Source organism: Medicago truncatula, chromosome 5, assembly GCF_003473485.1.
Source record: "Medicago truncatula cultivar Jemalong A17 chromosome 5, MtrunA17r5.0-ANR, whole genome shotgun sequence".
Lineage (NCBI taxonomy): Eukaryota > Viridiplantae > Streptophyta > Magnoliopsida > Fabales > Fabaceae > Medicago > Medicago truncatula.
The window spans coordinates 22,690,829-22,832,680 of NC_053046.1; the positions used below are offsets into that span (position 1 = coordinate 22,690,829).

The following is a 141,852-nucleotide window of genomic DNA, read 5'->3' on the forward strand; positions in this document are numbered from 1 at the left end:
CACATAGTTACTTGGAATTCAATGATCTCTTCTCATGTTAGCCGTGGGAAGACCAAAGAAGCTATTGAGCTTTACAGCAACATGCTCTTTGAGGGTGTTTTACCGGATGCTTACACCTTCTCCGCAATCTTTAAGGCTTTTTCAGAAATGGGAGTTTCACGTGAGGGGCAGAAAGCGCATGGGTTGGCTGTGGTTTTGGGTTTTGAGGTGTCGGATGGGTTTGTTGCAACCGGCATTGTTGATATGTACGCGAAATTTGGTAAAATGAAGGATGCCCGTTTTGTGTTTGACCGTGTTTTGGATAAAGACGTTGTCTTGTTCACTGCGTTGATTGTTGGGTATAATCAACACGGTCTTGATGGTGAAGCTTTGGAGGTTTTTGAAGATATGGTCGGTAGTAGAATTAAGCCGAATGAATATACTTTGGCGAGTGTTTTGGTTAGTTGTGGTAATCTAGGAGATTTAGTTAATGGTAAATTGATTCATGGTCTTGTTGTTAAGTATGGTTTGGAATCTGTTGTTGCTTCGCAAACTTCGCTTCTTACTATGTATTCAAAATGCAACATGGTTGAGGATTCCATAAAGGTATTTAATAGCCTTGCTTATGCAAGCCATGTGACTTGGACATCTTTTATAGTTGGTCTTGTGCAGAATGGTAGAGAGGAGGTTGCTTTGTCAATGTTTAGGGAAATGATGCGGTGTTCGATAAGTCCGAATCATTTCACATTGTCTAGTATTCTTCATGCTTGTTCAAGCCTTGCAATGCTTGAAGCAGGGGAACAAATCCATGCCGTAACCGTGAAACTAGGAGTTGATGGAAACAAGTTTGTTGATGCTGCACTGATTCATTTGTATGGAAAATGTGGAAATGTAGAAAAGGCAAGGTCTGTTTTTGATTCGTTGACCGAGTTAGACATAGTATCCATAAACACAATGATCTATGCTTATGCACAAAACGGTTTTGGGCATGAAGCTCTTGAGCTATTTGAAAGATTGAAAAAGTTGGGACTTGAACCTAATGTCGTGACATTTATTAGCATTCTCTTGGCATGTAACAATGCAGGATTAGTTGAAGAAGGGTGTCAAATCTTTTCTCTCATCAGGAACAACCACAGCATTGAATTAACAAGAGATCATTATACTTGTATGATTGATCTGTTAGGAAGAGCTAAGAGATTTGAAGAGGCTACGATGTTGATAGAGGAGGGGAAAAATCCAGATGTGATACAATGGAGGACGCTGCTGAATGCATGTAAGATTCATGGAGAGGTAGAGATGGCGGAGAAATTTATGAAAAAAATGCTTGATCAAGCTCCTAGGGATGGAGGAACTCATATTCTCTTGACAAATATTTATGCTTCAGCTGGAAAATGGGACAATGTGATCGAGATGAAAAGTGCAGGAAGAGATTTGAGGTTGAAGAAAACTCCTGCAATGAGTTGGGTTGATATAGATCGGGAAGTTCATACTTTTATGGCAGGAGACTTATCTCACCCAAGAGCTCATGAAATTTCAGAAATGTTGCATGAATTAATAGAGAAGGTTATAACTCTGGGTTATAATCCTGATACCAAATTTGTGTTGCAGGATTTGGAGGAAGAGAAAAAGATTAGTGCTTTATATTATCACAGTGAAAAATTAGCTATAGCTTTTGCTTTATGGAAGACTTGCGGTAAGAATACTGCTATCAGGATTTTCAAGAATCTTAGAGTTTGTGGGGACTGCCACAGTTGGATAAAATTTGTTTCTTTACTTACTGGAGAGATATAATTGCTAGAGATGCAAAGAGATTTCATCATTTTAAAGGAGGAATTTGTTCTTGTAAAGATTATTGGTGAATTACTAAATTATTATTATTCATCTTGCCCCTTTCTTCTTTTGGTTTAAAAGAACTTAACGATGAGATACACACATTAAGGGCGGAGAAGAGTGATATTTTTTATTTTAATTTTTTTTTGCGACGAGAGAATTATAGCATTTCATTAATAATCAAATTCTTTACTCAAAAAAAGTAATATAGGGCACTTTTGGTTTTGCCCCTTGTAAAAAAAAAATTTTAGATTCCGTCCTTGTAAAATGAAGATTCTTCAAGATTGCCCCCTGAACCCTATGACTCAGCAGAATCTATGATGTGGCACCTACATGGCTTTTTCTTTTTCTTTTTTATTTTTTTTTGCTTGCCACTTGTAAAAAATAGTTTACACGTCATTTTTATTTAAAAAAATTAAAATTTAAAATAAAATTTGAAAAAAAGAAAATCATATTTTAAAAAATCTGAAAATTAATTTCCAAAATTTTAAAAAATCTGAAAAAATTCAAACTATTTTTTAAATCGAAAAAAAATTAGATTTTTTTTCCAAAAATTAAAAAACATTTAGATTTTTTTCCAAAATAGAAAATTGTCTTATCTTTTTCAAAATTAAAAAACATTCATATTTTTTTCGAAATAAAAAAGTTTTTTTAATTTTTTCTACAAAGAATGAAAATTCTGGAAAATATTTTAATTTTTAAAAATTTGGATATAAATGTTTTTAAATTCCAACTATTTAATCTGAAAAAAAAATTTGATTTTATTTAAATTTTTAAAATCTTAACTTCAGATATTTTCGAAAATTTTAAATTTAGAAAAAATTCTGATTTGTTTTTGAAATTTTTGATAAAATCCAGTTTTTTTTTTTTAAATACTTCCTAATTTCAGAAAAAAAAATATTTTATTTTTATTTTTTTAAATAAAAAATGCTTTTATGGTATACCATTTCCATTCTCGAACTTAATATATTTCCAAATTTTCCAAAAAAATTATACTAAATTTAAAAAAAATCCGAATTAAATTAAAATTATAAAATTTGAAAAAAAAAAGTATTATCTAATTTTTTTGAATTTGTAAAAAATATTTGAATTTTTTTCTAATTATTTAATTTCAAAAAAGAATTTATAAAATTTCTGGAATAAAGATTTTGAAATATAAAATATTTTTTTTATTTTAAAATCTAATTAAAAAAATCTGAATGTTTTTTCTGATTTTAACAAAAATCCGGAACTTAATTTTTTAAAAATATCTGAGATTTTTTTTCGATTTTTAAAAAAAATAGATTTTTAAAAAGAATCTGGAATTAGGAAGTATTTTAATAAAAATCTGGAACTTCATTTTAAAAATAAAAATTTCAATTTTATAAGTTTTTGAAAAAAAAATTTGTAATTTTTTTTTTCTGATTTTTAAAATATTTTTTCGTTTTTAAAAAAAAAAATAGATTTTTTTATTTTTTTTAATTATAAATGACATGTAAATTATTTTTTACACTTGGCATCCAAAAAAAAATTGAAAAATAAAAAAAAATGCCACATCATAGATTCTGCTGAGTCACAGGGCTTAGGGGGCAATCTTGAAGAATCTTCATTTTACAAGGACGGAATCTAAAAAAAAAAATTTACAGGGGGCAAAACCAAAAGTGCCCTATATTACAGAGGGGTAAAGACCTATTAACCCAAATTAATAATCAAATTCTGAATACATATAGGAATATCGATAAAAATATGGAGGCTAACTAAAGACGTGGATACTCGAGCAAGGTTAGAGTTTGTGAAAAAAGATGAGAAAAAATATTTACAATCTCAGATAATAGGACCAAGGTCAAACTCATCCAACATTAATATCAGTTAATGGTGAAACTCGGCTTTAGCCAGAACAAATTGACATTGATCATCTCTGACACAAACACCAATACCAACTTTGTTTCAAGATGTGGAAAGTGAAGCGTCGACGTTGCACTTATAACATCATGTAGGTGGTCGTAACCATACAAGACTGTCTTGGGTCTGGATTTTAGTGTTGTACCTCATCGAGTTTCTTGCTTGTTCCGCCAACTTGATAACAAACATATACCCCGTTCGCAGACTGCATTCCTTTGAACAATTTCATTTCTCTAAATCACATAATTTTTTAGCTTCCATATCGACTAAAGAATGCAAGCAAATAAGGCATTTTTGTTTGAATTTAAAAGTTGCAGAATATCAGAGATATTCTCGCTTCTCAGCCACAGACTTGGTAGAATTCAAAACCTGAACCATACTTTTCCATATACCAATTCTTCGCCAACATTAAATACTAATTTGGCAAATGAAAAGTAGATGCATATTATCTTCAACGCTGGAGTCACAAAGCACACAATTATTCGGACCATTCACACCTCTACGCAACCAGATTCTTGTCGGGAGACAATTTTGAGTACATCCCTATTATGCTCTCCACATCAATTGGCACTCCTCACTGAGTACATCCGGTTCTTTTCATATTTCCATATCAGTTTGTCATTTTGCACATAATCAAACAGAGATGTTTGCAACACTTCTCTAACATTCTCATTCCAAACCTTTATGTTATATAAGATTAAGTCGGACACTTTTAAATGATTCAAGACCGGATTCAAATTGACAGGTTTATTGATCGATGTACGGAATATGAGAATCTGTACCTATACTACATTTGTACCCAAACTTCAAACTCCAAATGTTGTGCCAAACATAACTTGTGTTATGTCCAATACTCAAATCAAGGAAGTCACCACTAGGGAAGTATTTTGCTTTGAAGAATGATATTGTGGATTCGAACTCCCATCCTCCTGAAAAAACAGAATATCTCACGGTCTTTTTACCATCTCGCTTGCACTTACAGGTTACGAGACATCTGTAATTTTCTTGTCTTACATTTTAAATCTATTCTTGAGATGGTAATTAGAAAATAGAAGTATAGAACAATGAGTATGATATTTTTCTAACAAATAGGTTAGCCTAGGCATATTGCATAGTGGTTGAACTCAAAAAAAGTTATTATGTAAAGTTTGCAATTGAATTATTTATTGATATAATTGTATTAAGTTTTAAGATTTTTGTATATCCTTCAAATTAAGTTAGATGCTATATTTTTAATTTTAAGTACTACTCTTTCTTTAGTTGATTCTTCAAAATTAATTTTGATATTACAATGACATTGTTTTACTTAAGTCTGGTATGATTCACGTTAGACTGAATTTGAATTTTGAACACTAAAAATTGCACCAGCCTGAATTTTCAACGCAACAAAAAGCTTCATAGCAAATAAATAATAATAAATATAAAACTTAGCAGATGCAAAAATATCGAAAAACTAGCTGTTACATACAAAACTGTAACGTAGTTATTTACAGTGCCTCTCTGGGTTACTATAACTGAAGTAAAGGGAGTATACAAAACAAGAGTGAGTCTTGATCTTTGTTTGGTTTCACTTCCACACAAGCTCAACTTGTATTCAGTTGCCGATCGGCCATGATTTACCAGAAGCTATAAACTGTAGTTTTGATCCTGATGCGCGTTGGACATTCATCTACTGCAGAAACAACCAAGCCCTTAGAATCAGTATTGGATGGTGTGATGGCGTAACCAGAGGTCATACATAACCATATGGAAAGCATCATATCTGACTGGAGGCGAATTCCACTGGAAGTGTTTCTGAATCTGATACAAGATGAGATAACTTTCTTGTGAGTTCCGCCATATCAAGAAAAAATTCAATTGCCAACTTTACATATTAACTTTTTGAGTTCAATCACTAAGCAGTATGCATTAACAACATAAATCATTTTTACAGAATCATACAACTAAATTGCTCTATGTCACTATATTATATTAATTCTTAAAATATGTCAACAAACATCTATATGACAAGATCTAATTAGATTGATTATGTAAACAAGTTTTACACTGTCATTCCATAGTCTTTAAACTATTTTTTTCTTCAAATTTTTAAGTGTAATTTTTTTTTGGGGGGTTATATACCAACCTAACATACTGATAAGTGATGACTTTACAAAAGACATAAATAATAAGAAATTCCAGAGTAAAATTTAAGCACGTAGCATTGAAATATTTCTTGAAATGAAGTAATGAGAAGATCACTTTACTAAATTATTATGAAGTGCAATAAACTCATCCTGCGATTTGTTTTTGAGGATTTGTTTAAGCTGGTATACATCACTCTCGTTGTGTACAACAGCAAATTTTCTCCAGTCAAGAATATCATTAAAAGGAAGGTCATAGTAATTTGACAATATCACTGCAAACAACATTAGCTTCAGGTCAGTTACATGGTTGTGTAAAGACTCATATCCCAAATTCATCCTTAAGGGCAACACATCAGAGTCAAAATTAAACATTCAATGGTGTCCGGATCCTCTCCATTTCCTCTGAAAATGGGGATCGGCATTTCCTTTCCTTGCGGAATGACACATGGCATAAGTGAAAACCAAAGGTTGAGATCTATTCTTTCTTTAAAACCAATTAAAATTATTAAATAATAAAAGAATTCAATTAATATTGAACAAATTCAGTTGCCAAATTTGATAACAACAATCATGGTGCTGCGTTTTTCTATGATGTTTGAATTGGATACCATCAAAAACTCATCTGACATGATTAAGTATATAATTAGTTATGGTGCTGCGTTCTTATGCTTTCAAAACAAGTGTCCTACAACCATCACAAACTCATCTGACATGAAGAAATTGCATGTTTACATATACATGTTATAATTAACCAATCGTGCACAGGTTCTAACCTTAATTAGCCCTGCTCTTCTTTCAGGATCAATCCCAGCCACACCAAATATCATTTTCTCGCAAAATTTGGCAACTGATTTTGTTGAATATTGTTTGAATTCTTTTATTATTATTTAATAATTTTAATTGTTTTAAAGAAAGAAAGAATAGATCTCAACCTTTGGTTTCCACTTATGCCATGTGTCGTTCCGCAAGGAAAGGAAATGCCGATCCCCATTTTCAGAGGAAATGGAGAGGATCCGGACGCCATTCAATGATAAATCATTCAGATCAAGTTATAGTTTAAATGTCACGCGTGTAACAATTGGGCAGGAGTATACGTGCAATTCGATCGGTGAGTTATAATCGAATTTGAAATTTATTATCACCCAAGTATATGTTCAATTGGATAGGTGGGGTATTATTGAATTTGAGATTTATTATCACCCAATAATAAAGTACTCTGACCCAGTGTTGTCAAATATTCCCTCCGTCCCAAATTATAAGTCATTTTGGAGAAAAAATTTGTCCCAAATTATAAGTCGCACTACAATACCGATGAAGCATTAAATGCTACTTTTCCTACTATACCCTCAACTATTTACAACTCTCTTCTTTCAATTCTTTAATTTATATTTCATATGCCATTAGTGAAGGATAATTTTGTAAAATGACTTATAATTTCATGTTCCCATACAATATTAATTACACTTCTTAATTTGTGTGAAATGAACAAAATATCATATAATTAGGGACGGAGCAGGTAGCTGCTATGGCGTAACGGAAGTTGAACACACCACTATTGTTTCGTGAAACACTATTTAGTACAAAGTGATGTCAAATACCAACTATAGTGGCACTATAACGGTAGATAGCTGAATTTGAACAAACTGCTATTTTCTGCAATCCGCGTTTGACAACACTGTTTCAACCTTAGCTTAGGACTCCTAAACTGTGATTCCAAGGCACTCTTTGTATTCCACAACTAACCCCCATCCCCTCAGCACAATAAAAAGGAAGGATTGCAAGATGTAATGGTTGATGTGAAGGACTGGTCATGCTTCTCGGTACCAATGGTGGGAATTCTATTCCATAAGGTCCAGAAAAACAAAGCAATTTGTAAACCAAGCTACACTAAACCATAAAAAAACTATATTATCAAAACCAGTTCAAGAACTTCAGCCTATTTTATAAACAAGTTCAGTGTCTGTAATTGAATATTGGGGTAAAAACGATTAACTGGTCATAACTCAACCATAACTATCTAACAAATCCAATAACAAATACTATACAAATCATAAACTCAAACCTTAAAACCCCAAATTATAAGAACCCAAGCCATTCATCTAATGAATACGAGGCTATGAGTTGTTCACAAATACTGATATACTCTTTGCTAGAAACAGTACGGGAGAGGTGATAGGACACTAGCTCCCAATAGATATGTTAACTGAATCAGTGGGCCCAAATCACAGGCCTCACACTCTTACACCTTCCCTTGAAATCTGATTTCAAGGGACGAGTTTGTTACAAGGAGAGTTGGGAGGTATGGGAGGCATTAAGAAAAGAGCAGTGCTGGATATTACGAAATAATTAACACAAGAAAAGCAAGGATGTGTATGTGTCATCTTTAAGATAAGCTAAAAATTATCATGTCCGTCTTTGACGGAAATCAAGCACATGGTTGTGGTGAAAATCAACGGAGTACAACACTCTTGTGTGTTTATATTTTAATATTCCGTAACAATGAGCATTTCCCTTAAGAAAAATACTTAGTCAATTAGGAGAGAATTTATCTGGGTCAGGAGCAGAAATGCTCTGGAAGTAGTCTTAGGACTCTGGTATCTTCTCTTTTCTGTTAAGTTTATTCCATTGTAGAGCTTTGCTCACCACATTTCCACCAATAATTCACAGTTGTTTTTCATTGAAATCCCTAAGTTCTATCAAGAGACTTGAAATCAATGATTTGCAGACATTGTAGTTAGGAATTGTCTTCTTTTGTTGCTTTGTGTGATACAATGCGAATGATATTTTGGTTCCTCCACTCGAAATTCAACAAAATTTCATTTCACCAGATGCTTGAATTTGTTTGTCGTGCAAACTTGAATTGTCATTGCAACTCTAAGTCAATTTTTTTATCCTTATGCATGCATAGAAAAATTATGTGTTTCCATTTTATTCTTTTTAGCATTCAAATCTGATCAGGCATTTTTGATCCCCCCAAAACATCTTTTTTCACCCTCAATATTTGTTGATGAAATAATTTAGATTATGGGAGAAATTACCGGCTTGATATTAATGTTTTTATATTATAAATTATAATTCTTGTTCATTTTTTTATTTTATTTGGTTAAATCTTAAGGTTTAAAACTGGTTCTGAATCAAATATGTTCTAATCTCTTAGAAAATGTTTGTGAACTGCTTCACAAAAGGTTAATCAATATGGAAAAGGATAGGGATCACATATGTTTGTTAACCAATAACCGATATACAACAAATGCAAGGTAAATTTAACATGACAAAGGACTAGTTTGGCTTGACTTATTTGAAATTATCTACTGGCATAAACACTTGTGAGGCTGTTTGAGAGAGCTTATGACAATAAACAATTTGACTTTATTTTAGCTTTTGTTATAGAAATAGCTTAAACATAAACACTTAATTAAGTTGTTTATCCAAACATGGCCAAAAACCATTCAGGAATAAGTATCATGTTCGTATATGCTAGCATTGTCATTTGTCATATAAGCATGCAGTTTTGAGAAGCTCAATATAAGCAACCACAAAATTAAAAGGTTAAAAAATATCAGAAAGGTTGACTTACCAGGTATGCATCCATAATGGATAGAATCTGCTATTCGAGCACTATTAACCTGTGATCCACCAGGGCATATACAAAACTTAGTGCTGTAAAATCTTTTCTGGTACACTAGATGCCCGGTAGCTCTACTAAATTCGGTTATTTGAAATATCAAGTTCTGTGTCATTTTCCCATACACGTGCAAGAATAACTCTAATTTTAGAGTTGCGATGACCAGCCCAAAATCCAAGACTAGTCCTGCAAACCACAAATATCAAATTTTCACAATGGAAAATATTATTACTCCAAGGAAAATATTAAGACCCACAAGGTTCGTAATGTTAAACCAGGTCAAACAAATTTTGAAATTGACGTGCAACTATAGATCATTTTAGAAACTAAAGGCGTGTGTACTGTGACTAAGTTTAGATAAAAGACCACAACAAGATTGACACGAAACTTAAAATAACATGATGATAACAATATAAAAAAGAAAAGTTTGATCCACAAAACATAATTTGAACCAATTTTGGTATAGTAATCTAGCTAAATGGAAGAGGCAAAAAAAAAAAAAAAGTAAATCTGAAGAGGCTTCACCTATTTTCTACATCATTCCCCCCAGCTGGAAGAGCAAATGGCTGCAGCACTTGAGGGAGAGCAACATCTTTGTGTGGAATGAATCCAACATCATAGCTTGGGGAGCACACTGCTCGAATGGAATTCTTCACAAGTAATGGAAGTCCTTCTGTTGCCCTTACACCAACATCATGACAAGTGACAAAGAAGTGATCAGCACCCAAGGTTCTGTTCCAATAAGGATACTTGGATATCAAGCTTTCCACGTAATTTTGTACAATTATCGTCATATTGTCGTAGGATGTGCCCTGCATAATATCCAAGCATGAGACTGAGTAGATTCCACCTAGAAGCAGGGACTTGCACATCCAAGCTAAACATTCTAAAACTTTCTTACTAATAATTTCCTTTTTAGCTGTAAATTTACAGCCTCTTGGTGACAAATTGCGAACAAACAATCAATTATTTCAATCTCAGAAGCAGGGGTTTAAAAGGACATAACTTCGGTACATAACATTAACATAGATACCATTGCTATGGGTTTTCATTAAACAGATGCAAAAATACTCAGAAAATAGTTAACACAGTTCACACCTTAGAAGCGGTGGGAAGCAATTAGTGACAGTTTTGGTAGTTGTTAGTGGGGAACATGACATAGAGGACATAAGAATCTAGATATAAGTTTTATCCTGTTAATAAAAGCCTAAGATGAGACCACATTCAAGGCAACGATGACATCAAGCTTTTTACTGATATTCATATAAGATGTGCCCTGCATGTTATCCAAACATGAGACTGACTACATTCCACCAAGAAGCAGGCACTTAAACATCCAGGTCAAACATTCAAAACCTTTCTTATTACTTATCATTTCCTTTTTAGTTATGTATTTATGGCACCATTGTAACAAATGGGCAACTCGGTGCACTAAACCTCCCGCATACGCAGGGTCCGGAAAGGGGTCCCACCATTTTAGTTATGTATTTATAGCACCACGGTAACAAATCATGAATAAATATTCGATTATTTCCATCTCAGGGGCAGGGTTTTAAAAGGATAAAACTTAGCACACTACTATAGAATTAGACACAGTTACTATAGTTTGTTTTCCACTTAACAGATGCAAAGATACTCAGAAAACAGTTAACACAGTTCACCCCGTAGAATTGGTGGAAAGCAATTGGCGACAATTTTGGTATATTTTCGGTGGGGAACAAGGTTTTAAATAAAGGTCCTAAGCCTGCAACCGGATGATTGTTTATGTTTCCGAAACGAGAATAAAGTCGTGATTAAGGCCGCATTTAAAAACGGTTCTCCGTAGTATCAAGGATCACAGCGCAAACACAACCGTTAACACTATTTACTATCATAGTAGGGAACAAGACATAAGGTTCTATGCAATAGTTTTTTTTCATGCCTTTGCAATCACAAACAACACACTGTGATTCAGACTGCATTTAAGTGTGATTCTCTGCGATATTTAATGATTGCAACACAGCAACTAAAAACCAAGTAATAAATCAATTGCAAATAAATGGGAAATCCAAAATGTGATTGCTATACCTTTCCACGCATCTTGTGACATGAAATGGGAATGAAAAACAAATGAGCCTGATCAGGATCAAGAGTCCGAAACCGACTCTCCCTAATATTCTGAAAGAAATACCCCTCGCTAGCATACTTTCCAGTAAGCTTCCTCGGCGTCTGATAAAAAGTCTTGGAATCCCCATCTGGATATATATAAACCTTGAACTTCTTCTCCATCTCCGCGAAATTCAACTTGAACACTCGTGGTGAATGATACACATCACCAAATTCATCACCACCATCATCTTCCTCCTCATTTCTTCCAGCATCTACCACCTTCACAGTAACTGGCACCTAAAAAACAAAAAACCAAAAGGGCCATCAAAAAATCATAAAAAAAACCATAAAAAATGCAAAATTTAGAAATGGGTTGGGTTTAGATTTTAATTTTTGTTTACTTCATCTTCATTTTTTACTGCATCTACAAGATTTGCAACTGATACTGACACCTAAGAAACAACAAAAAACCAAAAGGGTCATCGAAAGATAGAAAATTTGGAAAAGGGTTGGGTTTGGATTTCGATTTTGTGTACCTGAGATGAAGGGGTTGAGTATTTGAGAGAAAGATAGGTGAATGAAAGATGAGTGAGGATTGCTAGGGTTAGGAGTGAACCACGGAGAGAGAAGAGAGTGTGGAATGAAGATTGTTGTTGATTTTGCTTCACGGAAGACATCATAAGTAATGAAGAAGAAGATGATGATGATGATGATGATGATTCAGATGGATCTGTGATGTGATGTGAAGAAGAAGAAGCTTTGCTTGTCAATGGAAACTTCTTTAACTGTTTCATCTCTGCTTTACTGCCTGTTTTCCTCTTCTTTTTTCCATTTACTCAAAAATAAATAATCACTTTTAGAAAAAAAATCATTTTTGGAAACTGTTATTCTCTTATGTTTGGTTTTTATTTTGATGATCAAAAGTGATTATAGAAGTTGTAAAATTAATTCTACTTGTCACCATCAATTTTACATAAAAAAATTGGTCTTACCTATCATTCTTCCATGGGTACCCTAGTTGTCACCATCAATTTTACATAAAAAATTCAAACAAAATCAATTATTGTGACCATAATACCAAACATACATGTTGTTGATTATAGTTTGTTTTAAACAAAATAATCACTTCTGAAAATTTTCTTCCATTCGTTACTAATTTAAAAAAAAAAAAAAAATAGAACTAGAAAAGAAAAATCCATCAACTACTTCTTCAAATGAGAAATCTAGATTTGATAGCTAGTTTTTGTGTAATTTTTTTCTCTTTCGATTATACTATTAATTTAAAGTATTAAAATATTAAATTTTGTTGTTTTCTACTCTTTAAATAATACCTACTAGTAAAATGTTCAACAACATCTCAACATTAAAGCAGAAGATAGTCTAGTTAGCGGACCAAAGTATCTCATCATCTTATGAAGAATAGAATGAACGTCATCTCTAAAATCTGAGTTTATATATAATGATAACATATAAAGTTGTACTCTGCTCTCAATATCAAGTGCAACTCCAATGTATGTCTCCAACAACCTTTTTTCAACTGATCTCATCTTAAACTCTATAAAAGGAACTTCATTTCAGGTAATGAAGTTGGCAAAATCTGAAAAGTCAAAGATTGTAAAATGTCCAAAGAATCTCACGATTCTAAGCATAGTCCAAAATCAAGATGGATGATTATAAAAAATAAAAAAAATAAAAAACTGTTGATTTTCTGTTTTTTAATTTTAAAGGAAAGTCATGTCACAACGGCATAAATTTTGAAAGAGATTATAAGGGAGACTACCAATTATTGAAGTGAAAACATAAAATATCAAAATCACTAAAAAATAGTGAGGACTAAAATCACACAATCGCGATATTTGACGGGCCAATTGTTTAATTAATTATGCAAAATAATGAGTATGATAGGATTGTTTTTGTTTCAATATTTTCCATGCTAGTAGTATCCATTTCAGGTTCATTTTGCTTGCCATCATTTCCAAATGAATGACTAACACTGAAGCTAATGACATGAGAACTGGATAAGGAGAGAACGAGGTTGATGGAGGGAGACTACTGTTTTGGTGCAATTTTGTTGATCGGCTCTTCAATTATGATTTTGAATTGTACAGTTTGTATGTAAAAAATACATATCAAAAGTTACATAGAGAGTGGTTCAAAAGTTTGCCTCAACCGGTAAAAACGTTGAAGTTATTAAGTAGGAAGGATATCATGATTGAGGTTCTCAACTCTGGATTTGTCATTTATGTGTTTGAGTTGCCAATGATTATTGTCATTTCGTCTAACAATTAATAAAATAGGACATTTTTAAGGATAACATTTTGTATGCTATCCAAAACTATACACATTTTATATAATATTGATTGATAAGGAGTTTAGAAATCACATTTCTTCGCATTCTAATACGTGTGACCCAAATTACAAATCTTGTATAAGGTCTTCTTATAGATTGTTTTAACTTAATGTGGACGGCGCTTTATGCAGGAATAACATAAGCTCCATGTATGGAGAAGGTTTGATAAGATAATAGGTTGAGTCAAAGAATACTATTGTAAAGTGATATCTTGTAGTGTTATTTGAACTAAGATGTAAAGGTTTCGTACTCTATTGGTGCATGTGATACTTGGCTTTTGCGGATGACATTATTTTGTTTGCCAAGATAAGGTGAATGTTAACTTATGAAACGACCATTCGACTTTTCTCACGTAGATTGTATCATGGATTCAGTTGTTACTAATATCCATGATCTTAAGATATATAACAATAATATGATTTTTGTGTTAGATGGAGTGAAGTGAGATGTGCAAAGAATGATTCAACACGTTCCTTTGGAGCTTGTGAATAAAATTATATCAATGGTTCTGCCAACTAGTGTTAATGGTACAAATGTGATTTTTTAGCACAATAATCAAGGTGGTGATTATTTTTCGAAATGTGGCCATAACATTCCTACTAATGTCAATCTAACTTTTTTTTTTTTTTTTGTCATTCCGTGCATAGGGCTAATTATTTATTGTGGCTAAAATAATATTGTCAAAACAAACTTCTGAATATAATTAAAAACTATACATTATTCTCAAAATAATAATGTCAACTTTTTTTCATTGAATTCATATATAATTTTAAAAAAATTCAAATGAAGTCTTCTCGTCCAGTTGCCATGTTGAGAAAACTCAAATCTAGAATTCAAGGGCGCGTCACGGTCCTGGATCACGGATATATATATAAAATGAATCGAAAAACTATTAAATATTTCATTTGATATTGTGCATGAAGAACACAAGTATGAATATTTGAAATGTGAACCAATTAGCCCTAAGTTAGGATATGTGTTCCAAAGTCTAGGCTTCACTCTACAAGTTTAATTAACGAAAGACAACATGTTTATCAAAAACAACACACATGAATCATAATTCAATGTTTATATTATCACAACATTTCATAATTCAACTGATTCCTCAAAAGTGAAAATTCGTTTGACTATTAAATAATAAATAAATTCTTTGGCAATTGCAATTGGCACCTACTTCTATCTTATGAAGTTATGATCAACTACACTTATGCTTTTGAAAATTGATTGTTCTTTTGTTAATAGTTGCATAACTGAGACAGAGAGATATTTTTTGTTAACAAATTGAGATGGAGTGGTTAGTCATAGAGAATAAGAATTAGAAAGAAATAGACTCATAAATTAGGTAAAATATTGCGACTTTTAATATGCAAAAACAAAAAATCTTTATTATTCTTAACACTCCCTATCTTTATTTTAATTTCAGTGCCTCAATAAGATTATTCACTTGCTGTTCACTCATGACTCATCGATTTAGTTGTTAAAATTACGAATGTAATTAATATTTTTTGGCATATGTAGTTGACTGATTTTATTTTACATTTCATTTAATCACGTCATTTATTAGTTTTGACTTTGTAATACCTTATAATTTTGTCAGCAACTAACATTTTACATTTTTTATGGGTGTATATATACATTGACTATGTCAGCAACTAGCATGTTTGATTACATATTTTTACTACCCATATATACATACAATATTATGGGAGTATATATTTCAAGATTTTATTCAATATCATGTGATCCACATAAAAAGTGCTTTAATTGAACACGTTTGCTCCGCAAGCAAAAATTAAATTTTCTCGCAATGCTTAATGAGTTAAACATACCCACTAAAAATGATCTAAACAGAATTTTTTTAGTTTAATAATCTATTTAAAAATTTTCAAATAGTTAGAGACTTTGTAATATTAGTAGAGGTCATTTTGTGTTGATTAAAATACAAAAATGTATCTCGGACACCCGCGAGCTTGCTCAATTAGTAGGGATATTGCATATTATATGCAAGGACTGAAGTTCGAATCCCGGACACCTCACTTATGTGAGCTATAACCACTAGAATATTTGACAGAAAAAAAAATTACAAAAATGTACCACATTTAGTTATTTATAGCTTAGGGAGTAAAAAGCAAAAGTTAAACGGTCCATTAATCAAAAGCATCAACTGTAACGAAATTCAAAATTGAAAGAAGGGTTAATATGTCTTTACCCCCTGTAATTTAGGCGAGTTCCGGTTTTTCCCCCTGTAAAAAAAAAAGTTTAGATTCCAACCCTGTAATATAAAGATTCTCCACAAAACACCCCTGTAATATGAAGATCCTCCACAAAACACCCCTGACCCTATTCAGACGCTGATGTGGCACGCCACTGTGTAATTATTTTTTTTTAAAACCTGACATGTGTGTAATGGATGCTGACGTGGCACGCCACTGTATAATTATTTTAATTTTAATTTTTTTTAAAATTTGACATGTGTGTAATGGTTTAATAAATTATTTTTAAAAAGATAAAAAAAATTGAAAATTAATTTTCAAAAATTTAAAATCAAGAAAAAAAATCAATTTTTTTAAAAAACGAAAAAATAATGGATTTTTTTTAAAAAAAAATAATAAAATTAAGAAAAAAATATTAATTTTTTTACCAAAACATTCAAAAATTAGCTTATATTATTTTTTTCGAATATTTTTAAAATTTTAATTTAATTTGGATTTTTTTTAAAATTTTTTGAAAGTTTCAAAAGTGTATGAATTTTTTTATATAATATTTTTGGAAATATATATATATATACACACACACACACGCACACAAAGAAAACAACCCCTTTCAGCTTTTGGGGGGACTGTTTCTTTTCAAAATACTCACAATTTTCAATACAAATAACACATGTATCAAATAGATAAGAATAAATTTAAATATTAAAATAATTTCTAGATTTTTTTAATCCTCAATATTTAAATATTAAAAAATATTCCTAAATATATATCCTAAAATCTAAATTTTTAAATAAATTTGTATCCAAATTTTTTTTTGTTGAGAAAATTTAAAAAACTTCTTTTTCAGAAAAAAAATCTGTTTTAAACTTCAAAAAATATATATTCCAAATTTTCGAAAATAATTTGAACTTTTTTTTTTGAAAGGCTTAATTAATGGTTTGGTCCCCTAACTTATTTTTGCATTTCAATTTGGTCCCCTAAGTTTAAATTGTCTCAAATTGGTCCCCTAAGTATACCTCCGTTTACTCAATTGGTCCCTTCTGTTAATTTTTGCCAAAAAACGTTAACTTTGTCCTTGCTGCCATTCCACGTGGGCCTATCATTTAATTACATGGAAAACCCTGTCAGCAGTATAAAAGGGTAACTGATTGAGAAAATTAGGATTTTGTTTCTCCTTCCTCACCCAATCTTCTTCTCCATCGTGACCATCTTTCCTTCATCTCCCACCATTCTTTTTTCTTCTTCATTGCTCAATAAACAATCAAAAATGTCAAACCACACTACAAATACTCAATGGGTTCATGATTCTTCATATGCATACGGCTCGGTTGGATCCAGTTTGAGAAGAAGGGCAGCACGAAATTGCAGGTGTGGTGAAAATGTTGTTGTTCGAACTGTAACTGATTCATTGAATCCAAATTGTGGGAAGAAATTTTGGGGCTGTAGAAACTATAGAAATTCGATTGACAAAGGATGCAGTTACTTTAAGTTAGTTGATGAAGATGATGTTATGGATGAAAGAGATTTGAAGATTGAAAAACAAAGGTTGAAGATTGAAAAACAAAAGAAGAAGAAAAACAAGTTCAAGAGTGACTTATCAAGAACAAGGGAGTGGTTGATAATGGCGTTGATTTTTGGATTTGTATGCTTTGGGATTGTGTTGGTCTTAGGAACATTGTTAGCTTGCAAAAGCACATCCATTTTGAATGGATTTTATTTGAAATAGGAACAATTTAATTTGGCTGTTATGAATGTAAGTTTAGGTTTTGTTATGAATTTAAGTTTAGGTGTTGTTATGAATGTAATGTAATGTTTAGGTTGATTATGAATGAATGAATGTAACCTTGTTAAGTGACTGTAATGTTTTGAGTATGATGAATGAATGCAATAGTTTGAATGAATTTTGGTTTGTTGATGTTCAGTTTAATCATTATATGTTGACCCTGAACTTTTAAGATTCAATAATGCTATAATAGGGACTCTTGTTGATGTTCAGTTTAAGCATTATAAAAGTGTATAATGCTATAAGCTGCTACATATATGTTCAGAACCTGGATTATAAAAGTGCATAATAGCACATCATTTCATTAATTCAAAAGTGCATTATAGCACATAATACATCAAATGCCAGTAGCAATGGTATAGCACTAAGTGCTTAACAGTCAACAAGTGCATACACATTTCAAACCAAAAAAGAAATTGAACTTGTGCTTAACAGTCAACAAGCACATATTACATCAGATGTTGTATACTAAATTACTTCAAAATTTGTGCTTAAATTTCAAAAGATATTAAAAAGTGCTTAATAGCACATATTACATTCAGAAGTAAATAACTAAGGCTGAGATGCAGATACTGCATTCTTCTTTGGCACACTCTTTCATTTTTTTTTTGCTTGGGTTGGTTGAGTTGCAGCAACATGGTCCACATTCTTTCTTTTTCTAGGTGATCTCTTTTTCTTCAGAGTTGGTTGCTGAGATGCTTGAGTCTTTGATGGGGCTGGCTGAGAAGATGTATGCGCATGAGCATGAGCAGATGGTGCATGAGCAGATGGTGTTGGCTGAGAAGATGCATGGGCAGATGGTGCTGGCTGAGAAGTTGCTTGTGCATGAGCAGATGGTGCTGGCTGAGAAGATGCATGGGCATGAGCAGATGGTGCTGCCTGAGAAGTTGCTTGTGCATGAGCAGATGGTGCAGTTTGATTTATTGCTGGTGTAGGTAGTGGGCATGTTGACTTGTTGTGTCCAGTTTGCTTGCAACTACTACACTTACTTCCATATGTAGCTCTCTTCATTTCTGAGTTGTTTCTCATCAGCTCACTTGCATCCAATCTCCTCTTCTTTTTAGGTCTACCAGGTTGCCTTTTCATAGGCGGTGGTTGAAGATCAGTGCATTCTGTCCTCTTCCATAAGTCTTGGTCATTGACAGGAAGAATTATGCTGGAATAACATGCAGCATACTGCTCTTTTTTGAATATTGGTGGAACATAGTCAGCTATCCTATAGTTTTTGTGCTTCATGCAAGCAATGGCATGACAACATGGAAGTCCTGTCAATAGCCATTTCCTGCAATCACATACTTTATCCAACAAGTTTACAGCATATTTGTCTCCAGTGTTTGAAATATGTGTAACTTGAAAATCATTATCATCAGCTTGCCTACATTAAGAAGATTGCTAACATTACTAACAGAGAATTGCAAAGTCTCAATAACTCACCAGATGAACATAAATAAAACAAGTGAATGAATCATACCTTACTAGCCAATTATTTGTATAAGAAGATTCCTTTTCAAGTCTCTTTTTTATATTTGGCAGTACCTCACCATCAACATACTTAGCAATTTTCTCCCTATTCTTCTGCCACCTCTCCATCACATAAACCCTGATATCCTCCAACATTGAAACAATAGGCTTGGACCTTGGAACAACAATTACAGAATTAAATGCTTCTGATATGTTGTTGACAAGTGTGTCACACTTTGAATCACCTTTAAACATTGCCTTAGTCCAATGCCTAGGCTCAATCTGACACAAATAATCAAATGCTTCCTCACTGATTGCTTTGATTGCCATCATCTCCCTCTCAAATGCATTTCTGTATGTTGACTTGGCAGCCCTCCACATCAATTCTTTCAATTTTTTGCCAGGGAATTTCTTCCTAAAGTTGTTGTAAAGGTGTCTGACACAAAACCTCTGCTCAGCTTGAGGAAGCAAGGTATCAATTGCTGGCAAAAGTCCCTGTTCAATAGCAATATTAAAGATTAAGTCATATCCAATTAATAACTTACAAAAGAAATAGTCATTTAAAGATTAAGCCATATCCAATTAATAACTTATATTTGAAGGAATATTTAAGAAAAAGAAATAGTCATTTTACCTTTTGCTGGTCACTAATTATAGTGTAAGTATTGCAAAGTCTTGTGCCACCCAAATCAGCAATGAGAAGCTCCAGAAACCACATCCATGATTCTTTGTTCTCTCCTTCCACAACAGCATATGCAATTGGAAGTATTTGGTCATTAGGATCCATTCCAATTGCAGTCAATAGCATTCCACCATAAGGGGTCTTAAGGAAACACCCATCAAGACCAATAATAGGCCTGCATTTGAAGAAACTATCCCTACATCCCTTAAAACACACATACATTCTCTGAAAGTGAGGACACACTACGGCTTCAGGATTTTCTAAGTCAGCCTCAGTCCCTATGTAAGGAGTACTAGTAATGGTTACAGATGAATGTGGATTGGATCTAAGTAATTCACCACCATAATCATGTAATCTTCTATATTGATCTCTAAAGCTACCTTCAACAAATTGTACTGCATAATTCTTTGCCCTATAAGCTTTGCTTCTGTTGACACCCACACCCCACTTCAGTTGTGCCCTGTCCATAATAGTTGTAACCTTTATGTCCCTGTCCTCTCTTACTCTTGTGTGTAGTTTAGAACCTAGCCATTTAGAGTTCATCAACTTCACTCTAAATTCTGTACCACATGTATGATCATCAGCTGTAACTTTCCTCAACTGCCATGTTTCCTCACCTGGAATAGGTGCACAATACATCTTCCATTCACAACCTTCACCCTTGCAAACAACTACAACTCTCCTTTTATCATTTTTTTTTGAACTTCAAATCCTTACAATTCTCAACAGCAAAACTTCTAACAGCATCTTGAAATTCAACCTTTGTCATAAATAAAGTACCTACCTCCCATTTATAGCCTTTCATACTGACTGGCATCTTGAAAGTTGGGAATTTAGGGTTGCCCACACCATCTTCATCACTATCAGACCCACTATCCAGCTCATCAGAGTTATATTCTTCCACATCACTTAATCCCTTCTCCCCCACAACACTAGACTCACCTACTTCTCCTTCAGTGTTAACAGATCTCCTAATAGTCTCAATTATATCATCTTCAAACACAGGTTCTTCATTAGTTTTCTTTTTCTTAGGCCTTCCTCTTCCTCTCCTCTTACCAGATCCTCCCTTCTTCTTACCTGATCCACACTTCTTCTTATTCCCCTTCTTACCAGGTCCCTCACCAACAGCACCTTCACTTTGAGCATTTGCTTCATTCACAGTGGCTTCATTCTCTCTTGCACCAGATCCCTCACCAAACACAGTTTCAACATTCACAGTTTCAGCATTAATACCAGCAGTTGACTCACCCACCTCACTGTCTAAATTTCCTTCTATACATACCTCAACATCTGAGTCATTAAAATGTACATTCAAGGCACTATCTTCCCTATCAGAACCCACATTCACATCACCCTCTTCATTGCCTAGCCCATACTCATCCTCTCCTAATCCATTGTGTCCACCTTCATCTAATCCAGGCCCATTCTCATGCTCACCAAACAAGTCATCCTCCTCAATCATTGGGCCTAAGTCGTTCAAGTCCAACTCAGGCCCATTTCCATTCACATCAGAGTTGGGACCACTCACACCATCATCAGCATCTTTGCCTTCACTAGTGGGACCACTCACACCACAATCAGCATCTTTGCCTTCACCAGTGGGACCTACATCATTGGGACCTATATTTGTCTCATTTACAACAGGTGGGGCCATACATGGATATTCTATCAATGGGTCAAGAGCTACAACATCAGGTTGTGAAATAGGGTGGACAGCATACAAATGAACCCTATCAAATTCATAGGCAATACTCTGCATCCTTCTACACCCAACATCACTATTAAGAGGAATCATCCCATCTTCCATACTAGGATCAAAGTACCACAGAGATTTAAGACTAACATAACCTAATCTTTTTAAGGTTGCTAACAAAGCAAAGTATGAGAAAACATCTGGCTCACAGTCTAGTGTTTCTACTGGTCCTACATAGTTAGGGTCCATGAAGCTACTAAAATCCCCAGCATGATGTACCACACACTCAAATATTTGGTCCATCTGTTTTTTACCATTAAAATAAGAAAGGAAACAAAAACCTAATCAATTTAACACACAATATTCGAAAAAGCCAGTGCCACTCACAACACAACAATATAAAACACCAATGTAACATATACTACTCCAACACAACAGACAAATTTCAACTTTTAAGAAGGAATAAACTATTTATAAACCAAATCCATGCATACAGAACACATTTCTAACCCTTTTTCATTGAAATTTTTGAAAACCCCCAAAAATTTTCCAAACCCTAAACATGTTCGAAACCATAATCAGACATACATACAAACATGTTCTAACTTGAGATTCGCGAAGAAGAAGATGAAATTAACCTTTAAAAGTAAAAAATTCAAAACCCTACAAATAGTTTCGAAACCCTTATCAGAAAAAAAACCCAGCATTTTTTAACCTTTTTTTTCGCGAAGAACACAAGAAAATTAGGAAGAAACAAACCTGGAATGTTGATTCGAGTTCAAAAATCAAATTTGTTTTCAGTTTTTCATCAATCTTCGCTTTCAATCTTCAAATTCGCGATCTAGGTTTTCTTCTCCTTCTCTCTCTACGTTTTCTTCATTCTCTCTCTAACTCTGTAGAATTGTAACGTTATGCCCACGTGGAATGCCAGCAAGGACAAAGTTAACGTTTTTTGGCAAAAATTAACAGAAGGGACCAATTGCGTAAACGGAGGTATACTTAGGGGACCAATTTGAGACAATTTAAACTTAGGGGACCAAATTGAAATGCAAAAATAAGTTAGGGGACCAAACCATTAATTAAGCCTTTTTGAAATATATATTTCAACATTTTCGAAAATAATTTTAAAAAATTTTGAAATATATATTTTTCATAAATTATAAATTTTGGAATTTTCGAAAAATATATATTTCCGAAAATATTTTTCGTAATAAAAAAAAATCCTTATTTTTTTTAATTTTTACAAATTTTTATATATTTTTAAAAAAAAAATTAATTATACAGTCAGCACGCCACATAATCAGATATGCACAGTTAGCATGCCACTCAGCTCGCCACGTCAGCAATTATGCACAGTCACATGGGTCAGGGGCTAAAATCAAAGAATCTTATTTTACAGGGTTGGAATCTAAACTTTTTTTTTACAGGGGAAAAACCGGAACTCTTCCAAATTACATATTAACCCTTAAGAACTCACCGCTCACACTTTCTCGTCATCTTTCTCTCGCGCTCTGAATCTCTCAAACGAATTTCACAATGATCCACAAACCCTAATCCCAAACCAGCAAGAAGATTCAGTAATGGAAGATGCAAACGATTCCTTGTTCGATTCTATGCTTGTTGATTCAAGTTCAAAACTCATTCAAAATGGCTTCGCCAGATCTCAAAGTTCAGGTTAGAATTTCCCAATTTCCGTTTATAGTTTTTATGAATCATACACAATACGATCAAAATATGTAAAATTTGATTCAATTTTTCCCCTCTTTCTAAGTACATTTCCCAATTACAGTTAACAAATGCTTTTCAATCTGTTTTTTTTTTTTTTTTACACAAAAATGTTGGTAATTAAATTAGGGTTAATTGGGGTTTTAGAATTATTGTTTAGGTTTTGATAAATTGTAAATCTGGGTAGTTTGAAAAATGTAACACTAGAACTAGAATATTCCAAGAATTACGAAAGGACTTAAGATTAATATCATGTATTAATTTGTTAAATTGAGTGTTCACTTTTAACGTATACATTTTGAAGCAGAGGAGTGTGTAATGTTTGTAAACGTGGGAGGGGAAGCGACTAATGAAGGAGCTGATGGAGTGAAGTTTCTGAGTGACACTTTTTTTGACGGTGGCGATGTTTTCCTCACGAATGAGGCGATTGTGGAAGGTGGAGATTACCCGTCGATTTATCAGTCAGCTCGGGTGGGAAGTTTTAGTTATAGAATTGATAACCTTCCTCCTGGACAATATCTTGTTGACCTGCATTTTGTTGAGATTATTAATGTAAATGGGCCGAAAGGAATGAGGGTGTTCAATGTTTACATACAAGAAGAAAAGGTGAGCTTTTTCACAGAACTAATGCTTTTGCATTTGAGAAACTTGTAGCCTGAACTCATTTTTTAATTGTAATATTATGGCTGGCAGGTTCTATCTGAATTGGATATCTATGCAGCTGTTGGAGTCAACAAGCCACTTCAGCTGATTGATTGTCGGGCCACTGTGAAGGATGATGGGGTGATTCTCATAAGATTTGAGAGTTTAAATGGAAGACCAGTTGTCAGTGGGATCTGCATTAGGAGAGCGTCAAAAGAGTCAGGTACTTAATTTCTTCAGTTTACTGTGCTTGATTAGTTTTTCCAGTGGTATTGAAGTTACTCAACAATTTGTTATTGTCTACGATATTTTGTTATACAGTTCCACCAGTGCCAAGCGATTTCATTGAATGTAACTACTGTGCTGCGCAGATTGAAATTCCTTCATCACAGGTTAGAGGTGTACACTACTTGATATGTGGCTGTTTGAAGTGTCAAGCATATCATAGGCTCACATCATTTTGTTTTTTCTGATTTTAATTGGAATCTTTCAGATAAAAGTTATGCAGACAAAATCTACAGCAAAGTATGAAAATAAGATAAAGGAGCTTACTATGCAGTGCGAGCTCAAGGCAAAAGAATGCTATGAGGCATGGACGTCATTAACTGAAATGAGTAGGGAAGTGGAAAAAGTCCAGATGGAGCTTGATCAAGTGACATTTAAGTCATTCACTACAGGTATTGCATGACCTTCGATCATGAAACATATAGAAATCATAATCTTAGACCTTTCTCAGCTAGATTAATGTGATTTGTCAGAACTAACTGCCGAAAAACAAGCTGAGAACCTGAGGAGTATTTCTAACAGATATGAACTTGATAAGAAGAAATGGGCAGAAGCAATTATCAGTTTACAGGAAAAAGTACAGGTAAATGACAAAGAGTAATGTTTAGAGTTACTAACTTACTATCATTTTTTATAACTCTCAGAAACACATTAAGAGCATCGACACTAAATTTGTTTTGCAGTTGATGAAGAGTGAGCAGTCTCGGCTTTCCTTCGAAGCACATGAATGTGTTGATTCGATCCCTGAATTAAATAAGATGGTTTATGCAGTACAGGAGTTGGGTATGCTTCAGTTACATTGTTCATTCTCCATTTTTATTAATTAAGACTGAAGATTTGTACCTTTTTTTTAGTTTTGAAGTAGTTTGAATCCTGTTAAAGGGCTAGATTTTTTTTATGCAGTTAAGCAGTGTGAAGATCTTAAAGTGAAGTATTATGAAGAGATGACACAGAGAAAGAAGCTCTTCAATGAAGTTCAAGAGGCTAAAGGTATGTTAAAGTTATCATGTTTACTTATTCTATTTAGTATAAGTAGACTTTGTTTCTATTTGACAAGAATTATTATAAGCCAAAGGCGTTAAATTCTAATGTGCTTCTGTTATGAATACACAGGAAACATCAGAGTTTTTTGCCGTTGTCGACCATTGAATAAGGTTGAAATGTCATCTGGGTGTACAACAGTTGTGGATTTTGATGCAGCAAAAGATGGATGCCTTGGGATTTTGGCAACTGGCTCCTCTAAAAAATTATTCAGATTTGACAGGGTTTATACACCAAAAGATGATCAAGGTATGCGTAGAATGTGATACAAGAACTCTGTTTGCTTGACAATCATTAATCATTATTGTCATATTAGTTCGCGGTTCATATTATTATCATTACTAGTTACAAACCCACACGGGTATGGGGAATGATTTAACCTGATAATTGATTGAGCAAAATGATTACGTATCTTCAAAAAAAGTTGTTTAACTTGTAAAACAATAATAGTATTTAACCGAAGTTGGCATTGCGACTTGTTAATTGTCATAGCAAAAGAAAGAATAATTGGAAATTGTTTTCCTTGACAAAAAACAAAGAAAAGAAAAAACCATCAATTTAACAACAGATGAAATAATGCTATCTAAACTGAGGTGCATCTCGAAGGATAGGGAAAAGAGTTAGGCATAACTAATGCCCAAACTAAAATATTGAATCTTGACTATGCTAATCAGTGATGGCCATAGCTGTACTTTACATGTTATGCACTTGGTGATGTCCCTATAAAATTAAGACACTCCAAGTTTAGTCCCTGTTTTAAAAAATAGGCATTTGAGTCCTTGCAATATTCATTTCTTAGGCCTATTAATCCTCCAAATAGGTGCCAATAGTGCATGAAATGAATGTGGAGGACTGAAATATCAATTTTTTAAATAGTTACTACACATGGAAGGCCTAAACTCTGTAGGATGAAAAGCATATTTAACCTGTAAATATAAAACAAGTTATTGCATGATTAATATCATCAACCCTTGTGACTTGAATTTTTGAATATATTCCATTATTTTCATATTGTTATCACATATTGATTGCCTTGATACCCCCTGCACATTTTTTTAATATATTCCATTAGAAGAAAATGAATATGTCAAAATGGTTACAATGATGCATAGAGGCATAATGCTATTGAATTTCTACTAATGAGATGAGAAGAATGACGTGGAAATTAAATTTCTACTAATATGTTACTATAGTTCAATTGGTTCAAATCAGAAAAAACATCTAACCACAACCTTTTAAAACCATATATAGACCAAAATATAATACAAAGGTGTTGCCAAAGAAATTAAATCAGAGAATTCTAATGTAAAGGGATCAAAATCTGTGTACCTTTCCATCAAAACAGAAATGAATTTGTAAAAAAATCTTCCAATGAGTCATTGTCGTCGTTTCCTGAACATGTTTGTAACCGTGTTGTATGGTTGTTAAATGGAATTGTGTAGTAACTTCTATATAGACCAAAATATATTATGTACTATGTAAATTACAATAAAGGATAAAGGGCTTTAATGAAGTGTTTACTCCATAAGATTGAATTTGAAGGAATGGAGAAATGAGGGTAGAACAAACCTTTGTTTATAAGAAGATAAGGAATGGAGAGAAACCCTTCTTCTAAAAAAGGAATGGAGAGAAACCGAATGGAATTGTTGTTGTAGAAAAGAAACAAAAAAAAACTTCTACTAGCCTTCCGTTCAGTAACCGATATTGAGTTTTTTATTTAATAATGGAAAAAGGATAGGAATTTAAGTTTAAAACAATGTGATTAGATTTGTAAAAGGATAAATTAGTAACTTTGCCGGTATATTATATTAATTAGTAGTTTGTAGATTCTTGTTGTTGTTGTTGTTATTATGATTATTTACACAATTGGAAGTTTTCTAAAAACAGTGTTGGTTTTGTTTAACAGTTGATGTTTTTGCTGATGCATCATCAATGGTAATCTCTGTGCTGGATGGCTACAACGTTTGCATCTTTGCGTATGGACAAACAGGAACAGGAAAAACATTTACTATGGAAGGAACAGAGCAAAATAGAGGTGTAAATTACAGGACTCTTGAGCATTTGTTTAGAGTTAGTAAGGAAAGGAGTGAAACATTTTCATACGACATATCTGTTAGTGTGCTCGAGGTTTACAATGAACAAATCAGAGACCTATTGGCTACGGGACCAGCATCAAAAAGGTAACCTTTGTTGAGTTTGTCATTGATATTTCATTTGTGACAGTTTGATACAGTAAAGCTTTGTCAACCATACTAGAATGTGAAATACTACTAGTTAACTATGAAAATATGGCAAACTAAAATGAGTTGTATTGAAATTGTTATTAGGTTGGAGATAAAACAAAATTATGAAGGACATCATCATGTACCTGGTGTTGTAGAAGCCAAGGTGGACAACATAAGTGACGTGTGGACTGTACTGCAAGCTGGAAGCAATGCTAGAGCAGTTGGAAGTAATAATGTTAATGAACATAGTAGTCGATCTCATTGGTACCAAGCTAATGCATTTTCCCTATTTCTTTACAATTTATAGTCTATGAACTATACATCACTGCTAGTTTTTCTTTTTCTATACTTACCGATAATTACTACTTGTTTCTTGTTCAGCATGCTATGTATAATGGTAAAGACTAAAAATTTGATGAATGGTGAGTGTACCAAGAGCAAGCTTTGGCTTGTGGATTTGTCAGGCAGTGAGAGACTTGCAAAGACGGATGTGCAAGGAGAGCGACTTAAGGAGGCACAAAATATTAATCGTTCTCTTTCTGCTCTTGGAGATGTGATATCCGCTTTAGCTGCCAAAAGTAGTCACATTCCATATAGGTATACCTATTAATTACTCTCTTTACTGTTACCAATCTTGATATGTAAATGTTAGTTTCATCGATGCTATTTTTTTTTTTTGGATATTTCAGGAATTCTAAGTTGACACATTTACTCCAAGACTCACTAGGTATGTCTAGCTATTGCCGCTTTCTCTGTATGTGTTGTTTATATGTTAGGAGTAAGATCCAGTTTTTGTAGGATTACATTGGTGAAGCTTGTTTCATTGTATGTTTGTATCATATTGCAGGAGGTGACTCAAAAACTTTGATGTTTGTACAAATAAGTCCATCAGACCAGGATGTCGGTGAGACTCTGAGCTCACTTAATTTTGCAACTAGAGTGAGGGGCGTTGAGTTAGATCCTGTTAAGAAGCAAATTGATACAGGCGAACTTCAAAAGACAAAAGCAATGGTAGGTTGCTGATCCTTACTAAAACGTATTAAATTTTTCTCATCATGCCTTATGAGCAATTTATGATGAATTCTTCCTTATACACTTTGGCATAGCTTGACAAAGCACGAAGTGAGTGCAGATGTAAAGAAGAATCCTTGAGGAAATTAGAAGAAAGTTTGCAAAACATTGAGAGCAAGGCCAAGGGAAAGGATAATATCCACAAAAATCTACAAGAAAAGATTAAAGAACTTGAAGGCCAGATTAAGCTCAAAACATCCATGCAAAACCAATCAGAGAAACAAGTTTCTCAATTATGTGAAAGGTTGAAGGGAAAAGAAGAAACCTGCTGTACTCTTCAACATAAGGTTGTTTTCTATTCAAGATTATTATTTGACATGTGGCTCATCTATACATTTTTTAGTAACATTGGTTGTGTATCATGGTTTTGGTCTTATAGTTTATAAACTGCAAATTTCATTTAAAGTTTTTCACAAATGTACGTATTACAAATGATAGCTAGTGTATGAAGATATAGTTATAAATAAGTAGCATTGGTTCATTGCTTTCGTTACCGAGACATTTGACATTCATATCCAACAAGACACATGCTTATACTGAAGGTCAAAGAGCTAGAGAGAAAAATAAAAGAACAACTGCAGACAGAGACAGCAAATTTCCAACAGAAGGTTTGTAACACATTTGCAAAACTGCTTCCTACACTCTTCTCTAATTCTTTATTCTTGCCAAAACCTTAGCATGAAGAACATGCAATCATAAGATGCATATATTGGAGAAAAGTTTATCCTTCTTTGTTTGAATGAAACAATTCGTTTGGTCTGAAAAAAGAAGTTAAGTCAGTTCTTGTATGTTATTGCAGGTTTGGGATCTAGAAAAGAAGCTGAAAGATCAGTTGCAAGGGTCTGAGTCTGAATCTTCCTTTCTAAAAGATAAGGTTGTCAAGCACTAGAATTGCTCATGTAGTGCGATATTCTTTGCCGTTGTTATGGGATATTTTGAGTGACCTCTTTTTATGTTCATTGCTTCATATTCTTTAGATCAAGGAGCTTGAGAGAAAACTGAAAGAGCAGGAGCAGAACTCGGAATCCTTGCTAAAACAACAGGTACTAATTTGTTTCTGTTGCACACTACATTTGAAATAATTGTTAACAGTCATTTAGAAGCTTATTATGAGTGAAGTAGAGTAACAGTAATAATAGTCTAATATGTCTAAATCTCCCCTCCATACATTGAAAAGGAGTACTATGTTTAATTTTTACCATTTTCTATCTCTGGCATCTGTTGAGTGAGTTGTTTAATTTATATTAATTAATAATTCATGTGGCAGCATGTCATAGCAGATGAAGGAACTAGAGGAGAAACACAAGGAGCGAGAGCAACAGTGGCAGCAAACTCATTGTTATGTTGAAGCAGTAAAGGCGGCGGCCACACCTGATATAGGTAAAAGCCGCACAAGTGAAGAATGTCCAAATGATATTGAGAGTCGCATGAAATTTCGTCCCAAATCCGTCCCAAAATCGTATGAAATTTTTATAACATATTCAAACAAGGAATTTTCCCATGAATTTCGCACGAATTTCCTTAAAAAAACAAATCCGTCCCAAAACCGTGTGAAATTTTGAGATGGATTTCGGACGGAAGGTTTTAATTTTATTTTTAATTGTGAAAATTCTATATCCCCTGTGTCCACATCAAAATTTCCCTCTGTGTGTTGCTTCCTCTCATAACTAGATTTACTCTTCCATAACCCTAAAATCAATTTCACAATCAATTTCTCAAACTCTTCAATCAATTCCTTCCAAAAACTTGTACCATTTCTCAAGCTCTTCAAGGTTAGCTTCTCTTCTCTTCAGATTTGAGGTTCTCAGTTTTTTTTTTTTTTAATTTCTCAAGCTTTTCAAGGTATTACCATTCACTCTCTATATTATAATATGTGTTCTTGTCAACAAATCAACCATGTACCCATAAACTTGTGCCTGATTCTTTGTTCAATTTCAGGGTTTATTTTGTTTTATTTATTAGGGTTTTTAGTGTGCTTAACTACCTAGACCTGGATTCATGTTTGATGTTGAAATATATTGTGGGTTTTGTGCGTTTTTGCTGTTCCAATTGGGTGTATGTTGTGGTTTGTGTTTTATTGGCCTGTTCCAACAGGTACTCATTATGTGGTTTGCATTTTCGCTGTTCTTGAGTTGTTGTTTATCAGGACTATATATCTTATTAGGATCTTTGGCTAGATTTACACCCTTATGTATTCAAAACCTGAGTACTAGAATGCTAATTTCTTGAATGGTGTTGAGATATTTTAACAAAATAACGTTGAACTATTGTAATTTATGTTGAACTTTGTTGTGTTTTGTGTTGCTCCTGTGTGATGATTTTAAACATTTGGTCTATTTTAGAGTTAAAAGACATTTAAGAATGTTTATTTGTTAATGTTTCTTGTTTTACTTTCTTTTTTAGTTACTGGTTCTACTCATGACATTAAATTAAATTGCAGGAATGAATTGTTGCTTCAACGAGTCACGTGTGACTTATTATCTTGAACAAGAACCTCACCCATCATCCTCCAAAAGCTTGAACCACCTTTTCCAGAGTATGTTCCATATTCCGTTATCTTCAATTGGTTTCTTTATGTGAGAATTCTGTTGTGACTTTTCTATCTATTCATGGGGGCTGTTTTCAATTAGTGGTAAATATAGCTATAGTAATTTGATGTTATTGCTCATATTTATGAATTTTACTACTAATTGTTACCATCACAGATTTACCTTTTGCTATACAACGAAATGAAATGCATATAAGGTTGATTAATTGACTAAAAAACACTACTAGCTTAAACCATAAGCACAATCAGTATGGCTTTGATCTTGAAGAACTTTTCTATGAATGAACTATTAACTGTTGCAGCAGTATTATTAGCAATCCTCCTTCTTTGTGCTTATAGTTTGAACAAAGATGAGTTCCCTTTCCGACTTTGTGTTTGGTGTATCAACTTCAGCTTACCAAGTTTGTTCTTCTCTCTCTTTTTTCAATTCCTAATGTTATGCTTTTGCATTTTCTTTATATTCATGTATGATTATTCCCAAATGATATAACACATTGTAGTAGTATTTTGACATTATGTTGCTCATTAAGATCAAACCATATATATTTTTAGAGTTATAGCATGTTCATTTCAGACAATTGAACCAAACATATAGATTTTTTTCTCTCCAAAAAGTAGTTGTGGGATTTTTCATAAAAAAGCTGATTTAGGTGCTTAGAAATAATATGATTATAATAAGTGTGTGGTCAATGAAAAAGAATGTTAAATAAGTAATCCTTATTCTAAACAAACATATACTACTTTATGCTTTATGCAAAGATGTTGCTATTTTTAATCTTAAACAATCCATTTGGTGATTATCCTTATATAATGAAAAAGAATGTTGGATCAAGGCTTCCTTCCTTCACAGCAAAGGAATCAAATCTGATCAAGAGCTCAATTGACTTCTTAGGAATAAACTTTTTACAGCTTAGTATATGTTAAGAACAATCCTACAAGCCTGGACATGGACGATAGAGCCTGAACAATCCTGCTAGTTCAGTTGAGTGTGTATCTGTTTGTCTTGTGTTCGAGTACGTCATCTTTTGAAGAAAGTATTACTCAAATTTATGTTAATTTACTTGAGTATTGACTAGTGAACAATTTAGTCATGTTATTTTGTGATATATTGTGCCAGAACATTGAGCACATATATGAATCTAGTTTGTATAATTTTGTTTTAGACAATGAGTATTTGTTTACTCTTGAATTATTATTTATTTTTATTTGAATCTAGTATGTATTATTAAATATGAATTTTAGGATTTCAATTTATCTTAAACTCATTAAAATAAATTAATTTTGTTGCAATTATGTAAAAAAAAAAAAAAAAAACTTATAATCTCTCCTGTAAAGCGTGTGTAAATATTTTAAGGTTCCTTAATTTCGTCCGAAAATCGTTGGAAAATTTGTCTGAATACTGCAGGAAAATAAACTTAATTCCGTCTAAAAACCGTAGGAAATTAAACTTTATTCCGTCCGAAATCCGTAGGAAATTAAACTTTATTCGGTCCGAAATTCGTCCAAAATCTATTCCAATATCCAACAAAAGTAACAGTGCGAACTCCGTCTGAAATATTTTTGGGACGGAATTTGGGACGGAATTATGATTTGCGACGCGGCTTTTTCGGACACGCCCAATCCGTTCGAAATCCGTCTGAAAACACATTTCCGTTCGAATTCCGTGGGAATCTTCCTTAAATTCCGTCCCAAAACCGTCCGAAAATGACATTTTTTTAGTAGTGAATAAGCTCCTCCGCTAAGTGTGGGTATCTCTCATGTGTCAAAACACGAGTATACGCTCGGTATGCCACTATGTGTCTACCACTCCTATCTTATATTTCTCTCAAGTCCAGGTGTAGGACTTATCTCACCACTCACGTTTAAGAAAGAAGAAAGAAGAAGAGAGAACATATACACGTATTTCCATCTTTTTTTATTTTATTTTATTTTTAAGCAAGTTATAGCACAAAATTTAAATAAAGGCAAGTTAGGCTCAACCCTCTTAGGGGGTCCCCAGTGAAGTCGCCATTTCTGTCGCGTCATTTTTCGGAGATCAAGGCTATTTGATTAGCTTTTGACTCACTAATTATTTCACGACTGAACATTTAATTTTTTTATAAAAAGGGGAAAAAAGTTCAAACAACCCCATATTGAAAAGATTTTGGGTTCGGGGTTAGTTACATAAAGGGAAGGTTTTAAAGGAAAAGCCAAGTGGCAAATAAGAATTGATTTGTGTTTTTTTATTAAAAGGAAAGATGACTCGAAGTATGATTAGATTGATTGATATTTGATTAAGAAAATAAAATGAAAAAGAGACGATCACTTGATTTAGGATCAAGGGATATTATAAAAAAATGTTTTTGTGATTTTTGTTATTTGCATTTTTTTGTTGTTTTTGAATGATAGCTATACTAAAAATTAACACTAACGGAGCGAGAAAAGATAAAAGCGTAGGTACCTTATGGTGGCGTTGGACCACCACAAAGACCATTAACCTAATCTAGAAACATAAAGAGAAAGGCATACACACCTACAACTATTACAAAAAACCCTATTATACATGCTATGGTCTGCGAGAAAGTAAATGACGGAAATAATTTACATTTAAATCTAATTTACATTCTAAGTTACGAAAATAAATAAATTACATTAAAAGCCTAAATACATTCTAAACGATTATGCGATAAAGTAAATGACATAAGTAAAAAAAACAATAAAAGTAATAATGCAGAATAAAGGAACTAGCTAAAAATGTAAAGGAAATAATTACATATGCAAGATAGAGCTAATTATGCATGAAAATATGAATAAAAGTGCAAGCGAGAGGGGTGCAACAGTAAACAGGGGGTGCAGGAATTGAAAAAAGGAACTGGGCTTTAAGGGGCAGAGGCGCGCTGTTGGGCAAAGAAAGAATCGGGTTGGCCTAGACCGGTTCAAAGGTTGAACCGGTTCGGTCTGATGGTATATATAGGCAGTGGGCTGGTTTTATTTCATTTTTACATGTTGTTTCTCTCTCTTTCTTACAAAATGCTCTCTTCTCTCTCTTTATTTCTTTTTCTTCTCCAAAAATGGGGAAGGCGGCCGGGATAACTCCGGTGCGGTGGCCGGCGAATCATCGCGGCGGCGGCGCCGCACTGGAGCTAAAAGCTCTTCCTTTTTTTTTGAAAAAAATTTACTTTTTAGAAACGGTTTATCCTCCCATATTCGATTCTTTACCCACAATTTCCAGAAAATGAGTTCCTAAACCTAGATCTAAAAAAAACGAAGAAAAACTACCGCGTGAACTTGGACCGTTCTTTGGACTTATGGACAAAAGGATAATAATAATAATAAAAAGTAAAAATTGAAAAGGAAAAAAGAAAAGAAGGAGATAAATACTAAAACGAAGTGATTAAAAAAAAGCTAAATAAATAAAGACCGATTAAAATGAAAAAAGGTTAAAATCGAAATTAATTAAAAAGAATAAAAGATGGAATTAGATTAGATAAGATAAAGAGAGAAAAGGGCTTGATTTGGAAAAAATGAGGTATTTTAAAATACCTCCCTGTCGAAATTTTCACTGAAATGTGAGACTGATCAGGGTTAGACGACGCGTGTCGATGGGACCTTAGGTCAAAAATTGGGATATGACAATGTGATATAATGTTTTATGCATTACTTGAGAATTATTTGAATATTTAAGATGTTGTTGAATTGCAATTGATATTATTATGTCATGCTGATTTTGTATACTGCCTATGTTGCTGTTGTTATTTAACTAAGCTGCATGAGTCGGTCTAAGTTGTTGAAGATGATGATGTTCCAAATTATTGGACTAATATAAGAGGTTGTCGAATTAAGTTGTTTAAGAGGTCGAGTCCATGCATTAGCCTTCATTGTTGGGGGCTTGATGCCTTGGAGCTTTGTACTCACCACGTTGGAGCATTAGCTCAAATTAGCGATGGGGGTTTGATGCCCTGGAAGTATATTAATACTCAAATAGCGATGGGGGCTTGATGCCCTGTATTGGTACCACATGCATATAAGAGGTCTAAGTTGCATAGTCAAGTTAGAGTCGCATTTGTCGAGTCTAAGATGTTTAAGTTACCAAGTTGTTGAAGCTGTGATTCTTTATATGAACTATTAAAGATGTTATATATGATATATTAATGTCTATGATGAATATTATGATGATTTTAGGTTGTTAAATATAAATGTTGAATTATATGCTTAATATTATTGTTTTGTGAAATCTCACCCCTTCTGCTTGGAAATGTTGCTCTTCGTATGAGTAGCTTGCAGGTGATCGTTAGTAGGTTGCTGGTGTTGCTGTCGTGAGTGACTTATTCCTCACTGAGTCTTAGGATGCTCTGATACGTAACGGGATGGGATCTTTTGTGGCTATTTTCTATTCCTTTACATATTGCTTATGTTTTAATAAGGCCTGCGTGCCAAAGACTTATCTATGTTAATGAATTTAATCCGCTGCAAAGTTTGAATTAATATGTTTAAGATTTTTGGAAAGATAATTAGTTAATTATCTCATTTATGATTTTTAAGAAGTGTAGCATTCCGTTATGTGTTGAATACTCTGATATTTGTTATGAATTTTTATGTTGGGAAAACGGGGTGTTACAAAGGCGAGTAGCCTTTTTCCTGAACTCGCCATAGCGAGTAGAGTGGCTCGCCTCGCGAGCTGCACAGAGACAAACAACCTTGTTTAGGGTTTTGCGATCCTTGTCGCACAAGATGTTATGAGTTGACCCTTGGGGTAGGAATGAAGGTTGATTATAGTACTGTTAATGTCCAGTGAGTTTAAAATATTTATGAATTGAGGTTGTTAGTAATGTGATATATTGTATATGCATTATGTGATTTACATAAGATGTTTAAGTTGATGTTGAAATATTATTTGGTGTTGTTCTATCTTGAGATGTTTATGTTCTGCCTATGTTGCTGTTGTATATTAATTAAGCTGCATGAGTCGGTCAAGATGTAAGATGATGTTCCAAATTATTGGAGTTACATAAGATGTCGATGTTTCTAAGATGTAAGTTGTTGAGTCCATGCATACTCATTCATGTTGGGGGCTTGATGCCCTGGAGCCTTTGCTCAACACGTTGGGGGCTTGATGCCCTGGAGCCTTTGCTCAATTAAGTTGAGGGCTTGATGCCCTGGGAGTATATTAATGCTCAAATAAGTTGAGGGCTTGATGCCCAGGATTGGTACCACATGCATGATTAAGAAGATAAGTTGCATAGTCAAGTCGAAGTTGCATTGTCGAGTCAAGTTGTTAAGTTGTTACATTTTAATGAAGTGTTTAATGAAGAATTATTATATGATGAATTGATGATGTTTATGTTGTTAAATATAATTGATGAATTATATGCTTAATATTATTGTTTGTGAAATCTCACCCCTTCTGCCTGGAAATGTTGCTCTTCTTATGGGTAACTTGTAGGTGATCGAGACTAAGTTGTTGTTAGTTGTTGTCGTGAGTGGTTTCCTTCTCACGTGTGTCTTAGGTGCTCTGATACATAACGGGATGGGAACTTTGATGCATGCTTTTCTATTCCTTACGTATTACTTTATGAATTTTTATGAATAAGTTGTTGATTGGATTTTATGAGATGTTATGATGAGGCCTTCGTGCCATAGACTATTTTTAGATGTTGAATAAATTCCGCTGCGAAATATTGAATATTATGTTGATTGAATTTTGAAGGATAATTAAAGGTATTAATATGGATACGCATATCAGCATATAAGTGAGCTGACAGTAGGCTTTCAATGTCCCGTAGAATTAAAGGTAACAGATGTAGTTCAACAAGCAGTTTGTGAAACCACTAATAATTCTATTTACCTCCCAACAAAACCGCAATTCGGAACACTTCTCATCCAGCAGCAAAGTAGAAAGTCATTCGTGTTAAATCTCATCCAGCAACAAAGTTTCTGTCGTCTGTGTTACGTAACCCAACTGTGTGCTACTCTTGCATCAAACATATGCAAAGTTCGATTATAAATGGAAATTGAGAATAAATAGCCATCTTATAATGGTTGTTTAGGATATTTTTAATCAGGACATTAAATAGATTGTTTATTTTTATTTTTTTGTGACGACCAGAGGTTTGTTAGATGTTCCTATAAAAAAAATGTAATGTATTTTTCAAAATAAATCGAAGAATACTCCTGGATCAAGTACCTTTTCAAATACATCAACAAAGGCCCTGATAAGGCATTGATGCAGTTGTCTGTTGACGGTGATAAGCGTGATAAGTCCAAGCCGGTTGATGAAATAAAGGAGTATTACGATTGTCGTTATGTTTCACCTTGCGAGGCTGTTTGGAGGATATATTTGCTTTTCATATACACCATAAATGGCCTCCTATTCTCAAACTAACGTTTCATTTGCATAATGAACAATCGGTACTATATGATGATGATCATGACATCGTGGACGTGGTGATGTATAACGAGGAGGCGTCGACCATGTTTCTCGCGTGGTTTGAAGCAAATCATCAGTATTTAGGCGGTCGTGATCTAACGTATGCTGAATTTCCAACAAGATTTACTTATGAGAAGAAAGACAAACGGTGGCAGCCACGTAAGGCAGGATATCAAATTGGAAGGCTTCATTACACGCCGCCTGGTATAGGGGAGTTGTACTACATGAGGATACTATTGACCGTTCAGAAGGGTTGCATGGGATATAGGTGCATAAAAACGATCAATGGACATACCTATGACACGTTCCAGGAAGCATGCTCAACTTTGGGATTACTTGATGATGACAAAGAGTTTTTAGATGGTATCATGGAAAATGCTGAGTTAGGTTTGTGATGAGATAAAACCGCAAGTGCACGGTCTTACCGAAGTAGTATAAAAGAGTATCGTTCCGACAGGGAGTTATGAATTCAATCAACTTTAGATAATGATTAGACTAAAGGTTTATAAGATAGAAAAGTTTGGGTTTTTTTAATTAAAAGTAAATAATAAAAGAAAAGATAAAAGTCTTGGAATTATTGGTTCATCCTAATGACAAGTCCTTCACAAACCAAACTATTAAACTTATAACCTTATGTTAGACCTAATTTCTCAAGACAGTTTCTCTTTTGTTCCTCTAGCAACCAAGCCTATTTCGCTGACTTGATTACTATTAGATTTTGGTTCCTCTAACAACCAAGCCTATTTCGCTGACTTGATCATTATTAGTTCCCTTGAAGATCGAAACTATATGTCTCAAAGATTGTAAAGACTATTTCGCTGCCTTTACAATCTTTGTCTAAATTCACTTGTTCGAATATCAAAGCTCCACTTTCGTTTTATGAATTGATATTTGAGATGATGGATAAACAATTATCAAACCCTCCACTTTCGTTTCCACAGTTTGATAATGGTTGATCCATGTTAAAGCGGTGAATTTAGATAAGGAATTAGGGTTACATAAGATTAAGGTTTAAAGCTTGGTTTGATTAGGATTATGTCATTAGACTTATCCAACAATCCCAAGACAAGAGAAGTCTACTCACTGACGTTCATTGTAGACAAGGAGAAGAAGAGAGAAAGCATAAAGATAAATAACAAGAAAGTAAAATGAACTTTTGTTAGAAAGACAATTGTCACATATTGTATTCCCAGAAAAGATGATTATTTGTGATGGATGGCTACTCTATTTATAGCATTTATTCGACTTAAAATCTAAGCTACTACATTTGGGCTAAAAATAGAGTAGCTTAAAATCTAAGCAAAAGCAGCAAAAGAGGCATTGGAAGGTGGCACGGCCGTGCCAAGCCTAGCACGGGCCGTGCGAAGGTTCTGACTTGGGGGAGACATATTTTGTCTTCCGAATCTTCGTATTTCTGCACCGAATCAGCTCCAATCCTCATTCTTTTGCTCCAAGACTCAATCCATCCAATATTCATTCCTGAAATATAAAATATGCAATTGTAGTAATATAATTCAAAAAGGAAATATTATAAATATAAATATAACTAAAATCTAAATAAAACAATACTAAATATTATAGATAAAATAGATATAATAATGACTCATCAGTTTGGGCCATCAATTGTGTTGGTTGTTTGTGCATCTCTTAACCACTAGCACAATGACGAGCCCTGATGTAGTATGGGATGCGACATGGCAGTTATTGTCCGATAGTATCTTATTTGAACGTAGGAAGCGTCTGAATAGGATTATGTTAGTCTATAATGTACGATAATTTTTTTTTGTTGTGATGGATAATTTTCAAAGTGAGGGACTAACATTATAATTTAAACGTCATTTATCCAACTAGCATTTTTTACAGTCATTCATACAGTGCCGTCTTATAGACAAGCCTGATTTAAACAAAAAGATTGTCAGACTCAGTATTACAATCTTGGTCACATAGACATGAATCTTGGTCACATAGTCATTTATCCAACTAACATTTTTTTTTTGTTAGTCTATAATCTCTTGCTAGGTGGATAATTTAACTAGGTGGATAAATTAAAATTATAATTAAACTCATTTCTACATTTAAACTAGTTACAAACCCGTGTTACTTTTTTCGAATTTTTTTGTTATAAAGGAATAGATTATTGCAAACACATATTTGTTAATATACTTAAAAGTAAACTGATCCGAAACATAGATATTACAGGCATATAAGAATATAGCATTTGCCTTCAAATTGTTCATTTATCAAAATTTTATGATTTTATATGATACAAAGAGTAATCTGGTATGAAGAGTAGAAACTAATATAAACACAGAGTTTAGTAGATACTAATATAAACACAGTTATTTATAAGTACAACAAAGTGGATATTTACATGCATCATATTTGAGCACAGCACACTTCATGTAGTAAGTTTTGATGTCAAACTTAATATATTACACCTTAACCAAAAGCAGCCATGGCTGATGCAAAATGAAAAGCCATTATGCGAAGGATATAACTATTATAGACCGCAGATCAAATAACTTCGCAAGATACAATGACATATCTTCCAAAAAATACCCAAGGGTGAAACTGATCACTCCGTCTTAATTTGTTTGCCCAACTTGGCGGAATAAAACTGTGTTAGGTTACAATCGGTAGATGCGATACTGTTACGATATTTTTCATCAGAAGAACGCTTTGCGTTGGTGCAGCTTCCAAACTGTTTCGAATCATTATCAGTTAGTTGTTAAAAAATCCTAAATAATTTTTTTTATTGTTATCTAGTTAATCTAAATACAATAACGATGTTTTTTTGCCATGATTGAGTCACACTTAAATTCCAATTTGGTCCCAGGAGTGATACGACTGCGTAAGCAAAATCTTTTCCACCCGTTTCCGATTATAGATGTGGTGGTATTTGTTTCAGGGTCATTTATGAAAAACAACTTCCATATTGTAATTGTGTTAGAGGTACCGCATAGTCTCAGATATTCGTGATCAGTAGTCTTAATAAATATTAGAATAATAGTACTCTCATAATATTAGGACATAGGAATTTTGTTTGATCAGTAGTCTTATTTTGTAAAAAATTTGAAGCACGGATATGGACACGGACACGGACACCGGAAACGACATGGACACGCCGACACAGCTAATTTTTTTAGAAAATCACAAAATGCAGTGTAATTATATGTGTCGGTGTCGTGTCGGTGTCGGACACGACACGTGTCTGGCACGGGGACACGCCTTATCCAAGGAATGTTCGTGCTTCATAGTCCAAGACTGAAGCTCAAAAGAGTTAGAATGGGATAGGCACAGGCACATGCCCAAGTAATAATCCCTCAGATAAGTTTTTTACTCATAAGTAGAAATGGAAATTGTCTTTTATTTTTCAGTTAGCAAGCCCAACTATGGGTAATAGGAAAACATGACTGGTAAAGTGCACAATGTTCTGCAACTTTTTTAGCTATATATATTACTTATAGTCAGTTAAGCAAAAAAGTAAAATAAATAACAGCAACTTAAGCAAATAGAAGTAAACAAAATCAAGTAACATCAAGGACAATACATGTCTTAATTCAAAAACATTGTTCACAAATGAAATAGTTAATGGACAACAGATGTAGAAAACATAGGTTACAATGAGAATTAGAACATGTTTACAAATGAGAATATATTTCATATACTCATAGGAAACTACAATTCTAAACAGAGAAATTTCTTAGTTAGTTTCCTGTCCATATGTCTGTCTACTTACAAACCACAAATGAATCTTGTATGCTAAGCCAAATTGCAAAACCATAAATATTATAAAAGCCAAACAAAATCATCATATGTATACGGTTCTAACAAATTAATCTTATCCTCCCTTTCTTCATTCAAGTAAAAATAGCCTCAAAAAGAGAACTAATCTCAATCTAAGAAAAACGTATATATGCAGATAGAAATAATATCAATCCAATGACCTTATCTAACACAAGCAACTGAGGACACACTGTACACTATGCACCTTGCAAAGCACAGACTAAAAATTTAGGTCGATGAGATTCCCGATATGCTGATAATAAAAGAAAGAGATTGATTTTGATACACTGTCAATGTAAACTTTTTACACTATTAACCAATCACAAACCATCAATTGTATAACTTTTAAGGTATATATGATTGGAAGTCAAATATTTTTATTGATCCAATGGTTATGATTGATTGACAGAGTGAAAAATATTTACACTGTTAGTGCATATCAATTAAATCCATGAAAGAATAGCTTCGGAAACCTCCCATCATTCTATGGTTACATTACTACCTGCAGCTGCATTGTATTGGTATACGATGAGATTCTTATTCAGTTTCCCAGAGAAAGATTCAACTTCTCCTAATTAAGACCTTTACTATGTCATATAAAACCATCTAACATAAATCTTGTCTTCTTGAGCACATATCCTCAGGAGATTTGTTCTCTTCATCTTCCTTAAGTAGCGAGTCCTCATTTCCGGTATAAAACCGGACAGATAATGTAGGCGAAGAAGGCAAGCCACCACCTGCAATTTCAACATATATGTAATATGAAAGAATGTAAAGTATGGTTGGCGAGTCAGTAGCAGCTAAATTAAGTAGTACTCCTATATGATTAAATTTGACTATACCTCTAAAAGAATGGCTTCTCTCGAAGTCCTTGGTCAGATGTAACATTATTGTGCCAGAGAGTACAACAATAAAGCTACATATTTCTGACATAATAGTTGAAAAACTTTGGCCATCCCAATCATGCAAGCATAAATTGAATTGTAATTAGACTCTTGCACAATTCAGACACCAGTATCATATGCATCTGACATAAATTGCAAAAACTTGTAGGCGGTACCTTGAACATTATTACAGTGGCGATTATTGCAAGTGTTGTAAACATGACATAGTATATAGGAGACACGATTACGGTATTTGAAGGTGTCAAGCACCTGAAATATTATAATCATGTTAGTGAAGCATAATTGATTTGGAATTTCAAACAAACTATATAATGTACTGAACAAATCTGAAATAGAGCCTTGTTTTATTTTTCCAGTGAATACGATTAAGGTGTCAATATGAAAAGGGAAACACACACAAGTCACAATATACAACAAATCACTCAGTCAAGGGGAAACAATTCCAGTACCATTAATCTAGCAACATTAATGCTAGTATTTTTCATTAACATCGTTTCTTTCATTTTAAATTTCTAAAAGATAATGTCATTAATCAATCAAAGAACACTAAAGGCAAAGAGAGTATGAGAAAACAACGAAAGAAAAGGAAAAACTTACCACATAACAGAACACCCACTTGCATTTTCATCACCGAAGAACCCAAAGGGAATCAAAGGTGTAGATTGAAACTGATAAGGGTCACGATCAAAGCCTGTACACATGCAGGGTAATGGTGGAACATAGTAAGAAGGACAACCCATTGTTCGAATGGGACCTAATCTGTTGTAAGTTACATATTGTACCAAAGGAGGATAACATGTTTCTGCATACAACATGTACGATCCAGAATTAACAATATTTTCACGCTAGAGCCAAATTTCACAAAGAGCTGTAATCAAATATGCTACCGCAATTCTCTGAAATCCAATGAAATAAATAAAGAATGATCAGTATTATACAGACATTTTTTATCATGTTCAACGAAATTCTAACTTCATAGGGCGAAAAATCGAACCTGCAGTATTCCCATCAACCTTATCTGCTTCAAATCCACTCCGAACGTCAAATCACTAACGCGATGAACATAACCTCCTGCGAACAACAAAATGCAATACATTACATATATGGATATGATTCCAATTTTGTCAATCGCGTATCGCGTAAATTGACAGTTGGTTCAAATTTTGGTATGTTGCACTGCTGTGCATGTATGTAATTATAAATAATCGGTGTAATTTAGTCTTTTTAAGAATTACACACTCAGATGATCAATGTTTATATGCATAAATCAATAGTTAAAAAGCCTAATCACATGCCTAAAAAGTTAAAGTACTCCAGTCAAAGGCACTGAGATCACACCATATAGGAAAACCTTATGAAGTCTTGAAAGTATAAATTTAAAGAACGTGTCCATTTCTATTTACAAATGAAAACCTTCGTGAAAATCATGAAGGCATCAACTTACCAGTAAATACTCCACCGAGCACCCAAACAACACAAGCAACACCAGCCCAGCATAAGCAAAAAACTGCATGCCTTGCTGATGCAGCGCAGCAGCCAAAGCAAAACACCCAGTAGCAGAAAAAAAAAACACTCAATCGCAGAAAAACAGGTGCTGCAATTACAGACCAGCATCATCCCTCAACCAAACTAACCCAACTGAAGAGTGTATTTTAACATAATATTTTGACTATAATTAGTTAATATATTTAACCCATTGATCCTCTTTAAAAGAAACATCTTTCTTCATGTTCTAATTGTTTTGACTATGATGAATCGCAATGTTCCATATGAATCTCAATTTGATGAATTCCTACAACACATGGATCAAGAAATTTTTACCAGAAGTAAGATTGAAAAATGTGTGATGTTCTATTCAGTCAAATACAACAAAAACACTCAAGCGCATACAACTAAATTGCAAGCAAATGAATCTTAGTATGCTCATACGCATTCTCAAAGGCTTGTAAACTTGTAATAGAAACTGTTAAATATATTATCTGGACATGTAAACCAAAATTTATATATGCTTGGATTGATGATGCATCCTGACTCTCTGGACTCCTAGTATATATCATCTATGATGGTCTCACCATTTTCATCCCCACATCTGCAGGAAGTTTTGACAAAGCAACTTGCTCCTCATGTTTATCCCGGGGAAAGTAAAGTGGAAGCAGCCTACATGAAACAACATGCATGGTAAAAATAAATAACACCAAGTCCAAAGCCATGTTGAAAAGAATATCAACCATACTTCTATAACCATAAGAAAGTTTGTGTCAACAAAGAAAATTGCAGATATCAAATAAAGGAAAATAATGCTGAAAATACCTTTTATATATTTCAGTGACCAAATCACATTGTTATTAAGAATTTTATGGAGCGGCATGCTGAATTTTATGGAGAGATGAAATGTTACATTTTTCAATTAAAATCAAAGGCATCTATATTCAGGCCAACTGGAGCAAACACTAATCTACAATGGTGTGCAGTAGGGAGATTGAAATTAAAGAGGATAGTGATAAAAGCAAATGCAACCTAGCTAAAAAAACATAGTCCAACACATGGGTGAAGAAATGAGGAGTAGAAAAACTAAACCTTGAAGGAGGAACTCTCAAATATGTGATTGGTGAAATCTTCCACTCCAAGATTATGAAGAGGTAAGCCAACCTGCATATACAACAAATGTTCATATATAATTAAATGTCAATAAATTTTCAAAATAGATGAAAATGCAGGGAAATTTCATGGCACAAAATGCAAAATTCAGAGTATATTCAGAAATGCACATGTAGCAAACAAAATCTGATTGAAGCGTTGGTTCATGACACAAAACACAACCACAAAATTCACAGTAACTTACTTGAAAGACCAAAATCGAACCGTCACAGTTACATTCTCTTTAGTTTTACGACTGTTGTGGATGATTAGATTTGCTCTAGAAAACACAATAAAGACGCCAATGCAAAATGTTTGTCCTATAATTTAAGTTGTATTGATATGCATATTAAATCAAATGATTGTATCACCATGAAAATATCAATGTTTTTTTTATTACCAAATTTCATTAAAATAATCAATTTTACTCATTTAATTTAAAACAAAAATTAAAAATCTAAGTATATTCCTTAAAAAAAATCCTATGTATTGGAAAGATGGATGCAATAAAATTTAAACATCGCCATTTTTTCCTTAAATTATACATAACCATAATGTTCAAAATATATATACATATATATATATATATATATATATATATATATATATATATATATATATATATATATATGTATGTATAGATATGTATTTTTCTAATACTTTTTAATATATGTTTAAAAACGGTATATTTGTAACAAAACCGTTCCAGCGGTGGCAACCGCGCCGGTGGCTCTCTTCTGTTGAGCGAAACACTGGGGGGGTTAGGGTTCAAGCCAGGGCGGCAGAAATTGAGAGAGGGGGGGATAGGGGTGGATGGTCTGTAGTCAGGTCTCGGAAGTGGAAAGCGACGCAACCGGAGGAACGAGGATGGGACTGGTTCAGAGACACAGAGCGGCAGGGAGGAATGGTTCAGGGAAAGGGAATTGCAGAAAAGGATTTTGGTAGGTCAGACTGGGCAGCGCGAGGTCAGGTTAGGGTTTATGATCATCAGGTTTCACGTCAGCATGCTTTCGACAGCAAGAGTAACACCGCAAATCTACGTGACAGAGTCTCTTTCTATTTTACAAATATCCCTAAGCATTTTCCAGGTCATCGTTTACGTCATTATTTTGAGGTATGTGGTATTCTTTCAGATGTGTTTGTAGCCAGACGCCCTAATGCACGTGGTCAGGTGTATGGTTTTGTTAGATTTTTGAATGTGAAAAATAGAGACAAACTAGGGCAAGCTTTAAATAACATTTGGATTGGTGATTGTTGCGTCTGGGCTAGGGAAGCGAGGTTTGATAGGTTTGCGACTTTTGATGAGGATTTTAGGGAGGAAAAAAGGGATAGAAGCAGTTCTTTGAGGGTTGTGGAGGCTAAGCCTGTAGTGATTACTCATGGAGAGGGGATTGTGAATGTGAGGTTGAGGAAGGAGGCGGAGGTGGAGAAGGAGAGTGAAGGGAAATAAATTGTGAAGGCTGGTTTGGTGGATGTTAAGGTTGGGAAGCTGGATGAAAAAAATAAAGTTGAAAATGATAAAAAAAAGAAAAGAAGAGTGAGGATGAGGGAGTTGCTGGGAAGGAGATAGGTGGAGAGGCTTGTGCGAAAAAAATAAGGAGGTGGAGGATGGTAGGTTGTTGTGGGAGTCCAAGGAGAAGGCAGCCGAGGCAAACGGGGTAATCCACTTTGATTCGAGTCATTTTTTGTGTTACAATTCGAAAGCGGAGGATCGTTTGTGGGCTAGTGGAGGTATGGTGGCAAGGGTGTTATCGAGAGACTCGTCGTTATCCTTACAACATAGGGTGGAGGATGCTGGTTTCCCAAATGTTGTTGTTATTCCAATGGGAAGTGATAGGGTTTTCTTGCATTGTTTGGGGGGCGAGGATATTTGGAATGTATTCAATGATGCTATACATTTTTTTGGGATGCTGTTTGGGGATTTGCATAAATGGTCGCCAGTGGATCTTATTTATGAAAGGGGTGCTTGGTTACGGATTTATGGTACTCCTATGCATGCTTGGAACAATTCGTTTTTTCAATTATGTGTGTCAAAGTGTGGAAGATTTATTCGATCGGATGGGTGTACGGAGGATAGGGGGCGGTTGGACTATGCTCGTGTTCTTATTTCGACATCTCATCTGGAGGTAATTAATTATTCTTGTGAGTTAGTTATTGATGGAGTTAAACATGATCTAAAGCTGGTGGAGGAGTGGGGATGTAATCTAGGGGAGGATGCATTTTTGTCAGAAGAGAATGTGGAGGCAACGTCGGAAGCATTTCATAACTTTCAAGATGATATTGATGAAGATAATTTTAAAGAGGATATTGATATTTTGGTGGATGAGCTGAATGAAGACTTGCGGAAAGGTTGTGGTTCGAATGTTGATGCGGGTAACTTGTCTTTAAAAGATGATTTTTTTGGGAAGCAAGTGCAGCCCCCGGTGGAGAACAAGGATCCGGCTTCAGTCAAGATGGCTAATTCCGTTTGTAAGAAATTTAATTCCTTCATTGATGTTGATACACGATCGGCTAAGGATTGTACCAATTCAAGTGTGCCTTCTTCAAAATCGAAACTTAAAAATAAGAAGCAGGTGGAGGTCTCTTTTAAGCATTCGGCTGGATTTGTTAAAAGAATAGCTCGGTTACCTTCGAAGGATAGAAAGGAAATTTTGAAAATTTTAAGAAAAAGAGATCGCAAAAAAAAGGCTTTGATCAAGAATTCTTTAGCAACACATAATTCAACCTCTACTTATACTAATACGTCCAATGCGTCGGTGAACAAAGATTGGGAGCATTGGGTGGTTCTTCATGATAAAAAGGAGAAGGTGGAGGAGGATGTGAGGGAGTTGGATAAGTTGTTGGGTGCTTCGGTTAAGGGTGAGAATTTGAATTGTTTCAATTTGTTGACTAAGGAGGGTAGACGAGGGTTGAGGGCGGAGAGAGGGAGTATGGAGGTGGAAGGTACGGAGGTGGTTAGAAGAGATGGTGGGGAAGGAATGTAGGTGTCGGTGGGGAGGTTGTGGATGAGGGTGGAGTTTAGGTGCTTATGAAGATTTTTTCTTATAATGTTAGGGGGTTGGGTGGTTTTGAGAAAAGAGCGGAAGTGCGGCGTTTGGTTCAAGATAAGCAACCGTTTGTGTTATGTCTTCAAGAATCTAAGTTGAGTTTGGTTGATAATTTTACAGTTAAATCGGTGTGGGGTAGCGCATGTTGTGGGTACTCCTATCAACCTTCTGTAGGGGCCTCAGGAGGGTTGTTATCTATTTGGGACTCATCCGTGGTGGAGATTTGGTGTACTTTGAGTTTCAGACATGTTTTGATTATTAAAGGGAGGGTTATTCTGTCAGGTCAAGAATTTATTATTGCTAATGTTTATGCTCCTTGCGATATTGCTGCAAAACAAGATTTATGGGCACATCTTTCTCATTTTATTATGAATAATAGTGAAGCAAATATTTGTGTTTGTGGGAATTTTAATTCTATTAGAGTGGAGGAGGAGAGAAGAGGTAGGAATATGATCTTCAGACAAGTAGATGCTGACCATTTTAATGATTTCATTGAAGGAAATTTTTTGATAGATTTACCGCTGTGTGGTAGATTATTTACTTGGTATCGGGGTGATGGTATTTCAATGAGTAGAATTGACAGATTTCTGGTGTCTGCTAAGTGGAGTGAATCTTGGCCTAACTGTATTCAAGTTGCTATCAGCGGGGTTTATCCGATCATGTTCCCCTTGTTTTATTTGTTGATGAATCAAATTGGGGCCCACGCCCTCTGCGTTTGTTAAAGTGTTGGTCCGATTATGCTGGTTATGGTGATTTTGTCCGTGAAAAATTGAATTCGTTCAATCTGGAAGGGTGGGGCGGCCATGTGCTGAAAATGAAGCTCAAGATGATTAAATTGTGTCTTAAGGAGTGGCATCAATTACATTCCAAGAATATTGATGGTAAGATTGGGGACATCAAAAATAAAATTTCTATTCTTGACACTAAGGCGGAGGAATGTGAGTTGTTGGAGGAAGAATCTAAGGAGCTTCGAGATTTGTCTGTTGAGTTACATTCTATGTCACGTGTTTTTACTAGTATGAATTGGCAGAAGGCTAGAATGAAATGGGTTAGGGAGGGAGATGCAAATTCTAAATTTTTCCATAATGCGATGTCTGCAAGACAACGTAGAAATGCTTTACAGGTGATTCATGTTGATGGAGTGTTGGTGGAAGGAGTTCAGGGCATTCGAACAGTTGTTTTTAATCATTTTGCAAGCCATTTCCGTAATATTGAAGTGGTGCGGCCAGGTGTGGATAGTTTTAATTTTCGAAAGCTTTCTGTTGTCCAAGCTGGGAGTCTGGTTCGGCCTTTTACAATGGATGAGATTAAAAAGGCGGTTTGGGATTGTGATAGTTTTAAAAGTCCGGGACCTGATGATATTAATGTGGGGTTCATTAAAGATTTTTGGAATAAGCTTAAAGATGATTTGTTGAGGTTTTTTGTGGAGTTCCATCGAAATGGGAAATTAACTAAGGGAGTAAATTCGATGTTCATTGCGTTGATTCCGAAGGTCGTTAGTCCTCAAAGGTTAGCTGATTTTCGCCCCATTTCTCTTGTTGGTTGTATGTATAAATTATTGGCTAAGGTCCTTGCAAACCGCCTACGTGATTTTGTGGTGTCGGATGCTCAGTCAGCTTTTGTTCGAGGTAAACAAATTCTTGATGGTATTCTTATTGCTAATGAGGTTGTTGATGAGGCTAGACGCATGAAAAAGAATTATTACTTTTTAAGGTTGATTTTGAAAAGGCCTATGACTCGATTGATCAAAAGTACATTAATTCGGTGATGGTGAATATGAATTTTCCAACTCTTTGGAGAAAATGGATTATGGAATGTATTGGCACAGCCTCTGATGCGGTTCTGGTTAATGGGTGTCCGACGGAGGAGTTCCCGATTCAGAGGGGACTTAGACAAGGGATCCTCTTTCCCCTTTTTTGTTTTTATTGGCGGCCGAGGGGTTTGATGTTATGATGAAGGCCTCTGTGTTGAATAATATGTTCCCGCCGTATGGAGTAGGAGCTCAAGGGGAGGTAAAACTGTCTCATCTTCAGTTTGCCGATGATACTCTCATTATTGGTGAGAAATGTTGGTTGAACGTTCGTACGATTTGGACGGTGTTACTTCTTCTTGAGGAAGTATCGGGGTTGAAGGTAAACTTTAATAGAAGTATGCTGACAGGTGTTAACATTTCCAACTCATGGTTATCAGAAGCGGCTGCAGTGTTGAATTGTAAAACTGGTTTAATTCCTTTTATGTATTTGGGATTACCTATTGGTGGTGATGAGAGAAAACTTTGTTTTTGGAAACCTATGTTGGATCGTATATCTGCTAGAGTGTCGACTTGGAATAATAAGTATTTATCTTCTGGTGGTCGTCTGGTTCTCTTGAAGTCTGTCCTATCCTCTCTCCCGGTTTACTTTCTTTCCTTCTTCAAGGCCCCTACAGGTATCATCTCTTCTATCGAATCTATTTTTAAAAAATTCTTTTGGGGTGGGTGTGAGGGTTCTAACAAAATTGTCTGGATTAAATGGGATTCTGTTGGTTTACCTTTGAGTCGTGGTAGTTTAGGGGTTCGGAAGTTAGGGGATTTTAATCTGTCTTTATTAGGTAAATGGTGTTGGAGGTTGGTGGTGGACAAGAATGGTCTGTGGTACAGAGTTTTAAAGGCTCGGTATGGGGAAGTTGGAGGTCAGATAAAGGAGGGAGGTCGACATTCTTCTAGGTGGTGGAGAATGATTTGTAGTGTGAGGGATGGTAGTGAGTTATTGGTAGGAAGTTGGTTTGATGATAATATTAGGCGGGTGGTAGGTAACGGTCGTGACACTTTTTTTTGGTCCGATAATTGATTGGGTGATGTTCCTTCAAAAATTCAGTTTAGTCGTCTTTTTGATCTAGCTGTTAATAAGGAGTGTTCGGTGGAGGATATGGCGAGAGCGGGGTGGGCCGCTGGTGGAGGTGGTTGGGTGTGGAGGCGTCGTTTATTTGCTTGGGAGGAGGATGGTGTGAGGGAATGTGTCAATTTGTTACATAACATTGTTTTGCAGGATAGTATTCAGGACCAGTGGAGGTGGTTACTTGATCCTATTCATGGTTAAAAGGTTAAGGGGACTTATTGTTTCTTAACTAATATGGAGGTTCAGGTAACTAGTGATGCATGTCTTGATGTGTGGGATAAATGTGTTCCTTCCAAGGTGTCTGTGTTTGCTTGGCGTCTTCTTCAAGATAGAGTTGCTACTCGCGCAAATTTGGTGCGTCGTCGTGTGTTACAAGTTGCTGATAATTTGTGTGTTGGTGGATGCGGCTATCCTGAGACGGCGGATCATCTTTTTGTTCAGTGTACTTCCTTTGGGAGGGTCTGGTATCTTGTGTGTTTTCTGGGTTCGGTAACACAACACTTTTTTCAGTTTAGTCAGATGGCAGGAATGACTCGTGCTTCTCATGATTATTTGAAGATTATTTGGTTGGCTTGTGTTTAGGCAATCTGGAAGGAGAGAAATAAATGTGTCTTCAACAATTTGGTTAGCAATCCTCTTAGCGTTGTTGAAAGAGTGAAGCTGTTGTCTTTTCTTTGGCTTTCGTCCATTGTGGCTAGTTTTCCGTTTGGTTTTTATGATTGGTGGCGATATCCACGGTTTTGTATGGGTATCATGTAATCTCTTTTAGCTTTCAACTTTTTGGCATCGGTTCTAGGTGCTTTTTGTTTGTAACAGACGTTGGGTGTTTTCTCACTTTAGCACACCTTGTGCGGGGTGAATCACCTTTTCTTTTGAGCAATATATTCCATTTTGATTTGTTCAAAAAAAAAAAAAACAAAATCACCAAAAATATGATTTTAATGCTTAAATGGTGTTGATTCCATGATGACTTTCTTAGGGAAAATTTCTCATTTTCTTTTATGGCTCATTCAATTTTAGAATGATTTTTTTTCATTCTCTTAGTCAAATATTGGTTGATTCATATATTAATATATTTATAAAATTATGGCACCGTATTGAAAGTTAACCTTGTGTTGCACCTCTTTTTGCCAAAATTTCTTGTTCTTTTTGTTAATTAGCGTAATTTTACGTCGTTTTTGAAAAATAAACTTCGATTGTATTTCATTTTTTCCGTTAATTTACGCAACCTAAAACTCTATTCGTTAATTAGCGTAGTTTGACGTCTTTTTTGAAAAATAAACTTAGAAATGCATATATACAATTACAACGCTTTACTCTCAGGTGCGATCATACCAGCACTAATGCACCGGATCCCATCAGAACTCTGCAGTCAAGCGTGCTTGGGCGAGAGTAGTACTAGGATGGGTGACCTCCTGGGAAGTCCTTGTGTTGCACCTCTTTTTGCCAAAATTTCTTGTTCTTTTTGTTAATTAGCGTAATTTTACGTCGTTTTTGAAAAATAAACTTCGATTGTATTTCATTTTTTCCGTTAATTTACGCAACCTAAAACTCTATTCGTTAATTATCTTAGTTTGACGTCTTTTTTGAAAAATAAACTTAGAAATGCTGTCGCTCATTTTTCGGAAATCATTGCTATTTGATTAGCTTTTGATTCACTAATTATTTCACGACTGAACATTTAATTTTTTTTTAAGAAAAAGGGGAAAAAAGTTCAAACTACCCCATTTTGAAAAGATTTAGGGTTCGGGGGTTAGTTACATAAAGGGAAGGTGTTAGCACCCTTTATGTCCGTAGTACTCTACGGGAACCTCTTGGTTTTTATTTAATTTTCGTATTATAACTTGCTTATTATTTTTTAAAAGAAGGAATTAAAGTGGAAAAATAAAAGACCTAATTATCTACATTTTTTTATTGATTTGGAAGGACATGGTCCTCTGCCTACGTACCCATGAGGGATCAAAACCTCGTAGTTCGGGGTAGAAATTGACGTTTGATTGGTTGTGTGTTTTTTATCAGTTTTGAAAAAGGTTTTAAAATGAAAAGCCAAGTGGCAAATAAGAATTTGTTTGTGTTTTTTAATTTAAAAGAAAATGGACTTGAAGTAGAATTAAGTTGATTGAAATTTGATTAAGAAAATAAAAAGACGGTCACTTGATTTAAGATCAAGGTTTATTGTAAAAAAATATTCTTTTGGTTGTTTTTGTTATTTGAATGTTTTTTGTTATTTTGACTGATAAATAAAGCCTAAAGCTAAAGCATGAGAATTTCGTAGTGAGGTTGGATCACCACAAAATCTCTTAACATAATCTATTTTTTTTTGCATTTTTTATAACATAAGAAAGAAAAAAGAATAAATACCTTGAAACCGAAAGGGACAGAAAGGAGTAGAAAAAGAAGAAAGACTCGTCAAGACAAGTCGAAAAAGGGAGAAGAGAGGAAAAGCACAGGAATCATCAACTGTGAATTTCGGGGTGTAGAATGCATTGTGTGAGCTCTCTATTTATAGAGAAACTTCACAGCTAATAGGTGAGAAACTTTGGGAACAAGTAATTCATCTAGTACAAAAATATCTCAATTGAGTACCAAAATATATCATATTGAGTACAAAAATATATTATTCAGTACATAAATATATATTATTGAGTATCAAAATATATATTTTAGATCAAGCACTAAAATATATTAGATTGCCTACCAAAATATATTATATTGAGTACAAAAATATATTATCCAGTACATAAATATGTTATTCAGTACATAAATATATATTATTGAGTATCAAAATATATATTTCAGATCAAGCAGTAAAATATATTAGATTGCCTATCAAAATATTTCGGATTGTGCTCCAAAATATTCTAGATTGCGTTCTAAAATATTTTAGCAAAACATGGAGACAGAGAAAAACACTTTTTAACAATGATTAAATCAAATATTTAATTTATCATTTCCAAACAATATTTTGCTAGTGCTTACTTCGTTCACACAATTATGTACCCCCATTATATAATCTTAGGTCAAAAATTGGGGTATGACAAATGCATATATACAATTACAACGCTTTACTCTCGGGTGCGATCATACCAGCACTAATGCACCGGATCCCATCATAACACTGCAGTTAAGTGTGCTTGGGCGAGAGTAGTACTAGGATGGGTGACCTCCTGGGAAGTCCTTGTGTTGCACCTCTTTTTGCCAAAATTTCTTGTTCTTTTTGTTAATTAGCGTAATTTTACGTCGTTTTTGAAAAATAAACTTCGATTGTATTTCATTTTTTCCGTTAATTTACGCAACCTAAAACACTATTCGTTAATTATCTTAGTTTGACGTCTTTTTTGAAAAATAAACTTAGAAATGCATATATACAATTACAACGCTTTACTCTCAGGTGCGATCATACCAGCACTAATGCACCGGATCCCATCAGAACTCCGCAGTCAAGCGTACTTGGGCGAGAGTAGTACTAGGATGGGTGACCTCCTGGGAAGTCCTTGTGTTGCACCTCTTTTTGCCAAAATTTCTTGTTCTTTTTGTTAATTAGCGTAATTTTACGTCGTTTTTGAAAAATAAACTTCAATTGTATTTCATTTTTTCCGTTAATTTACGCAACCTAAAACTCTATTCGTTAATTATCTTAGTTTGACGTCTTTTTTGAAAAATAAACTTAGAAATGCATATATACAATTACAACGCTTTACTCTCAGGTGCGATCATACCAGCACTAATGCACCGGATCCCATCAGAACTCCGCAGTTAAGTGTGCTTGGGCGAGAGTAGTACTAGGATGGGTGACCTCCTGGGAAGTCCTTGTGTTGCACCTCTTTTTGCCAAAATTTCTTGTTCTTTTTGTTAATTAGCGTAATTTTACGTCATTTTTAAAAAATAAACTTCGATTGTATTTCATTTTTTCCGTTAATTTACGCAACCTAAAACTGTATTCGTTAATTAGCTTAGTTTAACGTCTTTTTTGAAAAATAAACTTAGAAATGCATATATACAATTACAACGCTTTACTCTCAGGTGCGATCATACCAGCACTAATGCACCGGATCCCATCAGAACTCCGCAGTCAAGCGTGATTGGGCGAGAGTAGTACTAGGATGGGTGACCTCCTGGGAAGTCCTTGTGTTGCACCTCTTTTTGCCAAAATTTCTTGTTCTTTTTGTTAATTAGCGTAATTTTACGTCATTTTTAAAAAATAAACTTCGATTGTATTTCATTTTTTCCGTTAATTTACGCAACCTAAAACTCTATTCGTTAATTAGCGTAGTTTGACGTCTTTTTTGAAAAATAAACTTAGAAATGCATATATACAATTACAACGCTTTACTCTCAGGTGCGATCATACCAGCACTAATGCACCGGATCCCATCAGAACTCCGCAGTTAAGCGTGCTTGGGCGAGAGTAGTACTAGGATGGGTGACCTCCTGGGAAGTCCTTGTGTTGCACCTCTTTTTGCCAAAATTTCTTGTTCTTTTTGTTAATTAGCGTAATTTTACGTCGTTTTTGAAAAATAAACTTCGATTGTATTTCATTTTTTCCGTTAATTTACGCAACCTAAAACTCTATTCGTTAATTAGCTTAGTTTAACGTCTTTTTTGAAAAATAAACTTAGAAATACATATTTACAATTACAACGCTTTACTCTCAGGTGCGATCATACCAGCACTAATGCACCGGATCCCATCAGAACTCCGCAGTTAAGCGTGCTTGGGCGAGAGTAGTACTAGGATGGGTGACCTCCTGGGAAGTCCTTGTGTTGCACCTCTTTTTGCCAAAATTTCTTGTTCTTTTTGTTAATTAGCGTAATTTTACGTCGTTTTTGAAAAATAAACTTCGATTGTATTTCATTTTTTCCGTTAATTTACGCAACCTAAAACTCTATTCGTTAATTAGCTTAGTTTAACGTCTTTTTTGAAAAATAAACTTAGAAATGCATATATACAATTACAACGCTTTACTCTCAGGTGCGATCATACCAGCACTAATGCACCGGATCCCATCAGAACTCCGCAGTTAAGCGTGCTTGGGCGAGAGTAGTACTAGGATGGGTGACCTCCTGGGAAGTCCTTGTGTTGCACCTCTTTTTGCCAAAATTTCTTGTTCTTTTTGTTAATTAGCGTAATTTTACGTCGTTTTTGAAAAATAAACTTCAATTGTATTTCATTTTTTCCGTTAATTTACGCAACCTAAAACTCTATTCGTTAATTAGCGTAGTTTGACGTCTTATTTGAAAAATAAACTTAGAAATGCATATATACAATTACAACGCTTTACTCTCAGGTGCGATCATACCAGCACTAATGCACCGGATCCCATCAGAACTCCGCAGTTAAGCGTGCTTGGGCGAGAGTAGTACTAGGATGGGTGACCTCCTGGGAAGTCCTTGTGTTGCACCTCTTTTTGCCAAAATTTCTTGTTCTTTTTGTTAATTAGCGTAATTTTACGTCGTTTTTGAAAAATAAACTTCAATTGTATTTCATTTTTTCCGTTAATTTACGCAACCTAAAACTCTATTCGTTAATTAGCTTAGTTTAACGTCTTTTTTTGAAAAATAAACTTAGAAATGCATATATACAATTACAACGCTTTACTCTCAGGTGCGATCATACCAGCACTAATGCACCGGATCCCATCAGAACTCCGCAGTTAAGCGTGCTTGGGCGAGAGTAGTACTAGGATGGGTGACCTCCTGGGAAGTCCTTGTGTTGCACCTCTTTTTGCCAAAATTTCTTGTTCTTTTTGTTAATTAGCGTAATTTTACGTCGTTTTTGAAAAATAAACTTCGATTGTATTTCATTTTTTCCGTTAATTTACGCAACCTAAAACTCTATTCGTTAATTAGCTTAGTTTAACGTCTTTTTTTGAAAAATAAACTTAGAAATGCATATATACAATTACAACGCTTTACTCTCAGGTGCGATCATACCAGCACTAATGCACCGGATCCCATCAGAACTCCGCAGTTAAGCGTGCTTGGGCGAGAGTAGTACTAGGATGGGTGACCTCCTGGGAAGTCCTTGTGTTGCACCTCTTTTTGCCAAAATTTCTTGTTCTTTTTGTTAATTAGCGTGATTTTACTTCGTTTTTAAAAAATAAACTTCGATTGTATTTCATTTTTTCCGTTAATTTACGCAACCTAAAACTCTATTCGTTAATTAGCTTAGTTTAACGTCTTTATTTGAAAAATAAACTTAGAAATGCATATATACAATTACAACGCTTTACTCTCAGGTGCGATCATACCAGCACTAATGCACCGGATCCCATCAGAACTCCGCAGTCAAGCGTGCTTGGGCGAGAGTAGTACTAGGATGGGTGACCTCCTGGGAAGTCCTTGTGTTGCACCTCTTTTTGCCAAAATTTCTTGTTCTTTTTGTTAATTAGCGTAATTTTACGTCGTTTTTGAAAAATAAACTTCAATTGTATTTCATTTTTTCCGTTAATTTACGCAACCTAAAACTCTATTCGTTAATTAGCGTAGTTTGACGTCTTTTTTGAAAAATAAACTTAGAAATGCATATATACAATTACAACGCTTTACTCTCAGGTGCGATCATACCAGCACTAATGCACCGGATCCCATCAGAACTCCGCAGTTAAGCGTGCTTGGGCGAGAGTAGTACTAGGATGGGTGACCTCCTGGGAAGTCCTTGTGTTGCACCTCTTTTTGCCAAAATTTCTTGTTCTTTTTGTTAATTAGCGTAATTTTACGTCGTTTTTGAAAAATAAACTTCAATTGTATTTCATTTTTTCCGTTAATTTACGCAACCTAAAACTCTATTCGTTAATTAGCGTAGTTTGACGTCTTTTTTGAAAAATAAACTTAGAAATGCATATATACAATTACAACGCTTTACTCTCAGGTGCGATCATACCAGCACTAATGCACCGGATCCCATCAGAACTCCGCAGTCAAGCGTGCTTGGGCGAGAGTAGTACTAGGATGGGTGACCTCCTGGGAAGTCCTTGTGTTGCACCTCTTTTTGCCAAAATTTCTTGCTCTTTTTGTTAATTAGCGTAATTTTACGTCGTTTTTGAAAAATAAACTTCGATTGTATTTCATTTTTTCCGTTAATTTACGCAACCTAAAACTCTATTCGTTAATTAGCGTAGTTTGACGTCTTTTTTGAAAAATAAACTTAGAAATGCATATATACAATTACAACGCTTTACTCTCAGGTGCGATCATACCAGCACTAATGCACCGGATCCCATCAGAACTCCGCAGTTAAGCGTGCTTGGGCGAGAGTAGTACTAGGATGGGTGACCTCCTGGGAAGTCCTTGTGTTGCACCTCTTTTTGCCAAAATTTCTTGTTCTTTTTGTTAATTAGCGTAATTTTACGTCGTTTTTGAAAAATAAACTTCAATTGTATTTCATTTTTTCCGTTAATTTACGCAACCTAAAACTCTATTCGTTAATTAGCTTAGTTTAACGTCTTTATTTGAAAAATAAACTTAGAAATGCATATATACAATTACAACGCTTTACTCTCAGGTGCGATCATACCAGCACTAATGCACCGGATCCCATCAGAACTCCGCAGTTAAGCGTGCTTGGGCGAGAGTAGTACTAGGATGGGTGACCTCCTGGGAAGTCCTTGTGTTGCACCTCTTTTTGCCAAAATTTCTTGTTCTTTTTGTTAATTAGCGTAATTTTACGTCGTTTTTGAAAAATAAACTTCAATTGTATTTCATTTTTTCCGTTAATTTACGCAACCTAAAACTCTATTCGTTAATTAGCGTAGTTTGACGTCTTTTTTGAAAAATAAACTTAGAAATGCATATATACAATTACAACGCTTTACTCTCAGGTGCGATCATACCAGCACTAATGCACCGGATCCCATCAGAACTCCGCAGTTAAGCGTGCTTGGGCGAGAGTAGTACTAGGATGGGTGACCTCCTGGGAAGTCCTTGTGTTGCACCTCTTTTTGCCAAAATTTCTTGTTCTTTTTGTTAATTAGCGTAATTTTACGTCGTTTTTGAAAAATAAACTTCAATTGTATTTCATTTTTTCCGTTAATTTACGCAACCTAAAACTCTATTCGTTAATTAGCGTAGTTTGACGTCTTTTTTGAAAAATAAACTTAGAAATGCATATATACAATTACAACGCTTTACTCTCAGGTGCGATCATACCAGCACTAATGCACCGGATCCCATCAGAACTCCGCAGTTAAGCGTGCTTGGGCGAGAGTAGTACTAGGATGGGTGACCTCCTGGGAAGTCCTTGTGTTGCACCTCTTTTTGCCAAAATTTCTTGTTCTTTTTGTTAATTAGCGTAATTTTACGTCGTTTTTGAAAAATAAACTTCAATTGTATTTCATTTTTTCCGTTAATTTACGCAACCTAAAACTCTATTCGTTATTTAGCTTAGTTTAACGTCTTTTTTTGAAAAATAAACTTAGAAATGCATATATACAATTACAACGCTTTACTCTCAGGTGCGATCATACCAGCACTAATGCACCGGATCCCATCAGAACTCCGCAGTTAAGCGTGCTTGGGCGAGAGTAGTACTAGGATGGGTGACCTCCTGGGAAGTCCTTGTGTTGCACCTCTTTTTGCCAAAATTTCTTGTTCTTTTTGTTAATTAGCGTAATTTTACGTCGTTTTTGAAAAATAAACTTCGATTGTATTTCATTTTTTCCGTTAATTTACGCAACCTAAAACTCTATTCGTTAATTAGCTTAGTTTAACGTCTTTATTTGAAAAATAAACTTAGAAATGCATATATACAATTACAACGCTTTACTCTCAGGTGCGATCATACCAGCACTAATGCACCGGATCCCATCAGAACTCCGCAGTTAAGCGTGCTTGGGCGAGAGTAGTACTAGGATGGGTGACCTCCTGGGAAGTCCTTGTGTTGCACCTCTTTTTGCCAAAATTTCTTGTTCTTTTTGTTAATTAGCGTAATTTTACGTCGTTTTTGAAAAATAAACTTCGATTGTATTTCATTTTTTCCGTTAATTTACGCAACCTAAAACTCTATTCGTTAATTAGCTTAGTTTAACGTCTTTATTTGAAAAATAAACTTAGAAATGCATATATACAATTACAACGCTTTACTCTCAGGTGCGATCATACCAGCACTAATGCACCGGATCCCATCAGAACTCCGCAGTTAAGCGTGCTTGGGCGAGAGTAGTACTAGGATGGGTGACCTCCTGGGAAGTCCTTGTGTTGCACCTCTTTTTGCCAAAATTTCTTGTTCTTTTTGTTAATTAGCGTAATTTTACGTCGTTTTTGAAAAATAAACTTCAATTGTATTTCATTTTTTCCGTTAATTTACGCAACCTAAAACTCTATTCGTTAATTAGCGTAGTTTGACGTCTTTTTTGAAAAATAAACTTAGAAATGCATATATACAATTACAACGCTTTACTCTCAGGTGCGATCATACCAGCACTAATGCACCGGATCCCATCAGAACTCCGCAGTTAAGCGTGCTTGGGCGAGAGTAGTACTAGGATGGGTGACCTCCTGGGAAGTCCTTGTGTTGCACCTCTTTTTGCCAAAATTTCTTGTTCTTTTTGTTAATTAGCGTAATTTTACGTCGTTTTTAAAAATAAACTTCGATTGTATTTCATTTTTTCCGTTAATTTACGCAACCTAAAACTCTATTCGTTAATTAGCTTAGTTTAACGTCTTTATTTGAAAAATAAACTTAGAAATGCATATATACAATTACAACGCTTTACTCTCAGGTGCGATCATACCAGCACTAATGCACCGGATCCCATCAGAACTCCGCAGTTAAGCGTGCTTGGGCGAGAGTAGTACTAGGATGGGTGACCTCCTGGGAAGTCCTTGTGTTGCACCTCTTTTTGCCAAAATTTCTTGTTCTTTTTGTTAATTAGCGTAATTTTACGTCGTTTTTAAAAATAAACTTCGATTGTATTTCATTTTTTCCGTTAATTTACGCAACCTAAAACTCTATTCGTTAATTAGCGTAGTTTGACGTCTTTTTTGAAAAATAAACTTAGAAATGCATATATACAATTACAACGCTTTACTCTCAGGTGCGATCATACCAGCACTAATGCACCGGATCCCATCAGAACTCCGCAGTTAAGCGTGCTTGGGCGAGAGTAGTACTAGGATGGGTGACCTCCTGGGAAGTCCTTGTGTTGCACCTCTTTTTGCCAAAATTTCTTGTTCTTTTTGTTAATTAGCGTAATTTTACGTCGTTTTTGAAAAATAAACTTCAATTGTATTTCATTTTTTCCGTTAATTTACGCAACCTAAAACTCTATTCGTTAATTAGCGTAGTTTGACGTCTTTTTTGAAAAATAAACTTAGAAATGCATATATACAATTACAACGCTTTACTCTCAGGTGCGATCATACCAGCACTAATGCACCGGATCCCATCAGAACTCCGCAGTTAAGCGTGCTTGGGCGAGAGTAGTACTAGGATGGGTGACCTCCTGGGAAGTCCTTGTGTTGCACCTCTTTTTGCCAAAATTTCTTGTTCTTTTTGTTAATTAGCGTAATTTTACGTCGTTTTTGAAAAATAAACTTCAATTGTATTTCATTTTTTCCGTTAATTTACGCAACCTAAAACTCTATTCGTTATTTAGCTTAGTTTAACGTCTTTTTTTGAAAAATAAACTTAGAAATGCATATATACAATTACAACGCTTTACTCTCAGGTGCGATCATACCAGCACTAATGCACCGGATCCCATCAGAACTCCGCAGTTAAGCGTGCTTGGGCGAGAGTAGTACTAGGATGGGTGACCTCCTGGGAAGTCCTTGTGTTGCACCTCTTTTTGCCAAAATTTCTTGTTCTTTTTGTTAATTAGCGTAATTTTACGTCGTTTTTAAAAATAAACTTCGATTGTATTTCATTTTTTCCGTTAATTTACGCAACCTAAAACTCTATTCGTTAATTAGCTTAGTTTAACGTCTTTATTTGAAAAATAAACTTAGAAATGCATATATACAATTACAACGCTTTACTCTCAGGTGCGATCATACCAGCACTAATGCACCGGATCCCATCAGAACTCTGCAGTCAAGCGTGCTTGGGCGAGAGTAGTACTAGGATGGGTGACCTCCTGGGAAGTCCTTGTGTTGCACCTCTTTTTGCCAAAATTTCTTGTTCTTTTTGTTAATTAGCGTGATTTTACGTCCTTTTTAAAAAATAAACTTCGATTGTATTTCATTTTTTCCGTTAATTTACGCAACCTAAAACTCTATTCGTTAATTAGCTTAGTTTAACGTCTTTATTTGAAAAATAAACTTAGAAATGCATATATACAATTACAACGCTTTACTCTCAGGTGCGATCATACCAGCACTAATGCACCGGATCCCATCAGAACTCCGCAGTTAAGCGTGCTTGGGCGAGAGTAGTACTAGGATGGGTGACCTCCTGGGAAGTCCTTGTGTTGCACCTCTTTTTGCCAAAATTTCTTGTTCTTTTTGTTAATTAGCGTAATTTTACGTCGTTTTTGAAAAATAAACTTCAATTGTATTTCATTTTTTCCGTTAATTTACGCAACCTAAAACTCTATTCGTTAATTAGCGTAGTTTGACGTCTTTTTTGAAAAATAAACTTAGAAATGCATATATACAATTACAACGCTTTACTCTCAGGTGCGATCATACCAGCACTAATGCACCGGATCCCATCAGAACTCCGCAGTTAAGCGTGCTTGGGCGAGAGTAGTACTAGGATGGGTGACCTCCTGGGAAGTCCTTGTGTTGCACCTCTTTTTGCCAAAATTTCTTGTTCTTTTTGTTAATTAGCGTAATTTTACGTCGTTTTTGAAAAATAAACTTCAATTGTATTTCATTTTTTCCGTTAATTTACGCAACCTAAAACTCTATTCGTTATTTAGCTTAGTTTAACGTCTTTTTTTGAAAAATAAACTTAGAAATGCATATATACAATTACAACGCTTTACTCTCAGGTGCGATCATACCAGCACTAATGCACCGGATCCCATCAGAACTCCGCAGTTAAGCGTGCTTGGGCGAGAGTAGTACTAGGATGGGTGACCTCCTGGGAAGTCCTTGTGTTGCACCTCTTTTTGCCAAAATTTCTTGTTCTTTTTGTTAATTAGCGTAATTTTACGTCGTTTTTGAAAAATAAACTTCGATTGTATTTCATTTTTTCCGTTAATTTACGCAACCTAAAACTCTATTCGTTAATTAGCTTAGTTTAACGTCTTTATTTGAAAAATAAACTTAGAAATGCATATATACAATTACAACGCTTTACTCTCAGGTGCGATCATACCAGCACTAATGCACCGGATCCCATCAGAACTCTGCAGTCAAGCGTGCTTGGGCGAGAGTAGTACTAGGATGGGTGACCTCCTGGGAAGTCCTTGTGTTGCACCTCTTTTTGCCAAAATTTCTTGTTCTTTTTGTTAATTAGCGTGATTTTACGTCATTTTTAAAAAATAAACTTCGATTGTATTTCATTTTTTCCGTTAATTTACGCAACCTAAAACTCTATTCGTTAATTAGCTTAGTTTAACGTCTTTATTTGAAAAATAAACTTAGAAATGCATATATACAATTACAACGCTTTACTCTCAGGTGCGATCATACCAGCACTAATGCACCGGATCCCATCAGAACTCCGCAGTTAAGCGTGCTTGGGCGAGAGTAGTACTAGGATGGGTGACCTCCTGGGAAGTCCTTGTGTTGCACCTCTTTTTGCCAAAATTTCTTGTTCTTTTTGTTAATTAGCGTAATTTTACGTCGTTTTTGAAAAATAAACTTCGATTGTATTTCATTTCTTCCGTTAATGTACGCAACCTAAAACTCTATTCGTTAATTAGCGTAGTTTGACGTCTTTTTTGAAAAATAAACTTAGAAATGCATATATACAATTACAACGCTTTACTCTCAGGTGCGATCATACCAACACTAATGTACCGGATCCCATCAGAACTCCGCAGTTAAGCGTGCTTGGGCGAGAGTAGTACTAGGATGGGTGACCTCCTGGGAAGTCCTTGTGTTGCACCTCTTTTTGCCAAAATTTCTTGTTCTTTTTGTTAATTAGCGTAATTTTACGTCGTTTTTGAAAAATAAACTTCAATTGTATTTCATTTTTTCCGTTAATTTACGCAACCTAAAACTCTATTCGTTAATTAGCTTAGTTTAACGTCTTTTTTTGAAAAATAAACTTAGAAATGCATATATACAATTACAACGCTTTACTCTCAGGTGCGATCATACCAGCACTAATGCACCGGATCCCATCAGAACTCCGCAGTTAAGCGTGCTTGGGCGAGAGTAGTACTAGGATGGGTGACCTCCTGGGAAGTCCTTGTGTTGCACCTCTTTTTGCCAAAATTTCTTGTTCTTTTTGTTAATTAGCGTAATTTTACGTCGTTTTTGAAAAATAAACTTCGATTGTATTTCATTTTTTCCGTTAATTTACGCAACCTAAAACTCTATTCGTTAATTAGCGTAGTTTGACGTCTTTTTTGAAAAATAAACTTAGAAATGCATATATACAATTACAACGCTTTACTCTCAGGTGCGATCATACCAGCACTAATGCACCGGATCCCATCAGAACTCCGCAGTTAAGCGTGCTTGGGCGAGAGTAGTACTAGGATGGGTGACCTCCTGGGAAGTCCTTGTGTTGCACCTCTTTTTGCCAAAATTTCTTGTTCTTTTTGTTAATTAGCGTAATTTTACGTCGTTTTTGAAAAATAAACTTCGATTGTATTTCATTTTTTCCGTTAATTTACGCAACCTAAAACTCTATTCGTTAATTAGCTTAGTTTAACGTCTTTATTTGAAAAATAAACTTAGAAATGCATATATACAATTACAACGCTTTACTCTCAGGTGCGATCATACCAGCACTAATGCACCGGATCCCATCAGAACTCCGCAGTTAAGCGTGCTTGGGCGAGAGTAGTACTAGGATGGGTGACCTCCTGGGAAGTCCTTGTGTTGCACCTCTTTTTGCCAAAATTTCTTGTTCTTTTTGTTAATTAGCGTAATTTTACGTCGTTTTTAAAAATAAACTTCGATTGTATTTCATTTTTTCCGTTAATTTACGCAACCTAAAACTCTATTCGTTAATTAGCTTAGTTTAACGTCTTTATTTGAAAAATAAACTTAGAAATGCATATATACAATTACAACGCTTTACTCTCAGGTGCGATCATACCAGCACTAATGCACCGGATCCCATCAGAACTCCGCAGTCAAGCGTGCTTGGGCGAGAGTAGGACTAGGATGGGTGACCTCCTGGGAAGTCCTTGTGTTGCACCTCTTTTTGCCAAAATTTCTTGTTCTTTTTGTTAATTAGCGTAATTTTACGTCGTTTTTGAAAAATAAACTTCGATTGTATTTCATTTCTTCCGTTAATGTACGCAACCTAAAACTCTATTCGTTAATTAGCGTAGTTTGACGTCTTTTTTGAAAAATAAACTTAGAAATGCATATATACAATTACAACGCTTTACTCTCAGGTGCGATCATACCAACACTAATGTACCGGATCCCATCAGAACTCCGCAGTTAAGCGTGCTTGGGCGAGAGTAGTACTAGGATGGGTGACCTCCTGGGAAGTCCTTGTGTTGCACCTCTTTTTGCCAAAATTTCTTGTTCTTTTTGTTAATTAGCGTAATTTTACGTCGTTTTTGAAAAATAAACTTCGAGTGTATTTCATTTTTTCCGTTAATTTACGCAACCTAAAACTCTATTCGTTAATTAGCTTAGTTTAACGTCTTTATTTGAAAAATAAACTTAGAAATGCATATATACAATTACAACGCTTTACTCTCAGGTGCGATCATACCAGCACTAATGCACCGGATCCCATCAGAACTCCGCAGTTAAGCGTGCTTGGGCGAGAGTAGTACTAGGATGGGTGACCTCCTGGGAAGTCCTTGTGTTGCACCTCTTTTTGCCAAAATTTCTTGTTCTTTTTGTTAATTAGCGTAATTTTACGTCGTTTTTGAAAAATAAACTTCGATTGTATTTCATTTCTTCCGTTAATTTACGCAACCTAAAACTCTATTCGTTAATTAGCGTAGTTTGACGTCTTTTTTGAAAAATAAACTTAGAAATGCATATATACAATTACAACGCTTTACTCTCAGGTGCGATCATACCAACACTAATGTACCGGATCCCATCAGAACTCCGCAGTTAAGCGTGCTTGGGCGAGAGTAGTACTAGGATGGGTGACCTCCTGGGAAGTCCTTGTGTTGCACCTCTTTTTGCCAAAATTTCTTGTTCTTTTTGTTAATTAGCGTAATTTTACGTCGTTTTTGAAAAATAAACTTCAATTGTATTTCATTTTTTCCGTTAATTTACGCAACCTAAAACTCTATTCGTTAATTAGCTTAGTTTAACGTCTTTTTTTGAAAAATAAACTTAGAAATGCATATATACAATTACAACGCTTTACTCTCAGGTGCGATCATACCAGCACTAATGCACCGGATCCCATCAGAACTCCGCAGTTAAGCGTGCTTGGGCGAGAGTAGTACTAGGATGGGTGACCTCCTGGGAAGTCCTTGTGTTGCACCTCTTTTTGCCAAAATTTCTTGTTCTTTTTGTTAATTAGCGTAATTTTACGTCGTTTTTGAAAAATAAACTTCGATTGTATTTCATTTTTTCCGTTAATTTACGCAACCTAAAACTCTATTCGTCAATTAGATTAGTTTGACGTCTTTTTTTGAAAAATAAACTTAGAAATGCATATATACAATTACAACGCTTTACTCTCAGGTGCGATCATACCAGCACTAATGCACCGGATCCCATCAGAACTCCGCAGTTAAGCGTGCTTGGGCGAGAGTAGTACTAGGATGGGTGACCTCCTGGGAAGTCCTTGTGTTGCACCTCTTTTTGCCAAAATTTCTTGTTCTTTTTGTTAATTAGCGTAATTTTACGTCGTTTTTGAAAAATAAACTTCAATTGTATTTCATTTTTTCCGTTAATTTACGCAACCTAAAACTCTATTCGTTAATTAGCGTAGTTTGACGTCTTTTTTGAAAAATAAACTTAGAAATGCATATATACAATTACAACGCTTTACTCTCAGGTGCGATCATACCAGCACTAATGCACCGGATCCCATCAGAACTCCGCAGTTAAGCGTGCTTGGGCGAGAGTAGTACTAGGATGGGTGACCTCCTGGGAAGTCCTTGTGTGCACCTCTTTTTGCCAAAATTTCTTGTTCTTTTTGTTAATTAGCGTAATTTTACGTCGTTTTTGAAAAATAAACTTCAATTGTATTTCATTTTTTCCGTTAATTTACGCAACCTAAAACTCTATTCGTTAATTAGCGTAGTTTGACGTCTTTTTTGAAAAATAAACTTAGAAATGCATATATACAATTACAACTTTTTACTCTCAGGTGCGATCATACCAGCACTAATGCACCCATCCTAGTACTACTCTCGCCCAAGCACGCTTAACTGCAGAGTTCTGATGGGATCCGGTGCATTAGTATTATTTCCTTTTTAGGATAGTTTACTTTAAATTGCAATTTATTATATTTCAGGAAAGAATATTGGATGGATTGAGTCTTGGAGCAAAAGAAAGGGATTTGGAGCCGATTGGACACGAAAATATGAAGATTGAGAGACAAAATACGTCTCCACACCTTTTGGTGCTTTTGCTTGGATTCTGAGCTATTCTATTTTAGCGCGCAATCTCTCGTGGAATATTCTTAGAATATACTTGCTTAGATTTTAAGTCAAATGTGTGCTATAAATAGAATAGCTAGCCATCACAAATATTCATCTTTTCTTGGAATACAATATGTGACAATTGTATTTCTAATAAAAGTTCATTTTACTTTCTTTGTTATTTACTTTTATGTTTTCTCTCTTCTTCTCCTTGTCTACAATGAACGTCAGTGAGTAGACTTCTCTTGTCTTGGGATTGTTGGATAAGTCTAATGACATAATCCTAATCAAACCAAGCTTTAAACCTTAATCTTATGTAACCCTAATTCCTTATCTAAATTCACCGCTTTAACATGGATCAACCATTATCAAACTGTGGAAACGAAAGTGGAGGGTTTGATAATTGTTTATCCATCATCTTAAATATCAATTCATAAAACAAAAGTGGAGCTTTGATATTCGAACAAGTGAATTTCGACAAAGATTGTAAAGGCAGCGAAATAGTCTTTACAATCTTTGAGACATATAGTTTCGATCTTCAAGGGAACTAATAATGATCAAGTCAGCGAAATAGGCTTGGTTGTTAGAGGAACCAAAATCTAATAGTAATCAAGTCAGTGAAATAGGCTTGGTTGCTAGAGGAACAAAAGAGAAACTGTCTTGAGAAATTAGGTCTAACATAAAGTTATAAGTTTAATAGTTTGGTTTGAGAAGAACTTGTCGTTAGGATGAACCAATAATCCCAAGGCTTTTATCTTTTATTATTATTTTCTTTTAAATATATAAAAATACAACTTTCTACCTTATAAACCTTTAGTCTAATCATTATCTAAAGTTAATTGAATTCATAACTCCCTGTCGGAACGATACTCTTTTCATACTACTTTGGTAAGACCATGCACTTGCGGTTTTATCCCATCAAGTTTTTGGCGCCGCTGCCGGGGAGTTATTGTAATTTGATTAACTTTTCAATAGTGTTTAGTCTTAAAAAAAAAAGTTATATAAGTAAATAAAATATATTTATATATAAAAAAAATATTTTATTTCTTTTTCTTATCTTTTTATTTTTTATATATTTATCTCTCTCTCTATATATATATATATAAAAAAAAATATATAAAATATATATCTCTCTCTCTCTCCATAAATAAAAAAAAAAACATATATATATATATATTTTCTTTCCTTTTCTTATCTCTTTATATATATATATATATATATATATATATATATATATATAATATCTCTCCCTCCCTTTCTCCTTATTTTATTTTATTTTATTTTATTTTTTTTATTATTATTTTTTATTTTCTATCTTTAACCGTTTTGATTTCAGGCATGGCTCAAAGAAGATAATAACGATATGGATGAGAAACGTGCTCTTAAAGAGTATGGAATCACATCTTCAGATGAGCCGTACGATGCTATTGTGTACCCAACGGTTGAGGATATTAAATTTGAAATAAAGCCTGCACTTATTTACCTGGTGCAGCAAAATCAATTTTTCGGATCACCCACTGAGGATCCGAATTTTCATATTTCAACTTTTCTAAGACTCAGTGGAACTTTGAAGGCAAACCAAGAGGCCGTAAGGCTGCACCTCTTTCCTTTCTCTTTGAGGGATAGAGCTAGTGCTTGGTTTCTTTCATTGAAAATTGGTTCTATAATTTTATGGGACCAAATGAGGAAGGCATTCCTTTCCCAATTCTTTCCCCATAGTAAAACTGCTCAATTAAGGAGTCAAATCACACAATTCACTCAAAAAGATGGTGAATCTCTTTACAATGCGTGGGAACGTTTCAAAGAAATGCTTAGGCAATGCTCCAACAAAATCCATAGAAATGCTATCCCACTTCCACTCTGGCACAAACAACGGTTGCATCAAACCCGACGGTCTCTGATGTTCAATCTTTGATTTCTGACAAACCAAGCAAGCATAAACAAACTCAGCAATCTCCTTCTTCATTCCAGGCCACCAAAACAACCTTTTCAAATCCTGACACATCTTAGTTGCTCCTGGATGAATACTCAAACTACTTCTATGACATTCGTCCAAAATTTGCCTCTTAAGCTCAAACACATCTGGCACACAAACTCGATCACGAAACATCAAAACACCATTCTCATCCAATCTAAAGTCTCCACCTTTACCTTGATTAACCAACGTTACTCGGTCCACAAGTTCCAAATCTTCCTTCTGACCCTTCTTAATCTCTTCTAAAATATTGCTTGTCAACTTCAACATACCCAACCTCACACCATCAGGTGTCAACTCACTAACCAAACTCAAATCTCGAAACTACTCAATCAATTCCAACTCTTTAACCATCAAAGCAGACATATGCAAAGTCTTTCTACTCAAAGCATCCGCAACAACATTAGCCTTTCCGGGATGATAACTCAACTGAAAATCAAAGTCCTTAAGGTATTCCAACCATCTCCTCTGCCTCATATTCAACTCCTTCTGATCAAACAAATACTTCAAACTCTTGTGGTCACTAAACACCTCAAACTTAGAACCATACAGATAGTGCCTCCAAATCTTCAATGTATACACAACGGCTGCCAATTCCAAATCATGAGTCGGATAATTCTTCTCATGCACTTTCAATTGCCTCGAAGCATAAGCTACAACCTGACGATTCTGCATAAGCACACCACCAAGACCCATCTTAGAAGCATCACAATACACAACAAACGATTCCTTCGGATTCGGCAAAATCAACACTGGAGCTGAAGTCAACCTCTTCTTCAACTCTTGGAAACTCTTCTCACACTTGGCATCCCAAACATAAGCTTGTCCCTTCCGAGTCAACTGCGTCAATGGCAACGCCAACTTAGAGAATCCCTCAATAAACCTCCGATAGTAACCGGCCAAACCAAGAAAGCTTATAATCTCAAAAACAGACTTAGGAGACTCCCACTGCAACACTGCATCAATCTTGGAAGGATCTACAGAAATACCACCCTTTGAAATCACATGACCAAGGAAACTCACTTCCTTCAACCAAAACTCACCCTTAGACAACTAAGCACAGAACTGATTCTCCTTCAAAGAAGCAAACATCATAAACACACAAGCTTCACCATCTAAAGATCTCTTCACTTGCTCTGCGGTCAAGAACTTCCTATCTAACTCTTCTACCGGCTTCGAAAAAGTAACAATCTTAGTCAAACAATTAATGCTAACCCCAAAAGCTAACAACCAATCCATACCAAAAATAACATCCATATGCTTCAACGGAAGACAAACAAATCCAACTCAAAATCAACATGAACCTTAACATAAAACACAACCAAAGAAGCAAAAAAGCAACCAAAGAAAAAGAAACATGAGAGTAGCCGGGTTAGGATCTCTCCATTTATTCCATTAGTAAGTTTTAAAATATTTTGAGAAGTTTACAAAAGATTGGACTCATTTAATATCACATTTTTGTATTTATATTTCGAAAACTATAGTAATGGAAGAATTTGATAGAACTAGCATAGTGACCCGTGCCAAGCACGGGGAATTAAAAACTTTTTTGAAGAAATATATAGATTTTATATTATGTTATCTTAAAGTTATAAGTGTTGTTATAATTTAAATTTAAATTTGATATGGAAAAACATATCATCTTAATTTTGTTAATTTTGTATATATTTTGAAATATCTAAACATTGCACATAACGATTGAAGTATTTGAATTTATTATACTTATACTAATTATTTGTAGTATAAGATATACTCATTGTTAAACTTAGCATATGTAATATTTTTGCAAAAATACGCCGACGTACTGTATATTATTATTTGTTGACATAATGTATATTAAGCATAACAACTAAAAATTTGTATTTTTTTTTATATAATAGTGAGTGTCAGATGTATACATCTAGTCTGTGAATGCAAACGTTAAATTTTTTACGGGTGTGTACAAATATAATTTGGGCAACAGAAACGCCGATTGTTATTTATTTTTATTTTTTACAAAACCAATGGTCTAATGTAAATATTGTATTTTAGGGTAACAACGATGTAAAAAAAAGAAGTTCCGCGTATTGTTATACCTGCAAAGTGCATCAATTAAAAGTCAAAGGCAGGAGGATCTGCTTATATAGAAATTGCATGTCCTGTAATGATCAGTACGCCTTACAAAGAAATTAAAAAAAACCAACTTTCAATCAATACGCAACTTTAGTTTTCTAAATTATAGCAATAGCAATTCAAAAACATAATCAATAATCATACTTTCTGAAAAACTTCACGATACACAACATTTGTGGTCTCGTTGCAAACATTATTATCTTCATCCAAGATGAATAGCTTCAAACCTTTTATAGAAGTAACTCGAGAGACAGCGACATAGAGTTGCCCATGCGTGAACACGGGCTTAGGAAGATAAACTCCCACTCGAGATAAAAATTGACCCTGACTTTTATTTATTGTCATTGCAAAACAAAGCGTCGATGGAAATTGTCTGTGCATGAATTTGAAGGGTAGTCCTGGATCACTCGGAATAAGATTCATCCTGGGAATGAATACCTTGGTACCTGCCGTTTTTCCTGTAATTACGGTAGCTATCGTGCTATTCCCTACATGTGTAACTGTCAGCCTTGTACCATTACACAGTCCATTGGCCTGATCGATGTTTCTCATCAGCATAACTGGAATTCTAGTGCTCTTAATACCATTAAGAAATTCCGTTGTGAACCACTCGCTTTGGACATCAAAATTTTCACCCGATCGATAAACATAATCAGAGTTTAAATACGCTTTCTCTTCACCTGGAATCAGTGATGTAACACCCCGTTTTTCCAATATGAAAATTTCTTAAACAATTATCGGAGTAAACAGCATAAACAAACGGGATATCACATTTAACATAATCCAAACCAGTTAAATAACAATTTAACCAAATAACTTAAACTTTGCAGCGGAAATTATTTCATAATCCATAAAACGTTTTGGCACGCAGGCCCCATCAAAATATTTCAAATCATAATCCATAATATTATAAAAATAACATAATAGTCACGTAAGAGAATGAAGCATGCATAACATAAAACCCCATCACGTTACGTATCAGAGCGACCTAGACGACACAGTGAGGCAAGGCCACTCACAACAGCAAACTGCACACTTAAGCACGATCACCTGCAAGTTACTCATACGAAGAGCAACATTTTCAAGCAGAAGGGGTGAGATTTCATAATACAATAACATTAATCAATGTAATTTCAATTCATAATCAACATCTTAATCAGTCTTAAACATCATAACATAGTTGATAAACATTTATCACATAATCACAACTTCAATCTTCATCAATAGCATAAACAACTTTAAACTCGACAATGCGACAATGCAACTTAGACACTTATATGCATGTGGTACCAATCGTCATCATAAGTATTAATATACTTTAATCGTGCGGAGGACAAAGCTCCTAAAACGTGCAGAGGACAAAGCTCCTAATCATGGTGAGGACAAAGCTCAATGAATGCTAATGGATGGACTCTAAACAACAAAACACCTTAATCAACTTATCACTTATACTGTAACGCCCACTTTTGTTAATTGTTTATTTAATCGAGTTTAGGCGATTATATTATATTTATATAATATATGCATGATTTTGGTATGATTTGAATGATTTACGACTATATTGATGGTTTGGTTGATATTGTGATAAGTTATGAGTTTTGGAAGATTTGATAAGATTAAGGGATTTATTTTATTGTTAAATAAAATAAAGATTTGAAAATAATATAAAATATTTAGTTGAGGGCTGTTTTGATATTTTAGATAGTTTTGGGGGAGAAAGTGAGATAAGATAAGTATTTAAGAGGAGATATAAAAGGGTTAGACCTAGCTTTAGAGAAACATTGTTGTACGTACGTTTTTGGAGAAAAGGGGGAAAAAGCCAAGAGAAGAGAAACCAAGAGGGAGAGCTGCGATTTCTGCAAATTAAGGTAAGGGTGAGACTAATAACTCTGTATTGTTAATTGGATGTAATTCTGATGATTAGTTAGCAAGAATTAGGATTGAATTGGAGAAAACGAAAACTAGGTCAAATCCCTAAAATTGATAATTTAACGGTAGGAATTGATTAGATTGCTGTAGAAAGTGTTCCTGGACCTTAGATAATGTTTAGGACAAACTTTGGAATCAATACTAGGCTTAGAACCATATGAATCGTCGGATTTTTGTGAAAATAGGAAGCCTGGCCGTAGCGACATTCATCGCTCGCCACGGCGAGCTATGATCCTCGCCTCGCGAGTGATGATCTTCATTGCTCGCCACGCGAGTATTTCCCTTCGCCTCGCGAGTTCTTTTGGTATTGCTCGCCATAGCGAGCAACCTTACTCGCCATAGCGAGCTAAGGCAGATAGCATGTTGGATTTTGTGTTTCGACCTTTTTAGTTGGACTTTGAGTGCCTTTGAGTGCCTGAACATACCTAGTAATGAATAGGGATGAATGTAGGACAAGATTAAACCCAGAACAGCATTAGTTTGGAACTTGTCTTGTACTCGCCATGGCGAGTAAGAATTCTCGCCTCGCGAGTGTAACACCCCGTTTTCCCAACATAAAAATTCTTAAAAACATTTATCAGAGTAAGCATCATAAACAACGGGATATCACATAAAACATAATCCAAAACAGTTAAATAATAATTTAACCAATATCTTAAACATTGCTGCGGAAAATCATAATCATAATTCATAAAACGTTTTGGCACGCAGGCCCCATCAAAAGTTCATAATCAGAATCCATAACATTATAAAAATAACATATTAGTCACGTAAGAGAATGAAGCATGCATAAACGTAAACCCCATCCCGTTACGTATCAGAGCGACCTAGACGACACAGTGAGGCAAGGCCACTCACAGAAGCAACTGCACACTAAGCACGATCACCTGCAAGTTACCCATACGAAGGGCAACATTTTCAAGCAGAAGGGGTGAGATTTCATAACAAAATAATGCTAATCAAAGTAATTCGAATCATAATTAACATTAACATCATAATCATTCTTGGATAACTTTGCATATTCAAATAACAAGTATCACGTATTCATATATTCAACAAATATCACGTATTCACTTATTCAATTGTCATCAACAACATAGCATTATGGACATGACAATGTGACAATGCTCTTAGACTCCTTATATGCATGTGGTACCAATCGTCATCATAAGTATTAATATACTTTAATCGTGCGGAGGACAAAGCTCCTAATAATCGTGCGGAGGACAAAGCTCCTAATAAACGTGGTGAGGACTAAGCTCAATGAGATGCTATGCATGGACTCTCATGAACAAAACATCGTAATCAACATATCAACATGCATCCAACAATTTGGAGCTAAACATCATCATTTCATCATATATAAATACATACAATGCACTTAGTTAAATAACAACATAATCAAGTCACATAACAGGATGATATCATTATATCAATAGCACATCAATTATTTCAAAATTAAACTTCCATTTCTTACATAAATATACAATACCTTAATCATACTCAATCAATATCAACATGTCTTAAATAGCTTATAGACTGCATTTAACGTCATCATTAGGTCTTATTATCATAAGGGGGTTCGCTCTTGATCAAAACGTGCGACACAAATCGCACAAACACTCAAAACACTCAAGGCTGGAGGTGCTCGCGAGGCGAGGGTTCTTGCTCGCCATGGCGAGTACTAAACAATTCCCAAACTAAAGTTGTTCTGGGTCTAAACTTGCCCTACATTCATTCCTAATCATTACTAGGTATGTTCAGGCACACTAAAGCATTCAAGGTCCAACTAAAATGGTCGAAACACAAAATCTAACATGCACTCTGCCTTAGCTCGCTATGGCGAGTAAGGTCGCTCGCTATGGCGAGCTGCATTGCACAACTCGCGAGGCGAGGAAACAAGGTTCGCGAGGCGGGCGATGAATGTTCATAACTCGCGAGGCGAGATTCATAGCTCGCCGTGGCGAGCGATGAATGTTGCTACGGCCAGACTTCCTAAATTCACAAAAACTCGACGTTTCACATGGTTCTAAGCTTGTTCTTGATTCCAAAGTTCGTCCTAAACATTATCTAAGGTCTAGGAACACTTTCTACATTAATTAAACCAATTCTCACCGTTTGATCATCAATTCTAAGGTTTTGACCTTGTTTTCGTTTTCTCCAATTCACTCCTAATTCTTGTTAACTAATCATCAGAATCACATTCAATTAACAATACTGAGTTATTAGTCTCACCCTTACCTGGTTATGAAGAAATCGCAGCCCTCTCTATGCTCTTCTCCCTTCTAAGCTTTTCTCCCTTTTTCAAAAGTTTTCACGTACAATGAGTTTCTAAAATATTAGGTCTTCTCCTATTTATATCTCTTCCTAATAACTTATCTTATCTCACTTTCTCCCCCAAAACTATCTAAAATATCAAAACAGCCCTCAACTAAATATTTTATATTATTTTCAAATCTTTATTCTATTTAACAATAAAATAAATCTCATATCATAATCAAATCCTCCAAAACTCATAACTTATCACGTCATCAATCAAATCACTAAATTCATCATGAATCACCAAAACATATTGTTATCGCGATTTTCGGGTGTCAAGTCATAAATTAGGCTTGAACCTTTCAATCTTTGATATTCTCTATTTTTTCTTGGGAAGGGTAAAATTGAGAAAAAACCCTTAGATTCTAAGTTCGGGGGTCGCTTTCGCTACGGGAAGGTGTTAGGCACCCGGAACGATTATGGTATTCCATAAGAACCGTTCTCCTAAGTTTATTTCTACGCTTTATTTTTAATGCTACTTATAAAAGAGGAAATTTACTTATGTTAAGAATGGGGGGAGAAAGTGTTTGAGGTTTTATTTTAGTGGACTTGGAGAGGTTTTGACCTCATGCCTACATACCCATTTAAGGGATCAAACTCCATGTAGTTCTCTCTCAAAAAATGTTTTTTTGTGTGTTTGGTTGATTTTAGTTTTTGTTGGAAAATGGTTTTGAAGAAGAGAAAGAGGCCTTAAAGGCATAAGAGAGAAAAATGGTGAATGGTTGGTTCAATTGTTATTTAAAAAAGTCCAAGTAGGAATTAGGATTCATTTGGATTTGTTTAAGAAAATAAAGGGAAAAAAAATTCAATGGAGTTTTGACTCCAAGGTTTGTTTGGAAAAATTTGAGTGATGGAATTGGTTTATTATTTTTTTTGAAAATTGGCATTTGTCTAAAAAATCGCGTTTCCTAAGCATACATTTAAACGGTAAACATGCAACGTGTGTGCGTGTCGGTGCTTGTGTCGGTGTACATCACTTATAGTGTCCATAGTCCTTTACATTGAGTCCTAAATACATGCTATGGTCTTGCAAGGAATTTAAAAAAAAAAAAAACTAATCTATCTAAAATTATTACAAACCCAATTGATATAGAAATGGATAGAAAAATGATGCCAAAACTATGGGATGAATGAAATGTGAGATGAAATGGTTAGTATCATAAGGCATAGAAATAGTAAAAAGGTAAACAAAATTGAATAGAATAGCAAGAGAGAAAAAAAGTAATGAAATGAAATAAAGTGGCAAAATATACCTAAAATTGGTTATGACACTTAGACATGCATATGACCTATAATCCCCTCATTATAGCAATGTTAAAGGGGTTTGATTTTGAGCTATAATGTGGGAACAAATAGGACATATTCAAACCAAGAATCATGACACATTTTTTAAAGATATTTTACACTTTATTTCTTGATAAAAACCCACATTGCTTGCAAAACAAGAAAGACATGAAAATCTACATCCACAATCAGCAAGACATACACATGATCAGCAACTCATTCACCATGAAATTTCACATCAATCATCCATATCACATGCCAACATTTTATGAGAAAATATACCACAAAAATACACAAACTTAGGTCAAACACAAAATTAATCAAGAAGAAATAACACACACATTTTTATCATTTTTTTAAACCACTGAAAAATATCACAAAAGTGTTAAAATGTGTTAAGAAACATATGACAATTTTTTGGAATTTTTAGAGAAAAGATTGAGCACGCAGAGGTTCAGTTAGCAAAAAAGCAGGGTGCAGATAGCAAGAAAAATGGCAAAAACGCAAAAAAAGCAAAGCCCAAACCAACAGCCCAAAACCGGATCACAGGAAAGTACCAGGACCGTTAGATTGATCCAAGAATTCAAGACCTAGATCTAACGGTTGAGAATGAAGGAAGGCGAACCGGACCGGTCTAAGCGCCTATATAAGGACACGGACTCCGGTCCAATTCATTTCCTTCTTTCTTTCTCTCTCTAACTTGTACGCTCTCTCTCTCTCTTCTCTCTTCCCTCCTCGCCGGTTTCTGGATTGAGCGGCCGGAGATGATGAAGCTCGGCCGGAATCTTCATAGATCCGCCGGAAACTTCATCTTCTCCGGCGAGATCTCCAGGTTCCGGTAACCTAGATCCTCACCGGAAAAACACAAATCTTACATCAATCAACTCGTTTTCTAACCCTAAGTACAAATTTAACACTGGTTTTCACATGCAAGGTTCGAATCAACGTAGATCTAGAAATTTCTTCACGGTTTTCGAATGAATTTTTTTTAGGTTTTCCAGTTTTGAACGAAACTTCTTAAAACTCCATAGATCTACATTGATTTGTCCTCGTTGTTGTTTTTAAGCAAGAAAGATGAAGTTTATGTGTTTACCTGTGGTTTCAATCGGAGATTTCGAACTGGAATCTTTGGAAAACTTGAATCTTGGTGCTGTTTGTTGATTTTTGTGTGAAAACCGAAAATAAATCGGTGTTCTTCTTCACCGGTTTAGATTCCTGTTTCTTTCCTTCTTCTTCATTTTCTCACTGATTCCTTCGTGATCGGTGCTGGAGTTTGCCAATGGCGAATTCGCACCTTGAATTGCGCAGGAAACCGATTCGATGATGAAGATTCAGTGATGAATCTCTGAGAATCGCGAAAGATCTTGTTGATTATCTGTTGATTTGTACTGATTTGTGATGTTTTGTGTTGATTGGTGTTGATTCTGGTGGAATTTGGAAACGGTTAGGGTTTGAGTGTTCTTCGTGATTTCTGGAAACTGTTGAGTTTTGATCTTTGAGAGCAGAAAGAGAAAGTTGGAAAGTGTTTGTGATGTGGCGTGTGATTAATGGATCTGATTCTGACTTGTACAGTAAATGCGCCTTTTATAGGCTGCCAAGTGTAATTTTGGACCAATGAGGCGCTGCCATCTGGACTTGGACCTTTCTGTAAAAAAAGAAAAATAAAAGGACTAATCTGCAATTACGAAAAAGGACTAAAAAATGCAATTTTTAAAAAGTATTGGACTAAAATACAATTTTAGAAACTGTTTCAGGGACTAAAATGCAATAAAAATAAAATTGGACTAAAATTGGTAAATTGAACAAAACGTAAAGTGAAACCAAAAAATAAAATCAACAAAAGGACTAAAACGAACCAATTACTGACATGAGGTATTTTAAAATACCTCCCTGCCGAAATTTTGACAGGAAAAGACCAAAATGCCCCTAGGGACTAAACTGACTCAGATGCAATTTCTGAAATGATTTTTAAACAAAGACTCAACAATGATTTGTACAGACAAATTGAAAAGACTCAGAGGCAAACACAGGGACTAAAATGGGTTCCACTGCAGGAAATGACCAAAATACCCTTTTGTATGATTTTTGAAATAAAATGCAATAAAAGTAATGCGACGTTTCAGAGAGTTCTTAAATGGCTTGTAATGTCAGAAAAGACAGCGGCAGTAAAATACGTTTAAAAAGAGAGTAAAGATTCAGAGTAAAATAACAGAGAATTGACAAATATCAGTGTTAAAAAGAAATTTGAACGAGTATTTTTAGGTCCAAAATCAGGGTATAACAGCTGCCCCTATTTAAGTTTCTTTGTCTGGAGGGTCAAGAGACGAAGTCTTTGGCTTGACGGGACGAAGATACTTAAATATTAACATTTGCACTGTGTTTGGACGTAAAAATACGTTTGTACACTTTCAAATATCATGAATGCCATGCAACATTTGGATTATGAATGCGAGACAAACGAAAGCTGGAATTAACAAAAGATGTCGTATCCACTGCGGGATTGGTAGACATTGACAAGATAACAGATAACAGGGTAGATAGGAGACTAGGAACGAATTGACGGGTACAAGCTGCTCTTGGATTGAGCTGGGCACTTGACCGGGAATAAAAGCAGACAAACAGGTGCGAGTTGTTCTTGGATTCGAACTGGTCACTCGACCGGGGACATGGAAAAGATGGACAGGTACGAGTTGTTCTTGGATTCGAACTGGTCACTCGACTGAAAGCAAAGGCAAATGGACAGGTGCGAGCTTGTTCTTGGATGCGAACTGGTTACTCCACCGGAGACAAAGGCAAATAGACAGGCGCAAGCTGTCTTGGATCGACTACCACGAGACAAAGAAATAGACAGGCGCAAGCTGCTCTTGGATCGAGCTAGCCACTCGAGCGAACAGAAACAGATAGACGGGTACAAGCTGTTCTTGGACTTGAACTAGCCACTTGACCAAAATCATAGACACCTAGACAGGTACGAGCTGTTCTGGGATTCGAACTGGTAACTCGACTGATAACATTGAAAAGTAAACAGGTACAAGTCGTTCTTGGAGGCAAACTGGTAACTCGACCGGAAACATAAACAAATAGGTAGGTTCAAGCTGCTCTTGGATTGAGCTAGCCACTTGACCAAACAGAAACATATTCACTGGGGATTATTGTTTTGACAAAATATAGATTGAGATTGACTTGACGTCGATTTGATTTGAAAGGTAGAAATTGACCAATATTATTGACTCACAAGGTTTTGACAGAGAACCCGACATGAGTATTGAATTGAGACTGATGTTGACATTGGAAATGCAATATGCATGAATGATATAACAGTTTCATTAAATGCATGGGCACGTAATATGCATGATTATGCATGTATGAATGCTTGTAATGCATGACTGTTGGCAGTTTGTAGACACAGTTTCGCAGAGACAGACAAGACACTGGAGTATTGGACACGTAATGGCTCGTGCTATATTACACATTCCTGGAAATCCTCTTTGGAGATGACGTCGTTGGGAGACGTATCGGGACCATGGCTGAGGGCAGATAGCTATGCAACTTGCTGGGGATAAAATCTCGGGAGACTCTACTGGGAATAATGCCGGATGTATCGTGGACGTCGCATCTGTGGTCAATGCTTTTTGCATGTTATTTTTTCAATTTTCATTCATCATTTTTTGCATCCCATTTTTGCCTGGATCGCCCTTTCGGGTTTTCGATCCACCGGGGAAATAAATTCTTTTCAATGCCCCATTTTTGCCTGAACTGCCCTTTCGGGTTGTCAATCCAGCGGGGTGCTCATTTTTGCCTAAGCCGCCCTTCCGGGTTTTCAACTTAGCGAGCCTATTCACTTTCATGCATTTTCATTCTGTTTTTTCATTCTTGCCATTGACCACAGACTATCCTGGAGGAGAACCTGCTTGTAACATATATTGAAATAGACACCAACACACACTCGCTCATGCATGTTCATTTGAATGTACCCTGTTGCTCTGGTTTGCTTTTCAAAAAAACTTTTTCAATTTTCAAGATGTTTGTTTCGAGCATTTGTCATTATTAAAATAGAAGGAAAATGTCTTTGTACATAACTTTGAAAGTAAAAAGAAAACAGAGTTTCAAACAAAAGCACAGGCTCAAATTGATGCATAAGAGTGGTGGTCAGCCAAAGGCGTGACTCCACGGATTCACAAAGCTTGGAAAATGGTAATTTTATTGGTTTATGGTACATTGAACACAGTAATCATTACATTTCCTAGAAACTTTGAATTTGCAAGCGTAGGAGCTTTTGATGAAGATAGTCATTAACAGCTGCAGATGCCCCAAGAGGGATAGTGGTTGGCCAGATATAGTCACTTGCCTTTTGTTTCAATCTCATTCTTGCATGAACCGCCCTTCCGGGTTTTCGGCTCATCGAGACGCTCATTCTTGCCTGAGTTGCATGCGATCTCAGCGAGCTTTTTCATATATTTTTTTTCCCTTTATTTTGCCTGGACCGCCCTTTCGGGTTTTCGATCCACCGGGAAGCGCATTTTTGCCTAGGCCGCCCTTTCGGGTTTTCGACCTACCACGCTGTTCTTTTCACATTTCTAGGCAAAGTATTTATTGACTATATCGGCATTCACTGGATTTGGAAGTTCTACACCATCCATGTGTGTAAGGATTAAAGCACCACCGGAGAAGGCCTTCTCGACAACATAAGGACCTTCATAGTTAGACGTCCACTTGCCCCTTGGGTCAGGTTGCTGGCTTATCCTCCTTTTCAATACAAGTTCCCCTACCTTGAATTCTCGAGGATGGACTTTCTTGTCAAAGGCAGTCTTCATTCTTGCTTGATATGACTGTCCACGAGCCATGGCATCCATACGTTTTTCCTCAATCAAATTCAACTGATCATACCGGCTTTGGCACCATTCAGCCTCGGATAACTTTGCTTCCATGATCACACGGAGAGATGGGATCTCCACTTCCAAAGGAAGAACTGCTTCCATACCATATACAAGAGAGAAAGGGGTTGCCCCGGTTGAACTGCGCACTGTAGTACGGTAGCCATGCAGAGCATAGGGTAACATCTCATGCTAGTCCTTGTAAGTGGTTACCATCTTCTGGAGAATTCTCTTGATATTCTTGTTGGCGGCCTCAACTGCACCATTCATCTGAGGTCTATAAGGAGAAGAGTTATGATGCTCAATTTTGAATTCTTCACAAAGAGCTTGCACCACATTGTTGTTCAGGTTGGTACCATTGTCGGTAATAATCTTGCTGGGAACACCATATCGACCGATGATGTTGTTCTTGATGAACTTAGCTACCACTTGTTTGGTCACATTGGTATAAGATGCTGCTTCAACCCACTTGGTGAAGTAGTCAATTGCCACTAAGATGAAACGATGACCATTTGAAGCCTTCGGTTCAATTCTCCCAATCATGTCGATGCCCCACATTGGAAACGGCCATGGGGATGAAATAACATTGAGAGCGTGCGGAGGCACATGAATCTTATCAGCATAGATTTGACATTTGTGGCACTTTCTGGCGTGCTGGTAGCAATCATGCTCCATGGCCATCTAGTAGTAACCTGCTCGTAACAACTTCCTTGACATAGTATGCCCTGTAGCATGGGTCCCGAAGGTACCGTCATGTACATCATGCATTAACTGCTCTGCTTCATGTTCATCAACACATCTTAACAATACCATGTCATAGTTTCTCTTGTACAGAATATCTCCATCTAACAGGAATCTACTGGCCAATCTTCTCAAGGTCTTCTTGTCTTGTTTGGAAGCACCCGGCGGATACTCACGGCTCAGCAAGAACTGTTTGATGTCGTAGTACCAGGGTTTATAGTCAACCACATTTTCGCCAGCCTGATCGATCACATCCCCAATAGCAAACACATGTGAATGTCTTTCAAGGCGTTGCACTTTGATTACTGGCACATCATTCCAATGGTTTACTCGAAACGTGGAGGATAGAGTAGCAAGAGCATCAGCCATTTGGTTCTCATCACGAGGAATATGGTGCAGCTCAACCTTTGTAAAATATGTCAGCAAACGTCTCGCATAATCACGATAAGGAATCAACTTAGCATGGTGGGTCTCCCATTCACCCTTTATCTGATTGATGACGAGCGCAGAATCTCCATAGATGTCGAGGTGTTTGATTCTCATGTCAATTGCTTCCTCGATCCCGAATATACATGCTTCATACTCAGCCATATTGTTTGTACATTCGAACAGAATTCTGGCGGTAAAAGGAATGTGATGCCCCTGTGGGGATACAATGATTGCCCCAATTCCTTTACCATAAGCATTGACAGCACCATCAAAGACTAAACCCCACTTGCTATTGGGATCTGGACCTTCATCCATCAACGGTTCTTCGCAGTCTTTTGATTTCAAATACATGATCTCTTCATCGGGGAAATCGAACTCAATTGGTTGGTAATCATCAAGAGGTTGGTAAGCAAGATGATCGGCAAGAATGCTACCTTTGATTGCCTTTTGAGTTTTGAAAACAATATCGTATTCAGACAAAAGCATCTGCCAGCGTGCAATCTTCCCAGTAACAACAGCTTTCTCAAAGATATACTTTATCGGATCCATTCTGGATATCAACCAAGTTGTATGATTCACCAAATAATGACGCAGGCGTTTAGCGGCCCAGGCCAAAGCACAACAAGTCTTCTCAAGCATTGTATACCGAGCTTCACAATCGGTGAACTTCTTGCTTAGATAGTAGATAGCATGTTCTTTCTTTCCAGTCTCATCTTGTTGACCAAGTACGCATCCCATGGATTCATCAAATACTGCCAAATACATAATCAAAGGCCTTCCTTCCACGGGTGGGACAAGGATAGGTGGTTCCAGCAGGTAATTCTTGATGCTATCAAAAGCTTCTTGACATTCATCATTCCATACAATAGGCTGATTCTTTCTGAGTAGCTTGAAGATCGGCCCGCAGGTTGCGGTCATATGAGATATGAATCGGGAGATGTAATTCAAACGCCCGAGGAAACCTCTGACTTGCTTCTCGGTCTGTGGAGCTGGCATTTCTCGGATGGCCCGGACTTTATCAGGATCGAATTCAATGCCCTTTTGGCTGACAATGAAGCCTAATAACTTCCCGGATCTGACGCCGAATGTACAGTTGTTGGGATTCAATCGAAGCTTGTATTTTCTCAACCTTTCGAACATCTTCGTCAAATACTCAACATGTTGCTCCTCATCTGTTGACTTTACAATCATGTCGTCCACATATACTTCGACTTCTTTGTGAATCATGTCATGAAACAGAGTAGTCATTCCTCTTTGGTAGGTAGCACCAGCATTTATTAGGCCGAACGGCATCACTCTGTAGCAGAAAGTACCCCATGGAGTGATAAAAGACGTCTTTTCTCTATCTTCCGGAGACATTTTGATCTGATTGTAACCGGAGAAACCATCCATGAAGGAGAACACCTTAGACTGAGCAGTATTATCAACAAGCACATCAATATGAGGTAATGGAAAGTTGTCTTTTGGACTGGCTTTGTTCAGGTCTCTGAAGTCAACACACATCCGGACTTTACCATCCTTCTTTGGCACAGGTACAATATTGGCAACCCATTCAGGATACTCAACTGTCATGAGGAAACCCGCATCAATCGGTTTTTGAACCTTGCTCTTAATCTTGAGAGCCATATCTGGATGAGTCCTTCTCAATTTCTGCCTGACGGGAGGACATTCAGGCTTGGTGGGGATCCGATGTTCCACAATCATAGGATCTAGACCTGGCATATCTTCATACGTCCATGCAAAAATATCCGGATATTCCCGGAGGAGTTGGATGATCTTCTTTTTAACCCCTTCCTCTAGAGCAGCACCGATCTTGATTTCTCGCTTGTTCTCCTCGGTACCTATGTTGATAAGCTCAATCTCTTCCTGGTGAGGCTGAATGGCTTTCTTTTCTTGCTCAAATAACCGAGTGATCTCATATGGTATGTCATCACCTTCCTCATCTTCGGCCTCATACACTGGGAACTCAAAATTCGGAGGGAATGCAGGGTTACTGTGCCCAACGGGTTTATTATAGTTCAATCTGCGTAAAATGGTTGGATGATTTTAGAAAGAGGGTTTTTATGCAGATTTTTGAAATTAATAAGAAAATACAGATGTTTTGGTTTTTTCTGGCATTACCATTATTTCCAAGGAAAAAAAGGCACTAAAAAAAGCAGTCGTGAAAGAAACGACAATTTTTTTATTAATCAACGGCAATGCCGAAACAAACATGCCCTTACAGAAAATATCACTCTCGCTTTGGGCAGAGCGAGAGGATTGTTATTTTGAAAAAACAAGATACTTAAGCAACAAGGTATATTACTCAGAAACATGCATGATTGAGGGAATGTCAATGGCATCCCAATCTCTCGCAATGCCTCCTAGTGTAACAAATACAGGCCTCGGGCCAAATCCAGTTGCTTCTTCTGTGATTGCGTTGACAAACCCAGCACTATAGAATGCCCCGGTGGAAACTCCTGAAGTTGGGGAAAAGCCAAGACCTTCCTTATGCTTGTTCTCACGAAGCTGTATTAACCTACCCCAGCCGGCAGCTTGACCCTCTTGGACGGCTCTCTGTGCATCCTTCAAAGAAGCCATTGCAGTCCCATCCCTCTTGGGTTCCATTCCTTCGACAGTTAATCCTTGAAAAGCGGTCCCCTCTGCAGACCCTGCCTCTATGCAAGAGAAAGATGATAGCTGGCTAACCAGGTATGCTTCCTCTCCATGAATGGTAACAAGCTTTCCACTTTTTGCAAATTTCAACTTTTGGTGCAAAGTAGAGGTCACCGCTCCCGCGTCATGTATCCATGGTCTCCCCAAGAGACAGCTGTAAGAGGCATTAATATCCATGACCTGAAAGGTGATTAGAAAGGTTTCGGGACCGATAGTTATTGCCAAGTCTATCTCCCCGAGAACACTCTTGCGGGTTCCATCAAAGGCTTTGACCAGAAAAGTGCTCCTCCTCAAGGGAGTTCCCCGGTAACTCAGCTGATCCAACGTTGACTTGGGCATTACGTTCAAAGATGAGCCAGTGTCTACTAACACATTTGAGATCATGTCGGACTTGCAATTTACGGAGATATGCAAGGCCAGATTATGATGCTTTCCTGCTTCGGGCAATTCATCTTCACTGAACCACAGATTGCTGCAGGCGGTAATGTTCCCCACTATGCTACCAAAGTGATCCACAGTTACTTCATGATCCACATAAGCCTGCTCCAATACTTTCAAAAGGGTATCTCTGTGGGCAGCGGAACTCAGGAGTAGAGACAAAATGGATATCTTCGACGGAGTTTGCAACAGCTGATCTACAATCTTATAATCACTTCTTTTGATCAACCTCAAAATCTCGTCCAGATTAGAATCCTCTATAGACCGGCCTGATTGGCTCGCGTCTCTGTTAACGGGAGAAACATCAGTCGGGGTTGGTTTGTCAATGGGTGGCACGGTAGGCGTAGCTGCCTTCTTTTGAAACAACGGTGGACGGACTCTTCCGCTTCTAAGGGCTGCTGAAGTTCCTTCGGCGGTATTGTTCATCACAGCCAAGGATACCAGAGGCACTTCTACTCCGTTTTCAATTATGGTAGCATTGTATTTGTACGGGATAGCCCTATCTGAAGTATACGGTACCGGTCCGGGCAACCTTATCACTAGAGGCTCAGCATTCTCCTTCAAAGGCAAACTCTTGACAGGCGGATCGTGAAAAACTGGCACAATCACGCAGACATCACTAATAGTCAAAAAATTATCATTCATCAAGCTTTGGATGTCGTCTTGAACAGTATAGCAACCCAAAGGATTACGAAGGCATCCTAGGCACTTGGCATGATCATGGCTAACAGAGAAGCTTTGCACAGCTTGATGTGTAGAGGCACCAGAGGAGTTGCGACGTTACGGACATCAAGTCTAGGAGCTTCCTCACATACTTCGATCATATTTACAGCGGCATGATTTGGAAGAGGATTGTCGAGGACGTGTGGGACATTATTCTCAAAAGTCAGCTTTCCTTGATCAATGAGCTTTTCACGATATACTTCAAAGCATAGCACCCCTCGACATCATGACCCAGGCGCCTTGATGAAAATCACATTTGAGATCGGACCTGAACCTTGGAGGCAACGGATCAGGTGGGGGCTTGCCCTGTCTGGTTGTACAATGCCTCTATGGAGTAAATCGGAAGCAACTCAGCATACAACATCGGTATCGGAGGGAAAGTAGGTCTAGCTTGCTGATTTTGTTGTTGTTGTTGAACTGGCAACTGTTGTTTCATCTGTTGAACGATTGCATTAACGGGTACTTGAGGTTGACCCGGTGGCAGAGGGTACTGATGATAAAATGGCGGAAAGAAAGGATGCTGAGAATACGGCACATATGGGTATGACGGAGGCATTTGGGCTGCATTGATAGGAGCAACAGTAGCCATGGATTGACCGCTCCGCTGACACCATCCCTACTTCCGTTTCTTTCTTCTTGTGGTGTCCATTACCATACCTCTTTGATGCATTCACAGAGGATTCAGCTTTCTCGAACACAATGATTCCTTCCCTGACGGCTTCCTCCAGACGAGTTCCCATGGTGACCATCTCCGAAAAGTTATTCGGGGCAGCGATGATCATTCTCTCAACATAATCCTTTTTAAGGTCTTTAAGAATGTCTGGGTCATTTCTTCTTCATCAAGAGCGGGAGTAATGCGGGCAGCTGCCCCCCTCCATCTCTGTGCGTATTCACGGAAGCTTTCCTCCTTCTTCTGGGAGAGAGATCTGAGGAATTCCCTGTTCGGCCTCAATCGGGTGTTAAACCCATAGTGGCTCTTGAAAGCAGCGGCTAATTCATCAAAGGTATGGATGTCATTTTTGCTCAAACTAGTATACCACTCTGCAGCATCTTCCATCAACTATCTGGAAGCAGTGGATCATAAGGGAATCATTGTCTTTGTAATTGCCCATCTTTCGAACATACTTGATGATGTGGTTCTGGGGACAAGTCAGCCCGTTGTATCGGTCGAAATTCGAGATTTTGAACTTCTTAGGGACATCCACCTTTGACACCAAGCAGAGATCTTGAGTTTTGAAAGAGTCCGCATTCCCTCGATTGGCTTTGATTCATGACGGAGTTCTTTAGCAAGTTCCTCCATCATCTCTTCCATGGTTTTGGTTACGGGGATGCTTCCGTGCGTGTGTTGATGTTAACACTTGGGCATGGTATGCACAAGAGGCTCAGTGACAGCTGCCGTTGTTTGTGGCAAAGTAGCATTGATGGAGACAGCATTTGTTGCAGGGATCAGAACATTGTTAGCAGTGCCCGAAGTGCCCGCTGCAGTACTGGGAGTGAAGAACGGTGGAAGCCCATACGGAAACCCAGCTGGCATAGCAAAGCGAGCGTCTACAGATGCGGTTGGGAGCACGCTTGTAGTCACCGGTATAGCTGTGGCTATAGGGATAGCCGTGGCTGATTTTCTTGAGCGGCTAGCAGAGCGTCATGACATCATTAGCTTAGCCAATTCTTCCCTTAGAGTGGCTAACTCGGTACGGAGCTGAGCATTTTCTTCTTCCATGGCCGCCGAATTCTTCTTTCTGTAGAGTCTAGTCCGGTGTATTCTGTCTGATTCGTAAACTTTCCGAGCACGAGCCACCTTTCAATCTGTGGCAGAAGAACCAGGAGGCAGTGAGCACTTGGAAACCTTTTGTGACTTGATGAATGATGCACATGATGCATGATATGTACAAATGCAAATGCAAAAGTTTTTTTTTTTTTTTTTGGACATCGAAGGATTTTTAGACAAATTAGGAGTTTTGTAAACAATATCTAAACAAGCAAAGCAAAACGAAGCGTTTACAAGATGAATCCCTTTGAAATACTAAGCCAAGGGAAGACTTTTGAAATTAAACAATAAAACTCTCAAGCATAGGAAGTGGTGGGATGATCCTCAGACTCAGACTTCGAATCCGAACCGCAGTATCTAGCATAGAAGTTGCGTCGTCCTCTGGCTCTCTTGGAGTCCCGCATAAGTAGCTCATCCTTTTCTTCAAGTTCCCTTCGGACCTTAACCAATTCCTTCTTCAACATCAGTTCTCACGAGTCTTCTGCTCATCCTTACCATCCAAAGTCATGATTAGATTCTCAGCCTCATTGTATCGGGCTTTCCACATTTGTTTCTCACGACTTTCCATGGCCAGATGCTCCTGATACATCTCCTGAGTTGTGGGAGGTAGAGGTAAAGGTATAGATGGAGCAGATGCAGCCACATGTCTCATAGCAGGGTATGGCATACCAATCTCTTCGGCTCGGTTTATTACCCACTGAGTATAGGCCTCATGAGCAATACCAGATCTCACACCCAAATGCTTCACACTCTTCCTACGGACCTTAGACCAAGCCCTTGTGAAAGCCTCCCTTTGTCCGGTGGGGGCGTTCGAATAGTAGAAGAACTCTGGAGATGTAGCAAGATTGATGGGCTTTGTCTTCATAGGGAACCCAAACTGTCTCATAGCAAGCTCCGGATTGTAGTTGATTCCCCCACGGGTACCAAGAAGAGGTACATTGAGAAAGTCTCCACAACCAGTAATAATCTCCTTAACCTGAGCGGCGGGAGTGATCCAGACCACCTCGTTAGGAGAGAGAGCCATCATCCGCTGTGAGTAGGACCAATCCTCCGAGTTGTCATGGAAGGAGCTCGGAAGGTGAGAAATAAACCACCTATATAGGAGAGGCACGCAGCAAAGGATATACCCACGACCTTTGAGAGTCCGGTCATGGATAGCATGGTACATGTCAGCTAGCAAGGTAGGAACCGGATTCCTAGAATGGAAGATCTCAATAGCATTCATGTCCACAAAGTTGTCGAGATTCGGGAAGAGAATGAGCCCATAGATAAGCAATGCAAGAATAGCCTGAGTGCGTCCTGACAAGTAGTTTTGAGATTAGCTTGCTCAAGTAGATACTTGGAAGTGAACCCTCGGATGTGAGACTTAGTAGTAAGATGCTTGGAGACATCAGAAGTCTTGAGATAGAGATCCTTGCAATAACCAGAGGAGTAAGAGAAGCCCCGGGACCGGTGAAAGGCGTCTTCTCGGCTATAGGTGAATCCAATAAGTGGGAATAAGCCTCAAGAGTAGGGACCAACTGGAAATCCGGGAAGGTGAAGCAACGGAAACTCGGGTCATAAAATTGCACTAGAGTGTGCACGAGCTTCTCTTCAACATTAGTCCGGAGAATAGTAAGCAAACCACCATACCGGAGTCGGAAACCTGTTTGATTCTTAACCTTGAGTGCTAATTCTCTCAAACTAACCAAATCAACCTCCTTGAACTTGTAGGATTTAGTCTTCTTCATACCTGTAATGTTTACAAAGTTTTTAATTTGTCTAATCCTTTGATGAATGCATGAGAAAAAATTATGCATGAATGCATGTATGCATGATTGTTTTTTTTTCAATTACAGAGAAAACATGGAGGGTTGAGATTAAAGTCGAGGAGCCAAGGGCGGACACGGTGCCCGGTAAACTAGGGTTTAGGATAATAGTAACCAAGGTTCTAATCAAGTTCCCAAACTACAACCTCTCTTACGTATATCATGGTAGCACGGGACAACGTCCGTTCCATGTTTATTCGCAAGAAGGTCTAGCTTGAGTGTAGTATCGCGTGACGACTAAAATTCGAGACAACACTCGGTTTAGCCACCGCACTACGTCCTAAAAAAAGGCCAGGGATGGGTTTGGTAACTACGGTCCATAGCATCGTCGAACAATTGAAAGCAAAGTGCCTAAGCATGACAACACACGCCGACAATATTACTTTCAAAATGCCTCAGCTATGTGAGATTGATCGCATAACCCAATACACGAGGCAACCCTCGGATCGAATTGTCGATTATATCTCTACCTATTCATAAGTTCACTCAGCCCGGGTATAGGACTTTTGATATTCTCACCCCACACGTCAAATGAAAATAAACAAGTATTCACATATGTAAGCAATAAAACAAAGCGTAAATATAAACTAAGGAAAACTAGGCGTGACCCGCTTAAAAAAAAGTCCCCAGTGAAGTCGCCATTTCTGTTATCGCGATTTTCGGGTGTCAAGTCATAAATTAGGCTTGAACCTTTCAATCTTTGATATTCTCTATTTTTTCTTGGGAAGGGCAAAATTGAGAAAAAACCCTTAGATTCTAAGTTCAGGGGTCGCTTTCGCTACGGGAAGGTGTTAGGCACCCGGAACGATTATGGTATTCCATAAGAACCGTTCTCCTAAGTTTATTTCTACGCTTTATTTTTAATGCTACTTATAAAAGAGGAAATTTACTTATGTTAAGAATGGGGGGAGAAAGTGTTTGAGGTTTTATTTTAGTGGACTTGGAGAGGTTTTGACCTCATGCCTACATACCCATTTAAGGGATCAAACTCCATGTAGTTCTCTCTCAAAAAATGTTTTTTTGTGTGTTTGGTTGATTTTAGTTTTTGTTGGAAAATGGTTTTGAAGAAAAAAAAAGGCCTTAAAAGCATAAGAGAGAAAAATGGTGAATGGTTGGTTCAATTGTTATTAAAAAAGTCCAAGTAGGAATTAGGATTCATTTGGATTTGTTTAAGAAAATAAAGGGAAAAAAAAAATTCAATGGAGTTTTGACTCCAAGGTTTGTTTGGAAAAATTTGAGTGATGGAATTGGTTTATTATTTTTTTTTGAAAATTGGCATTTGTCTAAGAAATCGCGTTTCCTAAGCATACATCTAAACGGTAAACATGCAACGTGTGTGCGTGTCGGTGTACATCACTTATAGTGTCCATAGTCCTTTACATTGAGTCCTAAATACATGCTATGGTCTTGCAAGGAATTTAAAAAAAAACTAATCTATCTAAAATTATTACAAACCCAATTGATATAGAAATGAATAGAAAAATGATGCAAAAACTATGGGATGAATGAAATGTGAGATGAAATGGTTAGTATCATAAGGCATAGAAATAGTAAAAAGGTAAACAAAATTGAATAGAATAGCAAGAGAGAAAAAAAGTAATGAAATGAAATAAAGTGGCAAAATATACCTAAAATTGGTTATGACACTTAGACATGCATATGACCTATAATCCCCTCATTATAGCAATGTTAAAGGGGTTTGATTTTGAGCTATAATGTGGGAACAAATAGGACATATTCAAACCAAGAATCATGACACATTTTTTAAAGATATTTTACACTTTATTTCTTGATAAAAACCCACATTGCTTGCAAAACAAGAAAGACATGAAAATCTACATCCACAATCAGCAAGACATACACATGATCAGCAACTCATTCACCATGAAATTTCACATCAATCATCCATATCACATGCCAACATTTTATGAGAAAATATACCACAAAAATACACAAACTTAGGTCAAACACAAAATTAATCAAGAAGAAATAACACACACATTTTTATCATTTTTTTAAACCACTGAAAAATATCACAAAAGTGTTAAAATGTGTTAAGAAACATATGACAATTTTTTGGAATTTTTAGAGAAAAGATTGAGCACGCAGAGGTTCAGTTAGCAAAAAAGCAGGGTGCAGATAGCAGGAAAAATGGCAAAAACGCAAAAAAAGCAAAGCCCAAACCAACAGCCCAAAACCGGATCACAGGAAAGTACCAGGACCGTTAGATTGATCCAAGAATTCAAGACCTAGATCTAACGGTTGAGAATGAAGGAAGGCGAACCGGACCGGTCTAAGCGCCTATATAAGGACACGGACTCCGGTCCAATTCATTTCCTTCTTTCTTTCTCTCTCTAACTTGTACGCTCTCTCTATCTTCTCTCTTCCCTCCTCGCCGGTTTCTGGATTGAGCGGCCGGAGATGATGAAGCTCGGCCGGAATCTTCATAGATCCGCCGGAAACTTCATCTTCTCCGGCGAGATCTCCAGGTTCCGGTAACCTAGATCCTCACCGGAAAAACACAAATCTTACATCAATCAACTCGTTTTTTAACCCTAAGTACGAATTTAACACTGGTTTTCACATGCAAGGTTCGAATCAACGTAGATGTAGAAATTTCTTCACGGTTTTCGAATGAAATTTTTTTTAGGTTTTCCAGTTTTGAACGAAACTTCTTAAAACTCCATAGATCTACATTGATTTGTCCTCGTTGTTGTTTTTAAGCAAGAAAGATGAAGTTTATGTGTTTACCTGTGGTTTCGATCGGAGATTTCGAACTGGAATCTTTGGAAAACTTGAATCTTGGTGCTGTTTGTTGATTTTTGTGTGAAAACCGAAAATAAATCGGTGTTCTTCTTCTTCACCGGTTTAGATTCCTGTTTCTTTCCTTCTTCTTCTTTTTCTCACTGATTCCTTCGTGATCGGTGCTGGAGTTTGCCAATGGCGAATTCGCACCTTGAATTGCGCAGGAAACCGATTCGATGATGAAGATTCAATGATGAATCTCTGAGAATCGCGAAAGATCTTGTTGATTATCTGTTGATTTTTACTGATTTGTGATGTTTTGTGTTGATTGGTGTTGATTCTGGTGGAATTTGGAAACGGTTAGGGTTTGAGTGTTCTTCGTGATTTTTGGAAACTGTTTAGTTTTGATCTTTGAGAGCAGAAAGAGAAAGTTGGAAAGTGTTTGTGATGTGGCGTGTGATTAATGGATCTGATTCTGACTTGTACAGTAAATGCGCCTTTTATAGGCTGCCAAGTGTAATTTTGGACCAATGAGGCGCTGCCATCTGGACTTGGACCTTTCTGTAAAAAAAGAAAAATAAAAGGACGAATCTGCAATTATGAAAAAGGACTAAAAAATGCAATTTTTAAAAAGTATTGGACTAAAATGCAATTTTAGAAACTGTTTCAGGGACTAAAATGCAATAAAAATAAAATTGGACTAAAATTGGTAAATTGAACAAAACGTAAAGTGAAACCAAAAAATAAAATCAACAAAAGGACTAAAACGAACCAATTACTGACATGAGGTATTTTAAAATACCTCCCTGCCGAAATTTTGACAGGAAAAGACCAAAATGCCCCTAGGGACTAAACTGACTCAAACTGACTCAGATGCAATTTCTGAAATGATTTTTAAACAAAGACTCAACAATGATTTGCACAGACAAATTGAAAAGACTCAGAGGCAAACACAGGGACTAAAATGGGTTCCACTGCAGGAAATGACCAAAATACCCTTTTGTATGATTTTTGAAATAAAATGCAAGAAAAGTAATGCGACGTTTCAGAGAGTTCTTAAATGGCTTGTAATGTCAGAAAAGACAGCGGCAGTAAAATACGTTTAAAAAGAGAGTAAAGATTCAGAGTAAAATAACAGAGAATTGACAAATATCAGTGTTAAAAAGAAATTTGAACGAGTATTTTTAGGTCCAAAATCAGGGTATAACAGCTGCCCCTATTTAAGTTTCTTTGTCTGGAGGGTCAAGAGATGGAGTCTTTGGCTTGACGGGACGAAGATACTTAAATATTAACATTTGCACTGTGTTTGGACGTAAAAACACGTTTGTACACTTTCAAATATCATGAATGCGATGCAACATTTGGATTATGAATGCGAGACAAACGAAAGCTGGAATTAACAAAAGATGTCGTATCCACTGCGGGATTGGTAGACATTGACAAGATAACAGATAACAGGGTAGATAGGAGACTAGGAACGAATTGACGGGTACAAGCTGCTCTTGGATTGAGCTGGGCACCTGACCGGGAATAAAAGCAGACAAACAGGTGCGAGTTGTTCTTGGATTCGAACTGGTCACTCGACCGGGGACATGGAAAAGATGGACAGGTACGAGTTGTTCTTGGATTCGAACTGGTCACTCGACTGAAAGCAAAGGCAAATGGACAGGTGCGAGCTTGTTCTTGGATGCGAACTGGTTACTCCACCGGAGACAAAGGCAAATAGACAGGCGCAAGCTGCTCTTGGATCGAGCTAGCCACTTGAGCGAACAGAAACAGAGAGACGGGTACAAGCTGTTCTTGGACTTGAACTAGCCACTTGACCAAAATCATAGACACATAGACAGGTACGAGCTGTTCTGGGATTCGAACTGGTAACTCGACTGATAACATTGAAAAGTAAACGGGTACAAGTCGTTCTTGGATGCGAACTGGTAACTTGACCAAACAGAAACATATTGACAGGTACAAGCTGCTCTTGGATTGAGCTGGGCACTCGACCGATAACATAAGCAAATTGATAGGTACAAGCTGTTCTTGGACTTGAACTAGCCACTTGACCGAACAGAAACAAATCCACAGGGGATTAGTTTTTTTTGACAAAGTATAGATTGAGATTGACTTGACGTCGATTTGATTTGAAAGGTAGAAATTGACCGATATTATTGGCTCACAAGGTTTTGACAGAGAATCCGACATGAGTATTGAATTGAGACTGATGTTGACATTGGAAATGCAATATGCATGAATGATATAACAGTTTCATTAAATGCATGGGCACGTAATATGCATGATTATGCATGTATGAATGCTTGTAATGCATGACTGTTGGCAGTTTGTAGACACAGTTTCGTAGAGACAGACAAGACACTGGAGTATTGGGCACGTAATGGCTCGTGCTATATTACACATTCCTGGAAATCCTCTTTGGAGATGACGTCGTTGGGAGACGTATCGGGACCATGGCTGAGGGCAGATAGCTATGCAACTTGCTGGGGATAGAATCTCGGGAGACTCCACTGGGAATAATGCCGGATGTATCGTGGACGTCGCATCTGTGGTCAATGCTTTTTGCATGTTATTTTTTCAATTTTCATTCATCATTTTTTGCATCCCATTTTTGCCTGGATCGCCCTTTCGGGTTTTCGATCCACCGGGGAAATAGATTCTTTTCAATGCCCCATTTTTTCCTGAACTGCCGTTTCGGGTTGTCAATCCAGCGGGGTGCTCATTTTTGCCTAAGCCGCCCTTCCGGGTTTTCAACTTAGCGAGCCTATTCACTTTCATGCATTTTCATTCTGTTTTTTCATTCTTGCCATTGACCACAGACTATCCTGGAGGAGAACCTGCTTGTAACATATATTGAAATAGACACCAACACACACTCGCTCATGCATGTTCATTTGAATGTACCCTGTTGCTCAGGTTTGCTTTTCAAAAAAACTTTTTCAATTTTCAAGATGTTTGTTTCGAGCATTTGTCATTATTAAAATAGAAGGAAAATGTCTTTGTACATAACTTTGAAAGTAAAAAGAAAACAAAGTTTCAAACAAAAGCACAGGCTCAAATTGATGCATAAGAGTGGTGGTCAGCCGAAGGCGTGACTCCACGGATTCACAAAGCTTGGAAAATGGTAATTTTATTGGTTTGTGGTACATTGAACACAGTAATCATTACATTTCCTAGAAACTTTGAATTTGCAAGCGTAGGAGCTTTTGATGAAGATAGTCATTAACAGCTGCAGATGCCCCAAGAGGGATAGTGGTTGGCCAGATATAGTCACTTGCCTTTTGTTTCAATCTCATTCTTGCATGAACCGCCCTTCCGGGTTTTCGGCTCATCGAGACGCTCATTCTTGCCTGAGTTGCATGCGATCTCAGCGAGCTTTTTCATATATTTTTTTTCCCTTTATTTTGCCTGGACCGCCCTTTCGGGTTTTCGATCCACCGGGAAGCGCATTTTTGCCTAGGCCGCCCTTTCGGGTTTTCGACCTACCACGCTGTTCTTTTCACATTTCTAGGCAAAGTATTTCTTGACTATATCGGCATTCACTGGATTTGGAAGTTCTACACCATCCATGTGTGTAAGGATTAAAGCACCACCGGAGAAGGCCTTCTCGACAACATAAGGACCTTCATAGTTAGGCGTCCACTTGCCCCTTGGGTCAGGTTGCTGGCTTATCCTCCTTTTCAATACAAGTTCCCCTACCTTGAATTCTCGAGGATGGACTTTCTTGTCAAAGGCAGACTTCATTCTTGCTTGATATGACTGTCCACGAGCCATGGCATCCATACGTTTTTCCTCAATCAAATTCAACTGATCATACCGGCTTTGGCACCATTCAGCCTTGGATAACTTTGCTTCCATGATCACACGGAGAGATGGGATCTCCACTTCCAAAGGAAGAACTGCTTCCATACCATATACAAGAGAGAAAGGGGTTGCCCCGGTTGAACTGCGCACTGTAGTACGGTAGCCATGCAGAGCATAGGGTAACATCTCATGCCAGTCCTTGTAAGTGGTTACCATCTTCTGGACAATTCTCTTGATATTCTTGTTGGCGGCCTCAACTGCACCATTCATCTGAGGTCTATAAGGAGAAGAGTTATGATGCTTAATTTTGAATTCTTCACAAAGAGCTTGCACCACATTGTTGTTCAGGTTGGTACCATTGTCGGTAATAATCTTGCTGGGAACACCATATCGACAGATGATGTTGTTCTTGATGAACTTAGCTACCACTTGCTTGGTCACATTGGTATAAGATGCTGCTTCAACCCACTTGGTGAAGTAGTCAATTGCCACTAAGATGAAACGATGACCATTTGAAGCCTTCGGTTCAATTCTCCCAATCATGTCGATGCCCCACATTGAAAACGGCCATGGGGATGAAATAACATTGAGAGCGTGCGGAGGCACATGAATCTTATCAGCATAGATTTGACATTTGTGGCACTTTCTGGCGTGCTGGTAGCAATCATGCTCCATGGCCATCCAGTAGTAACCTGCTCGTAACAACTTCCTTGACATAGTATGCCCTGTAGCATGGGTCCCGAAGGTACCGTCATGTACATCATGCATTAACTGCTCTGCTTCATGTTCATCAACACATCTTAACAATACCATGTCATAGTTTCTCTTGTACAGAATATCTCCATCTAACAGGAATCTACTGGCCAATCTTCTCAAGGTCTTCTTGTCTTGTTTGGAAGCACCCGACGGATACTCACGGCTCAGCAAGAACTGTTTGATGTCGTAGTACCAGGGTTTATAGTCAACCACATTTTCGCCAGCCTGATCGATCACATCCCCAATAGCAAACACATGTGAAGGTCTTTCAAGGCGTTGCACTTTGATTACTGGCACATCATTCCAATGGTTTACTCGAAACATGGAGGATAGAGTAGCAAGAGCATCAGCCATTTGGTTCTCATCACGAGGAATATGGTGCAGCTCAACCTTTGTAAAATATGTCAGCAAACGTCTCGCATAATCACGATAAGGAATCAACTTAGCATGGTGGGTCTCCCATTCACCCTTTATCTGATTGATGACGAGCGCAGAATCTCCATAGATGTCGAGGTGTTTGATTCTCATGTCAATTGCTTCCTCGATCCCGAATATACATGCTTCATACTCAGCCATATTGTTTGTACATTCGAACAGAATTCTGGCGGTAAAAGGAATGTGATGCCCCTGTGGGGATACAATGATTGCCCCAATTCCTTTACCATAAGCATTGACAGCACCATCAAAGACTAAACCCCACTTGCTATTGGGATCTGGACCTTCATCAATCAACGGTTCTTCGCAGTCTTTGGATTTCAAATACATGATCTCTTCATCGGGGAAATCGAACTCAATTGGTTGGTAATCATCAAGAGGTTGGTAAGCAAGATGATCGGCAAGAATGCTACCTTTGATTGCCTTTTGAGTTTTGAACACAATATCGTATTCAGACAAAAGCATCTGCCAGCGTGCAATCTTCCCAGTAACAGCAGCTTTCTCAAAGATATACTTTATCGGATCCATTCTGGATATCAACCAAGTTGTATGATTCACCAAATAATGACGCAGGCGTTTAGCGGCCCAGGCCAAAGCACAACAAGTCTTCTCAAGCATTGTATACCGAGTTTCACAATCGGTGAACTTCTTGCTTAGATAGTAGATAGCATGTTCTTTCTTTCCAGTCTCATCTTGTTGACCAAGTACGCATCCCATGGATTCATCAAATACTGCCAAATACATAATCAAAGGCCTTCCTTCCACGGGTGGGACAAGGATAGGTGGTTCCAGCAGGTAATTCTTGATGCTATCAAAAGCTTCTTGACATTCATCATTCCATACAATAGGCTGATTCTTTCTGAGTAGCTTGAAGATCGGCCCGCAGGTTGCGGTCATGTGAGATATGAATCGGGAGATGTAATTCAAACGTCCGAGGAAACCTCTGACTTGCTTCTCGGTCTGTGGAGCTGGCATTTCTCGGATGGCCCGGACTTTATCAGGATCGACTTCAATGCCCTTTTGGCTGACAATGAAGCCTAATAACTTGCCGGATCTGACGCCGAATGTACATTTGTTAGGATTCAATCGAAGCTTGTATTTTCTCAACCTTTCAAACATCTTTGTCAAATATTCAACATGTTGCTCCTCATCTGTTGACTTCACAATCATATCATCCACATATACTTCGACTTCTTTGTGAATCATGTCATGAAACAGAGTAGTCATTCCTCTTTGGTAGGTAGCACCAGCATTTATTAGGCCGAACGGCATCACTTTGTAGCAGAAAGTACCCCATGGAGTGATAAAAGACGTCTTTTCTCTATCTTCCGGAGACATTTTGATCTGATTGTAACCGGAGAAACCATCCATGAAGGAGAACACCTTAGACTGAGCAGTATTATCAACAAGCACATCAATATGAGGTAATGGAAAGTTGTCTTTTGGACTGGCTTTCTTCAGGTCTCTGAAGTCAACACACATCCGGACTTTACCATCCTTCTTTGGCACAGGTACAATATTGGCAACCCATTCAGGGTACTCAACTGTCATGAGGAAACCCGCATCAATCTGTTTTTGAACCTCGCTCTTAATCTTGAGAGCCATATCTGAATGAGTCCTTCTCAATTTCTGCCTGACGGGAGGACATTCAGGCTTGGTGGGGATCCGATGCTCCACAATCTTAGGATCTAGACCTGGCATATCTTCATACGACCATGCAAAAATATCCGGATATTCCCGGAGGAGTTAGATGATCTTCTTTTTAACCCCTTCCTCTAGAGCAGCACCGATCTTGATTTCTCGCTTGTTCTCCTCGGTACCTATGTTGATAAGCTCAATCTCTTCCTGGTGAGGCTGAATGGCTTTCTTTTCTTGCTCAAGTAATCGGGTGATCTCATATGGTATGTCATCACCTTCCTCATCTTCGGCCTCATACACTGGGAACTCAAAATTCGGAGGGAATGCAGGGTTACTGTGCCCAACGGGTTTATTATAGTTCAATCTGCGTAAAATGGTTGGATGATTTTAGAAAGAGGGTTTTTATGCAGATTTTTGAAATTAATAAGAAAATACAGATGTTTTGGTTTTTTCTGGCATTACCATTATTTCCAAGGAAAAAAAGGCACTAAAAAAAGCAGTCGTGAAAGAAACGACAATTTTTTTATTAATCAACGGCAATGCCGAAACAAACATGCCCTTACAGAAAATATCACTCTCGCTTTGGGCAGAGCGAGAGGATTGTTATTTTGAAAAAACAAGATACTTAAGCAACAAGGTATATTACTCAGAAACATGCATGATTGAGGGAATGTCAATGGTATCCCAATCTCTCGCAATGCCTCCTGGTGTAACAAATACAGGCCTCGGGCCAAATCCAGTTGCTTCTTCTGTGATTGCGTTGACAAACCCAGCACTATAGAATGCCCCGGTGGAAACTCCTGAAGTTGGGGAAAAGCCAAGACCTTCCTTATGCTTGTTCTCACGAAGCTGTATTAACCTACCCCAGCCGGCAGCTTGACCCTCTTGGACGGCTCTCTGTGCATCCTTCAAAGAAGCCATTGCAGTCCCATCCCTCTTGGGCTCCATTCCTTCGACAGTTAATCCTTGAAAAGCGGTCCCCTCTGCAGACCCTGCCTCTATGCAAGAGAAAGATGATAGCTGGCTAACCAGGTATGCTTCCTCTCCATGAATGGTAACAAGCTTTCCACTTTTTGCAAATTTCAACTTTTGGTGCAAAGTAGAGGTCACCGCTCCCGCGTCATGTATCCATGGTCTCCCCAAGAGACAGCTGTAAGAGGCATTAATATCCATGACCTGAAAGGTGATTAGAAAGGTTTCGGGACCGATAGTTATTGGCAAGTCTATCTCCCCGAGAACACTCTTGCGGGTTCCATCAAAGGCTTTGACCAGAAAAGTGCTCCTCCTCAAGGGAGTTCCCCGGTAACTCAGCTGATCCAGCGTTGACTTGGGCATTACGTTCAAAGATGAGCCAGTGTCTACTAACACATTTGAGATCATGTCGGACTTGCAATTTACGGAGATATGCAAGGCCAGATTATGATGCTTTCCTACTTCGGGCAATTCATCTTCACTGAACCACAGATTGCTGCAGGCGGTAATGTTCCCCACTATGCTACCAAAGTGATCCACAGTTACTTCATGATCCACATAAGACTGCTCCAATACTTTCAAAAGGGTATCTCTGTGGGCAGCGGAACTCAGGAGTAGAGACAAAATGGATATCTTCGACGGAGTTTGCAACAGCTGATCTACAATCTTATAATCACTTCTTTTGATCAACCTCAAAATCTCGTCCAGATTAGAATCCTCTATAGACCGGCCTGATTGGCTCGCGTCTCTGTTAACGGGAGAAACATCAGTCGAGGTTGGTTTGTCAATGCGTGGCACGGTAGGCGTAGCTGCCTTCTTTTGAAACAACGGTGGACGGACTCTTCCGCTTCTAAGGGCTGCTGAAGTTCCTTCGGCGGTATTGTTCATCACAGCCAAAGACACCAGAGGCACTTCTACTCCGTTTTCGATTATGGTAGCGTTATACTTGTACGGGATAGCCCTATCTGAAGTATACGGTACCGGTCCGGGCAACCTTATCACCAGTGGCTCAGCATTCTCCTTCAAAGGCATACTCTTGACAGGCGGATCGTGAAAAACTGGCACAATCACGCAGACATCACTAACAGTCAAAAAATTGTCATTCATCAAGCTTTGGATGTCATCTTGAACAGTATAGCAACCCAAAGGATTACGAAGGCATCCTAGGCACTTGGCATGATCATGGTTGAACATAGAAGCTTTGCACAGCTTGATGTGTAGAGGCACCAGAGGAGTTGCGACGTTACGGACATCAAGTCTAGGAGCTTCCTCACATACTTCGATCATATTTACAGCGGCATGATTTGGAAGAGGATTGTCGAGGACATGTGGGAAATTATTTTCAAAAGTCAGCTTTCCTTGATCAATGAGCTTCTTCACGATATACTTCAAAGCATAGCACCCCTCGACATCATGACCCAAGGCGCCTTGATGAAAATCACATTTGAGATCGGACCTGAACCTTGGAGGCAACGGATCAGGTGGGGGCTTACCCTGTCTGGTTGTACAATGTCCTCTATGGAGTAAAGTCGGAAGCAACTCAGCATACAACATCGGTATCGGAGGGAAAGTAGGTCTAGCTTGCTGATTTTGTTGTTGTTGTTGAACTGACAACTGTTGTTTCATCTGTTGAGCGATTGCATTAACGGGTACTTGAGGTTGACCCGGTGGCAGAGGGTACTGATGATAAAATGGCGGAAAGAAAGGATGCTGAGAATACGGCACATATGGGTATGACGGAGGCATTTGGGCTGTATTGATAGGAGCAACAGTAGCCATGGATTGACCGGCTCCAGCTGACACCATCCCTACTTCCGTTTCTTTCTTCTTGTGGTGTCCATTACCATACCTCTTTGATGCATTCACAGAGGGTTCAACTTTCTCGAACACAATGATTCCATCCCTGACGGCTTCTTCCAGACGAGTTCCCATGGTGACCATTTCTGAAAAGTTATTCGGGGCAGCGATGATCATTCTCTCAACATAATCCTTTTTCAAGGTCTTTAAGAATGTCTGGGTCATTTCTTCTTCATCAAGAGCAGGAGTAATGCGGGCAGCTGCCCCCCTCCATCTCTGTTGCGTATTCACGGAAGCTTTCCTCCTTCTTCTAGGAGAGAGATCTGAGGAATTCCCTGTTCGGCCTCAATCGGGTGTTAAACCCATAGTGGCTCTTGAAAGCAGCGGCTAATTCATCAAAGGTATGGATGTCATTTTTGCTCAAACTAGTATACCACTCTGCAGCATCTTCCATCAAGCTATCCTGGAAGCAATGGATCATAAGGGAATCATTGTCTTTGTAATTGCCCATCTTTCGGACGTACTTGATGATGTGGTTCTGGGGACAAGTCAGCCCGTTGTATCGGTCGAAATCTGGGATTTTGAACTTCTTAGGGACATCCACCTTTGACACCAAGCAGAGATCTTGAGTTTTGAAAGAGTCCGCATTCCCTCGATTGGCTTTGATCTCATGACGAAGTTCTTTAGCAAGTTCCTCCATCATCTCTTCCATGGTTTTGGTTACGGGGATGTTTCCGTGCTGTGTGTTGATGTTAACACTTTGAGGCATGGTATGCACAAGAGGCTCAGTGACAGCTACCGTTGTTTGTGGCAAAGTAGCATTGATGGAGACAGCATTTGTTGCAGGGATCAGAACATTGTTAGCAGTGCCCGAAGTGCCCGCTGCAGTACTGGGAGTGAAGAACGGTGGAAGCCCATACGGAAACCCAGCTGGCATAGCAAAGCGAGCGTCTGCAGATGCAGTTGGGAGCACGCTTGTAGTCACCGGTATAGCTGTGGCTATAGGGATAGCCGTGGCTGATTGTTCTTGAGCGGCTAGCAGAGCAGTCATGACATCATTAGCTTTAGCCAATTCTTCCCTTAGAGTGGCTAACTCGGTACGGAGCTGAGCATTTTCTTCTTCCATGGCTGCCGAATTCTTCTTTCTGTAGAGTCTAGTCCGGTGTTTTCTGTCTGATTCGTAAACTTTCCGAGCACGAGCCACCTTTCAATCTGTGGCAGAAGAACCAGGAGGCAGTGAGCACTTGGAAACCTTTTGTGACTTGATGAATGGTGCACATGATGCATGATATGCACAGATGCAAATGCAAAAGTTTTTTTTTTTTTTTTTTGGACACCGAAGGATTTTTAGACAAATTAGGAGTTTTGTAAACAATATCTAAACAAGCAAAGCAAAACGAAGCGTTTACAAGATGAATCCCTTTGAAATACTAAGCCAAGGGAAGACTTTTGAAATGTAAACAAATAAAACTCTCAAGCATAGGAAGTGGTGGGATGATCCTCAGACTCAGACTTCGAATCCGAACCGCAGTATCTAGCATAGAAGTTGCGTCGTCCTCTGGCTCTCTTGGAGTCCCGCATAAGTAGCTCATCCTTTTCTTCAAGTTCCCTTCGGACCTTAACCAATTCCTTCTTCAACATCAGATTCTCACGAGTCTTCTGCTCATCCTTACCATCCAAAGTCATGATTAGATTCTCAGCCTCATTGTATCGGGCTTTCCACATTTGTTTCTCACAACTTTCCATAGCCAGATGCTCCTGATACATCTCCTGAGTTGTGGGAGGTAGAGGTAAAGGTATAGATGGAGCAGATGCAGCCACATGTCTCATAGCAGGGTATGGCATACCAATCTCTTCGGCTCGGTTTATTACCCACTGAGTATAGGCCTCATGAGCAATACCAGATCTCACACCCAAATGCTTCACACTCTTCCTACGGACCTTAGACCAAGCCCTTGTGAAAGCCTCCCTTTGTCCGGTGGGGGCATTCGAATAATAGAAGAACTCTGGAGATGTAGCAAGATTGATGGGCTTTGTCTTCATAGGGAACCCAAACTGTCTCATAGCAAGCTCCGGATTGTAGTTGATTCCCCCACGGGTACCAAGAAGAGGTACATTGAGAAAGTCTCCACAACCAGTAATAATCTCCTTAACCTGAGCGGCGGGAGTGATCCAGACCACCTCGTTAGGAGAGAGAGCCATCATCCGCTGTGAGTAGGACCAATCCTCCGAGTTGTCATGGAAGGAGCTCGGAAGGTGAGAAATAAACCACCTATATAGGAGAGGCACGCAGCAAAGGATATACCCACGACCTTTGAGAGTCCGGTCATGGATAGCATGGTACATGTCAGCTAGCAAGGTAGGAACCGGATTCCTAGAATGGAAGATCTCAATAGCATTCATGTCCACAAAGTTGTCGAGATTCGGGAAGAGAATGAGCCCATAGATAAGCAATGCAAGAATAGCCTTGAGTGCGTCCTGACAAGTAGTTTTGAGATTAGCTTGCTCAAGTAGATACTTGGAAGTGAACCCTCGGATGTGAGACTTAGTAGTAAGATGCTTGGAGACATCAGAAGTCTTGAGATAGAGATCCTTGGCAATAACCAGAGGAGTAAGAGAAGCCCCGGGACCGGTGAAAGGCGTCTTCTCGGCTATAGGTGAATCCAATAAGTGGGAATAAGCCTCAAGAGTAGGGACCAACTGGAAATCCGGGAAGGTGAAGCAACGGAAACTCGGGTCATAAAATTGCACTAGAGTGTGCACGAGCTTCTCTTCAACATTAGTCCGGAGAATAGTAAGCAAACCACCATACCGGAGTCGGAAACCTGTTTGATTCTTAACCTTGAGTGCTAATTCTCTCAAACTAACCAAATCAACCTCCTTGAACTTGTAGGATTTAGTCTTCTTCATACCTGTAATGTTTACAAAGTTTTTTAATTTGTCTAATCCTTTGATGAATGCATGAGAAAAAATTATGCATGAATGCATGTATGCATGATTGTTTTTTTTTCAATTACAGAGAAAACATGGAGGGTTGAGATTAAAGTCGAGGAGCCAAGGGCGGACACGGTGCCCGGTAAACTAGGGTTTAGGATAATAGTAACCAAGGTTCTAATCAAGTTCCCAAACTACAACCTCTCTTACGTATATCATGGTAGCACGGGACAACGTCCGTTCCATGTTTATTCACAAGAAGGTCTAGCTTGAGTGTAGTATCGCGTGACGACTAAAATTCGAGACAACACTCGGTTTAGCCACCGCACTACGTCCTAAAAAAAGGCCAGGGATGGGTTTGGTAACTACGGTCCATAGCATCGTCGAACAATTGAAAGCAAAGTGCCTAAGCATGACAACACACGCCGACAATATTACTTTCAAAATGCCTCAGCTATGTGAGATTGACGCATAACCCAATACACGAGGCAACCCTCGGATCGAATTGTCGATTATATCTCTACCTATTCATAAGTTCACTCAGCCCGGGTATAGGACTTTTGATATTCTCACCCCACACGTCAAATGAAAATAAACAAGTATTCACATATGTAAGCAATAAAACAAAGCGTAAATATAAACTAAGGAAAACTAGGCGTGACCCGCTTAAAAAAAAGTCCCCAGTGAAGTCGCCATTTCTGTTATCGCGATTTTCGGGTGTCAAGTCATAAATTAGGCTTGAACCTTTCAATCTTTGATATTCTCTATTTTTTCTTGGGAAGGGCAAAATTGAGAAAAAACCCTTAGATTCTAAGTTCGGGGGTCGCTTTCGCTACGGGAAGGTGTTAGGCACCCGGAACGATTATGGTATTCCATAAGAACCGTTCTCCTAAGTTTATTTCTACGCTTTATTTTTAATGCTACTTATAAAAGAGGAAATTTACTTATGTTAAGAATGGGGGGAGAAAGTGTTTGAGGTTTTATTTTAGTGGACTTGGAGAGGTTTTGACCTCATGCCTACATACCCATTTAAGGGATCAAACTCCATGTAGTTCTCTCTCAAAAAATGTTTTTTTGTGTGTTTGGTTGATTTTAGTTTTTGTTGGAAAATGGTTTTGAAGAAGAGAAAGAGGCCTTAAAGGCATAAGAGAGAAAAATGGTGAGTGGTTGGTTCAATTGTTATTAAAAAAGTCCAAGTAGGAATTAGGATTCATTTGGATTTGTTTAAGAAAATAAAGTGAAAAAAAAAAATTCAATGGAGTTTTGACTCCAAGGTTTGTTTGGAAAAATTTGAGTGATGGAATTGGTTTATTATTTTTTTTGAAAATTGGCATTTGTCTAAAAAATCGCGTTTCCTAAGCATACATCTAAACGGTAAACATGCAACGTGTGTGCGTGTCGGTGCTTGTGTCGGTGTACATCACTTATAGTGTCCATAGTCCTTTACATTGAGTCGTAAATACATGCTATGGTCTTGCAAGGAATTTAAAAAAAAACTAATCTATCTAAATATATGATAGGGTGTTAGATTCAATTGATGAATTCCTTACTATGGACACTATAAGTGATGTACACCGACACAAGCACCGACACGCACACACGTTGCATGTTTACCGTTTAGATGTATGCTTAGGAAACGCGATTTTTTAGACAAATGCCAATTTTCAAAAAAATAATAAACCAATTCCATCACTCAAATTTTTCCAAACAAATCTTGGAGTCAAAACTCCATTGAATTTCTTCTTTTATTTTCTTAAACAAATCCAAATGAATCCTAATTTCTACTTAGACTTTTTTAATAACAATTGAACCAACTATTCACCATTTTTCTCTCTTATGCCTTTAAGGCCTCTTTCTCTTCTTCAAAACCATTTTCCAACAAAAACTAAAATCAACCAAACACACAAAAAAAACATTTTTTGAGAGAGAACTACATGGAGTTTGATCCCTTAAATGGGTATGTAGGCATGAGGTCAAAACCTCTCCAAGTCCACTAAAATAAAACCTCAAACACTTTCTCCCCCCCATTCTTCACTCAAATAAAACTTCTTTTTTAATAAGTAGGCAATAAAAATAAAGCGTAGAAATAAACTTAGGAGAACGGTTCTTATGGAATACCATAATCGTTCCGGGTGCCTAACACCTTCCCGTAGCGAAAGCGACCCCCGAACTTAGAATCTAAGGGTTTTTTCTCAATTTTGCCCTTCCCAAGAAAAAATAGAGAATATCAAAGATTGAAAGGTTCAAGCCTAATTTATGACTTGACACCCGAAAATCGCGATAACAGATGATATTGTTGATTATGAAATATATACATATATTGGATAATTGTAGTTATCGTCGTTGTTGGTTGAATTAGTAACTGTTACTAAAGTTAAAGGAGTAAGAACATTATTGTAAAATATATGTAGTTGTTTATATTGTTATGATGTGATGATTATGTTGTGTCGTTTATAATATTATGAGAAGATGTTTATGATATTGATTACGATGTTATGATGACTGTTTATGGTGTTGAATATGAGGTTGTTATGATGTTACATGATGATGATTATGAATGTTGTGATGATGATTATGTGATGTTATCTATGAGTTGTTAAATGTTACATGATGATGATTATGAATGTTGTGATGATGATTATGTGATGTTATCTATGAGTTGTTAAATGTACTTGATGATGGTTATGTTAAGTTGATAAGTTGTCTTTTATTCATGAATTGCTAATGGAATGTTTGATGAATAATTATTATTATGAAATGATGATGTTACGTATAGTTGCTAAGTTGTCCCCTATTCATGAGTTGTTAATAAGGTGCTTAGTGGAGAATGTTAATACGAATTAATGATGTTGTTATGTGTATATGAACTATGAATATGATGTTGTTACGTTGTTTATGTCATTGATTATAAAGTTGTCATGTTGTATACGAATCATGAGTATGATGTTATATGATTATGATTAAGATGTTGATTATGAAGTTAAATGATGCTGTTATGATGATTGTTTATGATATCGAGTTATGACTGTTGATATGATGAGTACATGATATGGTTTAGGAGTCGTTAAAAGAATTATTATTACTAATTAATGGAGTTTAAGTTGTTCAATGCATTTGATGAATTATATATTATTATTATTGATTGTGAATCTCACCCCTTCTGCTTGAAAATGTTGCTCTTCGTATGAGTAACTTGCAGGTGATCGAGAGTAGGTTGCTGTGTTTTTGCTGTCGTGAGTGGCTATCCCTCACTGAGTCGTTTAGGTGAGTCGACAAAAGAGCTATCATGACAAGCGTAGGAAAGACCTTGAGTTTCAGGAAGGTGACCATGTTTTTCTGAGGGTTACTCCTATGACGGGCGTAGGACGTGCATTGAAGTCGAGGAAGTTGACTCCAAAGTTCATCGGTCCTTATTAGATTTCAGAAAGAGTTGGAACTGTGGCGTATAGAGTTGGATTACCACCTCATCTTTCGAATTTGCATGACGTATTTCATGTGTCACAATTGCGGAAGTATGTACCAGACCCTTCGCATGTTATTCCGAGAGATGATGTGCAAGTTAGAGATAACCTGACGGTGGAGACCTTACCTTTGAGGATTGATGATCGAAAGGTGAAGTCTTTGAGGGGTAAATAGATACCTCTTGTAAGAGTTGTTTGGGGTGGAGCAACTGGTGAAAGTTTGACTTGGGAACTGGAAAGTAAGATGCAAGAATCATATCCTGAGTTGTTTGTTTGAGGTAAGATTTCGAGGACGTAATTCTCTAAGTTGGGGAGAGTTGTAACGCCCTAGTCGTTATTTTATTATTTTTAGAATTAGTTAGAGTCTTTTGTGTGTTTTTAATTAATATATGTGATATATGGGGTGTGTAGTATTTATTTATATAATTTATTTAATATAAATAGAATAATATGAATAATGGAATTAATTAAGAGTTTGGGGAATAATTAGAAATTAATAGTAATAAGGGAGGTTTTAATGAAAAAGGAGAAGTTATAGTTTTAGGGAGTTAAGGAAAGAAAAGTCAGAAAAACAGTTTAACGTGAAAACAAGTTGGAGAGGAGAAAAGCTAAGGCAAGGAGAGAAGACCAAGAGAGAAGAACTTAGGAACTGATTTTTGTAACACCCCGTTTTCCCAACATAAAAATTTCATTTAATAATCAAAGTTATTCACGTAAACGGAATGCTACACTTTTCATAAAATCATAAACTGTATAAATAACTATTTATCCTTTAAAATTCAATAACTAAAAAAAGTCTTTAATACTTCGCAGCGGAAATTATTCAATAATCAAAACAGTCTTTGGCACGAAGGCCTCTTCATAAATTTCTCATATAATCCAATCTAAAACCAAAGTCATAATTCTTCTTAAAACAATACGTAAGGAATAGAAAGACAACAATAAAATTCCCATCCCATTACGTATCAGAGCACCTAAGACACTTGAGCCACCACTCCTACTAATCAGTAATACCTGCAAGTTACTCATACGAAGAGCAACATTTTCAAGCAGAAGGGGTGAGATTTCACAAAACAATAATATCAAGCATATAATTCAATAATTATATTTAACAACACAAATAACTTCATCTATTAGCAATAATACTTCTTAATGTATAATTCTTAATAATCCAACTAACCTCTAATTATCATTTACTTTATATTCATCACATTATAAATGTCATCATATAACACATATTAACCAAATCGTAACAAACACAGATCATCACATCATAGTCATAGTTCATATATAGCATAACAACATCTTAATCCTAATTCATATACAACATAACAACATCATTAATTCATAATAATAATTATTCATCAAACATCTCATTATCAATTCATATACAACATAACAACATCATTAATTCATAATAATAATTATTCATCAAACATCTCATTATCAATTCATTAATAAAAGACAACTTATCAATTTAACATAAACATCATCAAGTACACTTAACAACTCATAGATATCATCATGTAATCATCATCACTAATAACTTTAAAACAACACAATATAATCATCTCTTATTAATAGTAATAATTATCTACATCATAACATAAACATCTTCTTATAATAATATAACAACAACGTAACATGATATTCACTTAATAATAATAATAATAATTATATATACATCATCTCGTCATAATATAATAATATAACAACAACATAGCATGATATTCACTTAATAATAATAATAATTATATATACATCATCTCGTCATAATATAATAATATAACAACAACATAGCATGATATTCACTTAATAATAATAATAATAATTATATATACATCATCTCTTCATAATATAATAATATAACAACAACATATTCATCTTCTTGTATTAATATAACAACAACGTATTCATCATCTTATGAAAATATAATCAACACATACTAACACCAAAATCAACATCATAAATCTTCAACATAAACATCTTAAACAATATCATCTTAAACATCATAGCATCTTTGATAAACAATTACCAAGTAATCACAACATTCGATCATCATCAATAACATAACATAATATTCACTTAATAATATTAATCATATATAGAACAACATATTCATCACTTAATAGTAACAATTATACACAACATCATAACAACTTAACAATATCATAATCATTATCTTAAACAACATAGCAACGTAACAATATCATAATCAATATCTTAAACAACGTAGCAACATAACAGTATCATAATCAACATGTTAAACAACATAGCAACATAACAATATCATAATCAATATCTTAAACAAAGTAGCAACATAACAATATCATAATCAACATGTTAAACAACATAGCAATATTTTAGTCAACATCATATAATTCACATCGTATAATCTTCGTAGGTACTTCTTTAACAACACATGGGTAGAAGACAACTCGACAACTTATAGATGATAATTCATCGACAACTTAACAACTCATGGATGATAATTCATCAACAACGACTTTGACTCGACAAATGCGACAATGCAACTTAGACACTTATATGCATGTGGTACCAATCGTCATCATAAGTATTAATATACTTTAATCGTGCGGAGGACAAAGCTCCTAATCGTGCGGAGGACAAAGCTCCTAATATAATTCAATAATATTTCGAGTAATGCATTTAATCATTAAATCACATTATAAACAACTTAGCAGTTCATAAAAGCAACAGAAACAGCACAAGCAATTCACAACATAACAATATTAATATAAAGTATCAACAACTTAAACATCATACATCTTCCACATAAGTCATATAAATATTTCACATAATCAACAACAACAACATAGGCGACACGTAAACATCTCAAGATATAACAATATCAAATGATAATCAACAACAACTCATGCAACTTAGTTTAACAACAATTGCAGCATAATCAATTCATATCAAGCTTAATAACAATTTATTTCAACATCTTGATCATTCAATAATATTTCAAGTAATGCATTTAATCATTAATTCACAATATATAATATTCTCTCATTAATCATATCATCAAAGTAAATCATATCCATCACAACAACAAAATAGCATCAATCAATAATGATAATTACAACAATTACAAATGCACGTCATCAACATCTCAATCATCATATATAACAATTACAAATGCACGTCATCAACATCTCAATCATCAAACATAATTCATGCAATATATATCTAATTATATAACATTATAAATATCATCAAATCATCTTAATCATTATCTAAGGTCTAAGGACAGTTTCTACATCTTTTTAACAAGTTTCCACCGTTTATTCATTAATTCTACAATTTTAACCTACTTTTCAATTCCTCAAAAACTCATCCTACATCATGTTAAACCTAACCATTGATTCACATACTTAATAGAATTGCAAAGTTAGTCTCACCCTTACCTTTGGATTGATCGACGAAGAACTATACTGCTTTCTCTTATCTAAAAGGATATTAAACCGAAGAGGGATTATAGTCTTAAGAACACTTTTAATTCCGAAGGGACAGAAAGGAGTAGAAAAAGAAGAAAGACTCGTCAACACAAGTCAAAAGAGGGAGAAGAGAAGAAAAGCACAGGAAGTATCAACTGTGAATTTCGGTGTGTAGAATGCACTGTGTGAGTTCTCTATTTATAGAGATAATTTACAACTAATAAGTGAGAAACAAGTAATGCACCTATTAGATCTAGTAATTAAATATATCAATTGAGTACCAAAATATATCATATTAAGTACAAAAATATATTATTCAGTACAAAAATATATTAGATTGCCTACCAAAATCTCAATATTCTATTCTAATATATATATAAAATATTTATACAACAAATAACAATTATATCTCTATAACAAATATATTTCTATAACATATATATATTTCTACACCAAATAAGAAATATATTTCTACACCAGATAACATATATTTCTACACAAAATAACATATATCTCTACACAAATTAACATATATTTCTACAACAAATCATGTGTATTTCTACACCAAATAACATTTATTTCTATAACAAATCATGTGTATTTCTACAACAAATAACATTTATTTCTATAACAAATCACATTTATTTCTGCAACAAATCATATGTATTTCTATAACAAATAACATTTATATTTTTAAATCAAATAACATTTATATTTCTAAACCAAATAACATATATATATATTTCTAAATCAAATAACATATATATTTCTAAATCAAATAACATTTATATTTTTAAATCAAATAACATTTATATTTCTAAAACAAATAACATATATGTTATACTAATAAATACCAACATATATCATAACAAAATATCACTAATCAAAATAAATCATATAAATTATACAAATCATATAAGTGTATTCTAAACTCATTAAAAATATTCAAATAATTAGAGAGGGCGTTACAATTTTGCTGTGCTATTTGTCTTTACAATTCTAAGGTAAGGGTGGGATTATCTTTCAATAGTCATAATATGTAATTTCTGAAAATTAATCAATTAAACTGTTCTTAAGGTAAAATGGGAAAATAAGGGTTAATGATGATTTTGAAAGAAAAGGTGTAAGAATCAGGTTTATAATGTTATGATGAGGACTCATGTCCTGATAAAAGAATGCTTTAACCATTCTATAAAGATGAGGGCTTCGGCTCTGTTATGGTATCACATGCATAGTTGCAATTGTTGAGGAGTCTTAGTAGAGTTGTCATGTCCTGCATGAGTCTTAGAGGTGAAGTCGGGTTGTCGCATGAGTCATTGTTCACTATTTCTATTACTGTTGGATGATGAAGTTGCTAATGATGCTATACTATAATTGTTGAATGACTATGATGATAGGGTGTTAGATATGTTATTATATATTATTATTATTGTTTGAGAATCTCACCCCTTCTGCTTGAAAATGTTGCCCTTCCTATGGGTAACTTGCAGGTGATCCTGAGTAGTAGGTGGTGGGTCACAGTGTCTAGGGCTCTGATGAGATAAAACCGCAAGTGCACGGTCTTACCGAAGTAGTATTAAAAGAGTATCGTTCCGATAGGGAGTAGTTTAATTCAATTAACCTTTAGAGATGATTAGAAGAGAAGAGAATTGTAAGTTGGGGGTTTTCAAACGGTTGAAAATTAATATACTAAAAAGAGCCTTGGGATCATTGGTTTCATCTAAATAACAAGTCCTTCTCAAACCAAAACTATAAGCTTATAATGTTATGTTAGACCTAATTTCTGAAGACAGTTTCTCTTATGTTCCTCTAGCAACCAAGCCTATTTCACAGACTTGATTACTATTAGATTTTGGTTCCTCTAACAACCAAGCCTATTTCGCTGACTAGATTGTTATTAGTTCCCTTGAAGATCGAAACTATATGTCTCAAAGATTGCAAAGCCTATTTCGCTGACTTTGCAATCCTTGTCTGAATTCACTTGTTCGAATATCAAAGCTCCACTTTTGTTTTATGAATTGATATTTGGAATAATGGATAAACAATTATCAAACCCTCCACTTTCGTTTCCACAGTTTGATAATGGTTGATCCATGTTAAGACGGTGAATTCAGATAAGAAATTAGGGTTACATAAGATTAAGGCTTAGAGCTTGGTTTGATTAGTATTATGTCATTTAGACTTATCCAACAATCCCAAGACAAGGAGAAGTCTACTCACTCATGTTCATCGTAGACATGGGGGAGAAGAGAGATAGCATGAAAGTAAATGACAAGAAAATAAAGGGAAAAGAAAAGAACTTTAATTAGAAAAGCAATTGTCACTTATTGTATTCCAAGTAAAGATGAATATTTGTGATGGATGGCTACTCTATTTATAACATTTGATCGACTTAAAATCTAAGCTATTACATTTGGGCTAAAAATAGAGTAGCTTAAAATCTAAGCAAAAACAGCAAAAGGCACTCTGGAGGGTGGCACGGCCGTGCCAAGGCTAGAACGGGCCGTGCCAAGCTTCTGACTTGTGGGAGACATATTTTATCTCTCAATCTTCATATTTTTGTGTCCAATCGGCTCCAAGTCCCTTTCTTTTGCTCCAAGACTCAATCCATCCAATATTCTTTCCTGAAATATAATAAAATGCAACTTAAAGTAAACTATCCTAAAAAGGAAATAATACTAATATAAAATTATATAAAATCTAAATAAAACTAAACTAAAAAGCATATTAAAATAGTCAATAAATGACTCATCAAACTCCCCCACACTTGAATTTTTGCTTGTCCTCAAGCAAAAGGCATAAACATAGTAGCACAAACAGTTATATCAAATGACAATTCAATTAAAGCACATGTCTCCCCAAGGGCTTAAATCCCAAATGTACACTAATCACAAACTCAAGCATTTCTTGTAATTTTTATTCAACCCAACGATCAAGTTTCAAGTGAGTGTGTGTGTGAAGTCCAACCCTTTTCTTGCTCCTGTATAAGATAGGCATTATGAGGAAACATGGTCTAATCCTAGCACTAAACCAACCAAGAAAGATTCTTTCTATAATTCATATAAGAGAGATGGGAGTATTTGAGAATCTTTGTTCTTTGCCATTTGCACATTTAAGTTCTTTATTTAAGGAACAACATCTTCACGTAGGAGGTCGGAGGGCCTACCCCCTTCCCCAATCTAGATTCAATGGTATCCCTTAAAACATCATTTTCACGTAGGAAGTCGGAGGGCCTACCCCCTTCCCCAATCTAGATTCAATGATGCTTTTTAAAGTTTTTCCTTAAGATAACAATCATCTTCACGTAGGAAGTCGGAGGGCCTACCTCCTTCCCCAATCTAGATTCAATGATGAGATCTTGGAATTTATTTGGCTTTTTGGCTTTTTGGCTTTTTGTGAACTCCCTTATACTAACTTATACTACTGGCACTTTGAGAATCTTTAAAGGTTAATGCACCACTAAGATTAAAACGCGTTTCCTTAAATTACCTATTCATACATTTACTCAAGGGAAGCAACTTTGTGTTTTTCTCATTGGAGAATTTTATTCACTTTAAAACAAGATGTGGGTATATCGAGAAGACTTAAAATACAAGAGTTTGCTTTCATGTACAAGAATCAACAAAATAAGAGGAGACAATGAAAATTTTTGTGTCATGATATTTTCAATAAAAATTAGCTACTTAACCATGCCTTTTTCAATAAAACAAAACAAAAGAATAAAGTTCAAGGGAGTTTGGAAACACTACGACTAAAGACACTTTATTAGGCTCCCCCCACACTTAGGAGAAGCATTGTCCTCAATGATTCAAGATTAAAGAAAAGTAGGAGAGAAGGAGAGGTAGAAGAGTGAGATAGAGATGGAAGAGATAAGGTGAAAAAGAGGAAGAGGAAAGCTCACATTTTTATTGAGGTCCATAGGGAGGGCCTTGGAGGTTGAAGTGTTGCATCATGTTCCGAAGCATTTGGTTATTTTCTTCGGATATGCGGTTGCCCCGTAGGACATCATTTCTTAGCCCGGATAATTCAACACCTTGCCTTTGTTGCTCGGTGCTTATCCTTTGTACCTCGGTTTGCATCCATGCCCATCTTTCATTGTTGTCATTATGGTCATGGGGCTCCCCTTCATGGTGCATGTGTGCACCTTCTTCGTCACCTTGATTATGCTCTTCATGTACCTGTAATCCATCACCAACATACAACAAATTTTCCTCCACCTCGGGGTTAGTCCGAGATGGGTTAGGAAGTAGAAATAAAAGGGGTATGCGAAGTTGAAGTGCATAAGTCATGGGTGGGTGAATCTTAATGAAGTTCATAGCAACAAGGGTTTCAATATTAAGCCTATTGTTGCCCTCAATTGGATTGAAGAGATAGAGATTGAAGAAGGAGGAGAAGGATGAGATAGAGATTGAAGAGATAAGGTTAAAAAGAGGAAGAGGAAAGCTCACATTTTTATTGAGGTCCATAGGGAGGACCTTGGAGGTTGAAGTGTTGCATCATTTTCCGAAGCATTTGATTATTTTCTTCGGATATGCGGTTGCCCCTTAGGACATCATTTCTTAGCCCGGATAATTCAACACCTTGCCTTTGTTGCTCGGTGCTTATCCTTTGTACCTCGGTTTGCATCCATGCCCATCTTTCATTGTCGGCGTTATGGTCATGGGGCTCCTCTTCATGGTTCATGTGTGCACCTTCTTCGTCACCTTGATTATGCTCTTCATGTACCTGTAATCCATCACCAACATACAACAAATTTTCCTCCACCTCGGGGTTAGTCCGAGATGGGTTAGGAAGTAGAAACAAAAGAGGTATGCGAAGCTGAAGTGCATAAGTCATGGGTGGGTGAATCTTAATGAAATTCATAGCAACAAGGGTTTCAATATTAAGCCTATTGTTGCCCTCAATTGGATTTATCCCATCTTCCTCACCCACTCCAAACTTCCTAGCGATGAAGGTAATGATACCACCGACTACTATCTCAGCTCTATTATCAGGTCTAGCACCTATGGAGGAAAGGTAATCAAGTAGGTAGAAACAAGTATTAACGGGATTGTTACTAAGCATTGCCCAAAGCATAAAAAGTTCATCCGTCCTAGTTGTTCCTACCTCTTTTCTACCCCAAATGGTACAAGCCATGACTCTCTGGAGGTATCTAAGGACTGGGTTGTGAATGTTACTAGCCTTATTGTTGCGAGGGTTATATTGCCTTAACCCGGTAATGCGTTTCCAAAAGAGAGCGGGGTCATAGTCTTCCGACTTTAGATTTGGATTCCAAGAGTCGTGGATGAACCCCGCATTGGCGAAGTCCATCTCTAAACAAAAATTTTCAAGAGACATCTCGTAATCCATATTCAAAAGTCGGAAGGAGACTCTATGGTCGGGGTTATCAAAGTTCACTTTGTCCTTCGTAAATTCAATAGAACTTAAGAATTCATAAGTGAAATTTTCAAAACCTTTCATAGGTCTAAGCATATCAACCCATCCTAGATTTCCTCGTAAGCTAAACACATTATCCCTTAGTCCAAGCACACTCAAAGTATAAGGATCAGGATATCGACAAGGGTGCAAAGGTTTAGAGATAAGAATTTTATACATGTCCCTTTGCTTGGTCTCCTTGAAGATTATGCCATGATTCATGGCTTGCGTTTTCTTCTTTGATTGTGGTCCTCTGGAAGAGCTTGCTCCACCTTTCCTAGATGCCATTAATCCTTAACCTTGGTTGACCTTTTGTGTTTTGGGTGAAGGTTGGGTTTTGGGAAATGTTTTTGGTGGAAAAGGTTGGTAGGGTGATGGGGTTGGTGTTTGAGTAAGTGTTAGGAGTTGGGTTGGGTGAATTGGTGGTTTTTGAGGTATGTGAATGGGGGCTACGAATTTGATGATTCTTGGTAGGGATGGAGGAAAGTTGTTTTTGATTCAAGGGTTATGATTGAAATGTGGATTGTGGTTGATTGGGTGAAGAAATTTTGGGAATTGGTGAGGTTTTGAGGGAGATATGGAGGTTTGAAATTTCTATGGTTATGGAGGTTTTTGAGAGAAGTTTGAATGTAGAGAGATGTTTGTGGTGGAGAATGAAGGAAGAAGAAGATGAAAGGTGAGGTATATTCTTACCGGGAGTCGGGCACGGCCGTGCCAACCTTAGCACGGGCCGTGCCAAGTTTCTGGAATCTAGGAGGGTTTTTGGAAGGCAAGGTCTGGCACGGCCGTGCCAGTGGTAGCACGGGCCATGCCAGTGTTAGCACGGGCCGTGCCAAGGTTCTGGATATCGGGGCTTCAAAATTTTTCCTTTTCTCGAATCATACTCGGACAATTACCTACAAAACAAAAAAAACAAAAGCAGTTAAATGCGTGGGTTGCCTCCTACGAAGCGCTTCTTTATAGTCATTAGCTTGACGTTATAAGAAAGTGTCCTTAGAAGGAATCAAAGAGGTCATATTGCGTAGATGACGCTATTGAGCGTTCTTTCACATCATGACCTTTAATCATGTCACAAGAATAAAGGGTGGGACCTTTCATATAATTCTCCAACTCATACCCTATCAGCTCATTACTCACTTGAAAAACAATCCTACCATTCTGAACATCTACTATAGCACCCGCAGTGGCGAGAAAGGGCCGTCCTAAAATTATAGGGCACTCATTGTCCTCATCTATGTCAAGCACCATGAAATCAGTTGGGATGTTTATCCCTTCTATTTTAACGAGGATGTCCTCGACATATCCGACAGGTTGGATATCAGAACGATCGGCTAACTTCAATGTCGTTTCGGTAGACTTTAACTCTCCTATCCCCAGCCTTTTAAAGAGGGGTAAGGGCAACAGACTAACACTAGCTCCTAAATCACATAAGGCTCGGTTTAAGGTTTCATTCCCTATCATACAAGGGATGGCGAAACTTCCTGGATCTCTAAGCTTTGTAGGCGGTTTCTTGATGATTGCATTATTTTCCCTTGTCAAAGCTATTGTTTCATTATGATCTATAGCCTTTTTCTTTGAAAAGATTTCTTTTAAAAACTTGGCGTATAGAGGCATACGAGACAAAGCTTCAGCAAAGGGAATCTTAATGCAAATCTTCTGAAGTATGTTTAAGAATTTAGTGAATTGAGCCTCCAAGTTGAGCTTAGTAAGCTTTAATGGTGCAAGGGCTTTGTTCTTATCAAGCGGTTTCTCACTTTCTATCACACCTTTCTTACCTAGACACTTAACACTCTCTCCCTTGACACTTTTGGCTTTAGCAACGGTCTCTTCTAACTTAATATCCCCAAGAAAAATAGCGTTGACATGAGCTTTGGGGTTTGTTTCAGGTTGACCAGGAAAGACTCCTGGTGTTTGAGAAGAGGTGGCCACTTGTTGGGCCACTTGGGAGATTTGGGTCTCAAGCATTTCGGTGTGTGTGGTGATAGAATAAACCTTGGTAGTGAGTTTGGAGAGAGAGTCGTTCAGAAATCCTGTTTGGTTTTTCAGTTCTTGAAGATTTTTATTTTGATTGGCTATGCAATTTTCCAACAAAATCTCCAAACTTGATTTCTGAGCCACTCTCTGGTTGTTTGTATAGCCAGGTGGTGCTGCTTGTCCATAGGAACCTTGAGGATTTTTGTAAAAATTTTGATTTGGCCTCGTTCCTTGGTTATATTGAGCGTAATTCAGTTGCTCAATATTGGCAGCACTACCTAACTGACAATCAACACCGATATGACCGGATATACCACAGATTTCACAAGGAGGGGATGCAGAAGAAGGTGTGACAGCATTAACATTAAGTTTTTCAAATTTTTGGGTTAATGCCTCAACCTTAGCAGCAAGGTGGTTATATTCAGAGACTTTGTATATACCTGCCTCTTTCTTAGAGGGAGTAGAAGCGGTGACGGCTCTCTCGTTGGTCCATTGGTAGTAGAGCTCCCCCTGCAGCTGCATCAACAGACATCTTAGTGGTATATGACAAGCCATTATAAAACGTGTGGACTATAAGCCACTTTTCTAAGCCATGGTGGGGACAAAGTCTAAGCATTTACTTGAAATGCTCCCACGCTTCATAGTGAGACTCCCCATCTTTTTGATTGAACCGCATGATTTGATCTCTAAGTTTAGCGGTTTTAGATGGGGGGAAAATCGGGCAAGGAATACTCGCCTCATATCATCCCATGAAGTGATGGAACCGACTTCTAGGGAACGGAACCAAGCGCTAGCTCTATCCCTTAAGGAAAAGGGAAAGAGATGAAGTCTTACGGCTTCTTGGTTCTCTTTTATGGTGCCACTGAGTCTAAGGAAGGAAAAAATATGGAGATTTGGATCCTTAGTGGGTGATCCAGAAAACTGATTTTGCTGCACCAAATTGAGTAGTGCAGGCTTGATCTCGAAGTTATTACCCTCAACCGTTGGGTACACGATAATAGCTTGTGACTCTTCCGTTGAAGGAGTAGCATACTCTTTGAGAGTGCGTTCAGCCATAGCAGTATTATTTTGTGCCTCTCTCTTTTTCTTATGCAAAAATCTTTCGATCTCAGGAATAAATTCTCCGAGACTTTTTCTTCTTCGCATAAGAAATTGAGAACCCAAGAAGTTAATTGGTAATATAAAGAAATAAGTAGAAGAAAAGAGGAAGAGAAAAGAGTTCTAATCACAAAGAAAGAGTTAATCGAATTAGTTTACTCCCCGGCAACGGCGCCAAAAACTTGATGAGATAAAACCGCAAGTGCACGGTCTTACCGAAGTAGTATGAAAAGAGTATCGTTCCAACAGGGAGTAGTTTAATTTAATTAACCTTTGGAAATGATTAGAGGAGAAAAGAATTGTAAGTTGGGGTTTTCAAACGGTTGAAAATTAATATAATAAAAAGAGCCTTGGGATCGTTGGTTTCATCTAAATAACAAGTCCTTCTCAAACCAAAACTGTAAGCTTATAATGTTATGTTAGACCTAATTTCTCAAGACAGTTTCTCTTATGTTCCTCTAGCAACCAAGCCTATTTCGCTGACTTGATTGTTATTAGTTCCCTTGAAGATCGAAACTATATGTCTCAAAGATTGCAAAGCCTATTTCGCTGACTTTGCAATCCTTGTCTAAATTCACTTGTTCGAATATCAAAGCTCCACTTTCGTTTTATGAATTGATATTTGGAATAATGGATAAACAATTATCAAACCCTCCACTTTCGTTTCCACAGTTTGATAATGGTTGATCCATGTTAAAACAGTGAATTTAGATAAGAAATTAGGGTTACATAAGATTAAGGCTTAGAGCTTGGTTTGATTAGGATTATGTCATTTAGACTTATCCAACAATCCCAAGACAAGGAGAAGTCTACTCACTCATGTTCATCGTAGACATGGGGGAGAAGAGAGAAAGCATAAAGGTAAATGACAAGAAAATAAAGGAAAAGAAAAGAACTTTAATTAGAAAAGCAATTGTCACTTATTGAATTCCAAGTAAAGATGAATATTTGTGATGGATGGCTACTCTATTTATAGCATTCATTTGACTTAAAATCTAAGCTATTACATTCGGGCTAAAAATAGAGTAGCTTAAAATCTAAGCAAAAGCAGCAAAAGACACTCTAGATGGTGGCACGGCCGTGCCAAGGCTAGCACGGGCCGTGCCAAGCTTCTGACTGTGGGGAGACATATTTTTGTCTCTCAATCTTCATATTTTTGCATCCAATCGACTCCAAGTCCCTTTCTTTTTCTCCAAGACTCAATCCATCCAATATTCATTCCTGAAATAAAATAAAATGCAATTTAAAGTAAACTATCCTAAAAAGGAAATAATGCTAATATAAAATAAAATAAAATCTAATTAAAACTAAACTAAAAAGCATATAAAAGTAAGCAATAAATGACTCATCAACAGTTCATAATCATTATCTTTAATAGGTCACACTATGTACCTAAAGCTCCTTTCTAACCAATCCAAACAACTCAAGTCTCACAATCCACTAAAACACTCAATTCTGGAAGTGCTCGCGAGGCGAGAGCATCTGCTCGCCATGGCGAGTACAAGCCAGCTTTCCAACTAAGGTTCAATCTCATTTCCATTCGTTCCCTAATCAATAGTAGGCACCTAAAGGTACTCAAAGGCATCTAAGGTTCAACTCAAAAGTCAAAAACTTGAAAATCAACATGCTCTCTGGTCACACTCGCTATGGCGAGTAAGGCTGTTCGCCGTGGCGAGCTGCACCAAAAGGACTCGCGAGGCGAAGGGGAAAGGCTCGCGTGGCGAGCGATGAATTTCATCACTCGCGAGGCGAGATTCATAGCTCGCCATGGCGAGCGATGAATTTAGGCTCGGACATGATGCACTTTCTACACGAAAATCATCATCTAACAAGGTTCTATGCCTAATTTCAATCTCAGAATTCGTCCTAAACATATTCTAAGGTTATTGGACAGTTTCTACATCAATCTAACACAGTTTTACCGTTTGATCATCAATTTTAGGGTTTTGACCTAATGCCAAAACTTTTCTAAATCAATCCTAACTTTGTCAATTAATCATCAGAATTACAACAACTAACATTACTGAATTATTAGTCTCACCCTTACCTTGTATGAAGAAAATCGCAGCTCTCCTCTTGGTTCTCTCTTCTCTTGGTTTTTTCTCCCTTTTCTCCAAAAACAGTCGTACATACTAACTTTTCTAAAACTAGGTCTTTATCTTTTATAACTCTTCCTATTTCTTATCTTATCTTATTATTCTCCCCTAAACTATCTAAAATATCAAAACAGCCCTCAACTAAATATTATTTTTTCTTTTCAAATCTTATTTTATTTAACAATAAAATAAGTCTCATAATCTTATCAAATCGTCAAAACACGTCAAATCTTTCAAATCAATTTAAATCTTCTTAATTCAACAAAACTCACATATATATTATACAAATATAATATAATGGCATAAACTCGATTAAATAATTAATTAAACGAAAGTGGGCATTACAAGTGACATCATATATCCGTTAACATGCTCAACAGAATCAAGTTATGGTGCGAGTATTCCCCTTTCTTGAAAAAATAGCAAGTCACCAATGTTATCATTCAAATCTGGATACACAAAGTCTATAAGTGACATCAACAGATTTGGTGTGTCCGATATGAGCAAATCTTCACGAATTTCTACCTTCATTACACAATTCTCATCCGAAGCGTTGTTGTCGTCTCCAATTGAGAGTATCCACTTGCCAAAATTAGCAATTTCTTTATGTTTTGCAGGTACCGAAGATGCACCCTGTAACAACCCGATTTTTAGCTAGATTTATTTTAATTACTTTTATTGTGTGTTTTATGTGTTTGTGTGTGATTATTTATGCTAGTGTGTATTTAATTGTCATTGGGTACATTTACATGGATTACCGTATTAGAAGGGTATTTTGGTCATTTGGCGGGTAAGGGTAAAATGATAATTTTTGGTGAGAATTATTTTAATATTTAGCGAGAACCCTTATTTTACTAAGTTACTAGGGTAGTGATTAGTTTTACCGTTTAGTGACTGTTGGTTATATTTTACCGTTGCCGTTGAGTGTATAGAATCTTTTTAGAATTATGTTAGAATGGGTTAAGCCCATTAGGATCTAGAATTGAGCCCATTAAGGGAGATAACATTAGGGTTGTCATAGAAAAATATCTTTCATTCACTTCATAAAATTTTCTTAGAAAGAGAGGTAGAGAGAGAAAGAGGTAAAGAGAAGAACAAGGGTTTTGAAGAGAATTGCTTGAGGAATCAATTGGGGTAAACTTAGGAGCTGAATTGAAGCAAGAGTTTGGGTTAATCTTCTTCTAAGGTAAGGGGGTTAGTTATTATCATAATCATCTTCACTTTGCAAAATTCTCAAATGTTGTATGAATTATGGATAATTGTTGCTAAATTCGTGCTTCAACTGTGATGGTATGTTTGTATGCATGAATTGATGATAATTGTATAATTGTTGGTGAAATTACATGTTCAAATATGTACAAATGATAAGTTGTGAAAATTGTGTTCAATTGGTGAATTTTGCTAAGTTGTTGTTAATTTGACATTTGATTCCTGTTCAATTGATGTTATGGATGTTAATTGATGTTATGAATGATGAATAATTGCTTGGGTATGCATATTCATGGATTGATGATGAAAATTTGAATTGTGTTGGTGTTTTGGTGAAAATGATGAGTTAGCTCAAATGTCAAGTGTTTTCAAGTGAGATTGTGCCTTTGTGAGTCTTTTTAGTCATATTGACCTATAAACATGTTCTGGAAACACATTTTGGGATTGAGGGATCAAATTGGGGAATTTTGAGTGAAAAGGGTTCCAAACCCGTAACTTTTTCTGCAAACCTGTGAAGGTTCGCTTAGAGGTTCGCTTAAGCGACCTGGTAAGCGAACACTCATAGTTTTTGTGGGTCTAGTTCGCCTAAGCGAACTGTGAGCGAGCAAGTAAGCGAAGATTTCTGGTTGCTACTGGAACTCGTTCGCTTAAGCAAACATGTGGTCGCTTAAGCGAACTGGTGAGCGACCAGAAAGCGAACAAAGTGAGTTGCTACTGTAACTTGTTCGCTTAAGCGAACCAGGTGGTCGATTAAGCGAACAGCCCCAGTTTCAGTCACTTTGATCTTTTGTTCCGGGTCTTTGGTGGCCAATCCGAGTTTTCTTAAATGATATTCTAAGCATGTTTAACCACTGTTAATCCTCCAAAACCTACTGGAACAATGATTGCTCGTATATACTTGGAATTTTTGAATTGAATCTTAACTTGTGAAATTTTGAGAATTCCAAACTTTGTCGAAAACAATATTTGTAAGCTAATAAGGCTTGTAAGTTGAACCTACAACTCATATAGACTTAGGTGATACTTGCAAGGGTGGTCAATATCTTAATCAAAGTACAAATAATATTTCGGGTGAGAAATGAAGGGTTGTGAAAATGTGATTTTCCTATGAACTTAAGTTGTGCTTGGGTTAATGTTGATGATCCGAAGATGACTTAATTTCATGTATACATTGTCGATTAAGATTGGTTAATGGTTTTCAACTTGTCTATGTCGTTTTGTTATAAGTTGGTACGGTGACTCGTTAATCTGGTTAAGTGAAATTGTGTGAATGATATTGTTGATTGTTGATAATCAAGTTATTATGTGGGGATGAATACTATGATTTTAATTGTGTGTGGGCATGTTTCCTTGGTAATGCAATGTTGTGGAGATAATCAATATAATTGGGTGTTGTCCTATATATTGAGGTTGAAATTGTGGATTGTTGTCGCATTATCGAGTCCTTATACATGTCCATGCATCATAGTCGAGTTGTTGTAAAAGGGTTGAGCTCTTTTAATTCGGAGATTATGTAAGGCGGGGGTGAACCCTTACATACGATGTGTTTTATCATCGGAGGTGACGACCTTTTGGAGATTTGGTGCCACATGCATTTATGTGTCAATAAATGAATATCATATCATGAGTCTTATGTGATATATGTGATTGGTGATGAAATGAGATGAATGATTATTGATGATGATTGTGATTGATGTTTGCGAATGAATATTTATAAATGGATAATTGTTCATATGATTGACGTATGTTGGTATGAGCTATCAAGTTGCAATGTAAGTATTTATGCATGACTAATATTATTCAAATACATGATATTATATGATTTAATTGTTATTTGAATTATGATAATGTAATACTTACCCCCAGTGGTTTTAACCGCCTACTTGCCTGTATGGGTGAGTAGACGTTGTGCAGGAGTAGTGCTCGGTGAGTCTTTGCTTGGGATATCGGGAGCTTTCTCCGATATCGGTGTTGAGTCGGCTCTGATCTAGGCTTGTTGTGTCTAGATTAGGTTATTTTATTTTCCTTTTGATTATTGTTTTATTGGTGACTACCTGTATGTTTGGGTTTTTGAGATTCATCTTTGAGATGTGATTTATTTGTTCATGACAACATATTTTGATTACTCTGGTTTATATTCCGCTGTAACTGTTGAGGTTTATATACATGTCTATCGGTTTTGAATTTTGAATGTGGTGTAGCCTCTATTTCTTGAATAAATGTATTATTCGCATGTTTAATTGCTTAAATAGAAATAGGAGCGTTACAAGTTGGTATCAGAGCCATGATCAGTCGTGTCTAGACTAATGCTTGTTGTTTTTCCCTGTTGTGTGCGAATGGTAGCTTAGTACCTTCGACATTTGCTTCGTTGTGTTGTTTCCTTATCGGTGAGTTGGTTGTGTAGTGATGAGATGGCAGGAGGTCGTGATGATGCAGCAATTGCGCAAGCTTTAGCGACTATGGCGCAAGTTTTGGCTCAAGCGAATGAGAATACGGCAGCTAACCATAGGAATGAAGGTGAGGCCGAAGAGAGGAGGCTCGATAGATTCTTGAGGAACAATCCACCGACTTTCAATGGGAGGTTCGATCCAGAGGGAGGACAGACTTGGGTGCAGGGGATGGAGCGGATTTTCCGAGCTATGGTTACGGGAGATGACCAGAAGGTCAGATTAGCGACTCATATGCTAGCTGAGGAAGCAGAGTACTGGTGGACCAATGCCAAAGGAAGACTTGAGATGGGAGGTGATGTGGTGACCTGGGCTAAGTTCAAGTTTGAATTCTTGAGGAATTATTTCCCGAAAGACTTGAGGACCAAGAAGGAGATTGAGTTTCTGAATCTGAAACAAGGGATCATGTCGGTAGCCGAGTATGCGGCGAAGTTCGAGGAACTCTCGAGGTTTTGTCCCTACATCAATGTTGAGGATGCTATGATTTCGAAGTGTGTGAAGTTTGAGAGTGGGCTTAGGCCGGACATCTATCAGTACATGTGTGTTCAGGAGATCCGAGACTTTGATACTTTGGTGCATAAGTGTCGTATGTTTGTTGATGCTGGAAAAGCTAAGTCTAATTACTACAAGGCTTAGAATGAGAAGAAATGAAAAGGCCATGGAGTTGGGAAACCTTACAGCAAGGACAAAGGAAAGAAGAGAGAATCTGGTGGGGGCTCAAGGCCAAGTTTGGCGGATGTCAAGTGCTATAGGTGTGGAACCTTAGGTCACTATGCTAATGATTGCAAGAATGATGTGAATTGTCACAAGTGTGGGAAAGCGGGTCACAAGGCGGCTGATTTCAGAGGTGTTGCAAGAGAGATTACTTGCTACAATTGTCGAGAGAAGGGTCATATTAGTACCAAGTGTACCAAGCCGAAGAAGGCGACAGGAAAGGTGTTTGCTTTGAATGCGGAGGAGGTGGAGCAGCCGGATAATCTTATCCGAGGTATGTGTTTTATCAATAGTACTCCTTTGATTGCAATTATTGATACTGGTGCTACTCATTCTTTTATCTCGGCTAGTTGTGTTGAACATTTGGATTTGGTTGTAACTCCTTTGTTGCGGGGAATGGTTATTGACACCCCGGCTAGCGGTTCGGTGACTACTTCTTTTATGTGTGCTAAGTGTCCTATTAATTTTGGTGATGTTGATTTTGAGTTGGATCTTGTTTGTCTTCCGTTGAAGCATATGGATGTGATTTTTGGTATGGATTGGTTGTTAGCTTTTGGGGTTAGCATTAATTGTTTGACTAGGAGTGTGACTTTTTCTAAGCCGGTAGAAGAGTTAGATAGGAAGTTATTGACCGCGGAGCAAGTAAAGAAATCATTAGGTGGTGAAGCTTGTGTGTTTATGATGTTTGCATCATTGAAGGTTAGTGGTGAGAAAGGAGCTAATGAATTGCCGGTAGTGCAAGAGTTTCCAAAAGTTTTTCTAGAGGATATTACCGAATTACCGCCGGAGAGGGAAGTTGAGTTTGCAATTGATTTGGTGCCAGGCACGAGCCCTATTTCGATTGCGCCGTATCGGATGTCTGCATCAGAGTTGGGTGAATTGAAGAAACAGTTGGAAGAGTTGCTTGAGAAGCAGTTTATTAGACCAAGTGTTTCGCCGTGGGGTGCTCCAGTGTTGTTAGTTAAGAAGAAAGATGGAAGCATGAGGTTGTGTGTGGATTATCGGCAGTTGAACAAGGTGACGATTAAGAATCGGTATCCACTTCCAAGGACTGATGATTTGATGGATCAGCTAGTTGGTGCAGAGGTGTTTAGTAAGATTGATTTGAGATTGGGATATCATCAGATTAAAGTAAAGGCGGAAGATATATCCAATACCGCGTTCCGAACGAGGTATGGACACTATGAGTATTCTGTGATGCCATTTGGAGTATGTAATACACCAGGTGTCTTTATGGAATACATGAATAGAATATTTCGTCCTGATCTGGATCGTTTTGTGGTGGTGTTTATAGATGATATTTTGGTGTATTCAAAGTCTGAGGAAGAGCATGCTGAGCATTTGAGGATTGTGTTGCAAGTATTGAAAGAGAACCAGTTATGTGCTAAGTTTTCTAAGTGTGAGTTTTGGTTGAAGGAAGTGAGTTTCCTTGGTCATGTGATTTCTAAGGATGGTATTTCTGTGGATCCTTCCAAGGTTGATGCATTGTTGCAGTGGGAGTCCCCTAAGTCTGTTTTTGAGATTAGAAGCTTTCTTGGTTTGGCCGGTTATTATCGGAGGTTCATGGAGGGATTCTCTAAGTTGGCGTTGCCATTGACGCAGTTGACTCGGAAAGGGCAAGCTTATGTTTGGGATGCCAAGTGTGAGAAGAGTTTCCAAGAGTTGAAGAAGAGGTTGACTTCAGCTCCAGTGTTGATTTTGCCGAATCCGAAGGAATCGTTTGTGGTGTATTGTGATGCTTCTAAGATGGGTCTTGGTGGTGTGCTTATGCAGAATCGTCAGGTTGTAGCTTATGCTTCGAGGCAGTTGAAAGTGCATGAGAAGAATTATCCGACTCATGATTTGGAATTAGCGGCCGTTGTGCATGCATTGAAAATTTGGAGGCACTATCTGTATGGTTCTAAGTTTGAGGTGTTCAGTGACCACAAGAGTTTGAAGTATCTGTTTGATCAGAAAGAGTTGAATATGAGGTAGAGAAGATGGTTGGAATATCTTAAGGATTTTGATTTTCAGTTGAGTTATCATCCCGGGAAGGCTAATGTTGTTGCGGATGCTTTGAGTAGAAAAACTTTGCATATGTCTGCTTTGATGATTAAAGAGTTGGAATTGATTGAGCAGTTTCGAGACTTGAGTTTGGTTAGTGAGTTGACACCGGATGGTGTGAGGTTGGGTATGTTGAAGTTGACAAGCAATATTTTGGAAGAGATCAAGAATGGTCAGAAGGAAGATTTGGAACTCGTGGACCGAGTGACGTTAGTTAATCAAGGTAAGGGTGGAGACTTTAGATTGGATGAGAATGGCGTTTTGATGTTTCGTGATCGAGTTTGTGTGCCGGATGTGTTTGAGCTTAAGAGACAGATTTCGAGTTTGTGTGCCGGATGTGTTTGAGCTTAAGAGACAGATTTTGGACGAATTCCATAGAAGTAGTATGAGTATTCATCCAGGAGCAACTAAGATGTATCAAGATTTGAAAAGGTTGTTTTGGTGGCCTGGAATGAAGAAGGAGATCGCTGAGTTTGTTTATGCTTGTTTGGTTTGTCAGAAATCGAAGATTGAACATCAGAGACCGTCGGGTTTGATGCAACCGTTGTTTGTGCCAGAGTGGAAGTGGGATAGCATTTCCATGGATTTTATTGGAGCGTTGCCTAAGACTAGTAAGGGTTTTGATTCGATTTGGGTGATTGTGGATCGATTGACAAAGTCGGCACATTTTGTTCCTATCAAGACGGGTATGACTGTAGCGAAGTTGGCTGAAATCTACATTGAGCAGATAGTGAGGTTGCATGGTATACCTTCTAGTATTGTGTCGGATCGGGATCCGAGGTTTACTTCTAAGTTTTGGAAGAGTTTGCAAGCTGCTTTGGGAACTAAGTTGAGATTGAGTTCTGCTTACCATCCTCAGACCGATGGGCAGACGGAGAGGACTATTCAGAGTTTGGAGAATTTGTTGAGAGCTTGTGTTTTGGAGCAAGGTGTTAGTTGGGACGAATGTTTACCGTTGATTGAGTTTACTTACAACAACAGCTTTCATGCTAGTATCGGAATGGCACCGTTTGAGGCTTTGTATGGTCGGAGGTGTAGGACACCGTTATGTTGGTTTGAGTCTGGAGAGAGTGCTTTGTTAGGACCGGAGGTTGTGCAAGAAACTACGGAAAAGGTTAAGATGATTCAGGAGAAGATGAAAGCGTCTCAGAGTAGACAGAAGAGTTATCATGATAAGAGGAGAAAGGATATTGAGTTTCAAGTTAGTGATCACGTGTTTTTGAGGGTGAATCATGTGACCGGAGTTGGTCGTGCTTTGAAGTGTAGGAAGTTGACTGCTCGTTTTGTTGGACCGTTTGATGTCATTGAGAAGGTTGGGGTTGTAGCGTATCGGATTGCGTTACCACCATCTTTGTCGAATCTTCATAATGTGTTTCATGTGTCTCAGTTGAGGAAGTATGTGCATGATGCGTCTCATGTGATTCAAGTTGATGAATTGGAAATAAGGGATAATTTGACAGTTGAGACTTGGCCGGTTAGGATTGAGGATGGAGAGTTGAAGCGTTTGCGTGGCAAAGGGATTGTTTTGGTCAAAGTGATTTGGGTGGGACCAACTGGTGAGAGTGCCACTTGGGAACCGGAGAGTAGGATGAGGATTTCGTATCCGGAGTTGTTTCCTTCAGGTAAATTTTCGAGGGCGAAAATTCTTTTAGGGGGGGAGAGTTGTAACAGCCCGATTTTTAGCTAGATTTATTTTAATTACTTTTATTGTGTGTTTTATGTGTTTGTGTGTGATTATTTGTGCTAGTTTTTATTTAATTGTCATTGGGTGCATTTACATGGATTACCGTATTAGAAGGGTATTTTGGTCATTTGGCGGGTAAGGGTAAAATGATAATTTTTGGTGAGAATTATTTTAATATTTAGCGAGAACCCTTATTTTACTAAGTTACTAGGGTAGTGATTAGTTTTACCGTTTAGTGACTGTTGGTTATATTTTACCGTTGTTAGTAATTACCGTTGAGTGTATAGAATCTTTTTAGAATTATGTTAGAATGGGTTAAGCCCATTAGGATCTAGAATTGAGCCCATTAAGGGAGATAACATTAGGGTTGTCATAGAAAAATATCTTTCATTCACTTCATAAAATTTTCTTAGAAAGAGAGGTAGAGAGAGAAAGAGGTAAAGAGAAGAACAAGGGTTTTGAAGAGAATAGCTTGAGGAATCAATTTGGGTAAACTTAGGAGCCGAATTGAAGCAAGAGTTTGGGTTAATCTTCTTCTAAGGTAAGGGGGTTAGTTATTATCATAATCATCTTCACTTTGCAAAATTCTCAAATGTTGTATGAATTATGGATAATTGTTGCTAAATTCGTGCTTCAACTGTGATGGTATGTTTGTATGCATGAATTGATGATAATTGTATGATTGTTGGTGAAATTACATGTTCAAATATGTACAAATGATAAGTTGTGAAAATTGTGTTCAATTGGTGAATTTTGCTAAGTTGTTGTTAATTTGACATTTGATTCCTGTTCAATTGATGTTATGGATGTTAATTGATGTTATGAATGATGAATAATTGCTTGGGTATGCATATTCATGGATTGATGATGAAAATTTGAATTGTGTTGGTGTTTTGGTGAAAATGATGAGTTAGCTCAAATGTCAAGTGTTTTCAAGTGAGATTGTGCCTTTGTGAGTCTTTTTAGTCATATTGACCTATAAACATGTTCTAGAAACACATTTTGGGATTGAGGGATCAAATTGGGGAATTTTGAGTGAAAAGGGTTCCAAACCCGTAACTTTTTCTGCAAACCTGTGAAGGTTCGCTTAGAGGTTCGCTTAAGCGACCTGGTTAAGTGAAATTGTGTGAATGATATTGTTGATTGTTGATAATCAAGTTATTATGTGGTGATGAATACTATGATTTTAATTGTGTGTGGGCATGTTTCCTTGGTAATGCAATGTTGTGGAGATAATCAATATAATTGGGTGTTGTCCTATATATTGAAGTTGAAATTGTGGATTGTTGTCGCATTATCGAGTCCTTATACATGTCCATGCATCATAGTCGAGTTGTTGTAAAAGGGTTGAGCTCTTTTACTTCGGAGATTATGTAAGGCGGGGGTGAACCCTTACATACGATGTGTTTTATCATCGGAGGTGACGACCTTTTGGAGATTTGGTGCCACATGCATTTATGTGTCAATAAGTGCATATCATATCATGAGTCTTATGTGATATATGTGATTGGTGATGAAATGAGATGAATGATTATTGATGATGATTGTGATTGATGTTTGCGAATGAATATTTATGAATGGATAATTGTTCATATGATTGACGTATGTTGGTATGAGCTATCAAGTTTCAATGTAAGTATTTATGCATGACTGATATTATTCATCTACATGATATTATATGATTTAATTGTTATTTGAATTATGATAATGTAATACTTACCCCTAGTGGTTTTAACCGCCTACTTGCCTATATGGGTGAGTAGACGCTGTGCATGAGTAGTGCTCGGTGAGTCTTTGCTTGGGATATCGGGAGCTTTCTCCGATATCGGTGTTGAGTCGGCTCTGATCTAGGCTTGTTGTGTCTAGATTAGGTTATTTTATTTTCCTTTGGATTATTGTTTTATTGGTGACTACCCGTATGTTTGGGTTTTTGAGATTCATCTTTGAGATGTGATTTATTTGTTCATGACATGTACATATTTTGATTACTCTGGTTTATATTCCGCTGTAACTGTTGAGGTTTATATACATGTCTATCAGTTTTGAATTTTGAATGTGGCGTAGCCTCTATTTCTTGAATAAATGTATTATTCGCATGTTTAATTGCTTAAATAGAAATAGGAGCGTTACACACCCAATCTCATATTAATAGTAAGCCTCAACATATTAAAATAAGCCCATATATTTGATGAATTGATTGATGCATCAACAATATCTTGCCTCGTTCCTTTTCGGACAACAGGCAATATCTGCCTGAAATCACCACCTAAAACTATTATCATTCCACCAAATGGTTTAAACTCGTTTAGGGGATCATTCTTGGACATGATATCACTCATTGATCAGTCAACTGCCTCAAAACACCATGAGTGCATCATTGGAGCCTCATCCCAAATTATCAGCTTTGCAGCACGCACCAGGTCTGCCCTAAGACTATCCTTTTCCATCGTAAGCAATGATGCCTCATAATCTCAATAGGGACTGTCAGTGTCGAGTGTGCGATTCTTCCACCTGGTAATAGAAGAGTCACTATACCACTGGATGCAACATTCAATACAATTAACCCCTTCGATCTAACAACAGCCGACAATGTTTCATATAAAGTTTTTGCAATACCACCGTAACCATATAAGAAAAAGAAACCATCGTCGTCAGAACCAATGGACTCCATGATCTTTTCATGCACATATCTTTGTTCATCAATCAGCATGTGTCTTTTCCAGTTCATCTTTGTTGTAATTTAGCTCATCAACGATAAGCTTGTTTGTGAAAGTTGGCATGTTTACTGCGTTTGGCCTGGGTATAGATTTGAAGTCAGTAAGCGATTGTCCGTTTTCCTGAAGCAGCATTTCAATTTCAATCAAACAAAGGTTCTTCATGTCATCGTCACCGATACACAGATCTGTATATTAAATGCAAAAGTCACAAAATTAATATTAACACCTTTGCATGCATTTGTGTGCACATTGAAGAGAAAAGAAAAAATATTAGCTTTATATGACAATCCTTTATATTTAAACTTATCAGCCTAAAAAATGTAGAAAATGTTGAATGGTATCGTAGAGTTAGTAACTCTTAGTTTTTTCTTTACTATATCTTAAAAAAAGTACTTTTTAACTACTTAAACGAATCTAATTAGCCTTTATTATACCCTGAAAAACACACCCCTCGAAAACAACCTTGTCATCAAGGTTGGAATGTGCTAAATTTCTTAATGTGTAATAGTCTTCATATGTGTCACCCTTATCCCTACTTTTTATTAGTGAAGTACTGTTTTGATTCTCACTTTAATTTGAACTCTTTGGTTCCACCAAGATTCTTTACTCCTAGCTAGGTCCAAAACCTATTAATTCTTCTAGTGTCTCTTTTGCTACTTTTCTAATCTCATATGTCATCTTGTTCCACGTGTCATTTTCGCTTCTATGTAGCTTTACCAACCTTCTGTCAAAATCTTTTGCAGGAAAACACTTTGGTTTTGATCCTTTAAATGTCACCACTTGATCCTTGTTTCCCAATCATGGCCTCTCATCTCCGCTCTTATCTTAACCCTTACATCCATAACCAATACTATATGTTGGATGGTCAAACTCTCTCCATGTAAAACTTTAAATACAAACAAATATTTATGTCATAATTCTTAATAAGAGATAATCTATTTGATAACATGAAATCCCACTCTTCTATGTAATAAATTTTCTTTTTATTTTTCTAAAGTAAGATTAAAAGAGAACAAAAAAATCTAGGATGAATTTACCATATTCATTTATCTCCCCTATGCTATACCCTCATTCAAGCCTTTAAAAGTTATTAAACACTCCTTACATGCCCATTTAGATTCCCTCCTAGAAAAACATATTCTCCTTGTGGTATATCTTGAATTTAGCCTTTCAAAATTTAACTTTAGAATATTCTTCCAAACCTACCTAAGATGGGTAAACACTCATAACATTAAAGATGTCTTATTTCCTTTAAAAAAATAAAAAATAAAGATGTCTTATTAAACTAAAAATTTGTGGGATACAATCAAATCTCACATCCTCTTTACATCCACAATATCCTTTTTCAATTCCTTATCCACAATAATGCCTACACAATTTCTCGATCTAACTTTTCCAGTTTATCAATGCTTGAATTTTAAACTATCTAATTCTTTTGCCTTTTCACCTACCTACATAGTTTTTTGTTGGCACATAAAATTAATCTTCATTTTAGTCATTGCGTCAACTATTTCCATATATGTGATCTAAAAAAAAAACTATTTCAATATATGTTCAAGTAAGAGTACCTTTATTCCATGTTCTAAAATGGATCATACTCTCATTAACTAACTTCTTTACCCACACTCGTTCACAAAGATGTGGAGACCCTTGCTTATTTATTACTGCATTCAGGCAGCGATGTATCCATCCTTGCTCATTTAACATTGTAATTGAGCTATACAACGCGTTTCTTCTACGCATTGACCCAGTTTCACACTATTATATACTCGGTCCATGTCATAGAGATTTAAAGTGTTTCAATTAAATTCAAATGTTCAAATTTTAATTAGTAGAATCTAGTCCAAGTCTTGAAATTTTTATAATATAGAATGTCATTTAATTATATATATTTTTAAGATTTTTTTTAAAAAAAAGTTACGTGTAATTATTTATTGATCAAACCTAATGAAACTTGATTGCATCGGGTAATAGATTACAATGAAAACCGACTCATCCCGTGAACATCTGTAGGCGTGGGTGCTGAAGCATGTTTGCTTAATTTCTTTTTAAATAGGTATCATCATCCATAATTAACTTTTTTTTATACCCATGACGATCACAAACTTATGTTTGCTTAAATTTAATTTTTTTTATTGAATGATTTTTCTTACAAACGATGAAGGAATTAAATGATTGTATTTCCTATGTTAGCGGTCATTTACTATTGATTGATTTTAATTCCCTCATCTATGAAACTCTCTTCAGTTCATTAAAAAACAATGACATATTGAAAGTGCTCATCCCACTTTTACTTAAAAAAGGTTATTTTTTAGGACAAAAAACAGGTATATTTTTATTTTATTTTTCAGGAGAAGGAGATGGTTTGCATGGTATAATATGAGTTAGACTACCCACTGTACTCTCTTTTATTATGTATTATTTTCCTTATTAAAACTCAAACATTTAAATTTTCAATTGTCATTCTTTATCTTTTGATAAAATATCTTTTTTAATTCTAATTTAATGCACATTAGGATTATAGAAATCAATATTTTTTTAATGATTTCAATAATAAAAAAAAGGTTTAATTGTCTTTTTGGTCCCTTAACTATTTAATTAGTATCGGTTTGGTCCCCTAACTAAAATTTGATTTATTTTGGTCCCTTAAGTTTCTTTCTGTTACCACTTTTAGTTCTTTCCGTTAATTTTATTAAAAAAACGTTAGGGTATTGTAAACCCAGAAAAACTCAAATCAAAAAACACAAAAAGCACCCCTTCTTCACTATTCATCTTCTTTGTTCCTCATCTTCTTCTCCAATCTCTGTTTCTTTTCTCTTACCACAACCCATATCTCAAAATTATGTTATACAACTTTAAATTTCTAGGATACAAACACTGATTCTTCTTCTTGTTATAGAGTATTGTAATAGAATGGGTCAATAGAGAAATTGATGCAAAAAGAAATTGAAGAAAACGAACACAGATATAACAACATCAACAAATCAACAATGCCCAGTCGATATCCGCAACCTATCATTCACCACCGTCGTCGCCGCTGTTCGATTCACTTATAACAGGTCGTATTTGGTTTGATTTGTCGCCGAAAATGGGTCGCTGCAAATTCACAAAACAAATTCTTCTTCTGGTTTTTTTTTTTTTCATAACCTTCTCTCTTTCTCCTATCCCTCTTTTCTCCCTTCTCTCTTTTCTCGTCACCCCCTCTTTTCTCTCTCTGCTCTCGTCCCCCTCTCTTCTCCTTTCTCTCTTCTCTTTTTCATACCCATAAGTTAAAATTGAAACCAAATAATTTCTTAATGAATCTTGGTTGTTAAATTTTCGGTTGCTATTGTTATTGAAGTTTGATTTTGGTTGTGTTGTTGTTTGTCTGAATTGTGCTATCATTGTTGTTTGTCTGGATTGTGCTATCGTTGTTTTTTAGAAGAGATGGAACACATGGAGGTGGTGATGTTGGTGTTGGTGTTGCTTTGTTGTTGTGTTTGAGTTGTTTGAAAGTGATGGGAGAATGAAAGAAGATGAAGGGAACATCACTGATGGTGAACCACAAAGCAAGGAAGTTGTTGTTCTTGATGGTGTTGTTCCTATTTTCCAGAATTTGATGAATACAAATTTCAGCCAATGACAAAATGACACTTGTACAAACCCTAACGTTTTTTTAATAAAACTAACGGAAAGGACTAAAAGTAGTAACGGATAGAAACTTAAAGGACCAAAATAAATCAAATTTTAGTTAGAGGAGCAAACCGATACCAATTAAATAGTTAAGGGACCAAAAAGGCAATTAAGCCTAAAAAAAAATCTATAATAATTTAAGGTTGACCATAATTTAGTTACCTTATTTTATAAGTATAGTAGAAATTTCCAAAACTAATTAGTTACCTTATTTTTAACTTTCATTTGAAATTTAAGGTTGACCATAATTTTTTTCCGTTGAATTTTAAATTAGCAACCACATGATATAAAATAAGTTATTTGTTCCAAATTTTTTATTTCATACTTTGATTGATTCTCTTAATTCCGAGAACTTGATTGGTTTGATTTTTTTAAATGATGGTTCAATGATCTATTGTTTACCAAGAATAGTAGAAACATGAATTGAAGAACGGGATGAGGGTCAAGCTTAAATAGAAATAAGAAAATGAGACATACATATTCATTTTTTTTTAAGAAGACATACATATTCATTATTGAGTGATTTAAAATATTCCTTGAATTTGTTTTTTGTGACCGCCTTGATTGAATCATTTCAAATTTTCTACAATTTGTTTACCTTTAATGCAATTAATTCTTGATTCATGAGTTTTATTTTTTTAAATAAAAGAGGATTTTTTTTATGATGGTTTAAAATTTATTCAATGGTGATTGACTATGGAAAACAGAAAATTTGTTATATATTCTTAAATGATTTAAAGAATACCGTGAATTTTTAAGATATCCTTGATTGGAGCATGACAAAGTTTCAACAATTCATTAATACTTCATCCGTTTCATAATACATTTCACAATTTTACAATATGCATTATTCACATAACTTACTTTGACCACATTTTTTAACTAATATATAAATACAAATGTTAGCATGTAAGATGTTGTTTGATTTGTCTCAATCAATATTTTCAAATAGGATTATCATAGTATGTGTTTATTTTTGAAAAAAGAAAATAGGATTTTTTTTATGTTTATTTAAGGATTATTGACCGTAAAAAAGGATAAATATTATAATTAATGCATATATATCTTGCACATTAATACATATACAATTCTACAAATGTATTTGTTGGATCCAATTAAGCACCCAAATTTAGGAGCTCCGTTGTTGACCGTCTTAGTCTCTATTTTGACATTACAATGTTAGGTTTGTTTGAAGTCTAATTCGAAATGTTTTTGAGGCAAAATATCATATGATCCAAATATAAAATCAAACACGGTTAACTTTGACTTGGCTGACTCTTTTGAAGAAAAAAAAATCCAATCAAAAATAATGCAATATAATTTGGATCAATATTTATATATCCAAAATAAAGTCTTAGAAAACTCTTTTAATGTTAATAATATAAAGGAATAATAGATTAATAGGTTTGATACAAAAATAGATTTAAAAAAAATTGGAAACCCTTTTCATTTCATTTTATCACAAGTTGATAAAATTTGACACACACACGCTCATAAGAGTAAGATGAAGTATCAAAAAAAAATTAAAATTAGCAAATAATAGATTAATGTAATAAATTTGTAAAAGTTTAGTCTAGTGGTAAAAAGACATATCTTAGTTATTAAAGACATATCACCAAATTAAATCAACTTGTGATAAACTGAAATTGACCGCTTTTCCAAATATGGTTAATATAATTATTTTAAAAATGTCTTTAGGTTTCAATTTTTTAAAAAAGATCGAAGTATTTTTATTCATAAATATTTCATTTTTTTATGAAAAAGTTGGTAAACAAATTAATCAATTTATTCATAAAAAATTAAATACATTATACATAACAATTATTATTAAAATTTGTCATTAAGGATAATCTTCTCATTAAAGTTAATTTTTATTTGAAATCTTATAATAAAATGACTTATTTGAAGACATCATTATTCATTAAGGAAAATATTCTCATAAATATTAATTTTTATTTAAAATATTACAATTTGATGAATTGTTTAGGAAGTTTGTATCACGTTAATATTATTTTTTTGTTACATAGGGAAATATCACATTATATATTTTATTAAATAATTTTATTTTTATTATTACTTTGTTACTTTTATTTATTTGATTGGTTGTATATAACCTTTTTCTTAAAGAAATATTGGTTGTATATGACTATTAATTATTATGTGAGAGTTCACTTTAGAATTTCTTACGTGAAAAGTGTTACCGAGGGTGTGTATAAAACAACGTGCAAAAATAATCTAAATTCATGCACATGTATTAATTAATATACTTGTATTATTCATGTACATGTGATATACAATAAATTAATAATTACAAATCATGAAGAAAAAGGGGCATTCACTCCTATTTGAATAATAATTACAAATTATGTGAAAGGTGCACTAAAATTTTCAATATAATAAATACAATCTTCAGTTTCTTTGTCATTCTTGTATTTGAAAAAAAAAAAAAAACAATTAAAGAATAGTGCACTATTTCTTAATACACTAAATTCAAACACCTCATTATCAATGTCTTTTGCAATGCTCCATCATATGACACTTCTTCCTCGTAAACGACTTTTTGTGCGTCACAATTTCTAATCACTTTGTCTCTCTGTCTAAACTAAAAAACAATAAAAGATATAAAAATAAAAGCTTTATGTAATCTAAATTAAAAATGAAAACGACAATATATGTTAATGAGAATGAGAGATTAACATTTTTCAATCACATATAAACCAAAGTCTAAAAACAAAAACAATGAAAATTGAAATGATTATTCAAATATGAGTCATAGAAAATAATATGAAAATAAGAAAACAAAGAACAATTCAACAAAAAATTTGAGTTTATAGAAGACTTAATTTGAGTTTATAGAAGACTTTCAGACAATTTGAGTTTATATAAGACTTTCAGAAAATTTGTGTTGCATTTTCCAAGTGATGTAAAACTTGTGAGTATCATAAACAATATTTATCGGGAAAATCATCAAGAAATAACAATAATCACTCCCTTGATTTCTTCAAAAAAAAAAAAATCACTCCCTTGATTTAAGGATAAAATAAATGTGAAAAATATTCATTAATTTTCAAAAAATCACATTTGAAATCAGAAACAAAATCATATTATATTGTTTTTTTGAAAAGACTAAAATGAGTTATATATTACCACAACACAGGCCTTCCGAGCTCAAGATGAGCCAAGGAAGTAAAGCCTAAAAAAAGAACACACCGTATATACAAAAATTACAAAGCAAAGACCATCACCAGAAAACAGCTGGAACTAACCACTGAAATTAGCCTATGCCTAGAATAGCAAACGGACTTAGCCACCAACCATGATAGTTAAAGGGAAGAGTTGTAAACTTCACCTTTAACCAATTGAAAGTTAGCAACTTAATCCTATCTACCACCTGAATAATAGTGCTATCTAACGCCTTAAAAATCCTACTATTTCTTTCCTTCCAAATTTCCCAAACTGTTGCACACCAGATAACCTGTAAAATAGATTGCCTCGATCTAGAAACACCACCAAAGTATTGAAACTGATTAAAATGTCGTGAAGCATCTTGAGGTAATACCGTTGCAATTCTAATCCACTGAAGAATATGATTCCAAACCGAGCTAAAGAAAAAACATTGAAAAAATAAATGGGTGGATGTCTCAATCGATCCACACCCACCCACACAATTTTGATCATCAACAAGTAACACCTGACGCTTAAATAAATTATCTTTTGTAGGCAACCGATCACGAAACAAACGCCACACAAACAACAACACCTTTAAAGGTACTTTCTTATGGCTAATAAAAGGTGCTGCCCCCGCAAAAGTACTAACATCCTGAGCAATAATAGAATTGTATGCACTTCTAACTGTATAAATTGAAGCAGAGTCTACCTTCCATGTCCAACGATCCTTCCTATGGACCTGTAAAACCACATTTTGAAGTAAAATGATAAGCTCTTCCACCGACTCCTCCTCCCACGCGAATAACCTACGTCTCCACCTCCACGCCTCACCATCCACCCCCCATCCCAACTCCTTCATTACCACCACAGACTCTTCCTTCCGCAACGACAACTCATACAATCTATTAAATCTAACCCTTAACGACACCTCACCCACCCAAACATCAGACCAAAAACTCGTATTATTGCCATTCCCCAAAGAACGAGTGATATTACTATTAAACCAC

At 36.3% G+C, this 141,852-nt stretch overlaps 3 protein-coding genes, 1 long non-coding RNA gene, 45 other non-coding genes and 1 pseudogene across 59 annotated transcripts in view; 46 read left to right on the forward strand and 4 right to left on the reverse strand.

The window, feature by feature from the left end:
• LOC25494728 (pentatricopeptide repeat-containing protein At5g65570-like) overlaps positions 1–1,871 on the forward strand; it is a 2,256-nt gene extending 385 nt beyond the window's left edge. Inside the window, 2 exon segments of the mRNA XM_024784619.2 lie at positions 1–1,756; positions 1,759–1,871. The exon segment at positions 1–1,756 is cut by the window's left edge and continues 385 nt beyond it. Of these exon segments, the coding sequence (XP_024640387.1) occupies positions 1–1,756; positions 1,759–1,838 (1,836 nt within the window). The 3' untranslated portion in view covers positions 1,839–1,871.
• Positions 1,872–5,088: 3,217 nt separating this feature from the next.
• LOC25494729 (probable glycosyltransferase At5g03795) lies at positions 5,089–12,387 on the reverse strand (annotated as a pseudogene).
• A 10,797-nt stretch (positions 12,388–23,184) lies between these two features.
• Positions 23,185–32,437, forward strand: LOC25494731 (kinesin-like protein KIN-14R). Of its 11 annotated transcripts, none has more exons than XR_003012333.2 (22): positions 23,185–23,385; positions 23,741–24,042; positions 24,130–24,301; positions 24,400–24,470; positions 24,572–24,755; positions 24,837–24,946; positions 25,047–25,146; positions 25,267–25,353; positions 25,477–25,653; positions 27,311–27,584; positions 27,732–27,893; positions 28,011–28,226; positions 28,319–28,356; positions 28,477–28,640; positions 28,736–28,987; positions 29,243–29,308; positions 29,500–29,574; positions 29,678–29,743; positions 29,981–30,472; positions 31,141–31,236; positions 31,588–31,649; positions 32,068–32,415. XR_003012333.2 is itself a non-coding variant. In XM_024784223.2 (21 exons), the coding sequence occupies exons 1-21, from the start codon at positions 23,292–23,294 to the stop codon at positions 31,590–31,592; spliced, it is 2,811 nt and encodes a 936-aa protein (XP_024639991.1). In that variant the 5' UTR covers positions 23,185–23,291; the 3' UTR covers positions 31,593–32,437. The 11 variants fall into 11 exon arrangements, 3 of the variants coding, with proteins under 3 accessions (XP_024639991.1, XP_024639990.1, XP_024639989.1); XR_003012336.2 differs by having other exon boundaries at positions 29,981–30,080; XR_003012338.2 differs by having other exon boundaries at positions 29,224–29,308; positions 29,968–30,472; positions 31,588–32,437.
• Positions 32,438–41,430: 8,993 nt separating this feature from the next.
• On the reverse strand, positions 41,431–42,626 carry LOC25496374 (probable magnesium transporter NIPA7). Its single transcript, XM_024785377.2, has 3 exons — positions 42,501–42,626; positions 42,283–42,403; positions 41,431–42,177 (listed from the first exon to the last, which is right to left on the reverse strand). The coding sequence occupies exons 1-3, from the start codon at positions 42,543–42,545 to the stop codon at positions 42,047–42,049; spliced, it is 297 nt and encodes a 98-aa protein (XP_024641145.1). The 5' UTR covers positions 42,546–42,626; the 3' UTR covers positions 41,431–42,046.
• Positions 42,627–44,149: 1,523 nt separating this feature from the next.
• Positions 44,150–44,999, reverse strand: LOC112421682 (uncharacterized). Its single transcript, XR_003011883.2, has 2 exons — positions 44,923–44,999; positions 44,150–44,502 (listed from the first exon to the last, which is right to left on the reverse strand). It is a non-coding gene; the product is annotated as an uncharacterized lncRNA (long non-coding RNA).
• A 7,227-nt stretch (positions 45,000–52,226) lies between these two features.
• Positions 52,227–52,345, forward strand: LOC112416113 (5S ribosomal RNA). The gene has a single exon (XR_003006428.1). It is a non-coding gene; the product is annotated as a 5S ribosomal RNA (ribosomal RNA).
• Positions 52,346–53,978: 1,633 nt separating this feature from the next.
• Positions 53,979–54,097, forward strand: LOC120580805 (5S ribosomal RNA). Its single transcript, XR_005646564.1, has one exon. It is a non-coding gene; the product is annotated as a 5S ribosomal RNA (ribosomal RNA).
• A 197-nt stretch (positions 54,098–54,294) lies between these two features.
• On the forward strand, positions 54,295–54,413 carry LOC120580798 (5S ribosomal RNA). Its single transcript, XR_005646556.1, has one exon. It is a non-coding gene; the product is annotated as a 5S ribosomal RNA (ribosomal RNA).
• A 197-nt stretch (positions 54,414–54,610) lies between these two features.
• Positions 54,611–54,729, forward strand: LOC120580792 (5S ribosomal RNA). Its single transcript, XR_005646550.1, has one exon. It is a non-coding gene; the product is annotated as a 5S ribosomal RNA (ribosomal RNA).
• Positions 54,730–54,926: 197 nt separating this feature from the next.
• On the forward strand, positions 54,927–55,045 carry LOC120580802 (5S ribosomal RNA). Its single transcript, XR_005646561.1, has one exon. It is a non-coding gene; the product is annotated as a 5S ribosomal RNA (ribosomal RNA).
• Positions 55,046–55,242: 197 nt separating this feature from the next.
• LOC120580742 (5S ribosomal RNA) lies at positions 55,243–55,361 on the forward strand. The gene has a single exon (XR_005646499.1). It is a non-coding gene; the product is annotated as a 5S ribosomal RNA (ribosomal RNA).
• Positions 55,362–55,558: 197 nt separating this feature from the next.
• On the forward strand, positions 55,559–55,677 carry LOC120580776 (5S ribosomal RNA). The gene has a single exon (XR_005646534.1). It is a non-coding gene; the product is annotated as a 5S ribosomal RNA (ribosomal RNA).
• A 197-nt stretch (positions 55,678–55,874) lies between these two features.
• Positions 55,875–55,993, forward strand: LOC120580787 (5S ribosomal RNA). Its single transcript, XR_005646545.1, has one exon. It is a non-coding gene; the product is annotated as a 5S ribosomal RNA (ribosomal RNA).
• Positions 55,994–56,190: 197 nt separating this feature from the next.
• On the forward strand, positions 56,191–56,309 carry LOC120580797 (5S ribosomal RNA). Its single transcript, XR_005646555.1, has one exon. It is a non-coding gene; the product is annotated as a 5S ribosomal RNA (ribosomal RNA).
• A 198-nt stretch (positions 56,310–56,507) lies between these two features.
• Positions 56,508–56,626, forward strand: LOC120580806 (5S ribosomal RNA). Its single transcript, XR_005646565.1, has one exon. It is a non-coding gene; the product is annotated as a 5S ribosomal RNA (ribosomal RNA).
• Positions 56,627–56,824: 198 nt separating this feature from the next.
• LOC120580743 (5S ribosomal RNA) lies at positions 56,825–56,943 on the forward strand. Its single transcript, XR_005646500.1, has one exon. It is a non-coding gene; the product is annotated as a 5S ribosomal RNA (ribosomal RNA).
• Positions 56,944–57,141: 198 nt separating this feature from the next.
• LOC120580793 (5S ribosomal RNA) lies at positions 57,142–57,260 on the forward strand. The gene has a single exon (XR_005646551.1). It is a non-coding gene; the product is annotated as a 5S ribosomal RNA (ribosomal RNA).
• A 197-nt stretch (positions 57,261–57,457) lies between these two features.
• Positions 57,458–57,576, forward strand: LOC120580745 (5S ribosomal RNA). The gene has a single exon (XR_005646502.1). It is a non-coding gene; the product is annotated as a 5S ribosomal RNA (ribosomal RNA).
• Positions 57,577–57,773: 197 nt separating this feature from the next.
• Positions 57,774–57,892, forward strand: LOC120580794 (5S ribosomal RNA). The gene has a single exon (XR_005646552.1). It is a non-coding gene; the product is annotated as a 5S ribosomal RNA (ribosomal RNA).
• A 197-nt stretch (positions 57,893–58,089) lies between these two features.
• On the forward strand, positions 58,090–58,208 carry LOC120580746 (5S ribosomal RNA). The gene has a single exon (XR_005646503.1). It is a non-coding gene; the product is annotated as a 5S ribosomal RNA (ribosomal RNA).
• Positions 58,209–58,406: 198 nt separating this feature from the next.
• LOC120580747 (5S ribosomal RNA) lies at positions 58,407–58,525 on the forward strand. Its single transcript, XR_005646504.1, has one exon. It is a non-coding gene; the product is annotated as a 5S ribosomal RNA (ribosomal RNA).
• A 197-nt stretch (positions 58,526–58,722) lies between these two features.
• Positions 58,723–58,841, forward strand: LOC120580748 (5S ribosomal RNA). The gene has a single exon (XR_005646505.1). It is a non-coding gene; the product is annotated as a 5S ribosomal RNA (ribosomal RNA).
• Positions 58,842–59,038: 197 nt separating this feature from the next.
• On the forward strand, positions 59,039–59,157 carry LOC120580752 (5S ribosomal RNA). Its single transcript, XR_005646509.1, has one exon. It is a non-coding gene; the product is annotated as a 5S ribosomal RNA (ribosomal RNA).
• Positions 59,158–59,355: 198 nt separating this feature from the next.
• LOC120580757 (5S ribosomal RNA) lies at positions 59,356–59,474 on the forward strand. Its single transcript, XR_005646515.1, has one exon. It is a non-coding gene; the product is annotated as a 5S ribosomal RNA (ribosomal RNA).
• A 198-nt stretch (positions 59,475–59,672) lies between these two features.
• Positions 59,673–59,791, forward strand: LOC120580764 (5S ribosomal RNA). Its single transcript, XR_005646522.1, has one exon. It is a non-coding gene; the product is annotated as a 5S ribosomal RNA (ribosomal RNA).
• Positions 59,792–59,989: 198 nt separating this feature from the next.
• Positions 59,990–60,108, forward strand: LOC120580769 (5S ribosomal RNA). The gene has a single exon (XR_005646527.1). It is a non-coding gene; the product is annotated as a 5S ribosomal RNA (ribosomal RNA).
• Positions 60,109–60,305: 197 nt separating this feature from the next.
• On the forward strand, positions 60,306–60,424 carry LOC120580775 (5S ribosomal RNA). Its single transcript, XR_005646533.1, has one exon. It is a non-coding gene; the product is annotated as a 5S ribosomal RNA (ribosomal RNA).
• Positions 60,425–60,621: 197 nt separating this feature from the next.
• On the forward strand, positions 60,622–60,740 carry LOC120580777 (5S ribosomal RNA). The gene has a single exon (XR_005646535.1). It is a non-coding gene; the product is annotated as a 5S ribosomal RNA (ribosomal RNA).
• Positions 60,741–60,936: 196 nt separating this feature from the next.
• On the forward strand, positions 60,937–61,055 carry LOC120580778 (5S ribosomal RNA). Its single transcript, XR_005646536.1, has one exon. It is a non-coding gene; the product is annotated as a 5S ribosomal RNA (ribosomal RNA).
• A 197-nt stretch (positions 61,056–61,252) lies between these two features.
• LOC120580779 (5S ribosomal RNA) lies at positions 61,253–61,371 on the forward strand. Its single transcript, XR_005646537.1, has one exon. It is a non-coding gene; the product is annotated as a 5S ribosomal RNA (ribosomal RNA).
• A 198-nt stretch (positions 61,372–61,569) lies between these two features.
• LOC120580780 (5S ribosomal RNA) lies at positions 61,570–61,688 on the forward strand. Its single transcript, XR_005646538.1, has one exon. It is a non-coding gene; the product is annotated as a 5S ribosomal RNA (ribosomal RNA).
• Positions 61,689–61,885: 197 nt separating this feature from the next.
• LOC120580795 (5S ribosomal RNA) lies at positions 61,886–62,004 on the forward strand. The gene has a single exon (XR_005646553.1). It is a non-coding gene; the product is annotated as a 5S ribosomal RNA (ribosomal RNA).
• Positions 62,005–62,202: 198 nt separating this feature from the next.
• On the forward strand, positions 62,203–62,321 carry LOC120580781 (5S ribosomal RNA). The gene has a single exon (XR_005646539.1). It is a non-coding gene; the product is annotated as a 5S ribosomal RNA (ribosomal RNA).
• Positions 62,322–62,518: 197 nt separating this feature from the next.
• Positions 62,519–62,637, forward strand: LOC120580782 (5S ribosomal RNA). The gene has a single exon (XR_005646540.1). It is a non-coding gene; the product is annotated as a 5S ribosomal RNA (ribosomal RNA).
• A 198-nt stretch (positions 62,638–62,835) lies between these two features.
• LOC120580783 (5S ribosomal RNA) lies at positions 62,836–62,954 on the forward strand. The gene has a single exon (XR_005646541.1). It is a non-coding gene; the product is annotated as a 5S ribosomal RNA (ribosomal RNA).
• A 198-nt stretch (positions 62,955–63,152) lies between these two features.
• On the forward strand, positions 63,153–63,271 carry LOC120580796 (5S ribosomal RNA). The gene has a single exon (XR_005646554.1). It is a non-coding gene; the product is annotated as a 5S ribosomal RNA (ribosomal RNA).
• A 198-nt stretch (positions 63,272–63,469) lies between these two features.
• On the forward strand, positions 63,470–63,588 carry LOC120580784 (5S ribosomal RNA). Its single transcript, XR_005646542.1, has one exon. It is a non-coding gene; the product is annotated as a 5S ribosomal RNA (ribosomal RNA).
• Positions 63,589–63,785: 197 nt separating this feature from the next.
• LOC120580799 (5S ribosomal RNA) lies at positions 63,786–63,904 on the forward strand. Its single transcript, XR_005646557.1, has one exon. It is a non-coding gene; the product is annotated as a 5S ribosomal RNA (ribosomal RNA).
• Positions 63,905–64,102: 198 nt separating this feature from the next.
• On the forward strand, positions 64,103–64,221 carry LOC120580785 (5S ribosomal RNA). Its single transcript, XR_005646543.1, has one exon. It is a non-coding gene; the product is annotated as a 5S ribosomal RNA (ribosomal RNA).
• Positions 64,222–64,418: 197 nt separating this feature from the next.
• On the forward strand, positions 64,419–64,537 carry LOC120580786 (5S ribosomal RNA). The gene has a single exon (XR_005646544.1). It is a non-coding gene; the product is annotated as a 5S ribosomal RNA (ribosomal RNA).
• A 198-nt stretch (positions 64,538–64,735) lies between these two features.
• On the forward strand, positions 64,736–64,854 carry LOC120580788 (5S ribosomal RNA). The gene has a single exon (XR_005646546.1). It is a non-coding gene; the product is annotated as a 5S ribosomal RNA (ribosomal RNA).
• A 197-nt stretch (positions 64,855–65,051) lies between these two features.
• LOC120580804 (5S ribosomal RNA) lies at positions 65,052–65,170 on the forward strand. The gene has a single exon (XR_005646563.1). It is a non-coding gene; the product is annotated as a 5S ribosomal RNA (ribosomal RNA).
• A 197-nt stretch (positions 65,171–65,367) lies between these two features.
• LOC120580800 (5S ribosomal RNA) lies at positions 65,368–65,486 on the forward strand. Its single transcript, XR_005646559.1, has one exon. It is a non-coding gene; the product is annotated as a 5S ribosomal RNA (ribosomal RNA).
• A 198-nt stretch (positions 65,487–65,684) lies between these two features.
• Positions 65,685–65,803, forward strand: LOC120580789 (5S ribosomal RNA). The gene has a single exon (XR_005646547.1). It is a non-coding gene; the product is annotated as a 5S ribosomal RNA (ribosomal RNA).
• A 197-nt stretch (positions 65,804–66,000) lies between these two features.
• On the forward strand, positions 66,001–66,119 carry LOC120580801 (5S ribosomal RNA). The gene has a single exon (XR_005646560.1). It is a non-coding gene; the product is annotated as a 5S ribosomal RNA (ribosomal RNA).
• Positions 66,120–66,317: 198 nt separating this feature from the next.
• Positions 66,318–66,436, forward strand: LOC120580790 (5S ribosomal RNA). Its single transcript, XR_005646548.1, has one exon. It is a non-coding gene; the product is annotated as a 5S ribosomal RNA (ribosomal RNA).
• A 198-nt stretch (positions 66,437–66,634) lies between these two features.
• On the forward strand, positions 66,635–66,753 carry LOC120580791 (5S ribosomal RNA). Its single transcript, XR_005646549.1, has one exon. It is a non-coding gene; the product is annotated as a 5S ribosomal RNA (ribosomal RNA).
• A 197-nt stretch (positions 66,754–66,950) lies between these two features.
• On the forward strand, positions 66,951–67,068 carry LOC120580803 (5S ribosomal RNA). The gene has a single exon (XR_005646562.1). It is a non-coding gene; the product is annotated as a 5S ribosomal RNA (ribosomal RNA).
• A 2,203-nt stretch (positions 67,069–69,271) lies between these two features.
• LOC120580774 (small nucleolar RNA R71) lies at positions 69,272–69,374 on the reverse strand. Its single transcript, XR_005646532.1, has one exon. It is a non-coding gene; the product is annotated as a small nucleolar RNA R71 (small nucleolar RNA).
• Positions 69,375–120,584: 51,210 nt separating this feature from the next.
• Positions 120,585–120,691, forward strand: LOC120580759 (small nucleolar RNA R71). The gene has a single exon (XR_005646517.1). It is a non-coding gene; the product is annotated as a small nucleolar RNA R71 (small nucleolar RNA).
• The last annotated feature ends 21,161 nt before the right edge of the window (positions 120,692–141,852 follow it).

What these genes read in the sequence shown, in the direction of transcription:
- LOC25494731 (XM_024784221.2), top strand. Translation starts at nt 23,292, where the DNA reads ATGGAAGATGCAAACGATTCCTTGTTCGATTCTATGCTTGTTGATTCA. An exon ending in ACGGGACCAGCATCAAAAAG is followed by an intron (nt 27,585 to 27,731) that starts GTAACCTTTGTT and finishes AATTGTTATTAG; the next exon opens with GTTGGAGATAAAACAAAATT. An exon ending in CATAGTAGTCGATCTCATTG is followed by an intron (nt 27,894 to 28,010) that starts GTACCAAGCTAA and finishes TTTCTTGTTCAG; the next exon opens with CATGCTATGTATAATGGTAA.
- LOC25496374 (XM_024785377.2), bottom strand. Translation starts at nt 42,545, where the DNA reads ATGTTTACAACACTTGCAATAATCGCCACTGTAATAATGTTCAAG. An exon ending in CCACTGTAATAATGTTCAAG is followed by an intron (nt 42,404 to 42,500) that starts GTACCGCCTACA and finishes TTATGCTTGCAT; the next exon opens with GATTGGGATGGCCAAAGTTT. An exon ending in GAGAAGCCATTCTTTTAGAG is followed by an intron (nt 42,178 to 42,282) that starts GTATAGTCAAAT and finishes TTGAAATTGCAG; the next exon opens with GTGGTGGCTTGCCTTCTTCG.